Source organism: Calonectris borealis, chromosome Z (genome assembly GCF_964195595.1).
Source record: "Calonectris borealis chromosome Z, bCalBor7.hap1.2, whole genome shotgun sequence".
NCBI lineage: Eukaryota > Metazoa > Chordata > Aves > Procellariiformes > Procellariidae > Calonectris > Calonectris borealis.
Window position 1 is genome coordinate 57,800,158 of NC_134352.1, and position 143,353 is coordinate 57,943,510.

At 44.2% G+C, this 143,353-nt stretch overlaps 2 protein-coding genes across 3 annotated transcripts in view; both read right to left on the reverse strand.

Annotated features, from left to right (window-relative positions):
* DMRT1 (doublesex and mab-3 related transcription factor 1) overlaps positions 1-7,552 on the reverse strand; it is a 62,457-nt gene extending 54,905 nt beyond the window's left edge. Inside the window, exons 1-2 of the mRNA XM_075136628.1 lie at positions 7,155-7,552; positions 4,162-4,345 (exon numbers count right to left, since the gene is read on the reverse strand). Of these exons, the coding sequence (XP_074992729.1) occupies positions 4,162-4,345; positions 7,155-7,442 (472 nt within the window). The 5' untranslated portion in view covers positions 7,443-7,552. The remainder of the gene's footprint in view (positions 1-4,161; positions 4,346-7,154) is intronic.
* A 16,750-nt stretch (positions 7,553-24,302) lies between these two features.
* On the reverse strand, positions 24,303-121,581 carry KANK1 (KN motif and ankyrin repeat domains 1). Of its 2 annotated transcripts, XM_075136444.1 has the most exons (12): positions 121,448-121,581; positions 75,544-75,660; positions 49,425-52,079; positions 39,484-39,702; positions 38,551-38,659; positions 37,146-37,355; positions 34,962-35,049; positions 31,972-32,191; positions 29,136-29,278; positions 28,398-28,598; positions 25,949-26,047; positions 24,303-25,301 (listed from the first exon to the last, which is right to left on the reverse strand). In XM_075136444.1, exons 2-12 carry the CDS (start codon positions 75,578-75,580, stop codon positions 25,239-25,241), a joined length of 4,044 nt encoding a protein of 1,347 aa, XP_074992545.1. In that variant the 5' UTR covers positions 75,581-75,660; positions 121,448-121,581; the 3' UTR covers positions 24,303-25,238. The 2 variants fall into 2 exon arrangements, with proteins under 2 accessions (XP_074992545.1, XP_074992544.1); XM_075136443.1 differs by lacking the exons at positions 75,544-75,660; positions 121,448-121,581 and adding an exon at positions 53,035-53,228.
* Positions 121,582-143,353: the final 21,772 nt, after the last annotated feature.

Below are 143,353 nucleotides of genomic sequence, written 5' to 3' on the forward strand. Positions count from 1 at the left end.
CAGCTGACAGACCTTCTTGATAAAACTGAAATCCTGACAGCATATGACACTGACTTAAAAGGACTTTCTTTCAAAAAGAAAATGTCTCACTTTTTTTAAAACCAGTGAGGAAAAAAAAAAATTTCTCACTTTTTTTTTTTAAAAAAAGGGCCATGGTATCTTCCAATTATAGTAACATTTTTTTACCTCATTACCTATGCAGCACAACATCTGCAAGGTCATGGCATCAATATTTGAAATCACAATACAGTGTCATAGAAAAGGTCAATGCAAAAGATAACATCAAAAAAGCAAAGGAAGAGTAAGAAGGGAAGGTAGGATTTTCAGAGGCACCTAACGCATTGCAAGTTCAAAGGGATTTCAGTACCATCATTTATTAGGCATAGTATTACTGCTGACCCCTCTACAGTCCGTATTTATGAGCAGATAAAAACCCATCTTTCCTCAAAGAGTTTCAAAGTGAAGGCAGCACCTACTTAGAGAAATGTAAAAAGAACACTATTTTGTTTCCCTCAAACATGCTAAATGTAGCAAATGGAAATAACAAGCGCAAGCTTATTACTCACAATTGCTGAGAATGACGTTTAACTTGTCAACCAGCGACACTACGAAGGCGCCTGAACAATGCCGTTATTAATGGTCATTGCAAAGCCAACGGGAAATTGACCCCCGCAGAGCACAGGAGCAGGAGCTGGCATTTAGCGTCATACAGTAACCTCGTCTATATCGGATGCTTCTAAACCGGGCCAACATGAGCACAGAGCAGCAGAAAGAAGGGGTGCTTTCCAGCACCTTCCAGTCATTAGGTGATGTATGTTGCAGCCACCCCACCCCATCCGCCAAATGCCAAACACGACCCTTAGTCTGTGACGAGGACCAAATAAAATGGAGGAAAGGTGAAACGCACTGTCTCCTTCCCTTAGTGTGAGCAGCTCTCACGCGAAGGTTTTTTATGATCACACACCTGCCCCACCCCCCGGTGATTTCTAAATATTAAAACGGCAGAGGTACCAAACTGACATGGAACAGGGAAGAATCTAGGTTTTAAAAACTGAGTATGTCTGAAAGGCACGTTTAAAATGCCTCACCGTAGTCTCTCCCTGAGCTTTACACACTAGTTAACCTAACAAGACGTACTTACCCTACAGAAGGGAAGACAATTACTTTAGATGCCCTGGGATCATGACTTTTTGCTGCTCTGTACAATTAAACGGCCTTTGCTCTCAGCAACCTGCAACTTTTTAAGGGAAAATGCATAGAAATTACAAAATCTGTTTGCAAGAGGTTCTGCTAATGCCCTGTAAACACCGTCTGCTCCCTTCCAACTACCCTGCAAATTCCCAGTTTGCTTTTGAGTGGGGAAGATACGCTCCATCCAAAGTAAACACAGCTTCCAAGCTTGAGATGGTAAATGCACAAACCCCCGCACTATGACTGTGATAATTCATTTTTCCCCCTTTCAAAAACAGCATGTCACGAAGGGATCTGAAAAATTGTCTCTGGTCTCTCCAGGTGTCACAATATTTCTGATCTGCCGATAAAATGGATACAGCGAGGAAAGACTCTCTGTCTGGCACTATGTCTGATTTGTGTGACTCCTTCACACATTACTCCTCTGCTGGCAAACAACGCTCTGCGTGATGGGAGTCCAAAAGAAAAACTGCTCTTGTGAAGCCAAAACCCTACAGGAGGAACAGAATTACCACTGTCAAAACCAACTCTTGCCCAGTCTAATGCATGTCGTACAGAGGGCATGCTGCACTCCCACTGGTTCCCGTTGGGCTTGCAGGAAGCTGCTGACTTCCCCAGCCACAAAGGGTTTCACTCTCTCTGCCTGCCTTAATTATTACTGAAGGTCTTGCAAAATCAGCACCTCAGCCTTCCAAACTGAGACACTGTGACACTTGCTGCGACAGGGTCTCTCATTTTGCTTGCAGTTGAGGGAACCAGTAAAATCATAAAACAGCAATGCAAGAATCCTTCGAGTACCTGGTCTTGAAACAACCTGACACCTAAAACCAGAACTTCATGTCACATCACACCTGGCAGCTTCTTATCTAACAGAAGTTCTTTACATGCTAAAAAAAGAAAGCACCGGAATATTTAAGCAGTATTCCTCACTGAAAAATCAGACTTTCCAGGGTGAAGCCTGTACTCTGACATCTGATGAAGCCACCCTACTGAGGTGAACGCAGAGCACCTTCGGCATTTTCAGAGCCAGCGTGCAGTCACCGGTGGTGTTAAATCTATACCCACCGGTACTTACGCTGCTTTCAACAGATGAACCTACCAAAATTATGTGGGACAGAACTTTATGCAGTGCAGTCGCTTTCAAGCTAAGCATTAGGCACTTAGGTGCCTAAAAATTATGAACCCAATTTCCTATTCATTCCCAGCTACTTCCATTTCTGGTAAGCAAAGCTGATCCTGCCTTGATTCTTGGCTGGAATCACATCTTCTCTCTGGAGATGAAGCTGTGTATTTTAAATGTTGTCACTCACACACAGTTATTTAGTAAAATGCTTGAGAAACAATGTATTTGAATTGCTTGCAAAGAAAAAGATGAGTAGGAAACATAACTGCAAACCATTTACAATTGCTTTGACCAAAATTTTTCAAACAATTCAAATTACTTTAAAATCAGGCATTTTCATATTTTCAAGTCTTTATGCAAGCATGTGAATTGCCTTAAGCTTGTTTAATGAATGTTTTTCATTAAAAGACTATAATTTAATCCAATAAGAAATTATTAAAGTAGGAATAATAAATTATAAACCTCCAGTGACATTTTAAAAACATTAAGATCAAAGCTTACACAAATTTTGTTGACAGTAAGACAATTTCATTTTTTGGTCTTTCTGTATAAGCAAGGGTTTTCTTGTTCTCCTGAGTTACACACAATCTCTACACATTACTAAATATACTACTTTAATCTTTAGCCAGTTTTTTCCATGTCTATAGACAAAGCATGAGGTAATCCAAATATGAAAGGAGTAATTGCGTCGATTCAAAGATGACACTAACATGACTGCAATAATGAAAACAAAAAAGCTAATAAAAAGCTATTTATTGTTTTATCAACCAGTTCTTCTAAAAGCTTCCCAAAGAATTTCCTCCATATCGGGCTGAAACTGCCTGTCTGCAATGGATGCAACAAATCCATCTGACAAGGCTTTAAATGGCCTGCAAAACAGAGTGATGTTGTTTGACAGACACACATATGTGCTGTCCTTTTATTAGTTAATGCAAGGCACTGTCCACTTTAGAAGCATCTTTTTAACCGGGAAGTATATTCACCTGTATTATTGACATCAGCACACATGATTAAAAATGAATGACATTTCCTTTCCTCTATGTTTGTTTGCTTTTTTCTTTTTTCTGTCTATACAGCAGAAGTCAATTACATCAGTTTCATTTTTATACATATTCAATTGCTGTACCTGTCAGGCATAAGCTCTGCATAGGAAAAAGCATTTTGCCTAGAGTCTTCACTTCAGCGCCTTTAAGTCCTGATTGTGCTTAGCCATGGTTTTACTGAATCTGCAGACAAACATTGTTTGTTTTTTGGTTTCGGGTTTGGGGTTTTTTTGTTGTTTTACAAGGGTTAAATGCAATACAGTAAGGTGTAGTAGAGTGGAAGGACTGCATCAGTCTTTCGTACTTCTTCACACCTGGCCATATAGAACAGATGTACCACCACATCCAGTCACGTAAGGTGGGCAGCTCTCTGCTGCTGGGGTCAATAACATTACCTACATACATGGCTCCTATACAATGCTGAAAATTCTCCGATTTTGAAGAAGATACACAGCCGGATAACACACAGTTGCCAGGACTGTGGCACAAGCACATATTTGGGAGAAAGGAGAAAAGCTCCTCATAAATCTCTACTTGCAGGTATACACCCTATTGAATTCAATTACAGCGCCAGTCTATACCAAACTAATTTTGATTTTCAAGTAAAAATAATCAATTAAAAGATGAAAGACAGCCTGGGTTCTTCCCTTCTGCTAACCATACTATCAGTGCAACACTGTTCTTGGAGAGGGGACTCTCCACAATTCCGCTGCTGCAGGTAGGGGAAGAGGTGCAACAGCAGGCAGGCATAAGCAATGTCAGTTCTTGCCCCAGGCAGCCAGCATCACTCTCCCAGCGCTTTACCTGATGGTGTGCTAGCTGCCGTCATGGTTGTACTCGTCGAGTGCGTAGGGCTGCTGCTTTCCAACATGAGGCAAGAGCTGCCACCACTGTTCTTCTTAACGAACGACTCGGGCGCACTGGGCAGGGGCACCGGGTGGCTGATTCCCAGTTCCTCTTCCTGAGCTTGCTGCCTTCTCAGCGCAACCTGGGAACAAGAAGACAGACATAGGGCATGCTCTCTGACCTGAGCACAATTTATAACGGCAACAATGAAAGACTCAAACTCAAGGCTGTTTTTTCCTCTCGGTACTCCCTACGGCGTTGATGTCAGATCCAGCCAGTAGGTAGAGGAGGATATACAGGAGGTTATAAAGCTATTTAAAACCAACCCCTTTTTGTGTCCAAACATATAGGAACAAACCTATGAAATGCTGGTGCCATATACATCTTCCTCCAATGAGGCCACATGAAGATGTATTAAAGCTGACTGCACTCATCCGACGCAGTTGCTCTTGGGCAAAGCATACTGTGAAAAGTGTAGTCACTACCCTTCTCTCTGTTGATACACAGCTGCTAGGGATAAGAAATTCATGTACCTGCAGGGCTCTGCTCTGCCTCTTCATCAGTATAAAGCAGCTCTTCACGAGGGCTTATACCCTGCAATCTGCTGCTCTGTCTGCTGCTCCTGGGCTCCCTCGCTGGCTCTTTGCTGGAAATCCCTCCAGGGGAATTTCAGCGCACAGTACACTATACACAGAGAGCCATCATGGAAGAAGCATGCCAAATGTGGGGAACCATCCTGCAAGCATCTCAGCCAGCGTCACACACACTGCAGGTAGCTGGCCAGGCCTGAAGCAGCAGGAGCTCCCCATTTCTTTCCCAACACTGATGATGTTCCAAAGCCTAGCTGGCACTGGCCAAGCCCACAGGCACCATGCAGTCTGGACATGGGTGCAAAAAACCATATTCGTTGCTTACCGAAGATACAGAGGACCCCTTCTGCTTCACCTGAACTGGCAGATCGATTTTGCACAGCTGTCCAACCACGCCAAGTTGTGATTCGTGTCCAGGCAGTATATATAATGCTGGGGGCCTTACAGCTGCAACTTGCCAGGTGACTGATTTGCATCTGTACTTGAACCTTGGAAATCTGTACCAGATTACAGACTGGGATCATGGGCTTTTCTTGCTGGAAGTTCTCCTGGGTAACTTGGACAGGACTTCCCTCCATTTCCATGTCCAACAACAACATTTTTCTAATACAGATGCGTAATATCATTAGAGAAATTAATAACAGCTCTTGCAATAGAGACATCCCAAACAGGAGATGTAGACTTGCAAACACCATGGGTAACTTTGACTTCACAAGCCAATAACCTTGACCTGTAAAATTCCACCAGCGCCAAGGGGCTTATTGCAGAAATATATCAAAAGGGGAAAGACAGACTTGCAATGTGTAACTCCTACACAGATAAGGTTCAGTTAGGGAGGCTTTCAAAGCCACTTTCAAATACTAGGCAGGGAAGAGAAAACCCACAGGAGGGCCACCGCCAGGACCCACTAGCAGGAGGCATTCACCGCCTGACAGAAGCTGCTGGGCAGCAGAACAGTCTGTCCAGAAGGGGACACTTGTGCAGGCAACACCCCATTTCGTGCTCACTCCCCCAAGGCAGGCCACGAAGGTATCTACGTTTATTATGCCGTGGTTACACCAGGCTGAGAAAGCACATGTAACTTGGGGACAATAAGAATTTCTGGGCTGCCATGTCACCGACAAGGAGGAATTATTTAAATGAACGAAAGCTCCCAGCGGGTTCAGAGGACGTTTAGTATACCTGCACTGAATAATTAAATAAAAAAGTGGGGAAGGATTTAATCCAGGGCTGCTAAGGTTTTTAAAATCTATCAGTGGGACACTCATTTTATGCGGGATCAAGAAGCTTTGAGCGCACATCAGTTGCAAACTGGGTCGCTGGGTCTGCTATCGCTGCCTTTACTTGCATCAGCAGTCCTAACGTCTTCCAATTAATTTGTCTGTGAGGGACTATTTGCACGAACGAGAATGTGCAAACCCCACTCACGGAGCTCAAGCACGCTAGTAGCCATTACACTCCCAGGACTCCTCTTACGGCAGTTTTCAAGATAAGGATCACAAGGACTAATACAGCGGTCATTTACATTGCCAAAGAGCTGCGACTTCAGCGGGACTACCTAACGAAAAAAGTTATTCCTACACAGAACTGGATGCAGTTTGGTTTCTTAGCGGAGACTACCGAGTCCTCGTTTAGATTTAAGATGACCCAGCTACACAGCTATTTACAGAGCCGCTCTATGCAAAATCAGGAACAACGCCGTTAAAAAAAAGTCTTTTTAGAAATGCACTCAACTAAAGCCTCCTCGCATCAGGAAAAGCAGACATACCGAGTCTGAACCCACCAGTGGGAAATATTCTCGCTAATCACTTAGTTGGCTGGATTATTCATTATCTAGTTAAAAAAAAAGTTGAAAAACGGCAATCTGACGTTAGCTAGAAGTCTTCCCCTCTGAAGGTTTTAAAACAGCTCCGCGCACTTCGGGACTGCCAGCACGTCTCGGCTTTGCCCGTTTTCAGACGGCGATGCTCGCAGGTGAGCCGCCGAACGCTCACCGCGGCCGCCTGCCACCGCCGCTGCTAGCTCACCGTGACTTAAATCCTACATGCCTTCAGGGCATCTCCTACCTTTATGCAAAAGAAAAAACTAACATAAGAGAAAGATAGCGGAAAGCCGCATTAATTTAGGAAGATGGCGGTCTAACTCCAGCGCGGGGCGAGGCTCCCCGCGGCCGCGTTGTCTCAGCGCAGCGCACCGCCGCACGGCGCGGCGCCGACCGCCCGGCTCCTGCGGGCACCAAACCCCTCCGGGCGCGGAGGAACGACCCCACCGCCGGCAGCCCGCCGGGCAGACAGCCCACCCGCCCGGGCAGACCCCGCCGAGGCGGCGGCGGCCGGCGGGGGGCCGCCCCGCGGGGCTCACCTGCGCTGCCATCACCCGCTGCCGCTCGGCGATCAGGCTGCACTTCTTGCACTGGCAGTCCCGCCACATGCAGAACCGCTTGTGCCCCTTCAGCGGCGAGGAGTAGCCGTGGTTGCGGCAGCGGGCACACTTGGGCAGACGCGGCGGCTTCTTCCCCGCCGCGGCGGCGGCGACCCCGTCCGCCGGGGCGGCCGCCATGAGGGCCGCCGCCTTCCCGAAGCCGCCCGCCTTGTCCCCCGGCCCCGCGGCGTCCGGGGGCTTGCTGAAGGCCGGGGAGTCACTGGGCATCGCGGCGGGCTGGGGGCAGCCGGGCGAGGGGTCCCCGCGGCTCTGCCCGGCCCCGTCCCGTCCCGCCACCCCGCGCGTTTTGGCGGGCGGCGGCAGCCCGGCGTCGCCCCTCCCGCCGCTGCCCCCCCCGGTCGGTCCGTGCGGCCGCGAAGCCCTCTCTCCCCCGCGGGGCAGGCGCCGGGGGTGGGGGAGCGCCCACCTCTCCCTCGCCGCTCCTCCCTCCCGCCCAGGCCGGCCTGCGGCGGCCGCACGGCGGGGAGAGGCGGCTGCTGCCCGGCCAGGCGGCCGGCCGTCGGGTGCTGGGCCGGGGCAGCCCCAACCCCGGCTTCGTGCTGGAGGTACCCGCGGGGCTGGGCTCAGCCGCGCTGCCCACAGGCTCCGCACGGCAACGCGCCCCTCGCCCCGGCCGGAGGTGGCTCCGCAGCCCCGCGGCCGCGCTGCCGTGCCTGCCGGGGCAGGGGCCGGCGCAGGCCGCGCCCGTGGAGGTAACGCCAGCCGTGCTCTGAGGGAGCAAGCCGGCATTTAGAGAGGCCATTGTTAAGCCCTGTGTTCCCCTGGGTTGGGTAGGCCGCGTTTGGTTGGGCGACCAACGTGGCCTGGCCCAGGGGGAGGTGTGACCCCCAAATAAAACAGCCGAGTGGCTGCAGCTCAGCTGCTCTCCTTCGTGAGGCTTCTGGCTCCTTGCTGGCCTGCATCTCCTGTTTGCATTACGCTCATGTCCCTGAAAGGGTATAAACACACTTCGATCAGTATCTGTCTGGGCAGGTGATCCCAACAAATACAGACGGTGAGACTGCGGTGACAACTCGGTAACCGGCACCTCCGGAGCAGGTGTGGGTGGCTAGAGCGGGTATACTCTGCAGAGGATGACAGGAGAAGATGCTTTTTCTTTTCTTTTTTACATAGGCTCCCCTTCCAACTTGGCGCTACGTGATTTATAGACCCATGCAGCTCTACAGATATTATTTACAGTATTAATATTTCCTCTGTTACACCTTTAAATCTTTCCGGGCTCAACTTCAGATGACGCTATCTTCATGCTGAAATGAAACTATTAAATTACATCTCAATCTAAGATGAATGACAACTGTCAAATGAGTGACTCAACAGAGATGAAGCAGAAAGCGCCTGAGATTATGTGAGGCTGATTTATAAAGATTGCATAAAGATTTCTATAACCCCAGCTTCATGACTCAGCATATCAGATGGTAATAAGTTACAGTAGGTAGAAATTTATTTCTGCTAGAAGAAGCCAAGGAAAGCTTCTCTCTCTTCGAGACCAGCTATCTCCCAGCTAATTCTGCTCAGACGGAGCCTCCCTGCGGAAACAATCAGTGCCTATCCCAGCCTGAAGAAAGCCCCAGATCCTTGCTGCTCAATGCTTTCCATTAGCATTCATTAAATTACATTTAAAGAACTTTTTCCTTCATGGTACAACATGGGAGAGATACATGGCGCTTTCCATCCTCCAGAGAGATCACATTAAAACACTCCTGTTAAGCCTCAGCCTCGAAGCAGTCAGGTGGTCCTCAAGTGAGACACCAGCAAAAGCTGGGTGGTCTTGGCGCGGGGGGGCGACAAGCATTCAACTCGCAGAAACTGAAACTCTTCCCTTCCATCGCTTTGCTGGGATTGACATTTCTGATGTCAATAACTGCACATTTTCCTGCAAAAGAAGAGATGAATACAATGTTTAGTGGAACAAAAATATGATTTGCCTCTACGCCTAATGGTGTATATCACTAATATTTAAAGAGGTGAACAATGCAGACAGGCATGCTTAGCCTCCTATATTGAAATGTGAAATTCCTTCCTGAACGAAATCAGTTGAGATCTTCTCAACTCGTAGCGGCATTGATCAGGCTCCGAAGCTGCTGTCTAGGAGCGAGTCTTGAAAGTGAAACTCCAGTTTGTGAAGTTCTGTGCGTGGTTGAGCACACCACAGGGATGTTTTCAGGTGCTCAAACACAAATCGTCTTGCAGTCAATTGAAAATGCAAATTAAAAAGGAGATGAAAGGAGGTTAAATCAAAAGAAGAAGAAAGGAAAAATAAAATAAAACCCAAGAAACTGGGGTATGAAAAGGTAGGAGAAGAAAAAGCACATCAGAAATTACAGGAGGAGGAGGAAGAAGAGAAAAACTGGAAGGAGTGAAAAAAGAGAAAAGAGAAGCACAGTGCATAAAGCAGGCAAAGACAGACAAAGGAGAAATAATAGCAGTCACCAGCTGCTTGTATATGACTTTTCACTAGGAACTACGTGGACAGCCGAGCTCAGAGATGAATCACAAGATGCAAAAAATGCAACAGTTCCAAGAACGTTAATTCAGCTGCCTTTCACGTAACTAGTATTTTCTACTCCTGCTTGTCAGGCTAACTGTACAGATCTGTGTTATCCATACTGTTACAGAACCAATTGGTGAGGAACAAAATATTGACGTTGTTAGTACGTATCCAGTATTTTGTATTCTGGATGAATACCACCAAAATACTTGGATGCCCGACGAATACAAGTACACAATTGATCCTTTAACTATGAATTGCTTTGGTTTTGCTAGCTCAAGTCGCACTTGAGTATGGTTTTAATGTGTAATGTTTGTCTCAAATTTCTTTAATGGGTGTTTGGTGAGGATGACAACACATTACTGGATTTGACATCTGTTGGAGTCATGAAGGAATGGGATATGGTTATAAACTGGCAGCAGTTCTAACACGAATCAGAGCAATCTCACTGCAAGTCTTCAGGAAATAGTAGTCGTTCATTTAATGTAAGTCTGGGCGTCTCTGATTTGAATCCAATGATGATGTCGGTGACTAAACATTACTGCAGTTTGCCGGCACCTTTGGAAATAGCTGTAATTAATGTTTCTGGTGAAAAAAACATAAGAAGAATCAAATGACATTTTTGCTTTTTTCCTAGGTAGCTGATAGTTATCCTTTAGCTTTACATTTTTTGCGTAAGTCTTTGAAGTACAAAATGTCATCTGTTAGTGACAATCTGTCCTTTGCCAATGCATGCCTTTGGCTGATCCCTTGAACCTTGCAAAAATGTTTTATTTGCTAACAAGATCATCATTTTGAGGAACAGATATGAACAAGCCGTGTCCCCACCACCACATTTGGCATGACTGAGCATCTCAGTAGAGAGGTCACAAATTAAAGAGGGCTCAATTCTGACACCATTGCCTGGAAAGTGAAGACCTTTAGTTTCACAGAAGTCAGCGGGGTTGCTTGCATTTGGTAAGTCCATCTTAGAGGTCTGCTAGATCTGATTCTGTTTAATTTTTTTTTTGCTGCCTGTGGGTTAAGGCAGAGGGGTTTGCCCCCTCTGTTCACAGCAGATCTTCTTGACTCTCCCAGGTCATTTTACAGACCGTATCACCAGGGCTGGCTGATTCCCAACAGAGCCTCAGCTGCAGGAGTGGTGAGGGATAGAAGATAAAGCATTCACACTGCTGGTCCGCATTGTTTGAAAACATCAACGTGTCCATAAACACTCTGGACATTTAGAACAAAATATCAAAGACAGCCAGAGGGAGTCAAGCAAAGGATGGAAATGGTGCCAGCACGTTCCCCTGAGGCACTGACAGGGGCTGGGAAGCTCCTCGGTCCCGGACTTTAGTGCTTGCCTGCAGCTTTGGGTGTCTTGGCTGCCCTACAGCCATCAAGTTAGCAGAATAAACAGGTGCACAGCTACCCCCATCTCCAGTCCTGGAGCTAATGTTAGTCCACATATGTCATTTACTCATGTGAGTCATCAGCTTGATATCAGCTGGTCTACTTGTGCGAGTAGCCTCCCATGCAAACGTAAGTATTTGCTGGAGTGACAGACATAATCATGATAAGTAAACCGATTGAAAAGATATTTCAGGAAAAATCCAGTAGGTGGCATAAATAAGCCATGCATTTTTTTGCAGTTTCACTTGTATACTTGTGCTGTTCTCTTTATTTCATTCATTCCTTATTTTAAACGTTCTTTAACTTACAGGAAAGCTGAAGTTTTGTCCCTCGGCTCTTAAAACACAACCCCACAGGCAAAGTTTTTTATTCCAGGCAGAGAATTTTCTTGACACTTACTGGCAGCATATAGCTTTTTTTTTTTTTTGTGGTTGCTTTCTATATTCATGTTTTGACACTTTTTGTTTTCAGGTTATACCACTAGAACTGCCTGCACCACAACAAAAGGTAAGGGTTTCTTCTTAGGACAGGCAGATCCGAACCGAAACCTTGCCTTGAAATGCCCCATATTTACGAGAGTTTAAAATCAGCCCTAGTCTTGCCCTCTCAGACACTTCTCTGTGATACTGTAATAGAGTGTTGGCACCAGCAGCGTTACTCAAGATCAGTGAAATCTGGTAAGCCACTGATGGCTTTTGCTAAAAGTCCATTCAATCAAACTGAATCTTTCATTCAGACATAAGATCTCAAGTGCTTCGTTCTTCCTTGCTCCAAAAAATGTTTCTAGGGCATGGGGCCTTTAGATGTAGGGAGCCCCAACGTGCTACTTGGTCCTCTTCTCCTCAAACTCCTTTTTCCTTTGCCATCTTGGTCTCAGGGGCTCATGTTCACTGAGTGAACAACTGAAGCAGTTTATAGCGCTGCCACCACTCAGCTATTTGCTGCTTTTCCTCAGTGAGAGTTAGGACAGTCCCTGGGGAAGGCAACCACAGCCTCTCACCAGTGAGCTCAGGGACGTCTTTCTGCATCAGTCTGCAAAGCTGCTGCGCCCAGCTCTGCTTGCAAAAACCACTGGTTGTCAAAACGTGTACACCCTTCAGCACCCTCAATTCATGTTCTCTTCTCTTGGTGCAAATCCACGCGCACTGGGAAAACAAGGTGTGACACCCATCCAGGGGACCCTTCTCCAAAGGGTGCAAGAAGGGATGTTGGCGGGGGGGAACAGCATCAGCTGTATCCCAAATTAGAGAACAGGCCTGCCACAACAGGTAACATGCCTTAATGGCCATTGAAAGTGGAAGTTTCATTCACACTCTGCTTGCCGGTGTTCTCCTGACATTGTGGAAAGGGAGCTTCCACATCAATAACTTCAGATGAGCTACAGCTGAGAAAAGCCACTAGAGATTCTTGCCTGAGCAAACGCGTGTTTGTTAGCGAGGTACATACTATTCATAATCTAGAGTTTAATGCTCCAAATGTCTAGGTTATGGTAAAAATTATTTATGTAAAACTCAAGAAAAGCCTGCCTGTAACAATGGATGGCTCTTCCCTTTCATAGTTGTGAGCCCAGCCAATGATGCTGGCCCACAGTGCTCAATAAAAACACAATTCACTGGAAACAAAATTCACTCTGTTATGTCATAGAATCATAGAATCATTAAGGTTGGAAAAAACCCCTAAGATCATCAAGTCCAACCGTCAACCCAACACCACCATTCCCACTAAACCATGTCCCTAAGACATGCCAAGTATAGTACAAAATCAAAGCAGTTTTCAAGTACAATGAAGCAAAGAGCATGGAGATATTTAAAAAATGCATATGTTTGTCATGTCACCGCTGTGACTAGTTTTACTAGTAACAGGGATACAGAAAAGAAAAAAATTACCATTTTTTTCACTAACACCTTCATTCTCCATTTCCTTGCATTTGTTCATGGAAGTCGGAATGATTTCATTGCAGACTTAAAGGCTGAAGAGAACACGCTGTCAGCTCCTCGGAAATTTCAATCATTGTTAATAATTGACTTGGATAGCTATTTGGAAGCATTATTAGGTCCAACTTATAAAATAGAAGTAAAAAAGTGAGTGTGGGGAAACCACTGGATTGCTTCTTCTCAGTCTTCATTGTTCATTTTAGGCACACTTAAAAACTAATTGGATCCAGTGACTTAGAACATTGAAGACTCTTGCATGACTCATTAAGCTGACATTTCTAACATTTGTAATTCACACTGTAAGAATGATAGAATCACATAAGCCATCTATACGTTCGAGCTCCTTCATCAGGGTAGGACTACTGCAGAGAATGCCCTTAGTTTTGAATATCATCATCAATTCAGCTCTAAGACATCTGTAATGGAGCTGAGTTTGACAGACTGCCAGAGTGTGAAAAACTAAGCTCCAGCCTCTCAAAAACAGGCAACACAATTAATTGGTACTTTTTTATTTATGGTCTTTAATCTTTTAATGGATACAGTTAAATTCCCACTTCATTGAGCAAGCCCATTGGTATTTAAAGGAACAAATAGATCATTTCAAATTATAAAGCACTTGCTTTATTACCTATGCTTTCTTTTAAATTGTGCAAGTTTTTATTATTTTACATTCTTGGTCTTTGGTAACTAAAACTGCTGGAGCTCCATGATCATGCAGGATGGTTTTGATTGAAGTAACTGAAGGGGCAGTTTTTTGCTGTGTTGATTTATTTGCTGTCTAATTTATTTAATTATTTGTGCATTATTATTTGTTGCTTCTAATTCTGGTGCTTGATAGAAGCAAAAGTATCGTTACAACAGCTCCATCTGAATTTATTTTCTTTTTTTTTTCTTTAAACCTAAATAAATAGAAAGTATCTTTTTCATGTAATATTCTGCTCTCAGGGGAGCACATTTCATTCTGTGGGACTTCCATTAAAATCAGTCAGTGTAGCACACAAGAATCTCTAAGAGCAAAGTTTTGTGCTGCTCTTCCCCCATTTCTTCCCCCTTTCCACGTGAAGTCTTTCAAATCCACTGAGGAGGTGCAGGGCAAGGGGGGTGGGGGTGTCAGAATTGCCTCCAGCCACAGCTGAGCTCTTCCAAATATTTTAATCACAGTCAAATGACTGTTACTTAATCAGCCATGCTGTGAAATGACTTGATGTGAGTCACTGAACTTTCGCATCTCGTAGGCTGAGAAAGAGGTTTTCTTCTTCTGACTCTCTTTCCCCACAGCCTCTCCTGTCTCCCTTCAGTGCCCCAGAGCAATTGGGCAGTTCAGAGGTGGTCCCTAAGACCCCCAAAGACAGAATATTGGGTCTCCCCATCTTCAGGGGCTCATGGGCTCATCCCTCCTCCATGCCAGGAATCCCCTTCAGAGGAAGCACCCAGGAGATCTGGATCTGGGTCCCAGGAGACCTACACCTCTCAAGTAAGGCTTTGCTTAGTGCTGTCAAGATACAGATAATCAGAGCACTTACTTAGTTGGCTTCCTTAGGTAACAGTTTTCTTCTATCACTTGCATGTCGGTCAGCAGTGTTGGGTTGATGATCTCTGTACATCTTATATGCACATTGGCTAATCAGGGGTAATTGAGTTTCTCTAATTCTGTAGGCTAGAAGGTGCTAAGGAAGATGACACATTGTTACAAATTATTTCAACTGCCAGGCTATTAATTTTAATTAGGCTGGCTTTGTCTAGTTATGGAGATGCCTTGTCAAGTGATGGGAACATTGTGTGGAAACTAATTAGTCAGACATCTTAATTTTCTGTCATGCCTATGCAAATAGCGTCTCTTGCAGATGCCAGAATAAAGGTGTTCTGAGCCCAGCTAAGTGCATGCAAATATTCACATTGCCTGAGTAAAATCTTTTAAAATATCCTCAGAGTTTGAAATTGTAACAGATAACACACAGTAAGGTTGAGAACAAAGAGCAGCTTCACTGCATGGTTGTTTAAGCTATTATTTTCTCCTACCTGTTTTTAAGAAACTAAGGCATGGAGATTGCCTTTTCACTACTGGAAGGCAGCTTCTGTGAATTCACAATAATGACATCTTAGAAGATTGTTCATTGGGCACCTGAAGGTAAGTAGTGTGCATCTCTAAAATTGCCCAAGTATCTATTAACACAATAGCCCATAACTCCTCTCTGTAGAACTCACTGTGTTCTACCAGCTGAATGATACATACCTTAAATACCTGCCTGGATGCTCATTTACCCGATAGCCCATCAGCCTGGTGATGTTCTGGTCCACTGGGTGAAGAACATATGCCTTAACCAACTTCCAATAGCTATTTATTCTTATGTGCTCCAGTGAGATCCCTCCTATAATTTTTTCAAAGCCAACTTTGGGAATGAAATTAAAACTACACACACACACACATACATATTTAAAAAAAAAAAAAAAAAGAGTACTCACCTGGTCACATCATGACATCCCCTTTGTTAAAATAGGAGCTGTTACGGAGCTTGGCAATGTTGTTACAAGGAATATCTTGCACTTGCCTTTTCTTCCTATTCAAAGAAGGTCTCTAAATCATTGCTATTGTCAATATTAAGTTCCAAGGGGCACCGCTTGACCACTCATGAAAGATGGTCAAAATAACTGATGTCCCAGACCAAGTCATATGAGATTGCACTGTTAATCATAATTTATAAGTGGACCAGTGAAAGTGATGGTGGTAGAGGGAAACACTGTCAGTTCCAGCACTGGAATTCCAGAGTGCCCTGGCCATAAAATGCTGGTTACTGCAACCCTCCTCCGGGCAGGAGGAGTGACTTTCACATACTGCATTTTGTTTTGGTGTAATCAAAGCAGTGGGAAAGACAACCGCATTGTGATGAGGGACTTAGTAGGTTACTCACAATCAGCAATACTGGAGGGAAATATAGGAGGCAGGGATAGAAGAGTTGCACGTTTTCCTTGCAAATCTGGACTTGTGCTTTCCCCAAACCTTCATTTAAAGCCAAGGCTAAATTTCCACATGCAGCTTCCTCTCCACCTTTGCCCCACCAGCATCTCAAGGAGAAGACACGTGGCAGTTCAGGATGGCGACTTAGGCATCTTTGTGCTGTGTTTTTGTTTAACATTGAGATCAACACACTCAGCTTTGCTGAGCCACAGAATCAGGATCAGGTTTGCTGCCTGTGGAAGGCAATCAGCTATTTCAGGTACTTTCAGACAGTCTATGTTACATTTCAGATGAAAGCTAGTTCCTCAGCTCAAGTCTTTGTCCAACCCAGCTCGTTTTCGTGCTGCTCAGTAATAAAGTGTGCCAGCAGCGGACCGTGGGATTCCCTGGGCAGGCCCATGGTAGATGATAGCATATTTTCCAGATTTGTACCTGCCTTTGAAGAACCTTTTTCTTTCAGGCTTGAAGGCAATAATACACAAACCTTTCTGCAGTTGGAAGAGAGTTTTGGCCTTGATCCTCCGCTGCTCTAAGTTAGGGCAAGGGTCCCTTTTGATCTGGCTGCTGGTCAGGGGCGGGGGGGAGTGTGTGTGTGTTTGTGTGTTTGTCACACGTTAGCTGGAAAAGGACACCAGAAACATGTCTCCTGCACCAGGTGGCAGGTGATTTTGTTAGCATCCTCAAGAAAATCATCCTGTAATTTGAGGGAAACTTTAATTCCTGGAGCAGAGGTAGATCTCAGAGCCTGGGTAGCCATCCTAATACCTCTTGCTCTTGGGTAGATCAGTTTCTCACAAGCCAAAAAATGCTACCCCTAGAGATTTCCTAGAAGGTAATGTCAGGCTCCTGAACTTCTTCCATGCTGACTTGGTAGAAGAGCTGTAGGGGTTTTGAGGTTTTGCACAGGGTTACGTGGCAAGGTTCCTTTCTCTATCTCTGTTAGCCGTTGTTTTGCAATGCTCGTCACTTCTTCCAAAGGCACAGCATTTTTCCATCTCCTGACCCCAGATCTCAGGAGAATACTGCTGGGCCTCCTTGTAAGCCTAAAACTTGGGTAGAAAGCAGTGGGCTACTAATTCAATGTTAAGTTAGTTAGAGAAAATAATTATCTAAGACCAAGACTTGCATATGTTGGCTTGTACATGCAGGCCCTGAAATGTCAGCAGTTGAGAGGGGGTTATTAAAAGAGAAAGAAAAGGAATGAAACAATACCAGAATACTAAAAAAACCCCACCAAACCCAAAACAAAACCCGGTAACTAACTGCGCTGTCAATGTCCGGATATTTTCCTCTGCATGCTTGCGGCAGTGTTGGATTTATCCCGTCTGTAGAGGTCTCTCTGCTCTGCAGAGAAGTCACCGGGGAGGCCGGGGCGGCGGAGAGAGGACAGCCAGCACCCTGCTGCCGGGCAGCTGGGCTCTCCAGCGGATCAACGGGGCACCACGAGAAGGCACTGGATCATTTTGTTCACACAGCTTAAAGGAGGGATGTACAGTCTTATCTGTAGCATGTTTTCAGAAACTCACACACATACTTACCCATTTTCATATATCTATGTGTGTCTCTTTTGTCTCCAATTCTTGACCCAATTCTGACCAAATATGAATTGTTGTACGAACGCCAGAATGGGCAATTATCTCGTGACACAACAGACAGAGATGGTGACAAGCTGATATTCATTTGAAAACTCACCCAGGCTTCCCCAGAACTAAAACCAGTTTTTGCAGAACTAACCTGACAACTTTCTCACCTTCAGCTGTATCTCTTTGCTTTACTGCCCGTGTGCAAATCATCTGTTTGGCTTGGTATTTCAACAGTCACGTACTGGGGGATGTTTAAAATTCCTTATTTACAGGATTTGTCTCTTAGCAAAACAAATGTATACTTTTAAACTTGTTCCTTATTTTCAACTTTCAACTTGTTAAAAGCTGTTGTTTGTCGGGTTGATGGTGGCAGCCTTCGGAGCTGTCTCCCTGGTGACACACTGACTGTGAATGGTGTCAAGTTGTATTACATCTTCCAGGATCAGGTGCCTCTCTGCTCCACCTGAAGTGGACAAAAAAATGCACAGACCATTTTTTGCTCTCATCACACTGCAAGCTCTGGTCCGTTTTTGTTCTTGTTGCACTGCCAACTCTTGTTTTATTCAGTCTCTGGCGAGTTCTCTTTCAGCATTACAGATTTCTAACTTTCTCTCACTCCCACAAACTTACATTATTTTTCCTCAGTTGTTTCAGTCTGATTTTCCTAAACCAAATCTCATTTTATTGTTATCCTGTGCTTCTAATCTCTCTCAATCTCTTTGTGCAGCTGTTCTGCTCACACTCCTCCCAAATCAGCATCCACTGCAGAAGGCATTGCTCCTCCTGCTAGGCTAGATTAAACCACCACAATAAAGGACCTCTGAGAAGATATATGTGGTTGGACTGGAAAATTCTCATGATAAATTTGCAAGAACGAGTGCACAGTGGGGGGGGCAGCCATTTCCTGGGCCAGCCCCTGCCTGCTCACACCTCCCCAGTACCAAACGTTTGTAACTGGCTGGCTCTAAGGCTCCCTCACCCCTGGGGACTGGAGAAAAGTTGCTTTTCTGGCCCCAGAAAATGCCCAAGAGCAATGCAGGGGCACCGCAGGATAGCTGCCAGAGACAGCAGGTGGCTTTTCATGCCTCAGAGAAGGGTGTGATACCATGGCCAGGAAGTAGAGAAGGATATTTATTAATCTGCCTCTTTGCCATGGCATGCAAAAGAAATGGCATACCTTCATCTCAGTGAAGTTAATGTGGCTGAGTGAGGAAGGACAGTATTACTGGGGGAGCACGAGCTACCCTTTCAACTGTGAGGCTGGCCAAAGCTCTTTAGGAGAATGCAGAAAGGGCTGTTTCTGCAACAGTGGTTAAAGCCATTAAGTGAAAAGCTGAAGAAAAAAATTACCAGTATATCTCCTAGAAAAATCTCTTTGCTACTTCCGTTCAGATTGGCACGTACAGATCATACAAAAGCACGTGCACTGCTTTGAAAAAATGCTAGCCCTTATGTTATCTAAGTAATAATCCTGCAAATGGCTGTAGTGGTGTTTAGAGGACATGGACATTGACTTCTGCTGTTCATGGCTGGATGTATTTAATAGTACTCTGCTTAAGAGTATATGCCCTTATTTACAGGTCTCTACTGTGGAGATCTTTGAAGGGCAGTTTTGTACAGCAAGAATTATTTAAAAGGCAAATTATTTAATTTGCTGGTGCTGGCTGTGTTGGCTAACCAAAAAGAAAATGCGCAGATGTAGTTCCCAGTGAGAAGTGGCCAAGTGGCACAGGGCGAAGGAACAAAGCACAGGTGGGTAAAATGATAGACGGAAAAAAAAGGTCCATCAAGCTTGTCTCCCGTGCCCCCTGCCACCCCCTTTAAGGCCCCAGCCGAAGCGCTCACAGCAGGTACCAACCGCCTGAAGGCTCCCGTTTTCCCTGATGATCTTCTCATTCCTGAGATCCCTTCAGGGATCGTGCATGGGGTGGGTGCGTGGGTGTGAGGAAACATGCTTATCTTTTTCTTTGAGCAGGAAAAGCTGAAAGTGCGTATCATTAAGGAAGCAGAAAACTTACAACAGAGGTTTTGAGGCACTGAATTAATTTATCACCCATAATAAAGAACCATCTGATATATTGACCAATGTATGTATACAGCCGTAAGGCAGTACTACTTCCAGCATGATTTACTCACCTGCTTTGTTCCCATTGCCTAAAAACCTGGCAGGGAAACAGACCTGCTGTTTTACAAACAACTTTAAGAAGTTGTTACCATCATCGTCACAAAAAAAAAAAAAAAAATTGTTATACTATTTCCTGCATAGTATCTTATACAGAGGTTCCCAAATATTCTTGAAGGTAGCATGCAGTTCTGCAGCTCCTTAACAGCACTTTGCTGTCCAGTGGTACTTGTTGAGAAGAGATGAGGTACTGATATGTTGGATGATGTCATACCAACCAACCAGCAACTGATGGAAAAAGACAGCTCAGCTCTAACCTGGCACTTCTGTTCAGCATATGCATGCACAGAGACACAACAGCCAAAGTGAAGTGAAACAGGCAGGAATTTTTAATTGACTTCCCTAGGCATTGCATTAGGCTGTGAGTAGTGAAGGCTAGTACTTTCACGGTTCCCAACTGACATATGAAACAAACCTGAATCTGGGTACCCCTTTCTCCTAATCTCATCGTGGCCATTTCAAAGAGTGTTTAATGCAAAATCCTTCTTGCATGTTTTCCAACATGGTTCCTTGACCTCCTACCTCTGTCCCTTGTCGCACGTCAGGCTCTCAGAGGCAGGCCCAAGCATCCCCATTTGAACTGAATGTGTGAAAGCCTCTCTTTTTAGCGAGGAAATGCTTGTAGTTAAGCTTTCGTTCGATGGACCTGGATGCAGGCACAAGAGCAGGAAGGGATGAAGTTTACAGACCCGTACGCAGACACAGAGCCCAGGGAAGAGGGCTGCGTGCAGCTGCAGTAAGAGCAGCTTTGGCCAGCTCTGCTGCTGCCTTTCAAAGGCAGGAGGACGTCTGTAGCCTTTGGGCCGCTTCCATCCCAGCAAACAGAGCCAGTCCTGTGTGTCAGGGATCGACGCCAAGCCTTGCATTATTCACACCATGGCTGAACTGGACCCAGAGCAGCCAGACTTCTCAGCCAGAAGTATGAGACACCAGGAGAAACAGACATTAAAAGCTATTTCTAGAATAACTTGAGTTCTTCCAGCTGTATCAAGAAGATAAAACCTCTGAAAGTACATCCTGCAAGAATGCCTTCTTCAGTCATTGCATTTAGGTCAATATTGTGTTGGCTAATTTCCATCATTTTAAAACTCGCTACCAGTAACCCTTGACCCTTATCTCTTAGAGTGATTATACATGGCAGCCTCACTTAATGTATGACAGTGTAACTGGAAAAAGACAGTGACGTATTTTACAGTCTTGAAAAAGTGCCAGAGCTTTTATATATTCACTGGCAGTCGGAGTTCAAAGGTGATGACAACATCATGCTTGGATATACTGAATGTCAATCATCATCTGATCTGAACTGAAAAACAAATGCTGGGGAGAGTGTGTAGGGGGAGCTCAGCTCAAAGCTGGTATGCATGGTAAACCCCTTAATCCCAGCACCTGTGATAAATGCTATCCAGCATTAGCAGGTGGAATTAAACTTGGCTTGCAGAGGGTATAGGTGGATACAAATGCTTTTGGGAATCTCTTAACTATTTCCTGGGGAAAGGCCTGACTTCCACAGTGCGAACTGCTTCAGGTGTCAGCCTCTTGGAGACAGGAGGGCCATCCAAGAAAACAAAATGCTAAAGGAAGTAATCACTATTTTTTCATTTTCCTTTTCTTTCTTTCTTTCTTTTTGTTTTTTTTTTTTTTTGACCGCATTAAGTCTCCCCTAATAGGATTTTAGGCCAGAGATGACATTCACTGACTTCGGTAAAATAGTCATTCTGTACTTTTCACCTATATCCACCAACATATCCAAAGTTCTGACTGCTTGTGGCAATCTTCCTGACATGGCATACCACAACGGCCTACTTCACCATACAGCTAAAACCGGGGACACTTTGCTTTACAAGGCATTTTAACCCAAGACAATGAGCTTTTGGGAAGAAACTGAACATTGCACAGAACTGCCGAGTCCACAGCTTCATCTAACATTTTCTGAAGCTCTAGGAGGCCAATTCTGGGTCAACCCTTTTGCTTACCAGGAAAATGGCACCTAAATAAATTCAGGAACTCTTGAGTTGCATGACCTGACTCTTGCATGCTGTTAGAAGGTTCAGATTCCTCCCCAGACTTCTGCCAGTAAAGGCCATTAGAAAGCAATGCAATCACTTGGAAAATTTTCACCCCTAATTTTCACCACTAATTCTCTCGGGGGGGGGGAGGTGTGGATGGAGAAAAAAAGGATGGAATATTTATTTCTGCATTCTTCCCTATGCTTTTTGCCAGGTAAAAAAAAAACTATTGAAGTACATTTGGTGACTCTCCCTGTGTAATTAGTCACTAAACTACTGGACCAGTTTTTTTAACCCCTACTACGATAGTTGCGTGCCCGGGACTCCCATCATGCCCAGGACTCCCATTGATTTGTGGAAGGAGAGACAGGGACCTGTGCCAACCCAGAAAATAACAGGCATGACCCTCTTCTCTGAACAGCTAAATTCACAGGCGTTTCAAATTTTTTTTTTTAGCCTCAGGCTACAGTATGTACAAATATGCATGCATGCAAAAGAAGCACAGTGGCAAGGTAGTAGTGCAGCAACAAAAATGCGTGTTTAAAAAACTATTTTTGGGGCAAAGATCTTTTGGACATATTACTAATTAAGATATCTCCTACAGCAATACAGTGGCACTACTGAAGAGGACATTATCAGACAGCTCAGCATACTCTTCAACAAAGCATAATCTACAGGCTTTAAAACTGCTGTCATAGAATCATAGAATATCTCAAGTTGGAAGGGACCCATAAGGATCATCAAGTACAATTCCCTGCTCCTCGCAGACTACCTAAAACCACTGTCATGAGATACAAGCCAGAGTTAAAGGTATGATTACTAACTACCTTCAGAAAGCACAACTAGACTGTTTTTGGTCAAACCAGTGCTAAATAAAAATTATATTCTTGGTAAAACTGAAAGTAGAAGCCTGTCCCTGGTCCAAATTCTGTCCTGGTAATGCAGTATCTCTCCAGATAACAGACCAGAATTTAATCCATTAGATACGGGCAAGCATGTATAAATAAGTGAACTGGATTTTCTGTGAAATTAGAACAAGTTCTGGACAGAGATTAAAGTATTCATCCTTTTTCTACTCTTCAGCTTAATTTGTTTAACTCCAGCACCACATGCGTTTTAAAGACACTCATAAAGACAAGAACAGATTATCTTGATTTTGCTTTCCAGACAGTTGTTCGAACTGTGGCAAGAGGTGGCAGATCAACAGATCTGAAAATGAAATAAAAGCCACTCTTGCCATGCCCAAGGTAGGGAGATCCAACTTGCACTAATTCTGCTGGATAAGAAACCCACCTGGCTCCTACGTGAACAAGGAATTTACCGGGGAGCCTGCGCTGGTGTCATGCACCGCACATGACCAAGTCTCAAGTCATGGTGGATGCACGTGTGGGGCACAGCCCAGCTCCCTGCTACACAGGACAGTCTGCACCCACTGCCTCTTGACCAAGCTCGGCTGGCAAAGCGAGGGGCATTTTTTTCTGTTTAATTTTTCACAGCTGCCGCTGCCATTTGCCGTCAGAGGGAAGACCTTATTTTCACAGTAATTTGGCAAGTTGGTGACATACCTCTTTAGGATCCAGGTGAGACAGCATACACACAAAATTAGATGCTGAGTGAAGGCTGAGAAGAAAAGTTGGCCAGAGGTGTGCAATAGTAAAAACTGACAGACCTCAAGGTGGGGCGGGCCTTGTTTGGAACTGCTATGTTAAGCAGTTTGTGTCCCCCCCAGCAGAGAGACTTCACCTGCCCAGGGGCCACTCCCTAGCACTGGGGTACCAGCCTGGCACTGGTATCACGCAGTACCTGCAGAGCTGGACCAAACCAGCTCTGACAGAACTCACAGAAACTTCAAGCACTCCAAGCCACCAAGTCCACAAAGGCCAAGTGGGATGAAGATAGCTTCAGTGGGTCCCTATTTCAAAGGGATTATGTGGGAAAAGCTGTTTGATAAGGACTTAGGGAGGGAAGGAGGAAGGACACAGAAGAAAAGTGTATAGCTCCCTTCAAGGAAGGTACTGAATGTGTCTCTCTGTCTCATCAGTTAGGTCTGAACTGACAAGAATACGGAGGCACTAGCTTAGGACTTGCTCCAGTGCCATCTAAAAAGCATCCCCTTCACCAAGCTGCCAGGATTGTCTGGAAGATAAAGCTCAAAGGCTTTTATTTCAGTTGGTAACTACTTTGTAGAGAGCTAGGTCAAACTGCTTGAACACCATCCTTGGTGCCTCCCCATGATGGTGCACATGGCCAAGAGAGAGGCCACTTCTCTCCCAAACAGCAAAGGGTCCAACCTTTGCAGCAAGTGCATTGCTATGGCAGATACCTTGGGCAAACCTTTTTACTCTGCTGATCAGCAAGAAAAAGCTAGTTTGAGCACTGATGCTGTTCGCATCAGCAATCCCCAAGGGTTGAGCTATGCAGTCCTCTGGGCCTTGGCTTACCAATCTATCCTGTTTTGCCTCCGCAGTTGTTATTTGCAGCATATCTGGATGATGACAAATCACACGTAAAACAGGAGAGGAGTAAAACAGCATAATGAAATTTTATTCTGAAAATATGGCAAGAGTCTAAGGCACTTCAAACATTTCAATACACATGACTAAAGTGAATGTGACAAGGTAATAGCATTCCATAAATATGCACAGAGAACTACGCTCAATTCCACTCAAGGGGAATATACAGCTGGTACCTTTAATTTTACTCTCCAATAAACATGTATGGAGCTTATAGACTGACACAGTTAATAAAAATATGGTAACAGGACATGTAATTCTTCATGTAGCTTTTAATTATTAAGGAATATAAAATGTTGAAAATACTGTGCGAGTTAATTTTATAGATACTAGTATCTTTCATATAAAAAGTTATACATTATCCCCAATTAGCAACAACTTATTTAGTGAACTTCAGACCTGACGAGAGGCTCTATCCCCAATACCTACCCACTCACCCACCAGCTCAAGATCCACGGAGCTGACTATATAAGCAACTGCAACTTCTGAATTTCAAAGTAATTAAAAACATCGAAATCACGTTGGAATGAAATTTATGAAAAGGTTACTGTGATAAAGCCTAGGCACAGTAAATATAAGTATGCTTTAGAATGATTAAAAACAAGCCACCGGGACACCCCTGCATGGATAGCTTTAGAAGTCTTAGGCTGCACGTAACATAGGTAAGGATAATCTACAGCAAAGAAAAAACAGGATGTATGTGAGTGTACGGAAAGATGAGTAGGTGAGCCAAAGAACAGTTCTGGCTAAGGTTCTCAGCTGAGCACTACTTAACTATATGCTTGCTTCAAGTTTACAGTTTTCTATCTTTAGCACTAGATCTCTGCTTTCACTTTGCTGGTGAGTTCAGGCACAAGACAATTACATTCAGTATCTGTCTCAGTAAAACAGTAATATTTAGCAGCTTAAAGATGGCATAGAGATTTTTACAGATATTCATGCACTACTACTCAAACGTGGCTCTGTGAGTGGGACCAGGAGATGTCTTTCTGCTCAGTCTAGGAGTGCCCTAGAAAAGAGGAAAGAACAATTAATCAAAGGGAAATTATTCCAGCCAGCTGAATGAGAACAGAGCACTCACAAGCACTCTGTTCAATCCCTTGCCTTTAATTGCACAGATTAATCTTTCTTTTTTTTTCATTTTAGGAAGAACAGTGCCAGCTATCATACAGCCTACTAAGGAGAGCGCATGTTGTTTAAACAGTGAAACGTTTAGCAGCAGCTTATCAGGAGGGTGAGTCGGGGCTCGGAGAGCAGGTGGATATTTGCCAGAACACCTAGGACAGCTGTAGCTCCAGAAACACCCGTGTTTTGGTGACCAGGTCAATAATTAGTATTAAAACAACGCAACAGCACCTCTACACGCTAGCCAGAGTCAGTGAACCTTGCTAGTGTGCTATCTTCACCCCCAGATGAAAGTGAGAAGGAGGTATCCTTCAGCCAGGGTTTGGTCTTCTGCACACAACCTGTATTTAAAAATGTACATTTCACTTAGCAGCATAAAAATTAACCTGTGAATAAACTTGAAAATTCATGTGCTATATGCCTGTACAGCTGCCGGGTGTGGTGGTAGCGGTGGTGTCATTTTTTATGGTTTCCCATTACGTTCAGGAGCAGCAAGTTAAAAGGTAAATTGCAGGAGGTTTGTGTACTAACCGGTGACGGGGTTTTGGAAAAGTTGACATGGGCATAAAGGAGAACTGCTATGTCCTTATGTCCAGCTTCCAGGGCTATTGAAAGTGCTGTGCTGCCATCCTGAGAGAAGAAATGAAGAAATAAGATAATTAGTGCTTCTGTGCATTAACAGACCTCTTAAAAGCCCCATCAGCCCACTGAGAAGGGAAGTTAGGAAGTGGAGGCCCCACTGCTCAGACAGACAGTTGGGTTAATTTAGAGTCTTGTTTAATTTCTTTTATTATAATTAAGTGACAATAAGCCTTCCACTGCTGTTTTATGAGGCAGTCCAATTGTCAGAGGCCTCATAATTTCTCTCAATGAGGAGTCTCGATTATTGCTGAGGAAGAATGAGCACGCCATTATCACAGTAACGTTGCATGTAGTGCTGTATAAGACCAGTGATTTCAGAAGATTGGTCTGTCTGAGAGAAACTACAATGTCAGTGAGGAGTGGAAGAGAAGATAAGGGAGGATAAATGCTAATCAAATATCATTATAATTGCTGTGTTATAATGGTAATTGTTGTGTTACGGCTCACATTAACACTAAGAGCGGTTGCATTCATAATTCCAAATGCTCCTTGATGGAAGTCTAACTACAAACACATGGACCTTCCTGGTCGAATATTGTCACCTCCATTTCTCAGAAGATACTGCTTTCAGAAACCAGTTGTTGAGGCTGCTAGAAGCAAAGACTGCTTTTACCTAAAGGTTAATATATTGACCTGCTGGTTTCCCTTTAGACCATGTTTGGTCCAGGAAGAAGCAGATATCAGACAACCTGCGATGTGAACCTCTGAGCTGTCAGAGGGGCACACTTGCACGAAGCTGCCACATCCCCAACTCTGCCTTCCTTCCTTCCTTCTGTTCTTGAAATTGGTGCATCACATGGTTACAACCCCCTGCTCTCCAATGGTGTTTAAATTACGAGGCAGGCAGCTACAACCTCAGCACAAATCTCACAGTGGCTTGCTGGTCCACTGTCTGGCTTTTGGCTCTTGTGCGCAGAAGTTTCCACAATAATGCCAGTATTTGATATGTCCTTTCACAGGGATCGCCTCTTATGTTGGCTCTCTCAGTGGAGCACGTTTTCCAGCCACTGCCATAGCACTGGTATTAAAGCAGGCTGGCACCAGTTTAAGGAAACTGTAAACCCTTTTTCCAGCGTGGGTCACGACGGACAGCATCCAAGTGGAAAGTCTTCTTACGAGACTACAGGGAGTGATTATACATAAATCTAACTGTCCTGAGCAGACAGGAAGCTAGAAGAGCTGTCCACTACAGTGCAATATAACGCACTACAAATGCACAACAAATACTTCACAGTCAACACCAGGAAAAGCCAAGTTCTTAAAGAGAGATGCTGAATCACTGTCGGAGTGGCACACGTCAGTAGGATGAAGCTCAGCTTACTACTGATCATGCTGACTGCAAAAGGATCACCATCACATTCAGAATAGCTAGGGGAACGCTAAAAATCTCATAATCTTTCAGCACAGACAAACCCGTTATAAAATGAATAAGCAGCAGAACAAGCTGTGCTTGGGAAACAGTATCAAACAGCCTACAGGAATAGCTAAGTGTCATGTCCCCATAAAGACTTTAATTATTGACTCGGTGTAATAGTACTAACAGTATCCAAGCTGCAATAACCTAGACTGCCCCAAAAGGATTTGTTACACTGAGGCCTCCTTACATTTTCCCCTCAGGCCAGCTGTTACACACCACTGGCAACTGAGCCGACTCCTGCAGCAGGTGAGTGAATGAACAGAAATGATGTCTCTGCCTTTCTGCAACAGCTTCAACAAATAACCTCCCACTGCCCTCCCAAATCCTAAACCCAGGCTCCATTTCAGTGCTCAGCGGGTGAAAGCAATAGGAAGAACGGAAACATACCCAAAAAGTGATGATGTTAACGAGAACACAGTACTGGCAAGAAACCAGCTAAGTCAACATCTTCAAGCTTGAGAAGTCTACAGATCAAATTGTCTGCTAACAGTGTAGGCTGCAATGATCCTTGCAAACAAGAAATATGCAAGTGTCTCACCTGCCACTGAAGTCACAGCCTGTATCTGTTTATTGTCAGGACAATGCAGCTTCATGACTGAGACCAAACCTGTACCCTCAAAAGTCATGGTGTAGATACTGCGTGAACATCCTGAGCTAGCAAATGGTTTACCTCTTCTGGCCACTGCACACCTACATCTAATCACAAAAATAGCTACTGGCTAGGTCTGTTAGAAAAGCAGAGATACTAACCAAATAATCACAGCATTTGCTACCACTAAGCAGAGGATACATGCATTTGGTACTTCGGTGCTGTGCAAGTGGATTTTAGCAGCTCTCCACTGCATCAAAAAACCTGAATTAGAAAAACATTCCAGAGTGGAGAAGCTATCTGATGAAGCACTGTCTGGAAAGGCAACTCACATTGTCCTCCAGGGTGCCATTACACCCAGGCTGAGCCAGCAGAAGTTTGACAATCTCTACATGTCCGTGTTCACTAGCACACATCAGAGCTGTAGAGCCCTCGTCGTCCTGGATATTTACGTCTGCACCACAGGCCAGTAAAGCTTTAACCATGTCTATCCGCCCATGACTCACAGCTAGCATCAGCGCGGTCTGACCAGCCTGCATGGAAAGAAGAGGAAAACCTAAATCACCACACAATCAGTGACAAAGCATGCACACTTTTTTTTTTGGCACCGCGCTGCTTCTGGGGGAAAAAAAGGATTGTCATTTTATACAGCACTCTCAAAGCTCTAATTGCCATTATTTAAATACCTTTTACGCATACAATAACCCACATTCACATAGCTATTTATTAAATTCAAGGAAGGTATCAGATCCATTTCCAGACATCTGGAGTTCCTTGGAAGGAACTAAATGGTGCAGAATTTGTAAATGCCTCCTAAAATTCAGTAATGGTTCTTTCATATAATATTCAATTTTCGTTTTTAGGAGAGATCCAGACCTGAGGCTCAACTGTTCTTCCATGGTTCCATTTTGTATACAGTAATCAAAAACATATACCCGAACATCAAAGACCGCAGAGGGCGAGAGTGAACGAGTGCAAAAGCTGAATCGATGAAGCAGGGATGGGAGTGTGGAAGGACAGATAAAAAGCCACAGGAGCAGGAACAGTGTCCCGCAAACCATTTGACTGACCTGGCTGGCTTTAGCATTCACGTCCCCACAGCTGAACAGTTCCTCCACTATCCTCATGTCCTTCTCTGCTTCCACAGCTGCAAGTGCAGCAAGCATGATGGGGGTATAGCCGGCCTTGTTCTGATGATTTACGTTACAGACATCTGCAGAGGGATGAGATAATTTCTTTGGAAAGCAGGAACCCAAAAAGCAGCAATTGTGCTAATGAACTGAATAAACTGTTAGTAGAGCAGCCTATAAAAAGAAAAGGCAGAAATTGCTCTCATAATGGAAGCAATTCAAGGGAAAGTGGAGAAGAAAAAAATAAACAGGGGTGCTCTTGAGACCGAGAAAGAAAAGGATTCTCTTCTACTATGCATGCAACACAAGGGAGAGCACAAAGCCATTTTATATGTCATCATTTAGGGCTTTCTTTGTGTGTTTTTTTTCTTTTGTAAAAGCAAGTGGTCTGAAATTTGACATGACCACTGGGGTCATGGGACCAAACCGCAGGAATACCATCAGGTGAGTCTTTAAGCTCCTCTCCTGAAGGGATCCACACTGCAAAACAAAAGCGGCCCAGCAACATGGTCAGTGGAAAAGCTGATTCTCCTCAGCACAAACATTTTCCTATAATTGGTGTTATTTTAAAGATCTGCAAGTGTACTTTGCCATGTTTTGGAGCTGCAGAAAAACCCTTCAATTAAAGACTGTTTCCAGCTCTACAGAGTATTTGACTGTGAACAAAAGTACTCTGGGAACAAATAGAGTCAAGTCCTCTGACTAGTGCCAGCACTTGACAAGAGTTCTCCTTTTCGTTCAAGTCTAACCTCCAGTCTGTCTCTGTTTCTAAAATTCACTAGAAACCCAGGAGGGCTTATTAGTTTACCAGGCAGCAGGGCTTTCAGTGTGCTCATCGTATTGGAAAGCAAGAACTCAGACTTACATAAACAGTATCTCCAGAGTTGGGGTCAAATTGCACCACAGATATCTTAACAAGCAAAAATGTTTCAGGAAATTGTTCAGATTTATTGCCAAAGGCTTTTTTTTCTTTAAGTGAAAAGAACATTGCAGAAGCAATAAAGTGCACCTGCAAGAAAATGCACATTTTTTTATGTTCCTTACACATCACCTGTGCTACCTTATAACCAGTAGCCCAAGTTATAACTTGGGCTTTCAGAAGTTACTCCTGGGAAGCCACTGAAGCCACAGAACATGACACTCTGCTACATGCATTACTCCATGAGTAATGAATAATTATTGGAAGCGATGCCCTCCTACCCTGATGAGACTACTTCAGTAGAGGTGTGTTTTCTGAAGTCACATTTCAGCTCCTTTTCTATATGGCTAATGAGCAGACCTGTTTTCCTATTTGTCTTCTTGGTAACACTGCACGGTGATACAGAGACTCTCTTGTCTCACCTGCTTTTCCCACCGAACGCACAAACATGGAGTTCTTGGACTGAGAATCTGCCTGTGATATAATGACATTGCAAAATTGACTGTAGCAACCATCTAGACAAAGTCCAGAGGGAGACTGTTGAAACCTGAAGGAATTTGCCTGTTCGCAAATATTTTCCAACTGCTGGTATGCGCAGTGTGCTCCCGCGCACCTGGCACCAGTCACAATTGTCAGATTTTACAGTTAAAACCCACTGTCTTCACAGGAATACACCAGCTGCTGTAACTACAGCAGTCCTGACTTCCAGCGACAGATGAATACGCTCATGCTACCCTGCGATACCCAGGGAAGCGGAGGGGCAGTTTCCTCCCACTGCCATGCTGCAGAGCCAGCCTGCTGCATTTCACTGTGCTCCTGACATTCCCCGCATTCTCCTGCCGTGACTCACTCTTCCCAACAGGCTGCCTTCAAACAGGACCAGAGATTTCAAAGCACTCACTTGCCTGCCGAGGAAGTCTTTGCAGTGACAGTCGTGCTGGGTTATCAAAGCTGAGATCTGTATCATTAATATCCTTGTTTATCTGATGTTACCCTTCTGGATTTATAAATATTGCTAGGCTTACACTTCCAGCGATGTCATTGGTCTAGTTAAGTTTCACAACCAACTGTGACAGGTTTTATAACTAATTTAGGAAAAGAAACTTCAGTCAGGGAGCAAAACTAGGCTTAAACAGATCGCATCCTGCCTAGGACCAGCTCCAAAGCGTGACACCTTCTGCTGATTGCCTTCTGACTTAGTGCACGTAGGGAGCAGATGCTCTGGAGTCTCCCCTCTGCCACTACCCTCTTTGCATGTATGTGGCAAGGCGATCGAGAGAAGGAAGCAACAACAAAAGCAAATAAATGAAGCACCATCACATTGCTCATGGATCAGGGAAATGCTCCTGTATGGCAGAATGCCATATTGCTCCAGTTTCTCAGGAGAACAGTACAGACATGCCAAGGTGGTGGTTAGAAAAAGCTTCTGTACTGCTCTAGTAAGATAAAGCTAGCCTAGTTTGAGTGTTTAGCATGGATGTTTATACCTGAACGCATCTTCCTCCACCAGCACCCTACCTTTGGCTGAGCAGCAGCTGCAGTGCCTTCAGAGAAAACTGCTGGAGGCTGGTACTGCTCAACTTGGACTACCTAACTGTCCCAAACACTGGTCAACTCTGTATATAATTTACTTGAGTGTTTTTGTAACTTCTTCAAGAGCCATCACCATCACCTCCAAAGCTAGCACTAGAAACAAGGATTCTAGACTATCCAAGTGAGCCACCATGTAACTGTTAACAGTTAAAACAGCTGCCGGAGGAAGCCCAAACTTGACCTCTTGCTCATCAAGAATTCCACTCATGAGGACTGCAAAAACCAAAAATAATTAAAAAAAAATATGCAAACAAGTCAACCTACTTGCATCCAGAAGCAGCTTTACAATTTCAAAGTTAGAATGTGAGACGCTGTAATGCAGAGCCGTGTTTCCATTTCCATCTGCCATATTGATGATATGTCTGAGGACAGCAGGAGAAATCTCTTCAAAAGCAGTTATGTAGTCTCCAACCATTTCAGGGACAGCCGACTTCTGACTTGAGACACGAAACCACTCGTGCTGGATGGTATTTAAACAAAACCTCTGCCAAAACCAAGACAGAAGAATTTACATATGGGCAATCTATTTAAAGGATTTTCCATTCCACAAGTCAATGATGCAGGAGGTCAAGCCTTTTTTAGTCAAATGTGGGAAGAAAGTATTCAGCTCACAAACAAGATGTATGGGCTGAAGCTTCCCCTCCGACTGAACCCCTCTTTAAAACACCAGTTGTTTACCTCCTCTCATTTCACCTCATTTTCAGGAACGGTTCACCTCTGAGGGCACAGAATTTTAGGATGAGATTACCTCCAGAATTAGGGGGTATCAAATACTGGTGAACAGAAACAAGACTTGGAGCAACCATTTCCATGAAACACTTAACTAAGTTCATAAATCACTGGTGAACCCAAGACTAAGAGCAGTGGGAACGCACATGTCTCAGGGACTTAAAACAACAGAATGTTAAGTCAATTAGGCCCAATCCCGATGCATGAATTATCAAACGCACAAAGTATAGAACTGGCTGGACAGCAGTTCTGCAGGAGAAGAGCTGGGCATTACAGATGATCACAAGCTGAATCTGAGTCAACCACACCACACTGTAATGAAAAAGGCAAATAGCGTTTTGGGGTGAATAAACAGATTTATAGCTTGCATGGTGCATGATGCAGACCCTTCTTTCTGCCTTTCTGCCTTTCTGCCTAGCACTGGCTACCTTGCCTGGTCTGATCACTGAATGACAAAGATTTGGTTGAGATGGTTTCAAAGGTGAGCAGCCAGAATGATTTGAAGTCAAGGAAATCTGACCTATGGAACAGATAGGAAAAAATGGAGATTCTCTGCTGAAAGAACAGCTGGGGAAAGGAACTCTGTAACATTTTCACAGTGCAAAAGGCTGTTGCAGTGAGAAAAGAAGGAACCTGTTCTTCACCTGCAGGATGGATGGCTGTAGTAGTAAGGGATTTTAGCTGCAATGAGAAGATGCAGGTTAGACATTCAAGATAAACTTTCCCACTGGTATGGGCTGAGGGTAGGAGCCTCTTAGGCGAGATAACTATCTGTTGGGAACAATGTAGGTAGAGCAGATCTAGCTGTCAGCCAAGGGGGCTCCTGCCGTCACCGCCAGCTCTGACTTTCTGAGACAGCTTCTCTAACCTGGAAGGACCACCATGTCCTTCTTCTCTTCTCATAAATCCCCATCTGCAAGGTGGCCAGTAAGTTCAAGGACAATTTTGCAGCAAAGACATTCAGCACGCTTCTCTAGCCTCTAGGGAAAACACAGAGGACCTGTACCAGTAGTTCTAGAGGGGGCCAGTGTCTGGTAAAGGGACATTCTACACACGTCAGTACTACATATATATCTGTACTACATATATACATATACAGAATATTCTACATCAGTACTACTATAATAACAACCTACAAGGTCGAACCATTTGAGTTAAGAGACCACGTATATTGTGTACATACAAAGCTGACACACAAAAGTGGTCATAAAGTAACACAATGTAAGTTTTTTTTTATTATTTTAGGCACTACTGAGTGCAAAATACCACTGAGAAATTACTTTCACAGTCACAGTATCACACACATTATTAAGTAAATGGTACACTTTTTTTATTCAAGTGATCCATCACATCCCAAAAGGAGCAGTCCACAGCTCTTTCTGCTGTAAACAACAGCTACAAGATCTGAGTATGTTGGAAGAGGTTGGGACAATTTACACGGATCCCTAGCTGTACTGAAGTTTACCCTTTCTGGACAAGACTTCTTTATCAGCAGGCAGACAGAGAACAAGAGCTGATTAGTCTGCAGTTTCCAGATACAAAGCACCACTTCTGCTGGCAAACACTTTAAGCACATGAAAGAAACATGTAAATTCAAATTACACTTCCAAGGCAGAGATTATCACCTGGTTATGCCATTTTTTACACTTTCAACTCTGACTGGGCCTGAAGTATTTGTTCTTTGAATGCCTAAACTACTCCTGAAGGACTGACACAGGATTAAAAACTACCCATCACAACTGTATTAAACAACCTTTCAAAACATTCCCTGGACCACAAATGTCAGAACTGGACACAGACAGTATTTGTGTCTGTGTCTTACAGACAATATTATTGTCTTTAAGAAGCTGCAGATGCTCTACAGTAGAGGAGACTGGCACTGGATTGTTGTCCATCACTGCACAAATGTAACAAATGCAAAATTCAATTTCATATCTTGAAGCGTTCCTTGCAGTGTTCCTTTGCTTTCAGATCGCCCTCACAAAGTAGCATAGGCAATTCCTGTGTGAGGCATATAGGCAATTCCTACATGAAGCAAATACAACGTTATTTCCGGACACTGAGTATTAACAACGAATCCTCCTTACTCCCTGCTGTACTGATAAAAGCTGCCAGCGCAGTGAGACAAAAGCAGTATCCCTATGCTTAGGAGGAGGCAGAGCACGTTCAGTTTCAGAACAGGCTCTAAGCTTTTGTCATGGGAAGAAACAGGCTCCTCACCCCGTGCAGTCTCTTAATGCGAGGCCTGAGAGCAGTGCTAAAGCAACGCTTACAAAAATAACACGGGAATGCACGGATGTGTGAAACTATTTTTATGGGTGTGCCTTGAGACAACAACACCCCAGCACACAAAGCACAAGCACATTCTCTGGACAAAAGTCTCCTGATAGAAAAAGCACTTTGTGATTCTTCCAGGAAAGATGAAATCCCCTTCTGCCTAGCTACTGCGGTGCTGGTCCTGCAAAACCAGCACCCTGAAGTTTTCCTGTTGCAGCTCGGAGAGAATTTTGCCCTGCATTGCTTACCACATCTTTGTTGGTCAATGCCTTGGGGTCATCAATGTTGTTTCTCAGCAGGTGACAGGCAGAAAGCATCTTTTCACTTAGTTCGTATCTGAGGGAGACAGCAGAATACATGGCACATTTACATTTTTCTCTCGATGTTTCAGCATAGAAGCATTTACCTCTCTGAAAGTCGCGTGGGAATGAATGTTTCCAGGCAAGCCATCAGCTGCTGCAACACAGAAGCCGCTCTGGCAGCTCTTCTCCGCGGGGACTCCCACCAGGGCGAGTGGAGGGACTGGCAGGGCTGCAGACCTCCGCGAGGAGGAAAAATATATTTCCCAGATGTATATGTGGGAGGAGCAGTGGGAACGGAGAGCAGGCGACACATCACTTCTGTGCTTTAGACCTGGCAAGCCTTCTAGTGGAAATTCTCACCTACCGCTGTAAGACTGCAAAGCATGTATTACATCCTCTGTGCTTTGATTACTTGATTAACAAGAGGAAATGCCGTTAGTTGTGACGGAAATGGAATTAACCTGCGGCAAAGGGCAGAGGCGGTGCCTCCCTGCTGGCTCCCGTTTTATCCTGCTCACCAGAACCACACTTTCTCATCCTGTCCACTCTGGAAATTTACTCTCTTTCTCCAGTCCCCCTTCACGTTTTAACTTCTGCCCCCTTTCCATCACAAATTTCAAAACTCATGGAACAGCTGAAAGTAAGAAGGCCCATGCCCATGCCACATGGCACACCAGGCTGCGGCCAACCACCTCTCCCTACAGCCTGACACAGAGAACAACAGCAATTTTCCAGGAAAATTCTCCCTAAAAGTGGAGAGGCTAACATACTCATATGTGTAAGGCGGACATTTTAGCCCTCCAGGGTTACAAGCCAGCTGCTGGTGCTTCCAGAGCAATGAAATGCTCCACCATCGCATGGACCACGCTTGGTCCCACGTGGCCATAGGCCCTGCCTCTTCCCTTCGGAGGGCACTGCCAGGGCAACCAGCTTGCAAAGAACATGCTCCTCAAGTACACGTGGCTATCTAAGCCGTCCTGCTGCCTCTCTTCACCATCACCCCTTGCTAGGGTAAATATAAATTAGAGCGCTCCTTTGAGAAACTGCCCATCTTCTTGTGCAACCTGTAAAATAACAGGCTACAGCACTGTATAAGTAAAGCTCAGGGCACTTTAAAACTCACAGCTCCAAGGCCTACGAATAGCCCTTAATTATGAATTTCTGCATCTCTTTTATTTAGCAGTTGATAATTACAGATAAGTTTGATGCTGAACTGTATCTCCAGTGAAACATGACATATTAGTTTTGTCTTAGCTCTTTTACTGTTATTATTCCACTTACATAATTTTCCAAGCTAGCACTTGTAAACATCTGCCAAACCCGGTATCTACAAAATATCCCTTCACTATGTTTATACTTCCTTTTGTCAATTTACTAATCAAGAATCAGTAAAAACTCACCACACTACTGCTTTCCATGTGCCAAAAAAAACCAAAAAGCCTTGCCTGCCAAATACTACCTTACACAGCTTATTAGCAGCAATTTGAAAAGTAACTTAGACATGAAATGCTGAACAAGTGGGTCACAGCAGCCTAAAAGTATATGATAGTATATGGCCCATATGAAGTATATGATCTCAGGGTTGGATGACCTCCTTGCTGTTGTACCCCATCGTCTTACTGAGCAATACCAGCCACGGCTGAGGTGCTACGGAAGGTGCAAATGCAAGATGTGCTCCCAGCAGGCTGCTGACCTGGTATGCATTGTTCAAGACTCATTTGCTTGCTTACTTACTGTTTTACAGGCCAGGCTGTTAACAAGGCATTGCCTGCTCCCAAAGGAGTGCTGTTTGTGACCTGGTAGAGCCTCTGGGGAGCAGCCGCCTGGGTCTCACTCTAAATGGACCATTTAAAGCCGCTGGGGTCAGCCGCTGGAATGGACACTCTCCGAGACCTTCTCCCCGCTCACGCACGGTCATTTTGCCATGAAACTGCCTCTGGTTACCCTCTCGAGGAGGAGCGAAGCAGGCAGCAGCCGAGCAGCAATGGGGGCTGGCACTTTCTCCACCAGCACGGGCAGCAATGGGGGCTGGCACTCCCTCCACCAGCACGGGCACAGCCGCGGCTCGCACGGTGCGACAAGGCGGAGGTAACCCCCTCAGAGGTGCTTGGGAGAGGGTGAGCAGCCTACCTCTCTCTGATTTCCACCTCCTCGGCCTCGCACTCCAGGGGAAGGCTGTCCTTCTCTGCCCCCACGGTGCAGACCTCCGGGGCGCGGGGCACGGGCTGTCCCTCCTCCGTGTGCCGGCCGCGGGGGTACTCGTGGCCCTCGCACTCTTCCTCCGAATCCGAGGAGGAGCTCTCCTCGGAGCTGGAATCGTCGCTGGATGTCGTCTCGTACCTGCGGGGGGGAGAATGGGCAGGGGCAGGGGTGCCTGCTCAGCGCCATTCAGCAGCGGTCAGTACCCGCCTGCACTGGTGCAAGTTGAAAAATGTCTTGCAAAGGCTTAGTCCTCCTGTTTTCTGCTCAGAGACCTTTTCTACTCACTGAACTCAGTGTCGCTGCCAACTGATGCTGTGATTATTACGTGTACAGCGTGTAATGAAAGAAGAACGACCTTTTTTAAATGGAAGTCTTAACACTCTGTCAGACCTTGCCTTAGCCCCAGAATGAAATTACTTTGTTCGGAGTAAATTGTGTTGTTGCCTTACTAGGCAGATATAAGCAGGGAAGCTAACAAACCAATCTAAAGACAACAGCCAGAATTTTAACATTTTTTCCTGTGACAATCCAAAACATTTTGATATTTTACGTGAAATATAAGTAATTTGGACAACTATCATGCTGATTCTAATTAACTGTCTTATCTCACCAACCTCAACAGCTGATGAATTAATGTATTAAGCCTATTCTTCTAATGTACAACAATGATTTATGAGTGATAACATTCCCCCACTATAAGTAATTATACTTTTAGCCAATGCATATGAAATGAAATAATTGCGATATTTAGGCTATATACTGCACACGGCATTTGTACTAAAGAAAAACTAATCTGAGGAAAGGGCTAGAAAAGCTATATAAAAACAATTTGGTGAAACCATTTTGAAATTCTTTGCAACATTCTGCAAGGGTAAGTAATATTTTAAAAGAAGGTAATTTTCCATACTGTTTTCTGTATTTGTGTAGCAAAGTTTCTGTGCCAGAAACGTTAATTCTTAGGCAATGCCATCTCTTGCAGTATTGTTCAATAGCACAATGCTGCGCTTGTCAGCTGCCAAATAAAGTTTTCCTTACTAAAATATTGCCTGTGAAACGTTCCCATGGCTGTTTGACTTTGTTTCATCTTCCTGTGTTAAATTTGGCAGCAATCTAATCTACAGGTATTTGAGACTGATGCCACGTATGACTTGCAAGCACAAAAGGTTCACCGAGCATTAAGATGAGCACAGCTGTTTCGTTCTTCCCTCCAACTCAGCAGATGCACCTAAGCCTGAAGGACAGGCCAAAGCTATGCATAAGCTCCTGGGTTCCTCCTTTCCTTCCCACTGTGAAAGTGCTACAATGACAGATTTTTTGGAGACAGGTCTCTTACCCGCCATTAATGCCGACAAACTGCAGGTTCTTCTTGGTGTTGCTCAAATCCTTTTTCCCGTCCCTTTTCTTCATAATAGATTTGAGTGGGTTTTCATTACTAGTACACACTGTTGAAAAGGGAGACAAAGCACGCATATCAATACACATCTGTAGCCAGCTTTGACTACAGCAGCCTTAGACAATTTTTCAAAACAAACAAACAGCCTTCTGTTTAATTTACCAACTGAAGCTGGGCTTTCTAATCTTTTTATACATACAGTCATGGTGTGAGATACACACATGGAAATATAGAATAACTTCCAAAACAAGCTCTGGAAATAGAAAACGAGTTTAGCCTAACTTTCCCATCTTCCAACATGTTGCTAATCTTTACGATGCTTTAGAAAACTTTAAGAAAAGTCACTTTTTTTTCTTTGCTATTTGTGAAAGACTTCTAACATTGAAATGGGTTACTCGCTCTGTTAAGAAAATCTTAATTCTTGGTGTCAGATGACAGCAGCTCATTGCCAGAACTAACGCGTTAATACAGACAGCACATTTAACAATAACCTATTCAGCGGGGTGGGGAGGTTCAATCAAGGCTGTTTCTTTAGATTTTAGTATTCACCGAAACAACTTTTAAACCAACCTCTAAGCAGAAGACAGGTAAAACATTCATACAAACTTAAGTTTAAAAAAAAATATTTTATTAACCCTTCCTCTCTCGGTACGTTTTTCTCATGAAGACACTAAATGGCATTTCACTGATGTGCTGCAATCTGCCATTTAAAAACTAACCACTATCTGCAGACACAGGGTCTCACACTGTGATCTTCCCCGTAGCCACATCTTTCCCTGCTTCCGCAATTTTGAGAACCCTGCAAACCTTTAACTGTATTTCATATTCAAACCCCATCAGCACGATGAAAGGTGAATGTGAGCCAGTTATTACCATAGAGGCCAGAGGCAAGCTGGTCATCTGTCAGGTTAATTGGAGCGAGAGTTTTGTCCTGAGAAGAAAAGGACTTCCTTCCCCGAACAGCTTCTACCAGGGGAGTCTTCCTCTCCTCCTGAGCAGGCACAATGTCCTGCTCCAATTTCAGCGTTCGCAAATTTGAAGTTAAGTGGGCGTTTGCAAGTTGGCCGTGTGGGATGTACTCCAAAGTAGCACCTGCCAGAGAAGACAGTAGGCATCACGGAGGAATCAGACCAAAACACTTCCGTCAACACTGTGACTAACAGCGGGAAAAAAAACAAATTGGAAAAAAAAAGGGCAACGCTTGTGCTCTACAATACTCTTTTCTGAGGTTCCGATAGGAAAAGGGTGTGATCGCTTTCAGAAAATAAAAAAAAATAGCTGTGAGTTTTTCTTTCCATGAAAACATACAATACAAAGAAAAACTATAAAGGTATTGGCTTTAAAACGGATTAAAGGAGTGCTCCTTCCTTTTCCTTCTCTTTTAGTACACGCAGTGACCCCCAGCTCCTGCCACCCTGGCTCAGGGTGGACTCGCCGAGCTCCTCGCTGACATGCCTGAGGAGTATGTTCACGGACTCTGCAGGTTCCTTCTGCAAGAGCAATGCACTGTTATCTTACTTTTTTTTAAATAAATGGCATTTTCTATGAAAGCAGAAACTTTTCAGGAAACTTTCCTTTTTGCCAGCATTCTACTAGTTCTGAAAGTTATATACTTTATCCAGTTACTGAGACAACTGCAATAAACTCCCACCCACTGCATTTCTTTCTTTTTTTTTTTTCTCCTTTTCTGGGTTGTATTAAGCTGGTAGTTGTATTCAAATCAAATTCCAAATGTTTGGGTTATACTTTTTTCCCCTGATTTGCTGGCATCCACTCATTTTTTCCCTTTGTGTGCTGAAAAGGCAGCGCTAATTACGCACAGACTTTTACAGATTCCCCTGGAGTTCCTCCAGCTGTGCTATTACGACTGCTCTACAAAGCTGCACAAATGCTTTTGTTTGTGGAACACACTGTTTTTTTAAACACACAGTCTTCCTTAAGTAATCTTGCTAGCATTTCAAGGAAAAAAAAGACAGTGTTTAATTTACTTTAAACACTATCACTTCTTTCTTTCAAAGCTTGCTTCAATCTCTTCTGCCTCCACAGTTTTTTTCCCTGAATTAAGCCACAGCCGCCTTGTTCAAATAGATAAGCGCCACTGCACAGGATGCTAACATATTGTAGCAACGTAAATTCCAAATATTCACTTTTAGAAATACAGCTGACATCTTTATTGCTCTTGCTAGGCTGCCTTTGCCCCTCCTTCTTACTTCACCTCATTTTTTTTTCCTATGACAGGACGTAATAAAGCTGATTTTTCCAAACGTTGTCACTTCCCAGCAGCTTCCTCCTCTTGGCTCCCATTCCCACCCAAGTCTCCGAGTTCCCAACCAAATCTCACCCCACATGCATTTCCAAGCCGCCTTCCCCAGCAATGAGACCTATTGCACTCCTGCCATTGCTTATAGTTTCCCCAAGCTACAGGGGGAAGCCGTATGCCAGGAAAAGCATACGGCAGGGTATCAACAGGGTATGTCACTGAAGGTATAGCCAAAAAGCTTCTGCCCTCTCAAGGAAGTGCGGGGTGAAGGCACAGTCACCCCGGCGCCTCCCGTGCAAGAGCAACCCCTCTAGAGACGCGCCTGCGTGCTCGGGACAAAATGGGCACCTGTGGAAATCAACAGGGAAGTCCTGCCCTTGCTCCCCTACCTCTCCTTGCTTTGCAGCGGTGACGGACTTCGGTCAGGTCTCTTCCCGACAGCAAGCACCATCCCTCATCCGCCAGCTGAGGAGAAGAGGGCTGCCAAGGCGATGGAGTGCCGGGCCAAAACCAATGATTTTTAAACTCTCTTAGTTGAAAAACAAGGAAACCGCCTCTCCCTCCACTTGCTTGGAGCGGTGACAGCTACAGTTAGAGCGTACCGAACGCAGTAACCGCTTCCAACTGCAGCTGGTGGCGGCTGCCTTGGCTGATGTTACCAGGTCACCCCTTCTGCTCCAGCCTCGCCACCGAGGACACGGGGAGGGAGCGGAGGGGACCTGCTCTGAAGCAGCGGAGATAAGCAAAGCCTCTGAAGCTGCCCAGGTTTACTGTCAGCTGAAGTCTCTTTGTCTCTTCACAGTCCTCCTCCGAAGGCAGCTGCGACAACCGGGGCATGTCCTGAGGACACGGGTGGGCTTGTGCGTGCCGGAGCTGAGGGCAGCCGGCACGGCTCTGGCAGGGCAAAGCGGGGGTCCTGCCTGACGTGAATCGACGGCACCTTGGTGCGGCCGGTCATCCCCCCTCAGCAATGCTCAGCCCCTCAAAGCCAGCATCTGAACTTCCTCAGGTGGCTGCCTCCTGCCCTGGGACACCGCTGGGGAGGGAGCTGCAGGGTAGGACAGAGAGAAAGGAGAAGGACAGCAGCAGACTTTTCTCCCCTGCCTCCCAGCCTCCCCGCTAGCTAAACCTGCCACCGATGCAACAACATCTCAGTAGGTTCCCGCTTCTGGTTCATTCCTCAGTGGCTGAGAAGCACCACACTGAGTTCAGGCTCTGGGGCACGTTGTCCATGCCTTCAAAGGAAGAAGAAGAGGTGTCCTGCTCGGCCCCCACCACCTGACAAAAAGATGACATCAAGGCTTGAGGACAAGCACACGACAAGTAAATGTGCATAAGGCAAACTGGCCAGTACACTCTTTCTCCCAACACAGCTCTTAGATGTTCACAGTTACTGCGTCTACAGTACCCAAGGTTCCAGAAAAGACAGCCCAACACAGCACTAATGCTGCAAGCCATTAATTAGCATTTAACATCAGCTCTCAGGCCTTCCCCTTTACAAAACAGCCACGATAAAGAAGCTTGGAGAGCAGCAACCTAGTCAAATCACTTGGAAAAATGGATGAAGGAAGCAGCTGTGCTACCCAGCACTGTGGTCAATGATTTAACAGATTAATCAATTGCTGCCCAAACCAAAGCTGAACGAGCCAAGTTCCCTCTTCCCCCGAGAAGGTTGCAGGGTTGCTGTCAGGGCTGGGGGTGCCGCACGCTTCTCAAGTGTGGAAGTGAAACCCTGGCTGAAGATCACCACCCGTCTACACAGACCTTAAAATAGACTCTTCATCTCACCTCACACAGATCTCAAGTATGCTTGCACACAATCCTTCTCACTGACACCGGGTCGCAGTGCACAACATGACAGGTCCAACACTTGGCCAGCCACTGCCACCAGACAGAGCCACTCGGGTAGACTCTCTCTGCTGATTTTTCTTAGTTTATTGTTGCAGGCAAATAAAGCAAACTTGACATAAATTTCTAAGTATTGATATAGCGTAGCTAACCACAGCATGGAGCTGCCAGGAATTTCTGAACGTATTTTGCAATATAGTAGAGGATCTTGGAAAAGTTCATGAATAATTTAGAAGCAGAAGCATGATAAGACAAAACAAAGAACTTACAGACTTCAACTGTTCATAAACCCTTATACAGAAAGCTACTCTCATCAATTTCAGGGGGAAACAAGTGACTGAAGCATCTTCAGTGGTTTAGCCCCAGTGGTTTGAGGGAATGAGAGCACCTGTTTTTAATTTTTTAGAAGGAACCTAAATCACTTGTGCATCTCTTGAAAATCTCACCAATTTAAACCAGGGTGACAGCAAAACTACTATATGTCAGCAACGGATTACCCATGCCATTTCTGGCACCTATAAAATCCGTTTATTGATATTAAGATGCTATTTCCCTTCCTAACTGCAGAAATTCCCTCCATTTATGAAAGCATAAGTAGTCATGTACTAAGCTGGTTCAGGGAACTCACTGGCTGAGTTTTACACAGTATTTTTTCTCCTGAATTTATGATGAACTCATGGTAACAGAAGTCTGGCCTTTACCTGCTTTTGAAAAATTCCATTTAGTCTGACGGAAGCACACCCAAGTATTACTATAAAAACGATTTAGCTTGACAATACTTTTATACCACTGGAAATCAAGCGAAGTGCAGATGAGGCCAGGGGAATTAAATACCATCAGGATGAGAACCTAGCTCTCTGCCTGGAACATCACAGCCTTCTAGCTAAAAAAAGGGTACGAGCTTGCTGCCTATGTGGTAGCTGCACAGAGATTTTATTTTTAACCTGTGCGAGCACTTATTTGCACAGTATGTTTATAACAGCCAATGATACAACTTATACACTCCCTATTAAAAACAACGCACAAATGTTATCTGGAGCATATACAGCAAGGAAATACTTCTCTTTCACACTGCACGATTTCTTCACGGTAGCAATAAGCTCCCTATGAAATTACTGTAACCGAAGAACACAAAGTCTTCTCCAGTGGTCTTATTAAGTTGCTTTATCCTTTATCCTTTTTTTTTTCATATAAATAATTTTTAATCCACTTTCCATTTGGTCTACGCATCAGAACTATTGAAGAAAAAAAAAACATTCTACTAAGGTAAATAAAAAGGCAGTGATGAGCAAACATGTTACGTTTAAACATTTACAACGGTTGATATTAAGCCATCCACCTGATAAATGTGTCACCTTCATTCTAAAAGATACTTTTGAACTATTCCAGGTTAAAAGTAAGTGAATTTAAAATTTCAGAACAAAAAATTGCCACACATGAACTTTTTATATGATAAATCGACAGAAGCCAGATTCACTTGGAGCCCAGGGGTAGGTAAATTTTCCAACTACCGTTTGGTTCCAGGGAAAACGCTCCTTCTAACAGGATGGCTCCTTTAATAGGATTGCAAGAACAATCTCAATTTCATTTTCACTCTCGCTTTAACCATTTTCTTTGCATTGAGAAGCTGCTTTCCATCCCCAAATTAGCTTGTGAAGCCAGTTTGTTGAAACTGGAAGTCAAAACCAATTCCTTTAATTGAACAAGACTGAACACAAAAAATTATGCATCTGTGAAGCAGCTAATCATCTTATTTATGAAATGCTCCTCTTTGTTTCCCATTTATGAGGAGCTGATCTTCTCAGCTGATGCTTTATTGTTGCTGAAATACGACCACACTTCCTCAGAAAAATGGGAATCTTCTGCCATTAAATATTCATAGGTGTGCCTGTTACCATCGGAGTTGAACTCTGAACAAAGCTCAGTGCCTGAACATCACGTCCCTGTGCCACAGCGCCGGGAGGGAACTGGGGTTCTACCGAAGCCACTCTAACAGACAGGCAAGGAGGCTGGAGCTTGCTGCTGTCTTAAGCAGCAACAGATTTGAAAGAAAAAATTATTTATACTGTGGCAAGTTATACTCTTTATTAACCGAAGGAGAAATGAGGAGATAGAGCAGCCTTCAGATTCGAACACTCTGTGCTGCCTCAGAATGAAAACAGCAAATAGTCTAATGATAATAATGATAACAGTAATAAGCCTGTGTTAACAGATGACCAGGGAAGGTACGCCAAACCTCTTTAAAGAGGTTTATGGAGTTTCACTTGAATAATGTCTTTATAGGACAATTACTGACCAGGTCTCTGCTTCTCTTCTGATATAATCGGATGGGTATTTAAAACAGAAAAAAAACCAGCTAAACACCTCAGCTCCTAATATAGAGGTCACTACCATTTTCGAACATCATAGGCATTTGAGGTTTATATCTTGTCACAACTAGCAGCTCAACAGATACGACATGCCATACGAAAAACGCAGAGGAGGCACTGTATTCTTTGAGATGCCAGCCGGAGACACGTGAATAAGCAGTACTCATCTGGCACACAGATGGGACCATCTGCATGGCTGTTCTGCATCATGCACTGCCTTCCAGGGAACATTAAAAATGCTTCACATACGTCAGTCACCCTCTCCCCGGCAGAAAGATGGATGGATCCTTGTTTGTTGCAACACAAGCAAGCACATCCGTAGAGAAACTTAACCTGGTGATTAAGGCATGCATCTGTGGCGGAGTTGAAGCTGACGGCTTCATTCACTTGCCCAGACGTAGACACCCAGTGTGATTTGTAGCAGCCCACAGCTTTGCAGGGTCCACCAATGTGCCTGCGCCTCCAGTAGCACCGGCTCCTGAGCCTCAGGCAAGCCTGAAGTCTTCAACTGCACTAGTGTGGCCCATCTGCCAGGAGGGTGGCTACCAACCCATCAAGATACACAGTCTTTGAGAAAAAAGGCTACAAACTTGGTCAAACAGAAGAGCTGTAAAGCGAAAACAGCTTTCTCCAATTCCCTTCTGGTTTTGCATTACGAATGATGACACAGAGAGAGACAACAGTGGCCACCACACCTCATTAGTCCTACACACCAGCTTTGTACAGCTTCTCGCACCACCATCATTCCTTCGGTCCTTCCATCGTCCCTCAGCCTGCCTCCCCAGCTCTGGGTGAAAGTCAGAGTTGAAAACCTTGAAAGATCTTTCCACCAGATGGCACATCATGTTTTCCTAACCCCCGAGACCTTCCGACACCACTTGCTTCCTACCTTCCTTTCCCCAAGGCTTAATTCAAGAAGTTGCCTCCTTCCTCATGATGATTAGTGTAACGCTTCCACCGGGGTGCTTAGTTAGGACTGCTCCAAAAATTGACTGTAGAACTGATACTCCAAAGATCACTGAGGCAAAATAACCATGCATTTTCAGGTCAAATATGCTCAGGCAATTTTTCAGGGCAACAGCAGAGCAGTTGTTTTTAAATACCACCCTTGCGAACTCCTTGCCTGTGAAAGACATCCATCTACAAGACTTGTGAAAAGTCTATGTTATTAAAACCCCTACAACTGACATTAGGCCTCTGGCTGATATTTTGCAAAACACATCACACACACACTCAAATGTAACTTTCTGAAACTTCTCAAAAATTCTGTGACAATAAACGGAGAACCTGAATGCGCTCACCTCTCTTAGTCTTCCTATATGCTGTCTGGTCTAAGAATAAGGATCAGTTAGCGTCTAGGTTTGTCACCCACATCCACACGATCCAGCTGGACCCAGACAGGGTGCCAACGCTGGCTAACATGACTTTGCGGAGTGGAAATCGGCTTTTCCGGGCTGCGGGTTTGATCTCCCTGACACCACTAGGGCTTCTGAAAGACAGTGCATATGTAAATAGGAGTTGCTTAGTAACGGAAGTGAAGGTGTTTATTCTGCAGCAAGCAATGTACTAATTGCTAATAGACCCGGTTCAGAGATCATCTCCGACGTCCGCTTGGCTTGCGTCTAAGGATGCCAGCTGCAGAGCCAGCCCGCGTCCCGCTCAGCAGGCTCCAGCTCTGGCGCCTGCGCCTCCATCGCCTGCCACAAGCTGTGTCACGGGCTGAGGCGGCAGCCGCCCCTGCACACACCCCCACCCCCCTGCACCAGCAGGGAGAAAAGTCTGTAAAGCTGAGAATTCGGCTGATGTGCTACCTCAGGTATCAGAAGCAGTACGGACCACTAACCCTTCAACGTGGCAAATGGGTACCCAAGTCACACGCCTCAAAGCCAGCTCAAGTATTTTTGCCCTAAAAGGACCTGGCCTCTAAGAGGCGCTTCCTAAGGATGCTCTTTGAATAAAACATTAAAATCGACACTACTGCTGCTAATCTGAAACCAGACACTTCTGCCTCTATTTTCAGCCTGTTTTCCTAAGGAACCGAGGCTTGCAAGGTCATGCTTCTTTCAGTAACTTAAACCTGACTGCACATTTTATCCAAACAGGACTAGAGACTCAGCGCTCTGAAGGATTTTTATATTTATACAAGCTTTAGCGAAATCAGGCTGAGATGCGAGGCCTGGAGAAAGGGGTGCTGGTTGAGTTCACACACGAGACACCCGAAAAGCTACATCCAAGAGACCTAAATGTGAGGAAAGAATTATTAAGAGCTCACAAGCTATCATGAGATACTGATGCATGGGAAAAAAAAAAAAAAGGCTTTCTTAGTTCCAGTGCTTACAGAATTATTTAATTTAGTGCTTCATTCAGCAAAAATCCTTTCATGGAAAAAAGTAACATATGATCTGTAAGACCACAGGAACAGGCAGCAGGACCAGCAGATAAATGTAGTAAAGACACTATTTTCGAAATTAATAGCAAGAGAAGGGGAAACATTTGAGGCTTATGATGTCCTTCCCACTCCAGTTCTCCATGGGTCTAAACTGTTCTAGCCCAGAGCTTGATTTATGCACGCAGCCCTAGCATGTAGTTCTCACCAGGGACTAAAAATAAAGAGATTTTACACTCAGCATCCACAGCTAAAGATAATGGCATTACAAGTTAAAATAAAATTATTCCAAAATAATTTTATCAAGAATGTGAAATCTGAATCCGAGTAAGAACATCTTTAGTAAAATATGATCCACTGCTCCACCTGTGTCTACATACTTTGAAGTCTCTAGACTACACATTTGATGCTGTGCAGTAAAAGCAGGGAAAGGAATTGAGGATTTACAGCTAGTAAAAATTCACTCTTTTTAAGGACACCTCTAGTGTCTGCTAGATACTCTTATTATTATAGTATCATTACTTATAAGAAGCCCAAAATATAAAGTGCATTCCAGAAAGATAATAATATTGCATATATAGTATCATATTGCATGTATGCAGACAGGATATCATACGTTTTCTTTACCACTACATAAATGTTGCTTATTGCTTTACTCTGGGAAGCTAAAATTTTTACTTCAGCTCATTTAATGGATGGTTCCATTTAGTGCATGAACATTGAAAAGAATCAGATTTACCAAGCTGCCCTTTAACAAAAATAGGTAAATTTTGAGACAGTAAATAAGGTGCAAGGGATTTATATAGCAGGTCATTAGCCAATAACATTATGCTGACATTAAATGGTATTTACTCAGGATTTTTTTCCAATTCAGCACCCACGATACAGATGAATTTGCACAAGTTTTTCCCGTTTCCTTAACCTCTTGTTTCAGTCACTGTATGGCAGGACCAAGAAGACGGCATCTAACAGTCCCTGCTAGGCATTACATATTGGTTTCCAGTAAGCCAATGTTTATAAATTTAATAGTAATGTGGTTGGATTCACCAATAAGACATTAGAAAAAATGGCTAAGTTTTAAACTAGACTATCAAACACCCAAAAATAACAATTAAAAAAAAAAACTAAGCAACTTTACCCCAGGGAATAAAGAAATCCCTCAAGTTAATTGTATAGATTTTGAAGTTAATAAATAAAATGCAAGGAGTCTTTAAATCTCAACTCTTGCATTTCCTCAGTGTCACCAAAACCTCCAGCAGTAATTACAGCTTATGCCTTTCAAACATGAGGCTGTAATTAAGGATTAGGACAAACAGCTATTGGTACAGAGGAGATGCAAGATGCGGTTTCTGTGAAGCGCCCTGGAGTTGCCTATTATAAAGCAATCAGCCCTGCCGGAATGGGGAAAGCACCCCACAGCTCCCTGGCTGAGAGGCACAAGGAACGAGGGCAATGGAAGAAGCACTACAAAATCCTGTGAAACTTCTGCGGAAACAAGTCAGTTTGATACAGACGTTGAATGTGACTTTCAACTCCCTCAAATCTGACATCGTAGTTTTTAAAAATTGCATGCCAAGTTTAAAGGAAGGACAAACTTCCAAACCCACAGGCATTAACCTCGAATACTCTTAAAGTTATAAAATGGAGTCAACACCTTGCACAGCGGTCAAACTCTGCATCCTTTTAGATACCTCTCTTGCACGCTCAGTCATCATCACCAGGCCCTTCAGAGCCTGCTGGACTGGGAGAGGTAAAACCACCCTGTTTTTTCAGTTACCAGTGGTACGCTGGAGACAGCACCCAACAGGCACGTCCAGCAACAACGTTACGTTCTGCATTTCATCGGGGAAGATTACATCCTTGCTTCCAGACTAAGCGAGAGCCTAGCAGGTGACTGACCTGTGGTGCGGGCAAGGAGCGGACCAAATGCGCGCCCGGACGCTGGGCTTACCTGGTGCAGGACTTCTCTCCACGCTCTGCTTCTGGAGGTCCAGGCTCCGCAGCTCCTCCGTGCTGGCGTATTTCATGACGGAGTTGATGGAGGTGAGGGTGCTGATGAGCTGCGAATTGAGAGATCCAATCTGGGAGTGGGGCTCCCCAAAGGCTTCTGCCAATTCACTGTAATTTTCAGCAAGCAGCATCTGCTGTTCCTGCAGCAGCTTCTGCACGCGCTCGATGTAGTGATCCAAGCCCGTCCTCAGCTCCGGCGGAGGCAGAGGGCTTTCCAACAGACCACTCACCGGCTCGCACACAGACTCTCCACCAACACCGATGCTCCTGGTGCCAGCCGGCACAACCGGCAACGGAGGGGGTCCGCAAGCAATGCTCCTCATTTTAAGACCAACTAGGTAGTTCTCATGAACATTTATCTGCCCAACACCACAGTCTTTGGTTTTTATTGCAGAGGGCTTTTCAAAGCCAGAGTGGCTAGAGAGCAAGGTGCCCACTCCAACCGAACGCGTTTTAGCAGACACGTGTACATCCTTCACCCGGCCATCTCCCACTGCCACGCTCCGCATCTCCACGCTCTCTGTGTTGGTCTGTTTATCGCAGCTGCTCAGAGAGGTGTTTGTCCCACAGTCTGCCAGGGAGGCCATCTCTGTGCTGGTGCACTGGCTCACCATCTCCAAAGCCGTGCTGGTTTGCCGGCTAGCCGTAGAAGGCACGGCCATCACCGTTGCCTCTGCCCTGGGCACAGCCTCTGTGGCTGTTTCGCGGGACACGCACTCCTTGGGGGCACAAACCACCACATCCACCGAGCAATCCCCGCAGCCCACAGACCTCGCCGCTCCGACCGCCGGCGCTGGCTGGCCGGGGCTTGGAGCGCCTGCCGGCTCCTCCGTGTTGACACCCGTCTCGCAGACGCTCGTCTCTGTGCCCACCGCCTTATTGCGCAGCTCAACGGACCTGCCTGTGCCCTGGTCTCGCACCTCTGCCCTCTCCCTCACCAGCCACCGGCTCATCGGCAGCTGGGGGCCTGCAGCCGTGCTCCGCACGGCAGGTCTGCAGGAGGTGCCGACGCTGCTCGTCTGCAGGTGGTTTCCCACCGACGAATCAGCAACTTCCACGTGGTCTCCCACCATTTGGTCTCTCGTTTGTATGACGGCCTCCACCATCCTGCTGACGACATGGGGCTGAGCCATCACGGCTTTATCCACTTTTTTCCTAGACCCAGCTGCCTGCAGCTCCTGTTTTAATTTGGTCATTTCCCTGTCATGGGTCGTTTCCTTTAACTGAACCTCTAGTCTGTAAATCTTCTCCTTAAGGGCTTCGATGGTCTGCTGCTGAAGCTCTATCTCTTTTTCGACCTCCGTAGACAAGCCAAGCATGGCCTCCGTCACCCCAACCCCAGACTCTCTCATTTCTTTCTCTGTCCCCACAGCTACTTCTCTGTGTTGCCTCGCAGATCTGTTGTATACAATCACATCGTTCATGTTCTCATCAGCACCTACAGCAACAGATCGGGTTTCTTTTGTCAGGCTTTCTCTGTTCACCTGAAGGTTTGCTGGACTTTCATAGTTGCTGTCCTGGATTTTTTTCTCCAGGGCTTGCATCTCAGCAGTCAGCTGCCTGAACTCCTCTATCCTCTGAGAGCTTTGCTCCACGCTCTCCACCTCTTCCTCACAATCTATATACAGTTCTCCACCTCTTCTCACCTGAGACATGTGTTCCCACTGCTCTGCATTTCCCGCACTGTAGGATCGCTTTCTGAAACCGTATATGTCATTTTGAGTGGCTTTCCTCTGGTTTTTGAGTTCAGCCATCATGTGCCTCTTCTCCTCCTGTAACACTGAAATTTTGACCTGCAGCACAGGAATGGTCTTGACCTGCTCCTCGAGCTCCTTGAGACGCTTGAGGGCAACTGCCATTTGCTCCCTGATGTGCTGCAGATGCACTGGGCTCACGTTGGTGACCGGCGTGGATATTCCCGAGCTCATGGGGCTGTGACGAATGGAACTGCCCAAGGAGGGGCTGAAGCAGGCGGCGTAGTCGCCGTTCCCTTGATACCCATTCTGCAGCTGCTGAGATATGTGACCGTAGCCACTGGATCCCACAAAAGAGGGGAGGGAGCTCGTGGAGCCCATGCCTCCAAAGCTGGAAAGCCGGGGCCTGCGGACATCTCCAGGCGTGACCTGCATCATCCTCTCCTGCTCGAGTCGCCTCCGCGTTTCCATGAGGGTTTTTGTTACATGGAGGTTGTGCCGAGGAGGCTGGGGGGAGGGAGGAGGAAGCTGCTTAGTCTCGGGGACGGTTAAGTAGGAAGGAGATGCTTCAAAGGAAACTGAGGGTCTCCCAGCAATGGACAAAGTTACTTGACTCCTTGCTGCTAGACAAGACTGCTTGTTCTCATCACTGTTCGATGAAGAGAGAGACTCCGTGGAGGTCCAGCCACTGCACTGGCCACCAGAGTTCTTGATGCCCTCCGAGGCTGGTATGGCTTTCCTCTTCTTTCGGATGTTTAGTTTCTTAATGGTATTCCCCTTTTGTATATCATCCACGTACTTCAGAAAATCCAAGTCTAGCTGGTAGCCGTAAGGTGTTTCCACAAAATAGGGATCTTTCCGTGCTTTTTCATCTTCTCCATTTATAGTAACTTCCTCTTTTTCTGGAAAAGAAGAAACAAAATCAGCACTGGAGAAGAAACTATGTCTCAGTAAACTATGCATTGAAGCACAAGCGCAGAAAGATGGGTGCTCACAGCACGCTGGAGGCAGAAACTGCTGCTGCAGCTCAGCGAGCAGAGCAGCTTTCCGCTGACTGACCCTCAACACTAAACCCCGATTAACTTTTTAGACGTTAATCACTAGGTTTTCAAATGCTGAGAAGTGCATACCCACATAAATGTGTACACATGCATACGCACAGATAACGTCTGTTAACAAAGGGGCACAGAGTTGGCACAGCTCATAGCCCAAAGGGGTCCTTCCCCGAATCCCTCCAATCTTCCCGTGTCACACCAAGCTTTCACGCACATTACGCTGTCATGTAAAGACTACAGGATTACAACGTACCGCACGAATCTGGAGACCAACTTCTCTAGAGAGTGCATTTGAGCAGGCGATGGGAACTCCGACGCCGCTCCTTATGCAACCGATGCCATTAGACTTTACACTGATCTGCAGCTGTTTTATGGCTTTGGGAACTGCTGCCGCAAGAGCAGCAATACCAGTTTGCTCTCACCTCAGCTCACGTTACTTCCACCAGCGCCCCTGCCTCTTTCATTTTAAACTGCACCAAGATCCCAGCACCAAGACAGGCAGTGGGACCCCCTTCCAGCAGGGTCCTGAATCCCACTGCTAAGGGAGACTGTCTCCTTGCACACAAGGAAAACCCGCCTGCCCTCCAGACACAGAACTCACCTGTCCCCAAACCAACCTAAATAAAACTTCACCAGATCTGCTGGGCTTCCTCGGGTTGAGTATTTATATGCCGTGCTGCTATACAACCTGCTCCTCCCGTCCCACTTGAGGGGGAGGGGGAGGAGAAAGAAAAAGAAAAAGGAAAAACAACTGTTGCGAGTTATGAGCTGGAGGAATAACAGAAGCCAGTTTTCCGGTTACCTGAATTAGCCACATGCCTCTGCCCCCACACTGCACATTTTCCAGCCACGTATGGCTGCCCCAGCTTCATGTGTCGCACGCTGAAGCCCTGCCTCCCTCCCGGCTTTCTCCTTCTTCACCCCATAAGGAAGAGCCGCCCGCACCGGCGCAGCCCCGGCCGGCCGCGCACGCCGCCTCCGCCGCCCCGCGCCGCCAGCCCAGCGCCGCCGCCCCGCGCCGTGCCCGGCCCCCGGCCCGCTCCCCGCTCCCCCCGCCCGCCCCCCCGGGGTGCGGGGGCCGCCCACGCCCGCGGCGCGCAGCGGGCTGCTACCGTGGCGGGAGGCGAATTTAGCTCTCTGTTTCGTTTTCAAAAGGCGAGGTTTGGAAGCCGCGTCCCCTTAAAGGAATATAAGCCTCGGAAGACGGGGGGAACTCCCGACTTACTGCAACTACGGGAAGTGACTTAATGTTGTACCGAAAAGGTTTAGGAGAAGGAGAAAAAAAAAAAGCGCTCCTGTTTTTCCAGTTTCCTTGGCATGCTTAAGAAAAGCTTTGTCTACAGACAGTATAACTGCTTTCATGACGATCCTTTACGCTTTCGGCTACCACAGGACACCCCGAGCAGTAGACGGAAGGACAATGCTGCTCAGGGAAAACCTACCTTCCCCGCCACGGGAAAATAACAGGATGGAGACACAGACACAGGCAGGCACATGCGAGAGCAAGAGAAGCGGGGCTGACCTGCGCGCATTGGTATCTCGGTCCTGCCGTGTGGACAGACTGTTCGGCAGACAAAAACAACCCCCCAGACCACGTTTCTGCTGAAAACCAGAGTCTCAGTATGCTGTGGTATTTACTTGTAAATGCACCCAAAATAGCCATCTAAATACCAGAGTGGAAGCAAAAATACATGCATACACACATACTTTAAGCACATAAGCACACACAGCTCTTTCCAAAAGAGCTGCCTCAATGTCAGGCAGGGAAAAAGTCTCCAGGACTCCCACTGACAGGGAGAAAATGAGACAGAGCATACTCCCCGAATTACTCCTCCTTCTCCCCAAATTCAGTGCTCTGTTCCCAGATTCTCTTTCGCGCTTCGTTTCCTACAGACGGACAACTCTCCCTCCCACACCCCACAGCTCCTTGCCCTAGGTTGGTCACCCTCCTGCCTCCACCCTAGGTTTGTCCCCACTCTCACACCGGCTCCCCATCTCCTGTAGACTCCTGGTCTCTTTCTGCCTTCTTCCCATGCTTCGGATTTCTCACCCATTTTCTCTACTTACATCCATTTGCTTGCTCCACTAATTCTAACCTAAAATCTGGTTATACTCTTGGCCCTCACCCTGGGCTTGGTTCTAATCACTTCACCCAGCCCGTGTAAATTCAAGCTCCACCAATTTTACCTGTTCTCCCATTTTTCCCAGTTCCTTTCCTCTGCTCGTCTCGGTCCTTGTCTTCTTACCCAGCAACATTTCCGATTCTCCCATCACTACACCAGTGAAGTCAGGCAGCTCCTCTAAGCTGTCCTGGGGCACAACGCATAAGAGTTGGATGTGGGAGGGAGGAACAGACTCTTTGGAAGTCCCAGGACTTAAGAATTAATGCATCTTTGGAAAAATATTCATAAAACCTCTAAAAAGACATGCAAATCTCATGCTAAGTCATGAGAGCCAAACTGGAATCTCAGATATATTTTTTTTCTTCTTCATGGAATGGTATTAAGACTGCTCAAGAGAAACCCATCAAAAATAAATAGTAATAAAAAAAAATCACACTGACACTGAATCCCTCACCAAACCTCTCCACAACACCTGCAGGCAGCTCAGTGTCTTCACAATGAAATCCCTTTGGTCCTCAGCTTAAGCTGGCAGCAGTACCAGGATACAGTTCATGTCTGCCGTTCCACAAGCATAAGACCGTACGCGGAGCTGACTGCCTATTACTTCTCTTTAAAACAACGCAGTGAGCACTCCACCAACACAATCCCAGTATTATGAGTTAATCTCTGGAGACGTTTCTTGATACGTTAAGACAAGCGAGGATCGGACATGCAATTTACCAACAACAACACAACACTGATGCTGCATGCAGGAGCTGCGCCAAGCCTTTGTGCATTTTGCTGTCTCAGAGAAAGGCCAAAATGGGTGTGCCTGTTAAGCATGGAACAAAGAAAAATGGATGGCTGTTTTCAAGCAATAAAAATGGTTTTGTTGTTTTCAAAAGAAAAAAAAATCTACTAAAAAGAAAATGAATAAACACCTGATAAGCCTTTCTTCCTTTCAGCTCTTAAGTCCTGGATGAACTATGGATGCCCTTACTCCCTAGCTTTGGTGAGCGAGTACCACGTCCTACGCAAGCAGGTACCTTAGATTAACCTTGGAGGAAGCTGTATCTATTTGCCCTTCAGCCGGAAGGGCAAGCTTTCATGCCCAGAGACTTCAAATGAGCAAAAGATTCCTACCCCATTTACCCCAACACACACAGAAGTAAATATTGCCGCAAATACCGGGCAGTACAAACACTCTTGTTAGGTGTCTTGTCTCATCCTTGCCCAGCTGATCACGGGCACTGCTAAAATTAGAAGAATTATCCCCCCCCAGTCTCTGTAGTAGCTCATGCAAATATTAATCGCATCACTGTGTTACACTGAAACAGTATGTGCAGCCGCACAAACACATACACTTTTGTCTGTGAAAATGCTGCAGACACTCCTCCTTTCTTCTGAAATGTCTTTAAATGCAAAGAGACACAAACACGTCATGCTTTTAGGCCGGTACCTGTGAAGTAAAACACACTGTGAAGCACAGAGGCCTCGTTATGGTAGTGTTGTTATTAATGCATTTCTCCAGAAGTATGCAAAGACTTCATTTCCCTCTCTCTGCTGCAGGATAACCACAGGCAGGACACAAGCAGCATTTAAAAAATGCACTCTTCAATTCTCACCTCCTGCACTGCTGGGACTGGCTCTGTCCAAACATTCCAGTCTTGCCAACTTCTATTAAATTATATCCTATCCAATGGACTACATAAGAACATCAGTATATTAAAATACTGAGTCAGCCCTACCCGAGTCCACACTAATCACGTCTGCTCCCAGACCAGGAAAACTGGAAAAAACCAGGACATTTAGTTGATGTGCTTGAAGACTTCTGAGGGAGAAAAAAACAGTGAAAATGTGGGCAGACATAGGGATTTGGTTCTGCAAGCTAGGAAAACTTTATTGTAGAACCGCCTTGGAGGATCAGAAGAGCAAAGAGAAGCCGCTGAAGATGTATTTCTGAAGTTAAAAGTCTAAGGTGCCTTGAAAAATACAGACATCACATCTAAAGCCTTCTCTCCCCATCTGGTTATGATATCTGCTCTAAGGCATTTTTATCTTGGATCTGACTGCTATTAAAGAAGTCTCTTCCACTGAAATAATGTTATGAATAACAGAGTCTCCTTCCAGAGTTACGGCATAAGACAATTCATAAAAAATGCTGCAGAGGAAAAATACAGAGGCAATAGCTGGCATAAATGGAGTAGAATCACTATTTTTGTATGCTCAACTTCAGTTTGAAAGGTTATCTGGGGCAGGAAAAGAGGGCCTAAAAAAAAGAGTTCTGACTTTTTGATTCTATACTGCAACAGAGAAGAAATGGATGCTTTTCCCCTTCTCCTCCCACCCCCAATACTACTTTTGTTCTTTTCTCTTTCTGTTCTTCAGCATATATAAGTGAGTATCGCCTTCTGCAAGGAACCAAAACACATGAGGCTGAGCACTTGTTCAAAAAGAAAAAGCAGAATGGAATAATTAACAATTTTTCTTTCATTCTCCTTTTCAGGTGTTGGGATTTGAATATAAGTTAAAAAAACCAACAGTACCAGAACCACTTGGAAAATAGAACTTAGCCTTGCAGCACACTCATTTGATCAGCTTTCTTTTGGCTAGCAATATACAGAAGGCGCCATGGAATTACTAGCTCTCCAACAATTCAGCCTAGCTCTCCAGTATTTTCAAAAGTGGGGAGAAAAAAGCCCAAACCCCAAACAATCAATCTATCAGATTTTTATTTTATTTTATTCCAAGAACTGAGAGGGAACAACTTACAGAAAGTTGTTTCTGTACTTTGCCAGACACAGCAGGAGCACCAAGCGTTTTACTTTTCCCTTTGCAGTTACAGCACAGAGCGGTAGCGTGAAGCACGCCGCAGGTGCGGCGCGCAGGCTGCCTCAGCCGGCCCCGCATCTCCCACAGGGAGGAGAGCCACAGCAGCACAGCCGAGCCGAGCTGCCCGTGGCCATCCCCGGGTGCTGGCCACAGCCACCCTTCCTGCAGTGCCAGGCTGGAGCGTGCCTGCATGACCCAGCTCAGCTTGTACAAGCCATGGCACAACTGCCACTGCAGTGTAGACGTGGCTGATAACACCTTCCCCTCTTTTTCTGCTATGGAAAAACAACCAATAAATACAGCCTTGTAGAACGGTAATCTGTTTTGCCATTACTCAGCTACCGCTATGCCTGGAGCGAACAGGATTTAACTCCTGATGCACCTGAGACTGTGGGGTATGGGGTACCACGCTCCAAACCAAAATGCCCCAGACAGCGAGGGATGACCAAGCCTACTACCAACCCCGCGGTTACAGGTGCGGAGGATTCTCTGTTACAGAGGAATTCCATTTACTGCACGTTTTACTGAAGAAATGAATCTCCAGTGTAAAATGTTTGCTGCCAATTTAATCTCAAAGAAAAACGAGGAGCAGAAAAATGGTAAAATATTTTTATAAGGTTTTTAGATTACTTTTTAAAATTTATGTGTCAATACCCCAACTGGGGAGCTGACTTTTAAAATCTGACATCTAAATACTCAGTCCTTTGGATTGGGGGTTGTAATCAAAAAATGGGGGATAGCAGCTTCCCTGAAAATAACAACAGAGAAAGGCTAAAGCTAGAACACTGTGTAATAAACAGGTTTTTATTTCGAAATGTAGAGGCTCCAACTTAGATATTTGTAGTGGCAAGCCTCACAGAGTGAATTAAGGACACCACCTTAAGTCAATGAACATAAGCAGCAGCAATGTTGAAGAAAGATGTTTCAGAAGGCTGCTGTGTTTTGGTTGCACTGTGAACAAAAACACCAGGGCACCGGCTACGATGTCACATTTACCACACAACATTGGTAAAAGAAGGCATTTTAAGAATGGATCTGCTGTCTTAATACCATGCTCTTTCTAGAAGAAGTAGGACCATTAAGGCAATAGAAGAAAAACTCAAAACACAGCCACAATGCAAAAGCCATTAAAAGCATCGAAGTCTTTCCATTGACTTAACTGGGCTTTTCCATTGAGCTGATCAACCCACAGTGAAAACAGTCTTTCAAGCAGTTATGTTCCTCTGAACTTGAAAAATCTTAGTCGCTTGGCATTATACTAGGATTATCATTATAATAAAAATATAATAAAAAATTTATTTGTTTAGCATTATAGCAAAAACAATGAGCCAGCTCTCACCTTTATACCGGTGATCAGATGGATGCACTAGTCTGGATGTCCCACTGTCACCTCCTCCTCAATGGTCAATTCCTAAACCACAGAACCATTTCTTAACCTTGTAGAAGAGACTCTGGCTTTTCTTACTCTTCTCCCTGTGCTGCATGTTTGCTAACTATGTGCTGACTACTGTTTGTGGGTACAAAAACCAGAGCATTTTGGTATCCCATAGAAAACGCTCAGAACGCTCACCAGCCTGTTACCTGAAGGCTATATATATATATATAGTGAATAGCCTTTTTTTTTTTTTTTGGTGTTAAAAGGGGTTCTTTCAAGGTCACATTACCTTTTTTTACAGCATTAAAGGTTTTCTTTCCCATGGTAAAAAAGAGTTACCTACAGAGTTTATATCTGAACACCATATAACCACAACTAAAAATTATTTCTGTGAGCTGAAAGCAAAAACCATCTTTCAAAAAACACACCTCCTAACCCTCTCTAGTCTTTTTAATGTCTAAAACTTTTACTTCTAGACTCTCTGAACTGAAAACTTGCAGCTCAAACAGAAGTTCATTTAAAATATAAAATACAGGCTATAAGAAAGTCATGTAAACTAATTAATTCTCGTTAAAGGATTAATCTTGTTTATGAGGAATCTATTCTTGGGGGCAGTGGGGGTTGGGAAGCACAACCAACTGTCCTGACAGTGACTGCAATATGTCCCCTTATCAAAATTCACAAAATCTGCTTTATATTCTTGACAACTCCGTTATTTGAAGATGATAATAAGTCTCCTTTTCAACTGCTCTCACTTTCTGGGAATAGGTCTAGATCTGGCAGTTCTGTGGTGGGACATCTCTGTATGTGCACCACGTCAAGGCTGCTAACCACAGGAACTCAAAACTAAGAGGCTAGTCTGTTTTGCTTCCATCCCAGTTTCTGACTCACAGGTCCCAGAGGAAATCAAACTATGGCTGGCAGGAAGCAGGGCATGGGTGGGAAGGGATATAGTCATTAGCTTATTCTGCTAACTGCCCCACCAACAGCAAGGAAGAGCAGAGCAGAAACCATGGTGGGGGCTGCTGCTGTTGTCAACAGCGCTGCCACCTCTGGGTAGAAACTACTCTAAAAATAGTGGCCACTTGGGCAAACTGCTGTCACAAGTCAGCCTGTGGGTACACGGTAGCTCTGAGCAGGACCAGCAGGTCCACTATCAAGCAAGTCAGAAGCAAGTGGCAGCCTTAGTTGCATTGCACTGATGCATTTCCCAAATCATCCTCCGCAAACGCCACTTCAACCAACGTGTCGTGTCAAGAAATGTAACTGAGGAAGAAAGAGCTTGCCTTACGTTGAAAGCAAACCCCTGAACCGGTGATGGGGGCTTAGTTGGCTCAGCCACAGAAAATGCTCTCCCCTCAGGGATGCTCATTTCCTCATAGTACTGTTAGCCTCCTGCTCTCTCAGGTGTCACTGGGAAGAGCGATGAGCTGTCAACAGTCATCCTTTACTTTTGGGCGTGAAATGGGGGGCATCTCAGTCCTGTTTACTTACGTTTGAAAACGAGATGCCAACAAGGCAAGTCCAAACCAGTATGAATTCAGTCCTTCCAAGCACCTGATTCCATGTGCATTTTTTTCATCTTTGTCTACTTGAGAACTGCCCTTCATCATTCCCTGAACGATTTATTTCATTCACTTTCTACTGTGTGCACACTGATTGGCTCCAGGCACATTTGTGACAGATGAAGAATATTCAATTTAAAGATACTTTCCAAATCAGACTAACTCAGGCCTGGCAAAATAACGTAAGTTATGGCAAACAGTAGGTACCAATCACAAGCTCCTTGCAGCCTGGGAAAAAGCCATACGATGTACTCTACCAACCACAGTAGGAGAGCAGCTCAGCTTCAGACCACCATAGCCCTTGTTTCTGAAAATACATCCCAATAGATCTGGGCTAACCGGTTCAGCCAGTGATGCTGATGAACGCGGGGCTGAGTCCCAGTGTTGGTGAGGTAGCTTGCTGTCATCTGCTGCACAGGATAAACCCCAAAGCTCCCCTACCTCCCTTGCCAACCCTTGAAAATGTGGCATACTGCCCCGCTCTTCCAACAGTACATCATCTCCTGTTGCTTTACACCACTTCACTGTCACACGAAAAATGTCAAAGGAAAAAATAATTACAAAGACCAAGGCTTACATTCACATAGTAGGATGGGCTTCACAAAACCCAGGGAGAGGGCTGGCAAAGCAGAACAGGAGCAAACCCCTAAATATTTCTCTTCCTTCGTCACTCATCAAGATCATCTCCCAACTCTCCATGGGGGCCAAAAGGAGTCATGGATGCAAGCCAGGTGTTTGCCTGAAAATGTCTTTTAACACAACTGTGCATCAGCGTTACCTGCTGAAGCCCAAGCAAAGAAGGCTGTGTTTGCTTTCTAGCCAAGAACAAATGAATCACAAACCCAAAATATTTAGATTTATAATGTCATTACCCTTCTGTGCCTATAAATCTCTGAAGAGGTGAGAAGCGGAGAACAGATACATAGGGCTATTGTAACAGGAGTAACCATCAGGAAACAACCTGGACTCCTGGCATATAAACCTGCCATGGAATATTAAAACTGATTTACAGTTTCAGTTTGGTCTTACAGCTGTGCACAGGGTGGAAAAAATGGAAGAATTGTCTTCTGCAAGAATGGTTCTACAAATATTTGTATTTATGAGTCCCGGAAGGACATTATTTTGTCACATACCTACCTCCATAAGGAATATGGTTTATGCTGCATAATCAGGATGATATTTCAAATACCGGGAATTGTTCCCTCCTACTCCTATTTATATTCATCTAGTACCGATTCCTCGTGTGAGATAAGACGTGTGTTGCCCTCCAAACTTCAAAAGCATAAGCAATTTGCATTTTCCAAAAACACCAAAAGCTTTTTCTCTGCACTTAAAATAGTTCAGACCAATGAACTGATTTTCTCCAGAACGTTAAAAAAGTGATCACCAGAGAAAATATGGAAAAGGTCATTATTAGAAGTAATTCTTTATGCACATTCTAAATAGCTAAAAGCAGTGGCTTATAATTGAAAGTCTATGAACAGTATTCAAAATGAGCAACTGTAAGGGTAACGGCTACCTTTCTGCCGATGAAATGATGCCTTACAGTAAATAGGTGCAGTGCTCCCTTCGCTTGAGTGTTCACAACACCAGTCACCCACTAGTAAACCTGCATTTGTTGAAGGGAACAAACTACTCTGTATGTCACAACAAAAACAAAGAGTCTACCAGAGGTGCGTGAAACCCCAAGTGCAAACTGCCTTCAGACGGCAGCACTTGAGAGACAACTCAACTAACTGTTAAAACTCGGGCACTGTTAAAAACTGAAAAAAACCCATCCCAACTTAATATCCTAAAAGAACATCGAGGGCTGGTTTCAGCTGCGCACCCTGGGGTGCCCCCCATCCCTTTTCTCTCTGGCAGAGCCAGCCGCTCACATCTCACCTCTCCCCCCTCCCCGTCCGAGGGTCTCACTCACCGATCCACCCAGAAGCAAACCTGTGGACCTTGCCGCATTTAGTTTTTCAGGAAATTAAGTCTGAAGCACACTTTCCTTTGCCTTAAAGGGAGTGCGTATTCCTGACACATCAGCAGGCAGGGAGCCCAGAGGTTGCTACAGAGCATTTATTTATACTCATTTGGAATTTCCTGAGACAGTCCCAGCCTGGCTGCCAGCCCTGCGCAGCGCCAGTGGCTTCCTTCACAGCACTTCAGATGCTGCCACCTCTGGCTCCCCAAGGGTTAAAAAGCATGAAATGGGCCGCAGGACAAAAGGAACGGTACCAAATAACACACTAAAAAGGTTTTTTTTTTTCTCTGATGAAGACAGATTTAATTCCCAAGAGAGAATTAAAAGTTCAGGTGACTTCTCTTCCACACGCTCTCCCTTTCTCCCTTCACCCCCACCCCCCTCATTTCTCACTCCCACATGTGGACTGAGAGCACAGAAAGGTTTATTGATATAATTTGGGCAGAACAATAACCTCTGTTGTAACCACCGCTGCCTGCAATTCTGCCTGTGTTACATTCAATCTCATTTTGTTTACTCTTCTCAAATGCCACTTATAATTTGAGGGATAAAAATAAAAACTTTTAGTATAAAGTTACAGATACAGTTTTCTTTTTTTCTGAAACACAGCCAAAATACATGAGACACCCTTCATGCTAGTACAAGCACTTTCAAAATGATGCACAAACATATTTGATTTTTCCATATTCAGTTTTTGTGTTTCCACATAACAGCAGGTATTAACTCAAGTAAAGACAACTGGGATTCCAGATGCAAAAAGCATCACTTCTGAGCATCATAAAGAAACCCTCAAAGGCCTCAGCTCCATCTCTCTTCACTTCTGCTTACAGTAACAGTTGCTGTAGTATAGCCAAACAGGGACTCCAAAAGTAAACGGGAAGGGGAGAGGCTAATTTAACAAGGAAAATGGTCCTAAGACTTCACAGGATAAAGGAAAAAAGTTTTATTACCATGCCTTTCATCCAGATTCCCAAGGACACTTAAAACGAAAGGAAAAAAAGCATGAATTGTTGAAATAATTTCCAAGATCATTGCAGATTGGAAGAGTTGTGCTTCAAACAGAAGCGGCATCTTGTTCTGAAATGACAGGAGAGAGCTCCAAGTCCTCCACAGCGCCTTCAGCTAAAATGGCACAGACTTCCAATAAAAGTGTTTCCTGAACATGTCTAGTGGCTTCAGTGGTATTTAATAAGAAGCAAAGTAATATTTAATACTTACAGGCATCAGCTTTTGGACTATAAACTAGGTCTTGCCCTCTAGGTAATTTGGCATTTATTTCCTTGAATTACAAGTCATTGATGCACATACTATAAAACATGAGCTCCCCAAAAAAGTCCAAAGAAGGTCTCTACACATAGGCAACTTGTTGTATCTATGGTACTGAATGGTACTGAATTTTAAGTGGACTTGGTTTCGTTTGGTCTCTGCTCTAACCACCCCATCCATAAAGAAAAGCAGCTCTGCATAAACATCATTTTGGGAACAGCTTCTAACCATGCTTTGAAGTTTCTCCTAGAAGACAGAAAAACTCTAGGGCAGCTGAAACCCGACCCACGCTTTCTGTTCAGGGAAACAAAAGCAAAAATTCAGCCCTTGAAACACTGCCCGGAGCCTGCAACTACCGCTTTGCGCTCACTGCCCTTCAAGCCCCATCTTTCGACCTGCAGAGCGAGTGACCAGCCGGGTGAGGGCAAGCAGTACGCAGCAGCACTGGGTGTTACTGGTGGGCATCTCTACCTCCATCAGCAGGTTCCTCACACCAGGAAGGGGAGAATATGAAAATACCCATCTAGTTTTCTGCTGTGAAAAAAACCGTGACATCCGCGGTAAAGTATAAGAATAGAAGGTATGACCAAAACATCCTTCTCAAGAGTTAAGATTCTGCTCAGAGGAAAAAACCAATCTCTAACACTATATGATTTCACTTTTCTAAGAAAAGACAGCATGATATCCTGTGTAGAGAACAAATTTTAGCAGCTGTCTCCACATGCTCCATCTGTTTATCATTACTCTGTGGTTTCAAGGGCTTGACATCTGAACGAGCCCTGCATCAAGTCACGCACCTTCAGTGGACTCTCCTCAAAGCTCAGTCAACTCAGCAGGCTGCAAAAGACCTGCCACAAGTGCAAGCAATAACCCATACTGTGTATCAGCACTTCGTCCCTTGTCCAGCAAGTCAAATATGGAGGCACATGTCTGGGTTGGCACCAGTAAAACCTAAAGGCAAAGAGCACAGGCGTATTTATTCTCTTGGCCTTTGAGACCATTATGGTGCCAAATAAACTCATTCAGCTACTGTTTATAGTAGAAACAAAACTGAGGTCAGAGCACAGCTCCCCAGTGACCAAAAAACCTAACTTGGTCTGCAGCAGAGCAAATGCAAGATTTGGTGTATGGGCAGCTATCCAGCTGGTAAATTCTTATCTAAAGAGCAGGTTATTTCACACCCCTTTTGAAAACAAAAGGCAGAGAGGGCAAATGGATCTGTGAAAGGCGATGGATGAAATGCAGCTCTTTAAAACACTTGCCTCCAACAGACCATTTCCTCAGCACTGGAGTGGCTCTGCTTGGAAAGAATGAAATAATCTGCCCGACTGCAATGATCCAGTCCAGGGGAGCACAGAGCTTCGCCTGACCCACCACTGTCAGGTTTATGTTCCTACCCCCAAAACCACAGCTGTTGCATTTTGGTGAAGGTTGGATATGGGGTTCTTCTCAGTTTTATTTTGGTGGATTTTGTTTTGGGAGAGAAGGGTGGCATTGCTGTGGGTTTGGGTTTTTTTCTTTACAAGCCTTTCAGAATTTGGCAGCTCATTTCCATAGAATGATTTAAAACCCGCTAGCCATTCAGGTCAGACCTGAGACTGATCTGGATTACCCACATTCTCCTCCCTAGCAGATGCCTCTGGAAGGGCATAAGAAGAAAGCAAACATACAACAACATTTCTTGTCTCGGCTTCCAGAAACCTGCAACCCAGACACATCCTGGGCCAGGGGTGGTCCAGAATGGGTTTTAAGTCACAGTGTCAAATGTTTATTTTCAGGGTAGCTGGGCGGTGTTCAATAACTGGGTTCAAAATGTCAGACTGCAGCTGATGTGTTAGTACTGTAAGAAGATCTGCTGATCAAGTGCCTGGAGATACAGTTATGGATGATTAATCTGACCCAATGACTACGTAACACTCAAAACCTCCGTATGAGAGACTTTGCACGGTACAGTTAGGTCCCTCGCTAGTTAGCATTTACCCACAGAGAGGATGCAACTGAAAAATGCACCCCGTATCACCATTAAGTGTCTACCTCGTTTAGCTTCACACAGAATGAACTTCAACTGCTTGGTATTTTGTGTGTCATGAGGCAAGTCATGATCTCTACTGTTCTCCCAACACAACTGATTGGAAAAGCTAATGGTAAGAAGTCTTGTTGTGGGAGTGAATAGACCATTCAAACCTCCAAATTTGGTGAATTTTTTTTTCTTCTTCTTTTTTGTATGGATGGTCAGGCATACTTCCTTGTTTCTATTCAGACATTAGAACTGCGTTTCAACTCAGTTTGCAACTCCCAGCAGGGCTTTACAGGTCAGCTTTGCTTTCCCATTTTGCAGAGACGACAGGTGAATGACACTGAACATGAACACAAGAGAAAGGAAAAATCCATGGCTGTAAAAGAAAAATACTCATTCTCAACTCTGGAAATACATGTACAGGCTTCTTACGCCACAGACAAGGATGCAAAGTGAACTTCTGCCTGTTGGGAACTCAAGTGGAGGAGTCAGCCTAGAGACTGTCTCCTAGTGCATTTGAAAAAAGCAGACTGAGTCATTCGGGGTCAGGTGGTGGATCCTGCCAGCGTGGAAGGCATCCCGTGTCCTTCAGTCGTCACCCCCCACTTCCCCAGCTAAGCAGAGGCAGGGGGTGCAGGAGGGAACTCATGGCTTTGCCAGGGAGACTGTACAGGCTACAATTTTAGGCATCTCTTTCCCAGTTGGATCAAGACTCTGCAATCAAACACCATGGATTTCTAGTAACAATTACTAATCCAGAAATACTGCACTTCTACCCACCATAACATACTGATTATGCAGAAGGCTGAGGCAAGGAAAAGTGCCACACAAACTGGGGAGAAACACAAGTGCCACGCATAATTAATGGGACCCATGGGCAAGACTATGCATGTCCATTATTAATGTGCCACGCACTGATGAACAGTGCGTGCAGCACATCACGCAGCAACAGGATTGGAGAAGGATGGTAAAGCTGGAGTGGAGCAGGAGATGCTACACTCAGTTTTGCAGAGAGATGTCTCTCCTGCTGCTGCGGTCTTGGCTGTACCTGGTGTCTTGTCCTACAGGGATACGGGCTGAGATGGTCTGGCTGAGCCACGCATGTGCTTGTGGAGCTGTAGCCTTACAACTTTTCTCTGCAAAGGAAGAGAATCGTCAACAGTGCATTTTCCACAGCGCTGAAGACAGGTTGCAAGGAAGCCTCTGAGCGTTAAAGGCAGAGTGAGAGGCGGAGGAGGGTTGGATATCGGGGGGTGAGGGGTGGGGGGGAAGGTGCAGGCTGCGCTCCCGGGGGACTGCACCTGGGGAGGAGTCCCTGCAGTCCTCAGGGAGAGCTGGGGTGAGACCAAGCACTGGAGAAAAGGGCCGAGAGGAATGTCAGGGAACAAAAAGGAAGACACGCTGTCTGAGAGCGGAGGAAGGGAACAGGACTGTAACTAATGATGGCAAGGGAGAATGGTGAAAGTCTAAAGGGCGATGCAGTGGATGCACAGCCTTGTGAGCACGTTCAAGTACTGGCAAGCTTAAAAGCTATGTAACAGCCATCTGTCTCCATGTAGAAAAACAGAGGACAGGAGCAGAAGAGAATGATTCTAAAAAACAATTTTTTTTTAACCTTTTAACTTAAGATATGGAAAACGTATCTAAAATTTAAGAGTCACAGTTTATGCTGGAGGGAGGGGGAAGAGGGAAGAAAGGGCTTAGCCATGGCCTTCTTGAAAGTGAAAAAACGCTGTTGATCCTCGTAATCCCTTAAAACGTGACTGCTCTGGTCTTGTCTTTGTGCTTCTACATATGCAAATGTCAGTCCGCTTTGTCAACACAACCATGCATTTTACTGTATTTTCTTGCACTGTACTGTTTCTTTTTGAAAGCTGCACACTTTAGATTTATCAAGCAGTGTACATAAAGTGTTAAAACTTGACCTGTTTGCTAGGATTAGACCTGAAATTCCAGTAACAGCAGCTAAATTGCACAAGTGTTTTCTTTTTATTATTAGATCTTCTGCAACCCATACAATGGTGCTCCAGGCAGAGGGGTTGGTTGTGTGAAGAGCTGGTATGGAAGGGGCTAGGGAGTACATCAACAAACATGCCCCTCAGCAATAAGAGACTACTCCAGACCAGCGATGTCTGGTTTACTTAGGGAGAACAATCTGTTCCCAATTATCAGTTAATTTGATCCTCACCCTAATCTGACCAAACCTTCAAACACAGCTACTAAAAACAGTTTCCACCCCCTCCCTCCATCCCTCCCTCTCCTACTTTCAAACAAATACTGAAGGGCAATACAGAAATATCACAGGCAGGTCCTGTATGTTGAAGGCAAGCAACATATTGTTACGAAGAAAAAGCATACAGGAATATATTAATAAAAAAATAGAAGACAATTACATAAAACACTCATTACTGAGTGAGATAATTAAGGAGGAGAAATTGAGCAAGAAAAAGCGATGGGCTGTAAGAGGGGGTAAAGGTCACATTACCTACTTCTGCAGGGAAGAAGGCTTTGCAAGTGGGGAAGGATGGACCGCAAGCATGAAAGAATATGATGGGATCTGACACTCACCTATCTCTCCGAGCGTCTGAGCGCTTGGTTTTGTCAAAGTCTGTGTGAAGAGTCAGGTGAAGAAAAATCTCAGGAGACTGTACCTTACACAGACGGAGTATATGAGTTTTAAAGAGTTAGAGTTTTAAAGAGTTAGAGAGACAAGGGAGGGGGAGAACTCTGTTTGGACCCGGTTGATCTGCTAACCCGCAGACACTGCAAGCTGCAACATGCATCCCACAGTGGAGGTCAACCATCGCTTTCAGCCAATATGGTAAGTGCGATTTCCGGATGAAATCAGAGGAGGGAATGGGAGAAAGAAAGGGGAGCACGCTTCTGTCCCGAAGCTGGTCACACAGGGACATCCTGGCAGGAATCTGTACTCTGCCACCAAGGCGAGTCGTGTTTCGAGAGGAAGGAAATGGAGATACAGCAGCAATGCCGACGTGGGCAGCCGGAGTCCTCCCTCAGCCCCTAAAACTGCTGTGAAAACATGATACGGGAAGGGCTGCCCTTCTGTCATCTCTAATCCAAAGCCTTACAAATGGCACGAAAGGGGGGGAGGAGAGAGGTGGCCATTACAAGAAGCTTCCCAAGGACTTCTGCTCCAGCAGTAACCCTTCTGCAAGGAACATGTCTAAATGCAGGCACTCAGTGTTCATGAACAGAAGACAACCAGCTGTAGTCAGGCTATTTCCATCCAAGCCATTTCCCTGGGGGACCATTGCCTTTTAAAGGCAACGAAATCCCCTCCCTTCCCACAGGGAGGAGATTCATACACATTAGTCGTAAACTGCTTTCTGCAGGAGAATCTAGGCAGGGAGTGAGGAATATTGTAGAATAGTTTTGGGGAAAAATACAGTCTTTTGGGTTAAATGGCCACAGGAAGATTTGCTGAGTTGTGCTATCTTGAGAGTGGAGGGAAGGAAGAAGATGCAATTTTTCAAGTCTGGAAGAAGTTTATTCTTGGTGTTTTTCCCGAGACACTGGTGCTTGCCCCTTACCCAGCCCCACGGGCTGCTCCTCCACACAGGCACCTCTCACCCGACCGCCACCAGATGAGTGCAAAGCAGTGACGTCCATCACAAGACCTAAGGGCTTTTATCACTGCTAATCGCCACCAGTTCAGTGAGATTGCAGGGTACCATAAATGGCAAGGCATGCCTGTTTAGTCCCTAGAGCATTATGGGCTTTAAAATACAAGATCAGCACCCTTAGCTGCCTCCGAGGGTGTAGAGGGCATGTATTTCCACAGGGAGCAGCAGCAAGCCACATGAGAAGGTCCAGGCGCTGCCCATGCAAGTGCATCTCAATAGCTCAGACAAGGAAAGTGTCCGTTACTCCATGAGCAAGTCTGTGTCAGAGAGGAATAAACACAGTCCTCTGTCTAAGAAGCTTCTGGGCAGCTGCAGAAGATAATCCAGAACAAGTCACAACTGCAGTAATCTCTGAACAAAAGACAGACCAATTAAACCTGTTCCGTTTCTCACGGTGCTTTGTCCTTTCTGCAAAGCATCTGCATCCTATATGGCTTTGTGTCTTGGGCCATCTGCTTCCCACCACATCCAATTTCCATTTCTAAGGACTGGTCTGTCTGGACCAGACTGCTATGTCCTCAGCTCCTAATGACACTGTATTTACTGTATCCTTGCTAACTCCTTCCTGCCCCTTCCCTTTCCAGCAGATTCCAAAATCAGGCCTAAAAGGCATTCTTCAGGCAACAAGTCCTCTGTAAAAGAAGATGCTTGACCCCTGATCCTCTGCAGTCTGATAAAGGCCTCTAGGTTGGGCGAATGCAGGTCAATGTGTTTTCAAGCTTTCTGTTGCAGCGGCAAACGCACCGTTGGATTACAGGTATCAACTAGCAATTGCAAAAGAAACAAGTATTAATTAAAGTAGAAAGTTGGCATTGGCTGTGAGATCATGTGCTCCATCTCCAGCCATCTGTCCTTAAGGCAGATCTGGCATCAGTGAGTGTACTACAGCATACTGATGGAAATTTTGATACGCCTTATGATAGAGCTGATGTGAAACCACTGGAGGCTCACTCACCCTTCACCCCACAGATTTCAGGGTCCCACCCTAGCTTGTTTTTAAATACCGGGCACCACCAGACTGACTCACTAGATCGCTCGTGGGTGAGGCAGGAGCAGGAGCAGGATCGCAGTGACAGCCCTGCATGCCGTCTGCCCATCCAGAAAGCACAAGACTACATGGCAATTCAGCAGGCTGTGCCGATGGCAAGAGTCTCCCACCAGATGCCAAAGCACACCTTCGGCGTACACCCGTCCCCATTAACTCTGATGGTTATCAGATGCAGGCTCAGAGCAGGGAGCATGGTAGGCGAGCAAGCCCAGGCTTAAATAGCCTCTCATCACACAGCCCTGACTCAATCAAATTACCATTGCTCGCACGGCTGATTTGATAAAAATACAAACTCACCTGAACCCTGGTCATTTGCATCTGCTAAGCTAAGCAAACTCAGTGCATTTAAGGCTGCTAAGCTCAGAGCTTTGGGTGTCAGTAGCACCACAATGATACCTCGGTGACAGCTACCCTGCAGGAAAGCAGCAGAGAGCGGCTGTCGGCTGGGCACTTGTGGCAGGCACTTGCAATACTCAGGACTAAAGGCTCTATCAGACTGACTACTACCTAGCAATCACACACTTCCAGTTGCTAACTTCTTCATGTCTGTAAGTTCCCATTTATTGACTGAGGGTCTGTCATGAAAACTGGTGGATATTCTGCTAAAATTAGTAGTGGTGGTAATGTTCTGGTGCAGAGCACTTACTTCACTTCAGATCTTTAGGCTGGAAATCATGCAAAACTCCATGCATATTGCCTAAGATGATACACATCGACTAAAACAAATCATAGAAGAGACTCTAACTCAAATAATCCGGTAACTGAAAGGAAAGTGTGTCTATAAATGTTTGGTAAGAGCTGTACAAATCAATGCAGAGGACATATATGATAAAAACATTTGCGCTAAGCAAACGTGTGTTCTTTTTATTGGCTTCAGTAAAAAGGGTTAATAAGTCAACAGGGGTTTTCATAATACTTTACAACAGTTGCTTAAGCATTTATATACCAGCAGATGGAAAACACATTTATTAAACATTTGGTCTTTGAGTCACGCTGACGTTAGTATCTCGAACAACACTAATTCAGGCAACAGCCTCTTGTAACAGCCTCATTCCCCAACTAACTGGTGCATAGTTATAATTTCACTTCAGAGTCAAGAAAACTGCTCAGATACAAAGAAAATCTAACCAGAGGCCCATGGGGTGCTGCAGAGTAACTCTGCATATATAAAAATACCCAGAGGGACACCCTGGGGACTGCAGGGGAACAGCAGCTCCAACACGGGTGCCTGCCACCAAACCACCCACTGTCCCGCAGCCCCCAGCGCGCTCTCCAGAGTGGAGGTGGATGCCCAGCTCTGCTGGGGGTGACATCGCCCCGTCCCCAGGAGGCTGAAAGTGACAGGCATGAACTGGGGGCAAAGACACTTGAGGCCCGCGCGCTGGCTATTACAGCAGCAGTTCCTTGCTTTCCAGGTGCAAAGAGACCAACAGTAAAAATGATGGTGCGTTGCTATGATGCCACTGCTTTAAGAACTGTGTAGGAATCCGAAGGAGGTAAAGCGTATAGCTGAGTTAAGCGCGCAGGGAAATAGTTCAAATGAATCCGTGTAAGAGTAGTACTCCTGTAAGTAGAAGCATGTTAAAAGTGGGATGGGAAGGCATGGAAACACAAATCCTTAAACAAGAGTGAGGGGGAAGGCGCAGACACAAGGGAGAAAAAGAGAAAAGATCACGGAAATCTCAGACACTGTGTACAGAAAACATTATGTGTTTGCTTCACAGGAAAGTCAAGAAAGGGTTTGTGCAACAGGCTTGCTATACTGACCCCTGCAGCCCGTCCTACTCAGGAAACCTGGAAAAGCTTTTCCTGCGTTAAAACACTTTTTTATGTCCCTGTTAAAGAGATGACTAACAATTCTGCGGTCTCTGGATACAGAGCGTGAGGTGCTTGGGGAAGTCAAATAAAACAGATGTTTTCATTATGGTTAGACACAAATATGGTTTTTAATTCTTTATCTTTTTTTTAATTGGTCTCCTATGTTTGTTTTGCTTCCTTGTTTTCTACATCAGAATAAATGGAATTGGACTGGAATTTCACACATTCAGAACATGTGTTTTTAAAACAAAGTTTCAGATAATCAGGTATTAGTGAAAGGAATGAAAATCCAGCCAGAAGTATTTCCAAAGTGCCTGGCAAGTTTTAGGCTGGTGTGCACTGTACTTTTTGTAACTGACTGGAGGACCTGTCTACAGATTATCGCTACAGAAATGTTTGCAGAGCCTCATTAAATAGATGATTTATGCATCAGTCCTAGCAAGCACAGAAGCTAACAATTACTGGAAGTTTCACCCAGCGGTTAATGAAGACACTAATACTATTTTGAGAAACAACCACCTCATTTTTTTTTCTTGTACTATGCAAAGAGAAATTAATTTGTATCATGCACCAAAACAAGTCCAGCCTCCCAATAGCTCCCCACAGACACAGTGTATTTCGCAGCTCCTGCTGCAGCTCCTTGGACGAGTGCATGACACGCTCTGGACTTCACTGCACTCCTTAACCCTGCTGAGCTTACCAGACTGAGCAGTAAGCTCACATGCCACCAGGGCAGATTCCAAACAGCAAACAGTTGTGAATACCCAGCACCCAGCTGATAAAATAAGGCAAATTTTTCTGCAACCACCAATTTATCTATCACTAGTGTTAGAGAGACTACAGCTATTTTCTGAGCAGATGGCATGACTTTGACAGAGCCTAGTCCAAAATCAGTACCAAGTCTCTAAACCAACTTCTAAAATGCGTAAAGATGAACATATAAGCTTGCAGCTCACAGAAATACAGTTCACTGCAAGACCTCTGTGCAATGAAACTGGGAACAGAGTGATAAAACTGTAAGTCAGCAGCAAACAAAACTATTGACAAACAGTACTGAAGTCTAAATCACAGCCTCTGTTATTTATTCGCCACATTGAAAGTTCACGTCTTTACCGAGATATGCAAGAGACAGAGAAATTTATGATAGGTGGTTTCATGATAAAGGCATCACTTGCTTTGTAGCTTATCTCGCATACACACTCATTGAAAATATTTACAGCAAATGTACTTCCCATAAACATCTTTGGAAAAAAAAACTCTATAGAAATGCAAAATAGCTTGATCCTTTCCTGGAAACTAGTCCCAAATTCAAGCATTCCTCTACAGATTTTATCTGCAGCAGCAGTAGTCCATACAGACTTGTACACTGAAAAAATCGACCGAAATGGCACATAAGCATAATCATTTAACAGTGCAAGTACTCACATTCTCGAGTTAACCAAAGCAAACCACTGCTCCTTAGTCACCTTGTACTTGAATGCAGCTGAACATGTGGTCAAACTTGCCAAAATATTCAAGTAACATAAACGCAGCTTAGTAGTCCATAACAAGTCTTTCTAGTTCTTTTTCCTGTTGCTGATTGATTCAGAGGGTGCAGAAAACACCACCCCTGAAGTTTGTCTTTCCACTCTTAGAGCTCCATGCAATTAAGAAGCTTGCTTCAATACCTCCAACGCCCAAATCAGTTCCTGCTCATCCAAAGGCATTCTCTCCCAGGCAGCACGGCAGGGTAACAAATCACAGGTATTTGCAGCCCAATACTCTGTCCATTATGAACTGCTGAGGATTTGGAGACACAGGCGTACATAGCTGCATGTTGGAACGCCGGCCTCAAGGGTTTGCAAAGCCAACAAGTCCTGACAGTCTCTGCAAAATGTTGTCCAATTTAGTTTTGAATTAAATACTTGCAATTCATTATAGCGTCTTTCTACGAATAAGGGAACAAACAGCTTCTACCTTTCAAGAAGCCTTGTTTGCATAACAATCTTGAAACTAAAACTTCATCTTGCATTAACACATGCCCAGTAAAAGCATTTAGCTTCTTTTAGACTTACATGTCAGCTTATCAACTTTTTCAATAGACAATTCTACTGCAGGGGAGGTGGAAAATCAGTAAACCAATCAGTAACAGTCCATGTACAAGTTTTCTTTCCTTCTAAGCAGAGGGAATTGTTCTGCATGACTTAAGTTAAAGTGCATTACTAAAAAAAGTCAAGGGGGGTTTAGGCAGTAAACAGCAACAGTTACGTCACACAGCAGAGCTTTTGAAATTCACCTTCTCAAAAGGGTTACAAAAGGATATAGTTCTTTCTTAGAGAATACACTTCTAATTGCACAAAAATGGTGGGGGGGCAGAAAATACCCTTTTTCAGTGGATTTAAGCAGGATTTAACAACATCGGTAAATTTAGCCTTAAATCATCAACAGATAAAAGTAACTCCAATGTTTTCATGTAACTTCCACTAGCCTTTAAAAAAAGACATCTTCTTTTGCATAAATTGCAGATAATGACACTCCATATTTCTCATTTCCTGCACCCAAAATGCTTTAATCCCTCGCACTAATTAGAACAATTCTACAGTGAGCACAGTGAGTGATTCAGGATTTGTTTCCATACCAGAACACACTTTCAAAGGAGATTGGTGCTAAAATCCACCAGGTAAGCCAATTCTCAATATGTGTGCGTCGTGATCTAGCAAGTAGCATTTGAACCCGAGTGCATGAGCCTTAGAGGAAAAATAAAGCTGAGATTTCTATTTACGTGCATAACAAAAAGGATATTTAATGTTCCTTTCCAGGATATTCAAAGTGCTCCCAGCCACCCCAGCCTTCATTGATAAATCCATTTCCCATCATACCTACATTAAGAGGTCTCAAAAGAGCACCCAGAAGCTCCTGCCATACACTTGAAATTTTCCATATAATCCCACTGTAGCAGCCTCAGATGTAGTGGGCTAAAGCTATGTTTGTGCAGTGATCAGGAGAACAGGAAAATATTGACACAACCGCAGGACGAACGCTGCTGCTGTGCTGTTATCAATCGTTCTGCAATCTCTGCCCCCTCCTGACCCATCAGTCCTCCTCAGCAACCTTTGAACATGCCAAGTGATCTATTTCAGGGTATCACCCAACCAAAACAGACATCTCGGGAGCTTCCTGAAATAACGAAAAAGTGAAATGAACTGAACACCTCCTCTTGTTGTTGCTTGAGAAATGCTTTTATGTTTTGCTGAGAAGCGAGAAACAAAAATTAGCCTGACCTGTAAGGGTGACCAGGACGCGCTGGGGATTCGATGTGTAAGAGCTGGTTAATCTCACAAGTTAATTCCAGACACAGGATAACAACCACATGACTTTTTGCAGCAAACCCCTAGGCCTCCCAGAGTCTGGTGTGAGCCAGCGCAGGTCCATGAAAGCAGACGGCACTGCATGCTGAACAACTGAGTGCCAGACCTTACATCTTTGCAAACAACTTTCCACATTTAAATATTTAAAAGATTATCAGGGGTGGTGGTGGGGGAACAGACAGGCTCTGATCTACCAGGAAATTAGTTTCCGGTATTCAGTTTTAGCTGCTGCTACTTCCCTTTTTTGCCACTTTCACAATTCAAGAAAAAAAGTTTTTAAAAAATAAATTAATAATCCAAAGGGAGAAAAGTGTTTCCGATTAGTTACCTGTAGCACTGCTGTTAGTATTTGCTGGGTAGGCCATGTTTGCTCAGTGACACATCCAGAGCTAGGCTGTTAGGTGTCATGCAAATGCCATGCATCAAGTCCAACCAGACATGCAACCTGAAACAGACAAGAAAAAGGCAGTTAAAACCGTACAGTTCTAAGAAGTTAGGTACATTAAGCAGTAGGCATTTCTGAGTGTTTACAGTCTCATCTTCAGTGCAAACTTCACCGTAGCGGTAAATATATTCCTCTTAATCAGCATCCGAGCTATCACAAATCCCACCGCAGTCCTGGCATCTGAAGTTGAATTGCGGCACTCTGACAAGCTCCAAGGAGGACAGCTGCTCCGGATCTGTCCTCAGTGAGAATGTAACCAGCTGAATTTGCAATTGGCCTTGGTTTTTTTGGTCTACCCTCAGCGTTTTTGCAGTTTGTCCCTAGCCTCCCTTGTACCCCAGCAGCATCTTCACATTTGCTAGCACCTGTGATTTAGACTACCCAAAGGTTTACGTAGGCAGGGTTAGGAGATTTTTAGGTGAAAAGCACCTACGGAAGAGCTGTACCAGCATGCGGCGGACCAGTTGCAATTTCCGAGCTCCGATGTCCCCCAAGGAGGCGAGGGCAGAAGGAGCCCACTGCAGACACAGCAGCCAAAGCAAGCACGTGCATCCCCACTGCCTGACAAACCCGGCGACCGACGGCTGCTGCGTGGAAGCCTGCGGGGTGGGGGGAGCTGAGCTGGCACGGGCCCCGGGCTGGGACGGTGCATGGCTGACTGCGAGACCTGGCCCCTGCAGGTCCCAGCAGTGACAGGTTTTCTGGGTGTGAGTTTTTCTTTCAACCCACATGTGGCAGATTCAACCGAGAAGCAGTGCTTGCCTGAAGCTCAGGCTGCGGGTACAGAAAAAGGGCGCTGTCGCCCTGGGCGGGTGGCTGCCGAGCAGAAGGCAAGCGAGAGGTGGAAGCAAAACCAGCAGCAGTTTTGTGGCTAGCTGGCTGCTGGCTGGCTCTGCAAAGCCTGCCTTGCTGGCTCGGCGGCAGGGCTCCTCTTCCTTGCCCACCGTGGGGGCTGCCTGATCACAACCCTCATCCTCAGAGCAGCAGATTTGACTCGTCCGCAGCTGCAGAGACGCCTCCTCTTGGCTCTGCTTCAAGTTTTCTACAATCCAAATAGCATGTCATTTTGTTGACTCAGACAGGTGGAGCTTAGGTATATGAAGAACACCCTGCTTTGCCGATCCCAGTCTGGCTTAGGCTGACAGCTCCTCAACAAACCAGTCACATTTTTCCAATTATATTTGATTTGGCTCTGACAGTATGTGTGTGGAAGTATTTAAAAGCTAAGCAGATTAGCCAAGGAACAGAAAATCCAGAAATGAATTAGTGCAAGCACCATATGAATCTGAGTCAAAGGTATACCGACTGATAGAGAAGCTGGCGGTCTCCTACAACTGACGGAGCTCTATCACACTGGCTAATATAGCTTAGCTTTCGCTTTCAAGGAACACAAGCACAAATCACTTCATTTTTAGTACAATCCTGACATCAATTTTCCAAGACTGCAGAAAGACCTCCATTGCAACTCCTCCTCCCCAAGCTCTGCCGTATACTCTTAAATTTATGATCTCTTGTTCAACGGAGGGCAGGACATGAAGCATAAGTCATAGAGACTGTATAAGCAAAAGGCTACAAACAACAAAATAAAGCAGGCACCCAACACAGACCATGACACAGAGAGGCCCATCACAAGATTCCAGGCATAACAATAATTATCAGATTTCTGAAACAGTGAAGCATGGCGAAAAAAAATAGCAAAGCATGTTGCTGGCTGAGTTTGCAGCCAGGACCGAAGTTTGAAATCTGTGAGCTTTTAGGAAAATATTAACTGCTTCCTTTCGAAGAGAGAAATTTTAAAGCATCGCTCCCATCTCTGCCATTGCCATCAGGATATAAAGTTATGCTTTAAGTTCAAGAAAGGCAATTTTTACTGAATCACAAGGAATGCCTACTGAAAAATTATCATCTGTGTCCATGTTAAGTTTCTCAGGACAGCCACTGTCTCAGCACTTAGCTGGACATCAGACTCCACCAGCAGTGCACCCAAGAGTAAACAGGGCTGAATTAATTCACCTGTTTCTAATTTGTTCAGCACAGCTCTGTGCTCCTCACTAGCACTGTAACAGGCGTGCTTCCCTGCTTTCACTATGTGTGTTTATTGTACACTGCTGCAGCAGAAGTCTTGCACCACTGTAAACCTAACCAACGAAGCACAGCAAAACACACACACTGTGTAGCCCTTGCTTTATCAGGCAACTCATGTTCTGCCAGTCTGCAGCTTCCTATCCCACTAGAAGCAAAGAAAGCTCAAGGGAGGCTGCTCAGGAAACCTGACACAAGATTTGCATCCATCTGGCCAAAGTCCTCCAGGGTCCTGTCTCACCGCTGCTGCAGGGCTGGATGTTAGCTAGTCGCCTGAGCTTGCGCGGCTCACACCACCAGCTGCACCGCTACTAACGCTTGTACAAGGGGAGACGTGAGAGCACGCCCCCAGGGATGGGTACAGGCAGACGGGTGCTGTCCCAAATGAGAGCGGGTCAACCACAAAAGTGAGCCCCGACTTAAAACCCATGCTGCGGCGCGCCTGGAAACGCGTCATGGGTTTAAAAGTAAAATCTGTTAAGCTTCATCCTATCAGTTTTAAAAACACCAGTCACCATCTCAGGCATGCATGAGGAGAGCTTCCTAATAGCGAGAAGCAAATGCAATTGAGGTAAGAATTGACATAAAATTAATAAAGACATGCTGAAAGCCAAAACAGGGCCTCAGGTCTACATTTTGTTGTGGCTTAAAGAGATGTAATTGACCTGACAAACTCCCTTCTGGGTACACTTCTATTGGTTTCAAAGTTGTGCAGGCTTAAGTTTTCTCCATTAAGAAACAAACTCACCTTTAGTTAAAACAATGATGCTTCTGAGCTTAAATGAGGATTAATAAAATAATTTAGGAAGCAAATTCAGTCCAAAAGATAGGAGGAAAGAAAAAAAAGAGAAAAACATAGGGTCTAATAATTTGCTACCTAAGATAAGTGGAAGAATTGGTTCCTTTCTTTTTTTTTAGATTAAATGTAACTGCAGCTGACAAGCTGCCTATTAAACAGTTGTTAAAGTATGGAAAAAATCTGATGTAGCTCAGCAAACTCACGGAGGAAGGGAATTCGTACTGCTTTGAGCCACAACAACACAGCGGGAACAGAATTTCTGAAATTGCACCGACACGTACATGGATCATTTTTAGAAAGGTATCGCATGAGATTCCCCAGCAACACACACCCCAATAGCTGCACTTTGACAGAAGTCTCTTGTGTGGGCAAGGCGCAGGACGACACCGGAGGCCAGCTAGAATACACAGAGGAGGAAAACTTAGCCTGCTCTACAACAAAGCATATTCTCCAGTACAGACATCTTACAAAAGAAAATTAGTAGAGGAGCTTATATATTCCATTTCCCAACTCTTCAACTTTCTGCCCATGTGTTTTTACATGCTCACCCCATGCCTGCCTGTGAATACTGTGATTTACAGACCCTAGGGCAAATGCAAAACAAGCAGAGACTAGCTATATGAAGTGTTATTGCTCAATGAAGCAGTTGTTTAAAGTGTTTTGAATTAGATATTCAAACTCTCTTCTGCCCTGAGGTTCAATAGCAGAAACCTTAAACACACATGATCCTCAGTTTCTACAAACTATCACAACACCCCAGCTTTTACAGGTTTTTCCAGAATGGTGATTCTTTAGGCAGAACATAAAACCTATGTCCTAACCCTGTCCTAATCGCAAGGGACAAGAACCTTGCCCCTCCTTTGTGCTGCATCTTGTCAGGTCACCTACGCCTGTGCTACTATTTCTGCACCAGAAATATCTGAGTGTATATATACACCAGTTCGAGCATGCACACAGCAGAGCTGTAGACTCAAGAGGTACAGACCTTGCAGAAAATCCAGGCTCCCACTTTAGTCTGATGTTTGCAAGAGAAGCTTAAGACAGAAAACAGTTGAGGTTACATCTAAGAGCAGTTGTAGAATCGCATGTTGGCAACACAGTAATTAGAAGAGAAATATAACTCAGCTCTTAACCCAGAAAAGCAATCCCGAGAGTCCTCCTGTCCAGGGGCCGCAGTCACATGTGGGAAATGGTGATACACGCACGCTTGTTTGTGGGATTTGAGAAGACAGGCCTTGGCTTCCCAGGCAACGGGGCTTTAGGCTAAGTAGAGAGGCATATAACTTTTCTTTTTTTCTCATGGAATGCACAGACTGTTAAGAATAAACGGTCATGTTAACCACTCAACACAAGCTCCAGATCTGCAGATATCTTGAACCACTCACAGGGTGAGCGTAGCTGAGACACTAAGATGCTGTTGCTTAAGATCTGGACTAAAAGTGGGAGCATTGCGGAGCAGAGCTGTTCAGGATTCAAAGGTACTGGCTCCCAAATTGTTCAGATGGATGCAGTCAGAGGATGGTCCCAGGGCGGAAACCAGCTCTGCAATCGTGAAGAGCAAGTGCAAAGCAGTGATTAAGTAGGTCTGGGATAGAGGGGTTTGACAGAGCAAGTCGACCCATGAGATGCAACACTCAAGGAAGAACTGGTACTGCTCCATTCCTGTTATACATCAGTGCAACAAGACTCCTGCCTGACACTTCCCTCTCACATGTGGGTCGTCCTGGCAGTAGAACTCGCCCAGTTTCATTCTGCAAGATACTGATAACGTTTGCAAACAAGAACCAAGACACATGCAAAACCCATTTAAACACAGAGATGGTAGTTTCTCTAGCTGCAAGAAGAAGTTGGCACTGGAAATCCCTCCTCCTGCTCAGCCAGAGGGGCAAGCACTTTCCAAACTTGTGTGGCTCTACAGGAAACAGGAATGTCTGCAACCTAATTCATATCCTCAACCAAATATGCCAGGTGCAATTTAAATGAAGCAAGGACTAAAGCCAGCAACAGCAAAAGAGAAAGTATGTGGGGAGTTGCTCTGTGGTTGGTATCTACCCTGCGAGAATGACTGTGTATCTCACTGATATTTTCTTTTCAATCTTACCCCTACTGTGGTTGTGGTGTTCTTATCCGTATGTTTGTCAAAACAGGTGGCCAATAAACTGAGAGGCAAATTTTACAAGGGAGAAGTAATTTTTTTCTTGGTTTTTATAATTAAAGTTAAAAACGAAGTAAGAATGCAGGCATATAAGGATTTTTTTGGGGTCAGACACAGAGCAGTCAACTTTGAGATAAGGGTAAACTGTGAACGATTTTAAATTTCACTTCGTTATTTAATCATATAACAATTCACCCATTCACATACTTTCTAGAGCGAATGTCTTTTTAATGTTGCATCCAAATCACAAGCAAATCTATGCAAGTTCAGTTGCTGCTTAAGTCTTACTAACTGAACAAAATAAATCACTAGGCACAGGCTATTGGCGTAGGCCACCCTAAAATGCAAAATAACTGCCTGGGATCAGTGTTTCCTTCAGCCTCTCTCAGGCAGCAGTCTATTGTGATTCAGCCTCCTCCATCAACAGAGATGATCCAGAGATGATTCTTACTATATGCAATATGACAGGCAATTTATTTTGGACTGTATTTCAGCAGGCAACCAAAAAAAAGCCACCTCTCACTATGGTATGGTTTTTTTCTGCAGGATCTGCAGTATGATGGGAGCAAAAGAAGCCTTGTAAATCCTTTCAACAGGCAAGTTAATTAACAAGATATGGCTACGGTCAGCATGAATTTACCTGCCTGCCGTCCTCACTCCCTCCACTTACGGCATTGGCCTGTAAAAGGTCTCTCTTTACAGCAGAGCTCCAGGCAAAAGCTGAGCTAAGCTCTGTTAAGAAGAGAGTGATGGCTCAGAAACTCTGGGACCTGAGTCAGCAAGCTGAAGAAAAGAACAGTCAGAGTGCTCCCAGCCAGGGCACGTGCTTCCCTTCTGCCACAAAACCAAAAAGAATCAGGCCCAGCTCTGAGCTTCATTGCTTTTGAACCACAAACTCCCAACTACTGCAATGCCAGGCTCTAATTCTCAAGTTATGTTGGAATTAACCATTAGTCACTTTCATGGGGATGTCCTAAACTGTCTTCTCCCAGTCGTAAGCAGACTTGCATTAAGCAGTCTGCCTGCCTTGTTATTTCTGCAAGCAGAGGATAAACGTACAACCTTCAGTAACATACTTGAAAATTGTCTCTTCCTCATCTCCTGAGCTGAGTTTCTACAAAGCTGCTACTCACTCTCCCAAGCCACCTACCTACTGCACAGGAGCTGGGCTTTACTGGGCAGCTAATGGTACAGAAAATGCCTCAGAAAATGGACGTACATGAAAATCTTTCAAAAGCATCAGATCCTTCTAGCTATCCTAAATAACCCAGCAATTTTCTGAATTTCCCCCATTGTTAGCGATGACAGCAATGCTCTACCATCAGCTGTTGGGGTTTAGTTTCCCTTCATATGGAGTTATCCCAAGCGGGTCTGGAGGATCCAGAAAAGAAATCAGCTGTTCTACACAAGCCACTCATTGACTTGCCAGTACCAAGCAACAGGGGAAGAATTTTAAAATACTACCCAGCAGACACAAACATAGCAAGCATCCTGTGGAGCCAGACAAATGGTCCATCTAGACTATCTTGTTTTCAATAGTGGCAACAGGAGATACTATTTAAGGAGAGTGATGAGTCCATGCTTCTGTGCTCTCCCAGCACCAACAATGATTGGATTGGGAATATCTAAAGGTATATCCTTACTGTGTCATTTTAATATCCACATAAGTTGCATGGGAATTTGACTAGCCCCTTTCTGACCCTGCTGATGCTGCCTGCCTCTGCTGCCTCATGGGGCAGGAAGTCCCAGGCGGTCAATATAGACTGCATACTTTTTTCTTGTTTTAAACTGACGTCCTACAAATTTTACTGGGTGCTACCAAATTCTTGCAGTGCAGGGCTTGATGAACGTAAGTGCAGATTCAACTTATCCACATCCTTTGTGATTTTATAAACCTCAATCTTCTCTCCCAGCTCATATGGCAACTCCATTCCCAGATCATTTTACTTGCCCTATTTGTACCCCTTCATGTATACTCACCATGCGGAAGACCCTCATCATGAACAGCATCTTACTAAAAAATTGTCTGCAAGAACGATCTTACAAAATGGGGTAAAGTACATTCAATACTTTTCTTAGCGGAACCAAGCTCGGCTCTAACACCCAGGTAATACATGGGAAGCAAACTCTCAGTTTTAGTAATTTTTGTCAAGCAAGTGAAGAGTTAAAACAAAACAGAACTTACCTGCAGCACAAGCAGCTTTCCCTAGTATAGGCCAGAGGTTGGACACAGCCCTCCCAAGAATCCAAACGCACATCAGGTCAGCCTAATGGACTTTAGGTAACCATACCTGTTTTCCGAGATCCAGCAGACTCACTGTCAGCCAGGAGTGGCAGCTCTTGCTATTTTCTCACTATCAGGATCAGCGTTCATTGGTAAAAGGAAGTCTTTGTATGGATTCTGTACACCATAAGTGGCATGCTTTTGTCACTCCTGATAAAGAGGACAGCCCGTCTATATAGAACTGGGCTAAAATCTTCTTGCTTTGTCCAGTCTGCTGACTTGGTGGCCCACGTCTAATGTGCAAGAGCGTGATCTTCACTCACGTGCTGTGAGCCTGAACACAGACAGGTATGTTTGGATGACACCCATCAGACAGTGCTGCAAGGCCCCCCCCCACCCTGCAAACGTTCTCAGACCACCCATCTCTTCTGGAAATCGTTTCTGACAACATCATTGTCATCACATTACGTTACAGAAGCAAAAAACAAAAAACCTTCAGAAGGCTGCATAGTGTTGTAAACTCAGAAACCAATTTCTGTTTACATTAGAGAAAAAAAAAATCAACTAGAAAATGAAACACAATCCAGGGTAGAAAAAACCAACTTTTTTTTACACCTGAAATTCCTAATGGGTGATGTAGAAGACACTCCCTTTGGTTTATGCCAGTGAATAATGAGTCACATGAAAGTACGTGAATTCAGGCCAGTATGATACTGCTATGGGTTGTAATGCTTGCTGTGACAGGGATTCCAAAGGATGCAACTGGGCTATCCACATTTTTCTTGTGGAGAAGCGGGAGGGCTGAGACTTCCACGGCTTGAAATAGTTCAGTCTGATCGTTCTTCAAGAGGCAAATGGAACAACGTGTGCTGAGCAGTGTTTTCATCTGCCGTGACAAAGACTCGAATCCAGCACCAGTAACAAATGAAAAAGCTTCCAAAACAGGTGTTAAGTTAGGAAAGGAACGAATGCATTGTTGGGGGTGATGTGTGCATGCCAGCTGCAGTATACCTGTGGCCTCCCGCTGCTGACAACCCTGGAGCTACTGTGCCTGGCACAAGAAACAGTTCCACCTTCTCTACAGCATGTACATGAACTACCCATCACATCTGTTCACTCCGTGGGGCAGGACGAAACACAGCATCCTTTTCACTCTCTTGGCTTTAAACATTGAAAGTTGAGTAACAGTTGCAAAAACACATCTGCAGATCCCAATTCTTTAAAATGAATTCACTTATTTAAAGTGAATTGAAAGGTAGATAAACTTGAAGGTTGAGATGAATAATCAAAGATGTTTATAAACAGCTCATGAAATGCACTGTGATCTCATTTAGACTTTGCATCTAAGACAAGCTGCAAGAATTTTAAGGCACAAACTCTGGTAAATAGACAAATTTAACTCTTCTACAAAGTGCCCAAGTATTTAGTTTTCGGTGACATTTCATACGCCGTGGCACAAGCATGAAACATATTTAGAGGTAGATGGCCAAATGTCAGTCTGTCTCTTCTTCTGATTTTAGGTCTGAGATGCTATACATAGTCAAAGCAACCATAAATCTGCTATGACAAAATGATCGTGTGCATTGCAACCGTGATGCTGTGGGACAGTTGGTAAGTTCAAAGACTTTTGTCTAGTAGCATTTGCCCATGAAGCTATTCCATGGTGGTCCCAGCCGAAGGTGTATCTTTATGTGAGACAGCTCCAGCAGCAGATCAGCTTTGTCCCCATCTAGCCCTAAACGCTGCTTCCTGCCCCAAAACAAGACCCAAATCCCAGTAGCTCTTTTCTTTTTTTTCCTACTAATAAGGGTACTGTGGACTTCAGTATCAACCAGTCCTTACCATACAGGAACAGAGAAATTATAGGCTTTTTCCACAGCGAAAATGGAAAAATCTAGGGGCAAGGAGACAGTATTGCAAGGGCTGGCCTCTCACTTTTCCTCTATCACAGTTTACAACAGAGGACTGTAAAATCTTACTCTCCATGTGACTCTGCAGCCCACACCGACAATATCCATCACTACTAAGTGCTAAACTGCATCTATATAAACATGGGCCCATTTTTCTTTAAGCTGCTGTGGCCCTTTGGAAACACAGGAGGACCCCACCCCCCACAACTTTTCTATTGCACTGAGACCACAAACACACAGCTTGGCCAGGGAACACACCAGAGACATCCTCCAGGCTGCTTTCCCTTCCCACCCCATCAACACAGCATCCCTCAAGAACAGCCAGCATGTGTGCACAACTTTTCTTGCCTCCTCCCCTGGCCACAGACCATCTCTCTGAGGCTTTCTGCATTTATCCTAGGGGTGAGCGGGTTTCTCTGGTTCCTTCTCCAAAGCCCCCGCCTCCACACTACAGCCTGTGCACTGCCAGCCTGCACGCTCTGGTGGAAGGGACATGGGATTTCACGGCAGCAAAAACCTGCCAGCCACCGCCCCCTCCCCCCCAAAATTGCCACTCGTTACAGAGCAAAGAGTCACCAAACCCAACTAACATTTTGACCTGGAGCTGGTGTGAACCAACTGGAGACCGTCTGGCAGCACCTGCCGTGGAGCGTGGTGGAGCCAGGCTAGCTGGGTATCTCCAAACTCTTCCTGCTCAACAGCTCGCGGAGAAAGACTTGTCAGTTTTCTGCAGGTGTCATACTGCCTCTGCCTTGCACTCTGCGGCCAAAAACATCTTGCTGCATGTGGCCACCTGTAGAGAACTTACCCACCCAAAGGAGGGGACCACAAGTTGGGTGCAACGCACTTTTCCCTCACAGGGGGTGTTCCTCTCTGCTGGCTAGTTAAACCAACATTAAAATAACCTGTTCCTAATGCTCAGGGACTCTGTCGTTTAATCTGAGTAATTTAAGTCAGCCTAGAATTCACATAACCTGTCTTCCTCCTTCTCAGTGAAAGAGTGAGCTAATGCTTGTATTAATTATTCAAAGCATCTTCTCATGCTCATGCCCTGCTTCTTTTTCAAACAGCTGTACAGTGGCAAGTTCTGAGAGTGCCAGCGCACACAAAAGTGTGCTGATCGACTAATTGCACAAGAACTTTTCACCTTAGGGAGCCGGGCATTAAAACTCGGTGAATTATGCCTCTCACCTACAAATTCTAACCTGAAGCCCTGCATCTGGTTGCTGGCATGAGGCACACACCGCTCTGCCACCGGGCGCCGGGAAGGAGAGGTGCTCACAAGCAAGCGGGCATCCAGCTGTTGGGACGCCTGTAGCACTACTGCCATGCGCAGCATCGAGGCTCGCAGCGCTGACACTCATTTTTGCACCGGTCAGTCACATCGCAATAAACTCCGCTTTCATGCGAATTGTCTATCAGCCAAAACTACATCTCGGCGCTGACACGAGCAGACATGCTCTACAAAAAAGGGGCCATCTATATCTTACAGCACACATCAAGCTAGAATCAAATTTGTAATTTCCCGAATAACATTTGGATCTGAAAGTCACCTTCCTATAATCCTGAGAGAGTGGATCAAGTCCAGCACAAACTGCAAAAACTGTACTTTTCTATGGAGATCCATAAAATGCTTTTGGTTGATTTATTATTGGACAGCAGCACATTAATAAAGAAATAGCAAAATAAGATATATCTTTTATCCGTCACCATACGAGCACACAGACATAAATAGATGGCAGTGCATCTTTCACCACTAACCAAATTCTGGGAAAAAAAGCAATACAAGAACTTAATCTTCTGAAGAGCCACACAGCAGGACAGTCAATGAAACAATGCATCTTCAATGTGATTCATGTGTTTCTTTGCAGAAGGCCACTCCTAGGCAGGAAACTATGTGGCAATTATAAAACTAAAACTAAATCAGATGTTCTTAGTAACAAAAGAATGGCTTTCGTATTCACTGGCGTTGTCTGGAGAGCAAAACAAGCCCTTGCGCAACTATCAATGCCCTCCTCAAACCATACCACCTAGGCCCTAGCAGAGAGGCACTTTCTTTGTTGAGATTATTCCCATCCACATCCCACTTCCCCAGGAAGCTAAGCCATATTTCGAGCTCTCTCCCCCAGTGCCCATGGATTTGTGATAAACACCCAGCCACAGTAAACGAACCAATACAGAGCTAAAAGCAGATCCATCTGTCTTCTTGGAAGAACTGCAGAACAGAAAATATACAACTTACTCATACCTGTCCCCCTTTTCCCTCACTCCATGCATAATCAAGAACAGAGCAGCTGAATTTGAACAACGTCTATCCCAGTCAGATAAAAAGGAAAAGTTTTTAAGGTTTAGGTTCTGGTTTTCTGGGTCAGAGCAGAACTTAAAGATACCTTCTGCAGCCAGTGTAATTTCCCTACAAAGCCTAAAAATACCCTTTTTTAGTGATACATGTAATCTTTTACTGATTTTAAATCTTGAGAAGTGTTTTTATAGGAGAAAGGTGTTACAGCAAAGTTCTCTCCCTGGCTTTGTTCTTGGATATGCTGAAGCTTTCCCCCCCCTACCTTACTTATTTGGAGCAACTACTTAGTTTCACTATTTCTGTCACCAAGGATGCATGCACCTTACCCAGGGCTAACCAGCCCTGACTTTGACTTGCTCCCATTCCCCAGAGCAACAGGGCCAGTGCAGAAAAGCAGGCAATGGGAACTGTTACACTTCTATACATTTTTACTGACAGGGAAGAGAATAGACAGCCAAAAATGTTACAAGGCAGCACAACATGTTAGGATTAAAGATCTTTGCAAATACTTCTCCTACTACTACTTTTAATTTCTTAATTTTCTAAAGCTAAGTAATTACCATATGAGGATATACTAACTTTTACCCTTTGCTCCTCTCCACTGTACTGGAATGACTTTCTTTTTTCTCCTCACAATACAATAGCAAAAGCAAGCACAGAGGTTACAACTAAACTTCTGTTAACACATTTATTGCTAATTATTAATCCATGGTTTGCCCTTTGTTTCTGACAACGTACATCCAGTAGCAAAATGTTGCCAAGAAAATGAACAAAAAGAAGGCAGCATGCTGATGTTAGCCTGCAGTGAAGTTTCAAAAGCAGAAAAGGTGTAAGCCAGGCAAAGTAGGTTACTTAAGTAAACATTTCATTTTCCATTCCCTATTTCTAAATGCCATTACATATCTTATATATACATACTTACACATAGGGCATATCCCATGTTGTGCCATTAAGCATTACAGTAAATAAAAATACTAAAAAATTAGACTGCACAGTATTTAGAAATATTCTACATTTCGCTACTCAAAAGAGCAGTTCCACTTTCAGGGAGGAAGGCTGCCTGCAATCGTTTAAGCTGGGGAACCACCTTTTTGAGAAAAACATGATATGATTTTCAAAGACTACAAAAGTACAGAGTACAAAAACTGCTACAGTTTACCTCTACCAGTACAGAATTACCAGTACGAAATACTAGCTTGTAAACAGAATAACAACTTTTCCCACACATGTATTGGGTTTGCATGGCAAGGTTTTGGTAATAGGGCGGCTACCGGGCTGGCTTCTGTGAGAAGCTGCTAGAAGCTTCCCCCATGTCCGACAGAGCCAATGCCAGCCGGCTCCAAGACAGACCCGCCAGTGGCCAAGACCGAGCCCATCAGCGACAGTGGTGGCACCTGTGTGACAACATATTTAAGAAGGGGAAAAAACTGCTGCACAACAGCAGCCGGAGGAGAGGAGTGAGAATATGTGAGAAAAAAAACTTTGCAGACACCAAGGTCAGTGAAGAAGGAGGGGGAGGAGGTGCTCCAGGCGCCGGAGCAGAGATTCCCCTGCAGCCCATGGTGAAGACCATGGTGAGGCAGGCTGTCCCCCTGCAGCCCATGGAGGTCCATGGTGGAGCAGATATCCACCTGCAGCCCATGGAGGACCCCACGCCAGAGCAGATGGATGTGCCTGAAGGAGGCTGGACCCACGCTGGAGCAGTCTGTTCCTGAAGGACTGCACCCCGTGGAAGGGACCCACGCTGGAGCAGTTTGTGAAGAACTGCAGCCCATGGGAAGAACCCACACTGGAGATGTCCATGGAGAACTGTCTCTCATGGGAGGGACCCCACACTGGAGCAGGGGAAGAGCATGAGGAGGAAGGAGCAGCAGAGACAGTGTGTGATGAACTGACCGCAACTCCCATTCCCCATCCCCCTGCGCTGTGGCGGGGGGAGGAGGTAGAGAAATTGGGAGTGAAGTGGAGCCTGGAAAGAAAGGAGGGGTAGGGGGAGTGTTTTAAGATTCAGTTTTTGCTTCTCATTATCCTACTTTGATTTGATTGGTAATAAATTAAACTGATTTCCCCAAGTTGAGTCTGTTTTGCCCGTGACAGTAATTGGTGAGTGATCTCTCCCTGTCCTTATCTTGACCCACAAACCTTTTGTTGTATTTTCTCTCCGCTGTCCAGCTGAGGAGGGGAGTGATAGAGCAGCTTTGGTGGGCAGCTGGCGTCCAGCTTAAATAACAAAACTCCTATGGAAACTTCTTCAGTTTACATTGTCTTCACTCCCACCAAAATTAGGAAAGCAGCTGGTAAACATGGACAAATCTAAACTGTTGTTCAAGCCTTACTGGGCACCATGGATCTCGCAAATTGATGTGCCAAGTCACACCGCATCCTTCACTGCAAACTACGCTCACAGCCGATCGCGAATAAAGAACTGGATGATTGAAAACTTTATCCTTACCTGAAGTCCTATAGCTGCAGCATAAAACCTTACAACTTTGTATGCATCTCTCTATTTGTTCAACTAAAACCAGCTCTCAGCTAGTTTTAAGAGAATTATGGTATTTGTCTTTTGGTGCATAAATCACACAGCAACAATTGCTTTAGAATAGTAACTAGGTAGCTATGATTACTACTGACATTTGGGTGGCTTTTTTTAAAAAAAGAAACAGGTAGGGGCTTAACAAGCTGCAGAGTATCACAACAAAGTCACCAGCCACTACCTTATATTACATCTCAGATACCAGAATACATTCTTGAGTAAGAGAAATAGAAACAGGAAAGGGTAACTTAGCGGTGGACACGGCGACTACAAAAAGTAGACTGCAGATCTTCACAGGTATTTGGCACTTAATTTGCCTTAGGGTGTTCATGCGGGACTTGTAGAAGCAGCAGAGGACTTTCAAAGCGCACTCGGACAACTGCTGATAATTACAGTAGGGAATCCCTGAGCTGCAAGAGATGGGAATATACCTCTCCGTGATCTAGTCTGCTCCCAGGGGCAGGGAAAGGAGTAGCATAAAAAGCAGTCAAAACAAATTTCCTAGCAGTGGTGTTAACAGCAACATTTCTTGTTCCATAACTAATGGGATTTTTGTCTCAAGTAGGAAGTCACCTTTCACACAAGAGCTATAAAGATGCATCAATATTTTTAAGATGCCTCCCACCATCATCTCCCCATGAGCTCAGTGACACCCATGAATACACGGCTCTTCATGGCGTTCACCTCTCTCTGCTGAGAGCTCGAGGCAGCTGGCCTTGCTGCAGGACGGGCACATAAACCCTGACTCCCCATATATGGTGACCTACAGTTGCTCTGGTGGTGCTCACCTGCGGTAGTGTGTTTTGGAGTTGGGCAGTTTTTAGCTCATATCGAAACAAACACAGCTGTGCACGTGAACCCCACTCTATCACCTCTCCTCCTGAAGCATTTTGCATGCGGCTGCTATGCCTCAAAAAGCTACAGATGCAAACCTTCCCAAAAGTACCAGTTAGCAGGTATACAGAATGTGAAACCTGAAGAGGCGTAACACTTGGCGGCAGCAGCTCTTTGCTGGGAAAGCAAAAGCATTAAAGGTAAGGAAAAAAAAAAAGGCAGTTTTAAGAAATTCCATTTCGTTTTATGAACAATGGCAGAAGGAATGCGACTGTTGGGAGAACATTTGGTCCTCGGCAGCACACAGGTTGCTGAGGCAAGGCGGGACAGAACAGCAGAAATCGCTTCCTATGCTCTGTAGACCTGGGAAGACACCAGCCAGCCCCTCCCAGAAGCTGCAAGATTAGTACGTATTTACATTGCTGCAATAATAAAACAGCGTTCAAAAGCAACAATGAAGATAACACACTTTAAAAAAAAATATCTCCAGGAATCACAGCTACTGTTAATAATCACAGCTACATATTAATATTATCTGTAAATATAAATTTAATCTTATTAAAAAGTGTTGATAAATATTGCAAGTTAGTGTTGACTCATGATGGAAAGAGACAACTACTGTCTAAAGACATAATTAATTTCTCCCTGTGAACAACTTTCAAGGCCTTGGTTACAGTAAAAATAAATATTGCAGACTGAGCTTTGTAGTTGCAGTATACATTAATCAGTTTGCCTGTTTCTCAAGGAAGGACAAAATAAAATCAGAGAGACAACAAGTAGCACAAAGATATTTGGACATTCCTTCAGAAACATTATTAGTTTCATCCATTCATCCTGCAGAGCAAAATACTGTAGAAAAACATGTTCCACGAGCCACTGTGCTCCTCTGTATTATCACTCACTATGAGGATGACAGATGTTTGAGCTCTGTCCTCTGCAGAACTGAGAAGCACTGGTCTTACCAATATGAACTGCTGCACAGCTGAGTACTGAATAGAGCTCATCTTAACAAAATCCAGCTGAGGCTACCGAACACCACCCTCTCCCTGAAAATAGGATACTCACTCTCCACAATGCACTTACAATTCTGTGTGGTATCACATGCACTTACAATTCTGTGTGGTATCACTGAGTGTCAGCTGTACGGCTTGTCTATGTATAAACGAACTTTGAAAAACCTGACCACAATGAAAAATAGCATCTCAGAGTAAGATTTCAGGCTAATACCAAAACAGAGTATTTCAGAACAAAAAAAGGTAGTTTCCACAAGAACAAAAGTTACGTCCCATGCACGCAATGGTGATCACATTTTCTACAAAAATTAGGTTTTTTTTTTTTAAACAAACTTTCTTAATTCCAGAAAGTGACCTCATTAAAAAGTTTACGGTATCATCCTCTTCAGTGTCCAGTGATTAATGGCAACAAAAATTCACTTTTAACATTCAAACCACAACACTTAAAACCTGTTTGCGGGACACTGTGAAGGAATGATTTTTTTTTTCAGCTTCTGGTGTCATGGCAAGTGGCTTCTGATCACCATCAGATGCAACCTACACAGTTTATTCCCAAATTTGCCAAAATCTATCAGTGGGCATAGCAATGCATATCTCTACAGAGTAGCCACTAAAGGGAGTGGGGGGGCGGAACAGACATCAGACTTCTCAATATCCCTCAGAGCCAGCTGTGTTTTGCACCAGCTCATGGTTACAGCATGGGTGGAAATTTGCATTAGTTAGAAGTAGAAGGAATAAACAGCAGGAATAAAAGGTAACCAAATCTCCCAGTGAACATGTTTTAATTATTTCCTGCCAACTCTCTCACACCAACCTTTAATCTTAGATGAATTATTTATTAATTTTATTGATTTATTGTCTTTATTCTTTATGTCCTAATCAGTCCTATTCTTGACCTTACCAGATCTGCTGATTAAATGAAGGTTATTTATGTATACTATGAAATCAAAGTGTATCGTGTTGACTTGTGCTAATTTTAGCAAACTTTCTTCAGAAAATTTCTTAGTCTCTATGTGGGTGTAATCAGGCAAATACCTCTGCTCTTGGCGAGACTGAGTCTCCTGCCCCTACACAGGTGCTGCAATAGACTAACTAATATTCCCAACCAATGCAATTCAAAGCAAAACAGGATAGGGAGATGTGTTACAAGCCAAGAGGCATGCCATTTTTGCCAGGAACATTTTCTACATGAATATGGAGACTCCTCAGCTAATGAGGTGCAGATTTAAAGGAATTTTGAGGACCCTGTTTGATTTTCAAAAGGCAGGAATCCACTAAACCAGTTGCATCCGATATAGAAAGTGATCTTGAGAGAGTTAGGCTAGTAACATGCTAGCTGTGCATGCTACACCTTTACACTCCTAAAAGCCTCTGGATTTTGACCCAAATACCTACAAGATCTGTAAGCCTTCCCTGGCTTTAGGGGGGGGGGAATTTCATAGAAGATGGTAAAGGGACATTGCAAGTGGTCGTCACCAAGACCAGCCCCACTTCCAGCCTCCCCCGCCGGCCGCTCCCATGCGGCTTGCTGGTGGTCTGCACCGCTACTAGTGTGCACTACCTTGCCTTTGCTCCTGCAAGATCATAAGATACCACAGCAAGCCCATTTGGAGAGTGAAAACAGCAGCAAAAAAACCCACAGGGAGACACTGCTCATTTAGTAATTGTAATTTAGCTCCCCGACCAGCCTGCAGCACTGGGACCTGCTGAAGGCAGCGTGCACGGTGCTGCTCGCTCCGCACGCCCCCAAACCGAAGCCTGGGCTGCCCCATCCTGCCCTCCAGCCCAACCATTTCTTTTAGCTTAAGCCAGCAGGTACAGGGAGCTGATACACTAAAAGCTAACAGCAAGCGCCAAGGTATTATTCCCACCTATTTCACAGAGTGTCGTGGGGAATATTAACAATAGGTAAGTACAGGATGCACAAACAGCCAACTTTCCCAGGCATTAGCGGTAAAAATGTGCAAGCAGTGACCCATGCCAACTGATAAGCAGCTGCTTCAGGAAATTCACAGCAGAGTCGAGCCCAGGTTCAGAGCAGCTGCTGTGCACACACCTCCACTGAGATCAGAGCTCCCGCGTGAACAGCACGGCTGACCTCATATGGGTCTGTTTCTCAGCGTGTAACCCGTTCTGAAAATGTTTTAACTTCCCAAAAATTCACTGATTGATTGAACTCCATTAAGTGAGGCCAAAACTTTCTCTCAGCTGGAGAAGAAAGGTCCTCAAAGTTGTAAATCCTAAGTGTTTGCCAATCACTTCGAAGCTTGGTCAGCCCCTTTGGGCAAAGCATTCAAAGTGATGACCAACCCATCCAGCTGCAGATGCCTCTGATATTTTGCAAGGTGTGACCATTTTCCATTGAGTAGTTTGAGTCTCAATACTTACAAAAATAAAAGGAGATGTGTATGTGTGTATATATATATACACACATGTGCGTATATATCTATTCTCTGATCAGCCTGGAAAATAGGAATTTTTCACCACAATTTCAACTATTGAGGGCAAAACTGGCAAAGGCAGTGTAAAAACCGGCAGTACTATCAACCTTATTTACTGCAAAATGGTGAATAATCCACAGATAGGTAAAAGGACCACAAATCTTATTTCCCAGCATTGTGGCTACTATCCAGGAAACTGTATGCTCCTCTCAGTTCAAACTAATTCAACCAGTATCGAATCAAAACAATTTCCTAAAAATCTGTGCTGAGAGTACTGGGCAGAGTTTTCTTTGGAATAACCCAATCTTTTCCTACAGAGGCTTCACTTCTGCAGGAGACATCATATCAGCGAGACACAGCTGCACAAAGCAAGCTTCCTTTTGCCCCTGGTCAAAGCACTGGCATTTAACAATTGTTCCCGTCAACAAATTCCTCCTCTCTTACTCACAGAAATATACTCGACTTCGAGCACACTCAGCCTAGTGGTTACGGCACAATGTAAACCAGTTATTACCCAATTTTCTGTAACTTTTATATTACAGCATGTATGTATTTCCATTTATCTTTGGTAGACCACAACCTTTTCATTGGCACTGCCAGCTCTCCTTAAGGTCATCTGTCACTCTAAATAGGAAGGAGGGGTTGAGGTTTCTGTTTGTTTGTTTAGTACGGCAGTGTGAAACAAATAGCAATGATTCTTAATAAGCACCCCTAGGGAACCAGTTTTCCAGAAATATTCCCCTATAATGGTTACAGTGCAAATAATGCACTGGTGGATGAGATCATGAAAAAGAAACAGAGCAGAACGGGTGTGGGGGGATTATTTTTTTTTTTTTAAATTACTTAAAAAAGAGGAGGAGAAAAAGTAAAACATACTAGCTTTGTTACCCTTTTCCAATACAAGACAGGCAGAGAAAACAGAAGGTTAGTGTGAGGTGAAAACTGAACCATCCTTTCTCCATGTTTTTTTTTTTAACTTTGACATGCTGTGCAGTTCATGGACAAACTCAACTGCATTTTCTTTACCCTGAATATCTTTCCTAACTTCATCTATGAAACCTTTTTCACTGCTTATTCACTTCAGAAGGACAGCTGGACACTTACATAAATGTACACTAATCTGACCACATAATATATTGTGGCTCTAACCTCATTATCTATCTCAAAACAAGATGGTAAGGTTAGAGATTGTTTTCTTCCATACTTAATTAAGCAAAATCCTAGCCATTTAAAAGAAATGACACAGTCTTCTCATGACAACAGCTGAATGAATTGCACCTTTGACTAAACCACAACATCAATTAGTTTAACAGTTTAGCAAAAAGAGACATTTTGTAAGTGGTTGTAAGCCCTATTTTATTAGTAGCATGAAGGACGACAACTTTCAGCATGGCTGTGAACTGTGGCAGAGACACGTTTAAGGTGGGTGAGAAACCGGGCAGGTACCAGCAGTACCACGGACGGGTACCACTCTCTGCCCAGCAGCCTGCAGAATTGCCAGAAACGTTAGCTGAGGCTGCAATCACAAGCTGCGCTCAGATGTGACTTCAGCGAGAGCCTAATCTTTGTCTATGTTTTCAGTTATCTCCTACTTACAACAAGAGGGCCCTTTTCCAACCACAAAGATTCCCTGGAGTAGCAAGATAAGAGTTTCACGTTCAAGTGGTAATTGTTTTACGTAGTCCTCTAGCTTTGCTATTCAGTCAAAGCAGAGCAATTGCATAAGAAGTTCCTTTGTAAAGTCTGTGCTCCTAATTTGCCTGCCATGTCTTCCCACAGCTATACTTTAAATCACTGCCTATGAGGACAGGGCTGTGAAAGAGCATCAGCATTTTGTAAATTTTCATTCAAGGCACTGAAATCCAGACCATTTCACAGCAGTGCCCCTTTCAGTCACTTAGGGAATGCAAGTAAATGTCATCCAATTTGCTCTCTTCGCTTGAAAGAAATGTAATTTTTATTGCATTTGGGTATCTAATCCTGCCTATATCACACTGCAATTTCTGCCTATTTGAGAAACTTAATATTAAGAAACTTAATAAAAAATAGGCAAAGAGCAATGGGCAATACAGAAATAACTACTTATTCCAATAGCATACATTTGTGGATAAACCCTCAATTGTATTCAAATTAATGAATAATCCAATGTGTTAACTAGCAGACATCTGAACAAGACAAGCAAAGAATATGGACCCTGCAAATAGGGAAATAAAGCTTGTGTAGTTAAGCGTTCTGACCATTTTATTTCTACTTAACTGGCCTTCAGGATTAAAACATTTTTGCATTAAATACATTGCCAAGGTCAAGATTTTCAATTGAATAATTTTATTTTTCCCAAACCTGCTTGCTTTCTTCTCAGTATTGCAAAAACAAGATACATTTTTAGTTGAAGGTTTTTGTTATATAGACACACATAACATTACGTGTATTAATTAGCTTTTGCTTAACAGATGTCAGGTTTGATAGTCTGCAAGCCAAGGTTTATTCCTTGTGTTGATTATCTGCCTTTTTTTTTTTAATTTTATCTTTTATACTTTTATCTCATGCAGCTAGCACAAGTCATGGAAAGATGCTGTCACTTCAGCATAAAAGCATCTGGATGCTGGCTGCCTATTTGCAATTAAAAATTTCATAATTCTCTCTCCTACCAACGTAATGAACTTAACCTTAAAACCTTTCTGATAATCAGTCTCAAATCACTAATTTTAATTTCTTATTTGTGTTATATATGAGAGCTAAAGGACATACCACAAAATACCTGGTGAAAATACACTTTTGCATATCTAAGACAAGTAAGTTTTCCACAGAGGTGCTGTGGTACTTTTTCTACTCAAGCTACTTCTTGCGCATAACTAGAAACAGTTTCTTACACTTAATAGCAACTTTTTTCCCTAACTCAAAATAAAAATGTAAGTGGATTTGTCACTGATTATCTTAGGTTCCTTTCCAGGAGAACCGCTTTTCTCTCCTGGTAGGCAGGTCTTGCTAAGGAGAAAATGTAGGAGCACAAACTCCACCATCTCACAGACAGACATGCTTTGGCATGAATGGCTCCGAACGTGGACCTGTACTTTCTCCAGTGTCTAACAGGTCCATGACCACCTGCTCGGGAAGGAACTTCAGACACCACGTCTCAATTCAGGTCTGCCCTTCAATTTCTTTCAATGTAAAGTAGCACTGCTGAATTTCAATAAAAGATCGCCAGCGTTCACTGGGATTTTACTCTCACGTTGATGCTGAAGTACAGGAAAAGCATCTTGTTATTTAACTTGTTATTTAAGTTTATCTACTGTGCTTAATATTTTTATATATGAAAGGATGCCAAATTTTTCTTAACTATGGCTTAATTTTGATAGTTCCTTCAAGATATCTGCCCTTGATACACCTATTTACCAACTGCTAATCCTTGGCCAGGAATGTGTAATCATAGCCAATAATTTTAGTGTACTTCTCAATATTTAGCAATTGCCCCTATTCCTTCAGCAGAATCCTCCTCAGGGGTTATGCATGCAGGATGGCAGGAATGCATCTTTAAAAGTGAGATGAACACTCAGCCCTGCAGGACTTTAGCTCTTCTGAGATGTAAGAGGAGGAAATGAAAAGGAGAAAAATGCAATAATTTGCAATTCTGAGAATGGGCACCTCCTACCAAAGCTTTTCAGACCTGGAATACCCATTCCTCCTCAACACAGATGTGTGGCAGACAAGCAGTGAAAGGTGCTTTTGTCATCCCTACAGAGTGCTTTTTATGCTGAATACTGTTTACCATCATTCTTACAATTTTTGCAAATAAAACAAGTTTCCCATAGAACTATCCACACTGCCATCTAGTGCAAAGAGTTGCTTTTTAAAAAAAAAAAAGATGAAACTGCTAGTTTTAAGGAAGAAGGCTGTCACTGTGTTTCTCCCATACATAGCAGCAAAAGGAGATAGGAATTGCAAAAGTTCCCTCTCCTTTTTTTTCAATGGCCAACACAGATATCTCCTACTGACCACAATACCCAAAGATGTGAGATGAGAGTTGGGAAGAAAGACTTGTTCACAGACAGAAATGAGATTTTTTTTATTAAATCAGGTATTGGGAACAGAAGAGGTTTTTCTGTTCCCTTTTTAATAAGCACATCAATTATACAGAAACCAGGGTGTGTCTGGGAACCTAATGAAATGCATCCAGCAAGTGTCAGCCCACAGGGAAAACACGCAGCCTCACCCCAAGAGGGTGGCAGATGTTACGACAAAATTATTATTTGCGTGTTACACTAATCATTACGCTATGTCTGAAGCCAAAGCACCGCTGGCTGTGGTTGCTGTCAGAAGTAAACCGCACAGGACGAGAGTTACGCAGCTGCTACATGGAAAAACTCAACACTGGGGCTCGGCCGCGGCCGCTTCCCGTGGCGGTCTGTGAGCCACCACTGCCGAGGGGACAGAGGGACAGGAACGAGCGGCCAAGGCAGCGAGCGGGGCCCTGGGCTGGTTTCTGCCCCAGCTACCTGCCAAGGAGGAGGCAGAGCCATGAGAGGCGGCGCTGGTCACTCGGCGCCCCGCGCCCTGGCAGGGCGGTCATTGCGGGATGCTCGGGGGTCCACACCGGCTAGTTGGCCTTCTTCTGGTCTTCAGGTCTGGCTGTTTCAAGCATCGCTGTTCAGTACCCAAAAAAAGTGCATCTTTTTAGTGTGTCTTGTTTCCTAACCAAGGGATTTTCATGTCTCTAACATTTAGCATCCCACTTACACGGTTAAGTGTGGAGGCCTGCCCCTGTCCAGAGGAGGGGGAGAAGCAGCTCCTCCCAAGAGCAGGAGTAAATGCAGTAAACGCTGTAACTTATCTACTACAGGACTCTGCCTGCTTCCCCCACCAACTCATAAAGCGAAAATAATGAAACCCATCTCTTCGATTAACTGCCCAAGTTACATGATGTTAATATGCCATGGGGTTTGCATTTTACTTGGGGTAGAGCGATGCTTCTGCAGGACCCCGAAAGGTGTCCAGTTTTTAGCATTTTGAGTTTTTCTACATAAAAAACAGGAATGTTTGTGCACAAAGTGTAACGCCCTCCTGCAGTACAGCATCTGAAAAAGACACCTGTAACAGTGTGAAAAAGAATACTTGGATCAGCAGCCTGCTCACTGTGATTTTTATTATTTATTATGCCCTGGATTAGTCACCAAAAATTATACCAGAAGATGTGGTGTCCAAATAACCCTGCCTACCTGTGGCTCTCAGGCAGGACGCTCACACAGTTACTTTGCTCAGCACCCCTGTGAGAGGAACCAGAGTGGTTTTCCTGCTAGGAAAAGACAGCTCTCCTTAGAGCCAGTCCTGCACATGAGTTTCCCTTCCACCTTGGGGCTGGAGACCTTGCAGTGACCCAGTGATGCTTGATCTCTCAACGCATCCCAGAAGAGAATGGAAAGTTCTTGGTTTTGTTAGAAAGAAACAAGGGCAACCAATTTACAAAAAACATACAAGTGTGAAGTCTAAAGCTTTTTAAAAGAACAAATACTTTGCTACTGGCACAGTCTGAAGGAGACTCTGGATTTTGATCAATTGCTAGAGGTTTTCTGGGTTGTGCCCTAAAAATCCTTGCAGAGGATTCCATGGAGCCCATGTATGTGTGTACACCACGAAAAATGGTTGCTTTCTTAGCTCACCTGCGCTGCTAAACAGCCCTGAGAGGTGAGATCAGCAATCAGCGGACATGCCCCAGTCTGGCACCCTTCTTTCAAGAGGAATTACAAAGCTTTTTTGCTTGGTAATCAGAAAGAGCTCGCTTCAGGGGAGTGGATGGCACTGCAGAGAAAAGTAAACTAGTCCACGGCACAGACAGCTGCCAGATAAATACCTTTGTGACCAGCAGACCAAGCCTTGCTGCATGTGGACAAGGCAGCAGTCACTTCTATCTACCTTCTGCTGTCCTTCAGCAACAGAAAAGCTTTGTCTAAAACTGAGTAGATCCATTACCCACCGTTGAGCCTTTATCTAAAAATCAAAAAAAGACTGACTTTTCCCAACTTAGCAAAAAGTAAGGAGGGGAGGAGGCTAATGGCCCAGTCTGGAAGACACCATGGTAAGTAAGATGACAGCGGTAGCCTCCCAAAAGCAGTCACCACCCCTTGTGCCAGCTCCATGGTGATCATCTATTACAGCCTCTCTCAAAGTCACAGTGGTCAGCTGGTACCGCCCATTTAGGAGGTATTACCTTTACCTGCAGCTCCACTCTGCCATACCTGGGTCCAGCCTAGCCAGAGCCCATCAGTGGCCACCTGGTCACAACCCAGAGGGACAGTACTTGGGCCACTTGGTACCAGCGAGACTCCTCAGTGACGTTTTACCCTGCCAACAAGTCCTACTGGAAAGTTGATCAGCCATAATGCTGGCAGGGAGGGAAACAATCTTTTGGTCTGGGAGGGAGGAGGACTTGGTAACTCCTTGGCCAGCTCACCACATTGGCAATTCAGGTCTCACCATCTGAAGGCATTGCTGATGAGTAGTGACACTGATGATATCATGGCAATTAAGAGACCAAACCTGAGCAGCAAGGAAGGAGAGGAATTTCACTGGCAGAGAGTAATGTTTCCTCCTCTCTCACACTAAAACAATGACTACCAAACGCTACGAAAAAAGAAGCAAGTCTTTTTTAAATATGTAAAACCCCTCATCTCTGCTAATGTATGCATAAACAGAACAGGATCTCCTTGATTCCTGCTCTCCTCCTCATTCAGGGCTAGAAATACTCAAGAGACTTCAAAATGGAAGACAAAAGAAATACATTTAAAGGTTCCATGATCATATTTTTACCAGTTTAACAACAAGTCTCTGGCAACAGCAAGGAAAACCAGGTATTTTTCCCAGTACTTGGCTATCAACACAAGATTGGGCAGGAGGGAGAAATTTTGTACAAATAAATACCAACACCCCCACCCCCATTTTCAGTATTTTTTAAAATCAAAATTTCAGTAATTTTTTTAAATTATGATTTGGGTTTTTTCACTGATGTACCCAAGAGAAAATTGAAACTTTAATAAAAAGGCATATTAAATGTGTGGCTTGAAAACTATGAACAGGGAACAAATGTTTCCCAAGTTTGAAAAAACTAGGGGATGTCAAGCAGGATAAAAAGAGAAAGTAAAAATGAGGTGCATTCATACAACCTAAGTGACCCATGAAACTCCTTGCCACAGGATGTTGATTGTGCTAAGAGTCCACACGTTTTTAAAAACCCTGGATGGAAAAAAATACAATATATTCATCTACCAAGGGCTATTGAAACAAACAAAGAAACTACCTGTGGCTTGAGAAAGCTCTGGACCACAAATTGCTCGAGGTTGGTGGTATATTCTGGGAATGCATTATGTGCCTGCCCTGTTCTTACGTTATATTCCCTGGGCACTTTTCTCTGGTCACTGAAGAGACCAGACTGAACCCTATGGACCTTGACCTGATCCAGTACAACCACACCTGCATAAATAAAACAGAATAACGTGACAGAGGGAAAGCAACACTTTAGATCATTTCTTCCACTAGTAGCAGCATTAACAGAAGTGGTTTGAAGTTACTGTGTTATTTTTAAGTATTCAATCTCATCTTTTTCTGGACAAGTGCATGCTAACTCTGCAACGCTAGAAAAGCCCTAAGGATAGTGTAGCGAGCTTGCACTTCTCTTAAAACTTTCCAGACAGCTGGCTTTCTGGTCTTCTTTTTTTAAAATCGACACTTAGCATTTCCAAGCAATTTGGAACCACATTTCAAAGGAGGCACAAGCTCTGTATCCTATCTTCACAGACACATGCCAAAACTTATCCAGAATTGCTAACTAAATTTCAAAGGCATGGAAATATTTGACTAGCTCTCCGTCAGGTTGTGCGAGAGTGCCCACAGACAGAACTTGTTTGTGGGGGTGTTGTTCGTCTACAAATAGGGCATTTGCTAAGGAATGCCTAATGTAAGCTACCCATTTCTTGAAAGAAGCCTAGCAAATCTAGGGATTATCACCGACTAGGAAATAAAGGTCCTTTTCACACCCACAGCATGTTGTGCTGAAAATCTGTTCTTCTCGAGAGGAAAATCTGCTCACCTTTCTAATTAGCATGATTTATTTATATACACATCATGTTATGAAAAACAGTGTTTGCAAAGGAGGCCATCCTGTGGAACAGAGAGAGAGAGAACATCCTTCAGGGCATACGCATGCAGATTTACAGAGATATTACCTGATAGCTTAGTCCTAAAGGAGCCTGGCTCTTGAGAAAAACAGAGGCGCTTGCTGCCAAACTGCTGTGGCTGCTCACCCTCACGACTGTTACAGAGACTCCTGGGAACCTCTGGAGGTTGCTTTGTTTATTCTTGGCTTCTCTTCCTCACTTTAAGTTGCATATCTTGATGATTACTCTATGCAGTACCTCCTTCTCTGTTGAGCTACTTACTGCACGCACCAGGACTTTCGTCGAGGGAAGGGCAGAGCCCTAAAGGAAAACCAAGCCTCTGGAGCTGTTTTCTGCCCAGAATATTCTAACACTCAAAAAGCAAAGGCTTTAACGTATTTTTTTAAAAGACTGCTCATGCAGGCTTACCAGGAGTAAAGCATGAGTCCCAAACTGCATCACCTTCCATCTGCTGAAACCCCCACGGCCCCACAGCAAAAGCCTGCTGGGTTAGGGAGGTGCTGCAGCCCTCTGACCAACGGAGGCTGTCATGCACAGCTCTCCCTGGAGACTTGCCACAAGCCCTTTGGGGACCTAGGGCTGCTGGTTTCCCGTGGGCGCTCCAGAGGCAGCTGTTCAGCTGCCCGCAGCTCAGCTCTGCGGGCAGAGGGGCATCAGGCAGCAGACCCAGGTGCGCAGTAGGGGATTCTCACCCCGACATCAACTGTGTCGTTGTCACAAATGCCATAGGCGAATATCTGGGTTCCAGTAACTGCACTTATTGTACAACCTTATGAAACCTGACTACTCACTTTTCTGCCCCACTTGGCCCTCGTGGTTTCTGTACTAGGAGACAAGGACGCTAGCAGAAGACTTTGATTAATGAGTCACATCCAAATCCTTAGACTAATTCTCTGGTATATGATATTGAAGCCAATGCAGAATGATTTGTACAGTATAGCACTGCGCAATACCAACACCTCTTTTTTTTTTTTAACAATCCAATGCAGACTAGATTAAGAACAATCCTATTTCCACATGGGTCAAAACTCTGGCAGTCCTGCGGGGCATCTGATGGCATCGGTTCATGTGGAGTATCTTTCTTGGGGGTTGTACTTCTTCCCTAGACTCGTTCAGCACATTTTGGCAACGTTAACCAGGGACACTCCTGTAAAAGAGACACTGCTGGGAGGTGTGGGTAACACTAGGGTGACAGCAGGGAGGGTGTGTGGAGCACCCCTGGGATAACACTGCATTGAGAGGATGCTGCTGAGCACAATGGCATAGGCTATGCCCCAGTGCAGCCAACAGAGGCTGGGTGGCCTATGGAAGGACCATGATTTGCTGCATTCATGAAGACAGAAAGTGCCACACAGTGATAAGAAAACCTCACACTTCCTCCCACTGGGTTTCCATACTCACTCTGCAGGCAACCACTGAAGGGGACTTAAGGATGACACAGCATTCCAAGTGCCTACCAGTGAATGGCTGTCATGCTTGTTCGAGGCACGCCTTTGTCCAGTGCTTCCAAGAATTAGGAGAGGTACTGAAGCAGCATGACGGCACCGGCTCCGCTACAGAGCAATTGTGCCAGAGATGGCTTTGTGTAACTCCAGGGATGACTGCAGCAGCAAGCTGGGATCCAGCCCGTTTGGGTGCTCCTGGGCTGAGGGGAAGTACCACAGTGTACCTCTGACTTCCTTCTGGTTACAGGCAGTAAGCCTCAGTGGTCCATAAATGAATGCCAAGGTCCAACCGCTCCCTTCTTCCCCCTAGCAAGAACATTTTTGGCAGTGCTGATATGGATGGCTCAGAAGCCATGGGAACCGTCTCACTATATATCACTGCCTTTAATGCTTTCAGCATGAAGTGAACCATGCTTCTGAATCTTTACAGCCAAGTTTCAAAACTCGTGGCTACTTTGGAAGCAAGTCATGCTTTTCTGCATAAATACCAGGAGACAATAGAAAGACTGACAGAATTCATCAAGAAGTCAATATACACACTCAGAGACACTGCTTGGATGCAACTTTTAACCTTCTCATTACTCAAAACTTGGACACACAAATATATGCAAAGCCTAATACCAAAAAAAAAAAAAAGGTACAAGATTTCTCTGATATCTGTCATTGCTGTCACCTAAAACCTAGAACAGCATTGCCAAGATAGTTCTCTATTAAGGACAAAGTCTGCAGTAAACATAGAAGGAACCATGAGTTTCAACTCACCCCAGACACATTAAAGCTGCCAAACTGTCTTTTCTCTTTAGACAGAGTTTAGACTAATTTTCTCATGATCACTGTGTGCCTGAGGTCTTCTGTTCCTTCATATATTATATGCATCTGGTGACAAGCTTGTAACAAGGATTTATGAAAACTCTCTCAAGCATGAAGCATAACACTGCTGGGATTAACACTAAATTCTCATAACAAAAGAACATCCCACCAGTGGAACAGTTGTCGATTACTAACCTGCAACGACTGAAGTTGTACAGCAAACTCTTATTATACTTCTGTATATCCTATGCAGGGTACCAAATAAGGACAGAGTACACAAGCTGCATTTCAGAAATTAAACCATTTTGGCAGTGCTATGTAGAATGTGCATGTGTATGTACTGTCACAGAAGACACATGGAGAATCATGTATACCAGATCCAGTATAAAATTTGTATGTTTGCTGAAATAAAAACACCAGTTAACTTTATCTGCATATTGTCTCTCAGTAAGGCACCAAAACCCACAATAAATAACACTATTCCTTATCTCTACTTGCCACCAAGGATCTAAAGCTTATCTCCTCCCTTAGAGAAACCCAAGCCAGCAGCCCTACTTTCCTTCAGAAAGACATTTGATACAAATGGCCGAAAAGGAAAAAAGTCCCCATTTCCTCTGAGACCTCTTCCTTCAAGAAGTGTGGCCTGTGCGCAGGCATGTGAGTTGCTAGGAAAACTACCATCTCTGCTCCCTGACAACCCAGGAGAGCAGAGCAGATATCAAGGAGTCCCCTTGCAGATGGCCAGTAGCAGTCCTTAAACCGGGAGTCTTGCAAGACACCTCAGCTGATCTCACCCCCGGCTGCTAAAAGGAGAGGTCCTTCCAACCCCACCACTCTGCCTGGATCCACCTGCTCCCTGGGTGACTCACAAAGCTGATCAGACAGATGAACAGCCAGAAAAAGCTGGGTTTTTTCCCCTGTAGTGCTGGTTTTATTCCCGTTTAGTCCCTCGACCCAGCTGACACACAGGAGGCAGATGGGCTGGTGTGCTGGCATGTGGGGAGGTCACGGAGTGCACTCTCTGGGGAGGCTTTAATCCAAATTAAATCCGAGAGGCACAAACAGGGTGCCCCTCATCGCCAGCCAGATCTCCCACCGCTCTTCCTCATGCCTGCTCTCATGATGACAGCGAGGAAATCAGCAGGAAACTTGTGCCCTTCCTCCCTCCACTGTTCCCCAAAAAGGTTTGTTTCTCCTGCTTGCAAAGCACGGTCAAGGCAAGTCAATGCTTCCAAGGCTGCTCTTTGGGCTCCCACAGATACCCAATCTGTGGAGGCATCTGTAGAAATAAAGCTTGTGGCTGTGCCATATTGCTGCAGCCTCAGGGAGCAGGGGACTATCACACACAGCCTTCACCTTATTCCTCTCTTCCACAAATCTTCAGAGCAGCACCTGTAGCAGTACCCACAGCGTTGTGGCAGGCAGTTTCAGCGGCATTTGCTTTGCATGGAGGACAGCATCTAAAAATAGCCTAACCATCATGGACAAAGTATATAACTGTGAATGTGGTAATTATCACTTTATTTGAATTGTAATCATTATTCTCCAGGATTAATTGCCCAAGGAACGGAAAGGGACGGACTAGTCCACTCAATGGTTGCTCCAGCATGTCTGCGCATTCAAAGGCGTGAATATCACCTGCTGCTTTGAACGGGGTTTCCTCATTTCTGTACCAGATTTTAATTTAAAGAGCAAACAAGAAAGCAGCTTGAATTTTTCAGCAGCCTTGCTCCACTTAGGAAGGAGTCATAACCCCCATTAGTGCTTCCGTTAACTTTTCAGCTTCTTATGAAAAGGACATTTTTCATAATGAAACAGCGTAATCATTTTCCAGTGCCTTGTAATAGACAGTAATGCTATCTCCAATCATCTTATCTCACTTGTAGAGCCTGCAACAGAGAACAGTTTATAAACAACACATGAAAGCAGAGATAGGGCAGTATTTGCAGAGCTGTTCAGGATACCAAAAGCTGGCAGCTTTTGAGAAAGTCTGAATTTATGGCTTCTGGATTAGTTCTAACTGCGTGACAGGACACGCTAATGCCTTTTAAAGTTAGCCTGCACGTAGTTTAAGATGTGTGTACCATAACTGAGAGCCACCTAACGGACACTGCCTGCTACACCGGCCCCGAGCGCAAGTCCTAGCCTCGAAATAATCATCTTCTTTATAGATTAGATACAGGATAACCCTCTGCTCCTGCAGAGCTGTCACAGGGTTTGTGACTTTGGGAGCTGTGACCTCAAAATCTCCTGAATTCCACAACAATTTACCACTTTGGAAAATAGACTCAGACAGATTACGTGACAAAAGCATACCAATAGTTTGCCGGCAAAAAATTGATTTTCTTTCTAAACATGCACATTTTTATATGTGCACAGAGTGTTAGAGTCAAGAACAAAATAATCCTTTGCTTCCTAAGAGAAGAGAGAAAGCAATCAGACTTAGGGTATATTAATAGCTATTAGTACCCCAGACAGAAATGCCTAAAAAACCTCTGCAGGGATTCTAACTTTTCCTGATCACACAGGAGGAAAGAAGATCATAGGTGCCTAAGATCAACAGTAGTGAGATGAAAACAACTTTTATTGGTTACAACAAATGAACAAAAGAATGAACCCCTGATCTTGGACACACCTGAAGGTCTTCTCTCTAAGAGATTATGTTTATGGACTGAAGCGTGAACAACTACTGCCTCCTAAAATGAAACTCAGTAATTTTACATTTCACTCTCCATTGCTTAAGAATTAAACTGACTTTTGCAACTGCACACTGAAACCCAGCATGCAGCATTTCCCTGAATTCCTCTGTGTGAAGAACAAAACAGTGAATGTCAAAACAGAAAACAATTAAGATAAATTACCATTGCCATACAGTTCTGTCCTATTCCTTACCCAGGTTCTCCCTTTGAGTCTTACTCAATTGGTTCATTTCACTAACACAGTAGAAATCCTTCTTTTGTCAGGTTAGTTTTCTGCTGAGCAGCATGCTGAATTAGCGTTGCTCGCTTTCCAAACCCTGCATTTCTCTGGCCCTCCTTGTCTCCCCGGGGCACAACTGTCCAGCCTTGACCCAGACGGGGAAACTTCTCCAGCTGAAGAACTTGCGGAAGGAGAGCCTGCTGTATGCAGAATTCACACACACGCCTGCCTTCCCTGATTTCCCTGAAGAAGAGTTTTTTCTAGTATTCCCCTCTTCCTGTGACACTCCCCCCCCGCCCCAGATTTGCTCCTTCCAAAACCACAGTGCAAAACAAACACAGGTTTCCTGCACCAAAATCTTCCACTCAATAACAGCAATACCTACTCTGTCCAAAAACACAATCTAAACGTATGCTAAATATTTACAGGGAGAGCAAGGCCATTCTAGTTTTTCAAATCCAGTGGTAAAGAAAGGTGTGTTTTATAACCTCGGTAACTATGAGGTTGTCAGTAGGGTAGGATATACAACTGTTAGGCCTCATTAATAAGTTCAAGAACACGAAACAGCCTTGCAAGAACCATGAATCACTGGCCATCTGCTAAGGTACTGTCACCCGAGGTCACTCACCCCCCTACCCACCAAAAAGCTCATAGCCAAGGCTGACCTCTGCGATCAGTGCCCCCCCTCTTTGCACTACGCGTGGCTGAAGGTGCTCAGCAAACACTCGGCATGAAGCTGCGGGGGGACAACTCCAGATATAACCAATGTAGCAAAAATTTTACTGAATGCTAATGCCAGGTGATTGCTTAAAATCTGCATCTATCGCTTTCCTGCACCTGTCTTGTGATACTAAGAGAGACAGGGTACTAATACAGCTCTGTGATTGACAGTTCCTTTAACTTACTTGTTAATCCACTTTAGAGCCACCACTTCACACTGCTCTGCAGGGAACACTAGCAAAATATCATGCTGCAGCAATATTAATGATAAAATACAATTATTGAATCAGAAGGCCTTTCCTCAAAACACTCAGTGGAGAAAATAGAAGGAAGACTGAGAGATTATAGAATATACAGAGAAAACTGAAGAAAAATTTATGGAACATAGAAAATCTTTTACTTTCCCCCCCTTTTTTGTTTAAACGTAAATTCTCTCATGAGGAGGCAGGAGCCGCCTGCAGCAAAACAATGAATAAAATCTACTGCAAAGTTCTGGTGTTCTCAATGAAGCTTTTTGCTTTTCCAAAGTTATTCATTCCTCTAGAATCCAACCATTGTATTTATTGAGGTTTACAGAGACAAAACCAGGTGTAGGCTGTACAGATTAACTGAATATCAACACATTCCCTACTATAAACTATTTTTAACCACATCATGACTACATAGAAATTCTCATAACTTACATTTGGGATTTACAAACTAGTGACAAACCGAATAGCTTTCATGATTTTAAACACTTTTTTCCAATTCCTCCCTGGCCTGATCACAGACAGCCGTTCCCTGTCTGAGGACGTATCTTCCCCACTGCTAGTAACTCATACGAAGGACACGCTCATCTCCATTTTGCTATTCTTCACCTTTTTTTTAAAAACAAACCAAAAAACTTATGGTGAGCTGCATACCTCCTCAGTAAAAAATAAATCTGTTTCTCCTGCTCTGTCTGAGAATTGTTCCACAGGGCAAGGGGCAGGGAAAAACCTTATTAAATGAACCTTTAGAGACATGTGGGGGAAGTCAGCCCCTAGGCACAGAGTGATACTGCACCACTGGGAACTACTTTTGACCTTGTTTTTCCCCTCCAAAATTACTGAAGACTCGTTTTCCACTGTGATCCATACACCATCACAAGCCTTATGCTGCATCAAAAAAGTCTTCACAAGTGGAACAGTATTGTGGCTTGCTGTCTTCTCTGAAGTCCTGTTATCTCCTACATATCCTTCCTTCCTTCACACCTGTCTTCCCTTTTTACAGGCTCTCACGTTGTCTGTTTATGTGGCCCTGCCTGTATATTCATTAGTCCTACATGAAGGGCACATGCATTTGGAGGCAAAGGTTCAGAGTGCAGAGTTCTCTGGGTAACAACTGCTGTCGTCAGCTCGTATCTGACTCAAATGAATTATCTATACCATCACTCTCAGAGAGCCTTTTCAGAAGTGCCCTACCCAAAAATAGAAGATTTGGTAGTACTATATTAGGCAACCCTTAATCACCTACACAAGAGGAAGCATGAAAGTCAACCTCTGAAACTCTTTACAGCTGAAATAATGCTTATGATACTTCTTTCAAAATCTGGGCTTTAGACCTTTTGTTGCTCAATATATTAGCAATCTTGAAATTAAAAAAACCCAATTACCCATTTCTAAAGCACATGCACAAATCTTTACATAATTAATATTTAAGTCACTTTACGTGTTCAAAAAAACGCTGTGCAGGCAGGTTAGCACCACAGCTAATGCTGGGCTAACATGAGTTATGGAGATACTCTTCTGAGGGGCAAACCTGATACAGAAGAGGTGCTCAAGGCTGCAGAGTGAACCAGCAAAAGAAAGTTCCTTTTCCTCTCGCAACTCCTTCACACCACAGTTCATCACCTATGCACATCCCCAAATTCTCCTGTGTTTGTAAGACTCCTTTGCCTTCAAAATTCCTTGAACTTCTAAGCACTTTTTCCCCCTAGGTGTCTAAAGAGAAAACCTATTTCCAACACAGTTTGAACAATTAGTTGGTGACCACTGATAGATCATAAATTGTTTCAGATACCTAGCAAAGAACACAATGCCTCAGTAACCCCCCCTTCTTTTTAACGTAAGGAAAATTGCTTGTGCTGTCCAAAAGGAGATCTAGTTTTAAATAAATTACTGATTCTTATTTCTATGCATTTTCAATTAAAAGCCGAGCCCAGTTAACCAACCTCAGCCAAGCCACACTATTATGCATTTAAACGTATGCTTACCTGCTTAGTCTGATCTCAGCCACGACTAAAAGGAATTTTACAGGCACCTTAAAATGCACAGCCAAAAGTTAAATAAATATAGACACATAAGATAATGAGATGCATATTTCTGCTGCAAAGTTACACCAAACAAGCCAAACTCCTCCCTGAACAGAAACCCCATCAATTACTGACTTTGAAAGCAGTCTCCTGGCTTCTCTATTTCTCTTTAAAACATCAAGAATCCTGCATGAACACCTTTTTTTTTTTTCCTTTTAAAGCAGAGGGAAGTTGGTACTTAATTTTATACTATAGAATTTGGAGCAAAACGAAGGGAGCAGTTAACTTGAAGTTATGTGACAGAGAAACAAGTTTGGGATGGTAGCATTACTCACAAATGAGAGGTAACCTGGCAGAAAACGCTTTCCTTCTTTCCTACAATTTTTAATTTGGCCAGAACAAGCAATAATCCATTCTTCACTGAGGACAGATTTAAAATTAGATGTCTTGCCACTTTTTCGAATTTGGCACGAGAACTCTTTCACCCTTTGGGAAATCATGGACACATTCCAGCAACTCTGAAAATGGATTTTCCACCAACCCTTTTAAAGTTGTTCCTAAGTTTAAAAATTTGTTCAAAAAAATGAAAAATGCAACATTACGTGTTTATTTCTCAGAGAATTAACTTTGAGGTTTTTGAGCAATATTTCAAGCACAGTAGCTATTAGCCTTTCAGCAAAGTCAATGACAAATTGTCCTTTTACACGCTGAGGACTGACAGCTACATTCAGCTATAACAACTCCTAAATGCCTGTGCCTAGATCTGTCTCGCACACTGTGACATTGTTAGCATCTGAAACTTCATGCTGGTCTTTGGGAAGCAACAGCGTGCATCTTTCCCTTGCATCCTTTTTTATCAGGGAAGATAACTTATCCTTGCCGATGCACCTTTACTGAGGCAGCTGCGGTCCCTCATCAGCTACCGCTGTGTGGAAGCAAGGCAGCAAAGATGTCAAAACACTTGAGACCAAGGCAAAGAAAGCAGAGAAAGCTGGAACAAAACCTGCTGAAGTTACTTGTGATCTCACTCCAAAGTAAACCACAGGCTTCATCTCAAGGTGGTGACTTCTTAAAAGTTGTACTTATCTCCAAACTATTGGGGGGGAAAATTCCTTGGGTATAAGATACATTAAGCCCTGCCATTCATGATGTCCCCTTAAAACGGAGTTCTTCAGCCTATTCTGTATTTTTTAACCTCACCTGCCAGCATTGCCTTTCTTATAGGCACCCTACAGAAAGCTTTCAGGAATACAATTTGTGTAGCACAAAATAAATAAAACAATACAAACAAAACAATATAAACAAAATTCTGCATTTTTATAGCACAGTATTCCAGGTGCACAAGAATGAATCCTGGGTTAAACTAGAAGGAGGAAGGGTGAGCAACCTTGAAGAACAGCTTAGGATCACACTGGATCCAAACCTTATTTACTCAATTTTCCATTTCAAAGCAAACTTCAGCACTAAAAAACAGATCGTGTTTCAGATACTTAAAGCTTGCAGTGAGGCAACACATAACTGCTTATTCGATTATTTTGTAATTAGTCGGAGGCGCAATCATTTTCCCAAACAACATAGCTCAGTTTCTACCTACCCAGCAATTCTTCTGCCATTTCTAACCATGTTTGTTTATACTGCATACAGCTTAGCCATGTTTGCATTGATGCATACTGGGAAAATCTGTGCAGCCATCCCTGAGCACTTCGTTAAGAGCAGCATGAAAGGGAGGAGGAAAGGGGGAAGAGGAGGAGAACAGGAAAGCACCCTGAGGCTATATGTGCTATACATAGCAGATGGGTAACATACCTTGGCATACCATATTTCATGGAAACTGCATGAGAATTGCCAGCCAAAATGGTTGTTGAGAGAGAAAGGGTTAAAAAGTGTTCTGCGCTCTGCAAAAAAGAAAGAACTCGCCAACTTCATTGTGGAAAGATAATCAATAGAGGCCTTTAGAAGGACAAAACATGATTAGTTATCAAGGTTACAGACATTAGGCAAGGACATAGCTCTACTTAAAGCAAGTTTTGCAGGAAAATTCATTACTTTTACAGCTGAAAGTTAGTTTGGGCTAGGTATCTAGTGAATCCATTAGACGGTCTCATTAAGAATCAGTTTCTGCCACTGCAGAACCCCTCAGAGCAAATAACAGCATTGTTATCATAGTAATTCGCTAAAATCAGCATGTAATTCATTATCCTCCCCATCTCTTTCAAATTAGTGGAGGGCAATACAGTGTAACAACAAAAAGGATAAGAAAAAAGATTTTGTCCATGATGATGTCCCTGTGATGCACAGGATGAGTGTGTCCTGCAACCTAGCCGACAGAACCAGTGTTGGTACTGCAGGCGGGCTGAACTACATTCTGCAATAAGCCCTAATCCCACCCAAAGCTTTGCCTGGCTGTGTGGCAATGGGCTGCAGATTTCAACAGTGAGGTAATGGGAGCTAATCGGAGCACAAGGCATCTGCGTTATAACCAAGACAGGTTTTGCAGCACCGATCAAACCTGGAAGAGGCTGCTGAAGTTTGTCCCACCCAAACAAGTTTTCTACATCTTTTTGTACCAAGAGAAGAGAGAATGGAAAGAAGAGGAGTTTTCCTTTCCTTATAACAGGGCATGCTGCACCTTGTCAGTGACAAAGCACTTGGCGCTACACCTGGGTGGGGATGGACGCAGCCACACACGTTTTACCCTCCTGCCCTATGCTTCCAAAAAGAGTGTTTTAGGCAGTACCTTTCAAGAATAATCAAAGAATGTCCACACACACACATCTTAATTCCTATACTGGAGGAAAAAGAATTTAACATTGTATTTTGATGCAGTTGAAAAGGAACTGGAAATACCACCTTAAAAGTAATGGAAGGTTGTCAGATAACTTTTGTTCACAAGCCAAGCCCACCTGCCTCACTGCTCCTCTACCACTTTGCATTTATACTGACTGCTAGGAAAAGTCTCTCTGTGTTTTCCCTTGGGAAAACAAAATTTTTTTTTTGTTTTGTTTTTTTAAACCAACTACTTTCAGGTCCTTTTGCATCATGCCATTACTGCAACACCTGCACTGGCTGTATGGGATTACAATGAAACACTAATTTTGTTCCATTTCTTTTCCTCATATTTTTAAAAGCCGTTACTTATAGGTGATAGGAAAAAGATTTTGCTGCAGCTGTCCTGGTATTTTGAGCACAGCCTGCAGAGATCAGTCACGTGAAACTGATCTCTTACCATCTCATCCATCCCACTCTCAAGGCCTCCTCCACAACTGCTTTGCCAAGGGTGAAGAATTTGGGATGGTAGCAAGCAACACTCAGGTCACTTGCACAGTAGATTTCTAATCTAGGTAACTTTCTGAAAGTCACTTGACCTTTCTGGACTCAGGCATATTTTGTTGGTATGAAGAAATTAAGAATGTCAGACTGCATTAAAGCTCTTTTGTGTTTGTCAGACTACTTCTGATTGACTTGCAGGGGGGTAAATGAAAAGCTCAGAGTAATTTCATCCATGCACCGCCTGCAGAGAGTGCGCAGATGCAGAGGAGGAGAATCCATCCACACTGTACTTTGTGATCTTTCCTTATCTTACAGTTTCTCTTGACAATAGCCACTGCCAGTGAAAGATGCTCCTTTAAACAAACACCAGGAACAAGGAATTTTCAAAATTGTATTTCACTAACAAAGTATACTTGTTTCAGAAAAAACTACACACAAATACTCATACTCCAAAACTGTCTAAATAGAAGGTTGTAACAAAGCCAGAATTGTTGTAATATGGCTGAAGTCTGTCCTTCTGTACAAAACCACAAACAGCTGCACACTTGCTCCAAAACCAAAATCACAGGCATGTCAATGTCCAATTGTTTTGTTTTTTCCATAAGATCAAATCAAAGGTATCCTCTTCAACCAGCACAGAATTTTTAGTTGCCTGTATTACATCTGAATTGCATAAACATTTAAACTACTGGAAAATTTGCCACTTTGATCAGTCAAGTGAATTATCGCAGACCTATCAGATGATCTATGGAAAACCTCCCGTTCCCCTTCCACAACAGCTTTCTATGCATCAAGCAAGTCACAAAATTCATGATCTTGAATATCAAAATAGTCTTCCTCAAGATGTTGAAGCTTTCATTTAAATCCTCACATCCCCAAGACCCCTTTAAGATAAATGACTTTATATTAGCAGTGAAGGAGTTAGAGATTTACAAAGTCAGTAAGAATTCATAACTTCCGCATTTTAATCATTCATAGCCACCATATTTGATTTACCCCACAATTTCCATCAGAAAATGAAGAAGTTTTGAAAAATAAGTTATTCTCAATGTAAAACTCCAGTAAGCCTGTGTCAATCATGTTAGTCCTTTCCCCGTTAGTTTTTCCTGCCTCCTGATTGAAACTAGACAACCAGTTTAATTACTTCATTACTTAATGACTTCTTACCTGTAAATATATGGAAAGCTTAACTAATACACAGCAATTCTCCATGGAATAGAGGAAACCATTATAAACATCAGTACAGCTCGTGATGATCAACTATATTCATGCTTTTCACTATCCTAACACTTTTACAAAGAAAAAAAAAAAATCTCTAGAGGTCTAGAATGCCTCTACCAAAGGATATGTACACACACATATTAAAGAGGGAAATAAACAATTCCATACTCAAATACAATATTTGCTTGCCACAAATTGTACATTCCCTCTGCTGCATTAGAATAATAACCTGTGGGAAGCTACCATTCCAGAAATTATAGCTTAAAAAGAAGTTTCAGTGTTGGACATTTGTTGGGGAGACTAAGCCTTTGATAGTTTTGCTGGCAAGTTTTTTTTTTTTTACTTATTTATTTATTAATTTCCAGTGTGTTGAGCAGCTCATTGTACCTTTGTTCAACTACAGGGAAAGAACTGTTTAGTTTACAGCACAGTTTTATATGCAAATTATATTCAGTAGATTCTCTACTCATCATAAGTGTCAACAGGAAAAAAAAGCATGACAGATTTAAGACGACTGTTGAGATTTTTTCATAAACTTTGAAGGAACACTGAAATTACAAGGCACGCCTAACTCACTGTAAAGCATTTTCTCTAAGCATGTGCCAAATCATGTATATTAAAGGATTCCTTTTTTCTAAATGTACTATGACACTTTATGCTCCATTTTCCATTTCTAAATATTTGTGACAATTAAAAAAGTCCTGTGTTCTGCATACAGTCAAACTTACTGTTTGCTTAGCTCTCCCAGAAATAAAGCTTGTTTCTACTCTGTGGAAACATTTCCACTAGATTCAGTAGCACTGCAGAAAAAGCAAGTGTACACCCCCACACAAATCAAAATTCAGGAGGAAATTCAGAGTTCAAAATGAAGAGATATTTTACTGTCAATAGGGGGAAAAAAGTCTTAACAAATCAGCCAGCTGTTGCACTAACAACATCAAATAAAGAAATAGTAGAGCTTATTCTACCCTTTATCAATAATGCATGGTTGTGCACAGACAATTTATAGCTGTTTTCCATCACTGGGTATTGTGTAGTACTAAATTAAGTCTACAAAATTCAAGGACAGTCCACCCACACAGCTACTGTAAGCCAGCCAGGCCACTTTGAATAAACATTTTAAAGGCATAAAGTGAGTTTTATTAGCATGCTGAGCCACAGTTCCTAGTGGACAAAGCATCTCCTTTGAAAAAGTAAAAGTACATTTAGCAGAAGGAGAGATGAGTTACGCTTGTGCCTTACATGTAGGGAAATAGCAAAAAGAAAAAAAAAAAAAACATGCAACAACTCAAACCCCTGAATTTATTAAGATTCATGAAGCAAGAGAATTTATTTTCCATACTAGAAATAGCTTGTCAATCTCAGAAAATCCTGAGAGGTGCTGAACAGGTCAGGTTCTGACAGCATAAGAACTAAAAACCAAAGATGGTTTTGTCAGGTTTTGTTTACATTTAGGTAGCTCCAAAGATTAATAGACTTATTTTTTAATCCTTCACAAGTCATAAATCAGAAAAGCACACATAAGGCTTTCATCAAGATAAAGAACTAGTTATCGTACTGAAATCACCTCAGCAACATTTATGGCACCAATAAACATGTGAGAGGTGGGGTCCCTTCCACAGGCCAAATTAACCAAGAGGTGGTATAGCACAAGTTGGTTGCTTTCAGTCAGTCCCACCTCCTCCTACCACACCAGTCCCAGCACCTGAATGCCTGAAACACATGAAAGCATCAAGGAACTTGGAGCGGACGAGCTGGCCACCAGCAGCAAAAGGATACAGATGCCAGGTCTGTGCATCCAACAGTTTTACCTAGGCTCTGCTCTGGCAGTGGCCAACGTGCCACCTGGGTCCTCCACCTGGGTCCTCCACCTGGGTCCTCCACCTGGGTCCTCCACCTGGGTCCTCCACCTGGGTCCTCACTAGCTTGGTTTCAGGTGTGGAGTCAGGTGTAACCAGCCACAACGTGGATAGCAGCACCACCAGGAGGTGGGTTTGGGTCATGTTGCAGACTTCTACTGCTGTTTCTTTTACATTGTGCTGCCTAGCTTCCCTCTAAAAAATATTGGCAAGTATGAGGTTTGTGACAGCCTTTTTATAACCAGAGCACCACTCCAGGCGGAACCCTCCAGGTCCCTCTAGTAACTGGCATGACAAGATGACATCCCTGCCTGGAAAAACTACATTCGTACGATGTGGGAAGGTGGAGGATGTAGCACAGCATAGCTGGGCAGCTTGATGGCTTTATGGCGTGTTTAAGCACAACCAAAGCTAAGAGCAGGAAGGATGCACGAGACAGGACTTAAGCCACATCTGTAATAAGTTGGTCAAATGGAAATATCTGGCCAAATAAAAAAAAAAACATGACTGCATTAATTGTGCAGGTGTGGAGAGAAAACAATCAACTCTGATCAGTGGTATTTGGATTTGCAGACACCTTTAATTTTCTAGTTAAGGTGTATACTACTGTATAGCAAAGTTTAACTTTACTTACATATGAAGGCATGCTTTCTCAAAAATCAGATCCCCTTTGCAGATGCAAGTATCTCATGGACCTCAGAAGCCAATTAATCAGTGTGTAAAACTCTGATTTACCTGCTTTAGCAAGCCCAGAAAATTCAGAAAGTGAAAGCCAGACTTGACTAAATCTTCTCACTATATTGCTGTGCCAGGGCAACCAACCCCCAGCCTTTGGTGAAGCTGCTTCACCCCTGTGAAAGCAGATCTGTCTGCTCTGGCAGAAACTATCCCAGAGGTCTAGTCATGGTTTTTATAAAATCTTTTTTAAGATTTTCAAGATAAGCAGGAGTCTAAAAAACCTAAGACTTAGCTAAGGAAAGCAACTGCTGGGTATTTGTATTGTAACCTGTCAGAAGTGCAAGGTTTTCTTCAGAGGGTTGTTTGGGGTTTTTTTTCCATTTAATAGGTTGAGCTTCTGCTGAAAAGTGAAACTGCTGTTTTGAAGTCTGATGATATTGCAGTAAAAACCTTGGCTAAATCAAGGCTACAGGACACAGCTTTGAGAAACCCCAGACAATCCCACTGAAGCAACCATGGCTTTACAAATGGAAATTAATTTTAATAACTCTGTTGCTCATCTCACATTGCCAAGGAATGTGATCCAATTAGAAGCGCACTGCTTTAATGACCTGCACAGGGATCACATTTAGTGAAGGTCAGAAACACACAGAATGCTCTCAAGCCCTCTCCATGGAGCATGTTGCTCCAGTGGGATGCTGGCTTTGTAACTCACAGGCAAAAAGCACTGAAATACTAACGTGACCACCTCAAAGTAGCAGTTATCTGTACAAATGCAAAATGCCTTGAGCACAATGAAATGTGCATGTGTAACATGCAATCATGGGCACACATGATCTTCAAACACTGTATTTTATGAAGAGAAATTGAGCTGACTTCTCCAAAGACTTGCTAAATTACCGACATTTAATTTGTAGTACCTCTCTACAGTGATGGCTATTGCCAGTAATGCCTGTACTTTCTTGTCCTCTGTAACACCGAGTTACCGCCCAGCACTACTCAAATGTACAGCGGGACAGTGTGCTATGCCACTTGGTGTAAGGATATGCAAAGAAGTTATGTATGTATATAACATAAGGAGTCCTTAAATTCAGAGCATCTGAGAAGCCCATCTCTTCATCCTGCTCCTCCTCATAGCCACAGCCTTGTGATGAGAGCTGACAGAGGAGCTGCCTTTACTGTCTGTTCCTTAGCGACTGCACATGGTGCTCCTGTGCTTTCTGAGGAGCCACCAGGCAGTCAGCCATCATCGCTAGTTTGGCTCCCCGAGAGCAGATACAAGTCTGCTCTGGATTTTCCAGCCTTTCATAGAATCATAGAATAGTTTTGGCTGGAAGGGACCTTCAAAGGTCATCTAGTCCAACCCCGCTGCCGTGGCAGGGACACCTTCAACTAGATCAGGTTGCTCAGAGCCCCGTCCAACCTGACCTGGAATGTTTCCAGGGATGGGGCATCTACCACCTCTCTGGGCAACTTGGGCCAGTGTTTCACCAACCTCATTGTAAAAAATGTTTTTGTTATATCTAGTCTGAATCTACCTTCCTTTAATCAAAACCATTACCCTTGTCCTGTTGCAACAGGCCCCATTAAAAAGTCTCTCTCCATCTTTCTCATAAGCCCCCTTTAAGTACTGAGAGGCCACAGTAAGGTCTCTTCTTCAGGCTGGACAACCCCAACTCTCTCACCCTTTCCTCACAGGAGAGGTGTTCCATCCCCCTGATCATTTTTGTGGCCCTCCTCTGGACCCGCTCCAACAGGTCCATGTCTTTCTTGTGCTGGCGGCCCAGAGCTGGACGCAGTACTCCAGGTGGGGTCTCAGAGCAGAGGGGCAGAATCACCTCCCTCGACCTGCTGGCCACGCTTCTTTTGATGCGGCCTGGGATACAGTTGGCTTTCTAGGCTGCAAGTGCACATTGTTGGCTCACGTCCAGCTTTTCATCCACCAGTACCCCCAAGTCCTTCTCGGCAGGGCTGCTGTCAATCCCTTCATCTCCCAGCCTGTATTGATACTGGGGGTTGCCCCGACCCAGGTGCAGGACCTTGCACTTGGCTTTTCTGCAAGCATACTCTGCCTCTCTGTCTGCATGTGTTTCATTACAGCCTCCTCCCCTCTTTTTCCCCCCCGTACCTTGCACGGCCACCCATGCTCCCCGCCGGACACCCAGGCTGTGACTACACCAGTTTACTGACACCTGCTGTGGTCCATGGGGCAGCCAGGTCTGGGGACCTGCAAGGGCAACCTGAGAGTCCCTCTATGCATATATCCACATTTCCTTCACTTAAAAGCCCGTGCTTGGCTGTTCTACATCCAGGACATGGCTGCGGCACACAGCCACACAGGAACCGGGACAAGCCTAGTCACAGTGGTAAGTTTCCTTATTTAGCCTTTTCTAAGCATTTCTCCTCCCTGCCAGCTACAGCCTTGCCTTAGGGCCCAGAAGCAGTCGTGGCTGCTTTCCCCCCAACTCCTGTACAAAGAAATTCTTTGCCACCAGAAAAGACAAAATGCACCTACAAATGCTTTTCCCGGTGAAAAGAAGGAGCTCCAGAAGAGCAAAAGCCCTGGTACACCCAAGTGAAGAACAGCATCCTGCAAGGAGGGAAAGGCACCACTCCGCAAGCAAGAGCCCAGGGCCGATTTGAAACGTGGTGGCGTGAGGTCCGTAGTGGAAGTGCAGGCAGGCTTCCCGGTCACGGCAGCTTGCCACAGGTGCATTGCGGCACCCTCTGCCCCCTCTATGAACCAAGTTTTGCGCAAGAGAGGCAAAGGGAGAGTCAGTGGAGGCTGGGTGTGTGCACGTACACACACGCCATCTAAATGGCAGGTTCAGAGAGTAATGAAGAAAGGCAGGAGATCTGCTCTTCCACACTGAGTTTCGCAGTTTGGGGAGAACAGCTGGCACCCCTGCATTTTTGGGATCACTAGCTTCAGTAGGCCTCCACCTGTCCCAAAAGCTGTCAGCAATTCAAGGCCACATGTGTAAGCACAAGATTCGCTCCACACTCAGAAGCCAAACAAGCTGTCCCTCACTGCTTGGTTTCACTCTGATCAAAGCAGCGAAAGCAGCATGAGACCCGAGTTAATCTGCAGTGAGCTATCCTAAATAGTCGGAATGGCCAAGAGACTAAATCTTTGCTCTTCAAGAGATCAGTTCAGTTTTAGGCGTGTCTTATCTCTCATCCGAACCTGCAGCGCACTGCAGTGCACATAACAAGGTGGGCAGTGACAGTCACCAACAGTAAATAAAAATAGGAGTCAGCTACCACTTCAAAAAACAGCTGTCAAACCTGAGGGAATCCAGGAGTCAGTAGCAAAAACAGCCTTTACACAGGGATTACCCATCTGGATTTCTTTTATTACAGATTTAATTCAGGCCCTCCCTTTGGTGTTGCTCTTAACCTGATTTGTATCTTTGCACAGCAACGTTTCTGTATAGCCCTGTCCTGCCAGGGTGCTTACACCCAGTCCCTAGTCACTGAAATGACTCTGCAGCGAGAAGAGACCGCACAAACATACTCTCGGCTGGTCTAGTCTGTGGCTGGTCTACTGTGCTGCTGAGAAAGAGCAGCAGCAGCACTACAGTGCAGCAGACAATCCAGCTATGAATCCAAAAGATGGGTACAAAATATGGATAATTAATGAATTAATGAAAATGACGGCAGCAGCTCTAGTCAAAGCAGAATGGTCACTTTTCTAGCTACAGTTGCGTTTAGCTTCTTACCCATATTTTTCCTGGTGAAGAATATGTCTCAGCCTGACACCCCATAGGGACTAAAGACTAAATCGTTTTACTACTAAAATATTATTAATACATAGATGAAGGACTAAGGCATTCTCATGGAAAGGTATACAAGTACTTCAGAGTGTAGACTTGCTGATTTAGGAAAAGAAACCAAGTTGTTTCTTCATTGCATCAATTTTTACCTTACTGAAGTCAGTGAATTTAGTCATATCTAACAAATACTGATAGTCAGGTCCAGTCTAAGACTTTATGTTAGTATGGTTTATTATAATAATATAATAATATTATTATTTTTTATCACCCTTCTTTATATAAGAGGTGAGGCTGGGACAGTCTGTAGGACCATGTCTATCCTCTTCCCTCTGCCCCCTGCAAAAGAAGTCACATCTTACCTCAAAACATTGTGACAGAAGTGCCAGCCCTCTACTTTCCTTTAGGCCTTTTTAAAGATCAGAAATAATGCTGAGGATTCAGCTAATTCAATGCTTCAGCATTTGATAGCACATTCAGGAACCTGAGAATCATCCTACAAGAAGAGAAATTAAATGCACCGATTAGTCATTATACATGCTGGGCAATATATCACACACTTAAAACGGCTGATGCCTGGTAAAGCCATGGTGTTAAACAAGAATGAAGTTACCAGCAATCACAAATATGAAAGGCTAAGTCATTTTTTGCTTTCACGGTGAAATGCACAAGCAATATTTTGGTTACAGCACCCTGGAAAGAAAGCATGCATCTTGCAATAGACACATCACCCTGCACTGCCTTCCCAATTTAAATTGTCTTTGTTCAAACAACAGTTCGTGTGAATGCCCAGAAAAAAGCTCCAGGAGTGTCAGGATACACCAGCCGTGCCAGCTGCAGAAACACACAGTAAGTATTTAAGGAAAGGTAACCTGGTACTAGTTTGAACTGGGAAATGCAGTAGAAGCCTATGTGAGCTAAGTAGTAGCACTATATAAGCCAGGATGTTGGTGTACATGAAAGACACAAGGAAGTATTTTATAGACTGCAGTAGAAGGAGAGACATCTACAGACTGGTTTGTCTCATTTCCCTCAATAGGCTTTTTTAAAAATTCTCATCTTGCAAGGACTCACACATACTCTCAACCCTTACTGAGTAAAGACACTCCAGCTGCAGCTAAGTTCATGCCTGCACCACTACCATAAGACAGGTCTTTTCCTCTACAGCAATTAAGCTAAGATATTCTGTCACCAAGGTTTAGACACTTATTTTTCAGTTCCAACTCACTTGGCATGTTTAATCCCCCAGACGAGCAAAATTCCCAAAACCACAGGCCCACACATATAGAGACACCGTTCCTTGCACCAAGACATCCCAATGCCTCACAACCACTCACAGGTACGGTCCAAGTCAGCTGCAGCCTGAGGCTGAGCTGATGTTGGATAGTTGCACGATGACGCTGCTAGGACATTTGACAGCTATGGAGGGATGGGACAGCAGAACAATTTATTTATATCTGGCATGGCTACTCAAGAGAGTTTTGAAGATTATTTTCAGGGAAAAGACACTTCTTACCATCCAGGTTTTAATTAAGTACTTCCCTAAAGCTTTGGTATAAAAACATACAGTAATCGTTGTCCCAGTCTGTAAAACTAGAGAACAGTGGGCTTAATGGGGTACAAGGGAATCATACCAGGTAAGAATTAAAGAGTTTTTGTTATAAATTAATAAAAAAACTGGCACTGAAAGCATGTCACTGAAAGCATGGTGACATGTCCCTACATGTATATATTGTTCTGGACCTACACTGTTTACAAATCCCTACACCAGCCTCCTAAGGGTTAATTGTCTTCATAAACTAAAATAACAAGTAGCACTTGAAGGGAAACTACAAGGGTCTGTCTGTGGGAGGAGGGGAGGGGGGATTAAGTGGGAGACCTTACACTCTGGAAAGATAAACCGTAAATGTAACGTCTGTTACAAAACCAGAAATCCAGAAGCCCCAAGCTTAGGTGAGCTTTAAAATAGTATTCAGTGCTCTTAAGTTACCCCAAGGAAATGGGGTACCCCAAGTTACCCCCCTCTGTCTAACACTTCCCCAATACATTTACTTATACTTTCAGCTATTTATGTAAAATATGAACTTGTTTACACTGCATGTTAGCTATTCACAATACCCTAAAAATGCTTTTCTTACATTTGAATGGGAGTGCATTCCAAGATGATTACAAGTATCTCCATTTTATTAAAAACTCTTATTAAAAACTGCAATGCATTAGGAAACTTGAAATGATAGAAAACAAGTTATATCCTTGGAGCTATATATTCACGGACAATAGGAAGTACCACAATCATTGTATTTCTGTATAACCTCCTACTCTACACTTCTGTATAAAATGTTACAGCAGCTTTCTGTAAAAATTCTGAATATTTCAAGACTTCAGCCTTTATCTTCAAGTTGTTCAGTCGATAGATAGACATCCTGGACTACTGTTCAAGGACACAATAAAATTAACTTTCAAACTCCTACTACCATACCCAGCATGCCATGTCCCCATGACACGGTGTCAAGATCATTCAGGTATTTCTCATGGGTTAATTTTGCTCCAACAGATTTCACCTTTGCACGTTGTCCCACAGATAGCATAAACTCAATGCCAGGAACTCCGGGTAATTCAGCTGAAGGGACTGTTTATGCCCACACCTGATCCAGATCAGTTTGAAAGCACAGTAACTGTGCAACGCCAAAGGCCAGGACTAGGACATGGCTTGAGCTCCACGATGAACTAGTGACAACTTTGTGGGAGTTGCTCCTCTTTCTCAAATAGGGCTCAATAAAAGTTAGAAATCCTTCAGGAGCTAAGATTTATCACATACCTTACCATTTTCCACACCAGATGGAAAGAATGCTTCAGTTTTACTTTCTACCCCAAACAAATCACAGCATACATGCACACACAATCACCAGACTCCTACACATCCAAGCCCAACCAAAACAAAAAACATTATGCTGCACACCCATTTTTTTTCCCTTAAGGAGAGAACAAACCACACCTAACAGGTATTAACAAAAACACCAAACATTAGAAAACATCCTGATACAATGGGGATTTTAAAAAAATGTATGTAATACTGTAAGCAAAATTTGAATCTGTATAAAATGGATTTATGTACCTCATATCAAAAAGTAATTGATCTTCTAAACTGCTTCACAAATGGCAATCTAAATTCATTCCCAGGCAGAAAGCTGACACAGTGATTAGCAGAGAGTGCTAAGTAGAAGCAAAGAAAAGCAGAAATGAAAACAAACATAGTAAAACAGTTAAGCAGAGATATTACATATGCAAAGGGAGCACATTTGCTGATAAAGCTATCATTTTTACAGGAAGCTTTAACCTTGATAACATTTTACATTTAAACAAAGCTTGCTATGCAACAGGTATTCCTTAAATTTCCAAAGACATGGTTTCACCAATTTTTCACGGAAAGTCTATGTACTTCATATCGTACTCTAGCTTGACAAGTTCTCCACAGGTGGGTAACACATGTATTCCATCTTCTCCCCTTTTCCATTTTAATATTGTTCAACACCTCCTCCCACATGCTCCTCCAACACACGCACCTCCCTTCAGCAGCCAGATTCACTTATCTAAAGAGGAATTTATGCTGGTCTGAAAAAACACCAGCCCCCTCAACTGCAAGGACATGCCTGGATAACTTACTGAGATATGCCTGAGATGTTGCATCAAACACTTCAAAGACAGTTAAAGATGCACTGCATAGCACCAGAAGGGTAGTTACATTCTTGCTGGGAAGGAGACATTATTTTAAAATAAATCGAAGGTAACATTTCCAGTGATAAAGACACTATTTCCTGGTGAGTATGCTCTAAGTTTTTGGACAGAAAGCCTTTAAGTAGTCAAAAGCAATATTCAATCTTGGTACACCTCACTGGCATAAGTTCTCATAATTGCTAAAGGAAATAACTAAGGCTATGTCTGCATGGCACAAAGCACCATGCTAATTAATCCTGCAGAGACACTAATTAATCTGGGCAGGGCGCCACGGTAACATGACTACTCTGCTGCCTCGGGAATCTCCCCATGCCATTCAGTCACACACCCCTCAACCCCCCCAAAGGGGTCTTTTCACACGAAAGAAGTCTTACACCAAAGATGAACCCCCCATGCAGGGGTGCTTCCTCTCAGAAGCTGTCATACAGGTCTTTTTTTATTTAAGCCTGTGACCTACAGCAGACAATACAAAAGAAAATACTTTTGTACAGAGCTGTACAAAAAATAATCGACCGGTATTACTGAGGATCCTAGGCTGCTAGGAGGAGGAATGGAAGAGGGTGTTATCTATGGACAGTCTTCTTGGCCGCAGCAGAGAAGGTCCAGGACAGCATCTCAGAGGAGCTATGTGTAATGATAATGGTGATCGTCTGCCAATCACCTGCAGCAATTCACCCCACAACATTTTAATTTCTCTGCTGGTCTTAAAACAGAGCAAAGAGAGACCCTGTAGTGCTAGTGTAAACGTTCACAAGTTAGTAGGTTCTAAATAGCAGATAATGGTGTCATTGTTAGCACATTAAAAAGAGTTAAATTGTTGCCAAAGCAACTTTCCTTTCAACATTCTGGCGATAAAACAAGTCTTGGGCTAAAGCCAGAACACCTTATCTGCTGTACCTGATGCCACCTCTTGGTACAGAGACCGGCTCTTCACGTACTGCAAATGGACTTTGAGCTTCTTGTGACTTGTTAAAACATATGCCATAAGGAATAATGCACTCAGCAGTAGCTTGAAGTGCTGTCCCAACAGGAACTGGTTTTCGAGCAGCCAGAAAGCAAGAGGGAAGGGGAACATCTGACATACAATACAACTTGAAGCAGAATGTAGCCTCATAGCCTGCGCAACAACACAGGATGAAAAGATGCAGGAGGGTCATTCCTTGTGGCACAAACAAGCCAAAGTCAGGGAAAAGTATTTTACTGCCAAGCAGAACAGGCAATTTCAGAGTCTGAACAGCCCCTGTCCAGTCCCCTTTTCCTCCTCCCCACCAATCCACATCTAAAAATGAGGCATTTCTAAGACAATCCTGTTCGTATGGCCTCTCTCAAGAAACACAGACCTTCTGCAAAGCACAGCCCCATGAATGTATGCATGAGTTACTTCAGCGAGGGGACTCACATTGCTGGTAAATGGGATACACCAGCTCAGCTAGAGCCTGGCGGGCAAGGCTGGCTTCTCACATTTCAGTCCCTTCGCACAGGCAGAGGTCGCAGCGCAAGAAAGGACGGCTTCACCTTGGTCCAGGGTTTGCATACAGCGATCAGAAAACGGTGACTGGTTTCAACAAGTAGGCTGTTTCTTGTGGCAAAAGCACAGGGACAACTGTTAGTCTAGTATAAAGCGCACTGCATTGAGACAGGGAGAAACCACGTCGAACAAGCAGCATCAAAACCCTCTTGAGCCTTTCGTGCTCTCAGAGTGGACAAGTACTCAAATAAGTCTGCCAGGTCCAGCATGGATGAATACAAATCCTACACCACTGTAAAAAGCATAATCATTAATTTACAAGAAATTAAATTGCATTTGATAAGTAGGTTTCAAAGCAGCAGTTCTCACACTTTGACCCAAAGTACATCAGCTCATGAAAAATGGAAAGGTGTCATGAAAGACGTATTTGCTATCTGATCGCTTTCAAAAACAGTAAGACTTTTTCACAGGCATCTGGTACACATGTAAGTTTGAGACTGACTAATAAAAGGCTGTCTCCTTCAAAACATTTTGTGGGTTTTTTTTGACCCAAAGGCTGAGTGTTTGTGAACTGTACACAATAAAAGTGCAATCTAGGTAAACACTTCAGTCTCCAACCAACAAAAACTGGTCAAGATTGTGACGAAAGAGTAAAACCCAGCAAGCCATACAAACAGATGTGCTGATTCTTAACACCTTTAGCTGTCAAGTCAAGTGAGATTGACTCACCATTCACTGCATCCTCAGAGGCCAGATACATGTCCCGCTCCCCTTTCCAGTACTTTCCCTATACAAACAGTGGAGTTCACTATGAGCTTTCAGAACAGAGATCTTTGCTTGGCAGGACAAACAGTGCCAGGACACAACCACCACTGCAATCAAGATCTTCAGCTGGCAGACAGCAGTCCAAGCTTTATCCAGACATGGGCAAACTTCTGAAAAGAACCAGCACAAATATCCACTCTAACAACTGAGGCTGCTGCCATAGATGAAGCTTCACTGACAGTGCCAGTGCTCACCCAGCGCTTTCTTTTATCCCATCTGCAGGGAAATCACTGCTCATGGACTTCATCACCATATATAGGGACTCATGTCCGGAGAGTAAGAGGAGGTGAAGTCATTAGCACACCCAAGTTTTGTTTGTGGGGATTTTTTCCCCTTCTTTTTCACATGTCCCCTTCTACAGGCAAATCTAATTCTTTGTTCTCTGTATGCATCAATAAGCTAACAAAACTCAGCCCAGATTTAAAAACATAATGCATTTCCTAGGGCTCTAAAGCAGGATGGGCTTTACAAGGCCAGTTTAGTTGAGATATTTGATGTTAGGCAAGGAATGCAGAGAGAAGGGGGTGTCACAACTGGTGTGAAGTTACCTAAAAGTGGTTCAAGAAAGAAGGAAACCTGGGAAGACCCTCAGCTACAGATCATCTTCATTTAACCTTTCTCAATACTCCAGTTATATCCTGTACTACATCCTTTTCCAGTTATGTCCTTTGCTTGTTCATGAAACACCTCTGACAAGCAACACACATGACAAATCCGTGCTTGCTTCCTTAAGGAGAGCAGAGATTAGGAAAGGTCATGAATGTCATCCTTTTGTCTTGCAATGAAAAGGACCTGGGAAGGTGGAGAATGAAACTGAAAGGGACCATAAAACACTATCTTGGTTGCCTGGATCCTAGGTCAGATGGCCTCTCACCTGCCTATGGGACACAGGCACGGAAACACAGGCTGCTCCTGATGAGAGCCACCTGCTTACTCCTCTAGTCCCATCTGAGCTGGGCAAGAAGAGGAAGGGAGGGAAAAGGGCTGCCAGCTTTTAAAGTAATCTTAACCTTCAAAATTAAGTTAAAAATACAGAGCTGATTGCGAACAGCAGCTCAGAAACACTCGTAAGCCTGATGGACCCCCAAAACTCTTAATTGCTGGATTTCAAGTGACAAAAGCAAAGTTCCATAAAACTCTGTTCTTTGTGCTATTTCCCATCCTCATAGAAAATGAAAACGTTCCCCAGCTGTCAAGCATCACTACATATCTTCAGGGGTGTAACACAGCTATAGCTAACAACAACAGAACAGGCAGTTGATATCCTGCATCTTAGGGAATCCATATCCCTCACATATCCTTCTCCGTATCTAGGCCTGGAGGCTGAAGCTCCCCTTACTTTGGGACAGGCCACATCCCGAGGCTTCGAGTTGGCAGGAAAAAGACAACAGGACTCACATCCTCCTCTGGCACCAGAGCAAACCTTGGACCACGTCACTTAGCTTTGCAGCTCAGGCTTTCCATATGCAAGGTGCCTAGCTGCCTTTGGGATTTTCAAACGGATCTTACCACTATTTCTCTAGTGATATTCCAGAGGTTATATTCCTAAGTGATGGGATTTTTGGAAAGACTACAGTAGACCAGCCTCCAAAATCCAGCACTGTTTGGGATGCACACAGACACTCCTGGTAATAGCTCTGAGAAATTTCCAGTACTGAACCAAGATGAGAATAAGCCTCTGTCATATCTTCAGCCTAAAGCTTTGAAAACTGATGAACCCCAAGCTGCACAGTGCTATTGGGCGCTATGCTCCTCGCTACAGCAGGCTACGAGGGGGATGCTCAAAAGTGTAAACATAGTCACATATCACTGAGGGCTACTATCATGGCAATGCTGTTTCCCTTGTGCAAAAGGAAAAAAAAAAGAAATATGACAGCTGTCTCATCAGATGCTCTGAATCAATGACATGAACAAGAAAAGCTAAAAATAAAGTCATTCTGAATTTACCTCCTGTGAGGCAAACTAATCCAGAATAACCACTGTATGTCCTTACACCCTCAAGAGCACCACGTTCTAGACATGCGATTCATTTTGGACAAGGGGTGATAGATAAAAATGAGCATTTCCAAGGATTCAGTGACCACAGCAGACAAGCATGCGGCCTCCAAAGAAAGGACAGATTATTCTCCAGAGTCCCACTGCTAGCTCGTGAGAGAACGGCTTTCCCCAATTTCATTTCAAGCCCTATCACTGTGTAAGACATTTGTCTGTGTCCCTCAGAAATGAAGCAGGAGAGTAGCTGGTCCTAGCATAAGCTAGAAAAACTAGCAAGGGGAAGACAAGCGGTGCTGGTCAGGATGTTCCTCGCTGTTGAAACTGTTATCATGGCTCGCATATTCAGCAATGGCACAGATTAGAAACTCCACAAAAGAAGGCGTACACAAATGGCAATATTCCTGTCCTTTCTCCCAGTAGGGAGACTGTCATTACAATAATAGTACTATATATATCTCTCTCTCTACACACACACACTCTCTCTATATATACACATTAAACAGTGGATTTTCAGGCTCCAGCTCACAGACATTGAAGTTATAATCTAACAACCTAATCTCTCAAACTAGACTGGGGGAAAACACACGTGTGAACTGTGTGATCTTCAACATTGTTTCCCTCGAACAGCCAAAAGAATAATATAAAATGGCAAAAAATCCCCTCTACGCACGCAGTCCATAAAACACGAAGGTTACGGAGCAAAGCGACCTCAACCGATTCCGCCTGAAAAACTGCAGACTCTCATTTGCAAGCGCAGCCAGCAGAAGGTGGGGGAGGCAGAGGACGGAGTGGAAAAGCGGATGAAAAAGCCAGAGCAAGCTTTGCCACACTGCTTTATCATGTCCGTGTGAAGGCTCAGCATGCTTGCGGGTACTCAGGGTCACTGCGGATGAAAAATTGCCAACTTAATTGTCGTCCCGCCACGGCTTCTGCCTAGCAGACATTGATTTGTGCAGGACTATCCGCGTTGTTGCAGCAGTTTGCAAACAGTTTGGCCACCAGAAAGAGATATGAACGGAGGGATTTCTCACACACACATACACACTGTCTGTAATACTTCCTCAACATTACTGCCATTCAAAAAACAAATCACCACTTCAAGCCTCAAGTACTCTCCCATTTCGATATATTTTAAATAGTCCATTAGATTGTAACACCAAAACCTAGTCAGTGACACAAACCAGATCAGATTTCACTATTTCATGAAAAAGCAAAAAAAAAAAACCAACCAGACTAAACTTACAGGGCTGTTAGTCCACCGTTTCTCGCTAGCACACCGTACATCATTGAACTGCAATGCCTGAAACAGTAACTTGACCTCTCTGGGAAGGTGGGCGGTATTATACAAGCTGAAACATTAGAAACATGCATAATTATGCTGGGTATTTGCCACACATTCTTTCATCCGTGAACAAATATGAATGGAAAAGTCACACTGACACTCCAGGCTTAGATTATGTCCAAACCATCAATTAAGAAGATATTTCATGAGGCCCTGAGAGAACAAAATTTTTTAGGGCAGGAGGAATTTTCTTCGGACTTAAGCTGCGCATATGTTACAAAGACAGAATGACAGCACTGCCAGCTCAAGGCCAAGACAAGAGTGAGCTGCACCAGGGATTTTCAGCTTTTCTCCCCACTGCTGACAACGTAGTGTCGCTTTGTTCTCCTCTGACCCCATGCACCCATTGCATCCATTCATGCAGCACTTCTGAGAATGCCTGCCAGGGCATCAGCCTCATCCAGTCACTGATCATCCATCCGTTCCTGCATGGTGACACTTCCCTTACACAGCTGTGCAGTGCCTGCCTGCTCCTCAGCACAACCTCTGCCTCCGTCAGACCAAGATCCTTTAGCAGAGGCAGTCCATCCATAGGGCTGGTTGGCATGAAAACACCACTGGAAGGACAAACAGGGCAGGTGAATGAAGAGAAGAGACTATGCTTGCTCCTAACAGCACCGGCAAGCACAGCTCACACCACAGCTGCTTACGCTTAGGGCAACATCCCCTTCACACCTAGCATACAGAGTGCCCTCTGTATGTAGCCTTCTCTTCCCTTCAAGGAAAGCAGCGTTCACCTTTTGAGTTTTGGGTGGCAGGACCAGAAGATGAAATACCGCAAGCCAATATTCACAGCCAGAGCCTAGCGAAATACACACCACTTTCAGAACTTTTAAGGCTAGAAGACAACACAAAAACGCAATTTTTTCTTAACAGAGAGAAAGTGCAGTTCCCAGAGACAGAGGAACTATGCACATGTGTCTAACTACAGTCCTCTCCTGTTACATTAAGTTGTCCTATTCCTCAAACTCAAGACCTAGCCATGCTCCTGACCAAGTGCGATGCAGCAACATCTATAGTTGCTGTGATCCCAGTTGCCCCTCAACTTATTTTGATACCAACATCCACATACTGTTCCGGGCAAGTAACTTGCCTGTCGTCTTTCCACAATTCTTGATTCAGCCCATATAATTCCTGGTGCTTGCCACAAATACATGTGGAATACATGGTATTTATTTCCGCTAATACCCCATGCACGAGGGACAATGCATGCATCTGGAACACTGTTCCAGCAGACACACATGAATAATTCTAAAACAATTCTTCTGTTTTGCACTTCAAGCCCAGCTCCCTCGGTCTCTTCCCCTTCATGATATACTTCCAAAACCTTTGAAGATGGTAGCAATGTTAGGTACCTCTCGATATACAAGTCAGATTTTACAGTTTCCAGGACCTGTTTCCTTTTTGTGCAGGATAACCATATATGTCAGGGAACAGGAGCTGACTATATAGAACACAATGACTACATAGAAAGAAAGTAAAAACTTAAGAACAAATTTTTGCCACATGTATCTGAAATCAAGATATGAAAATTCGTCAGTGTCAAGTTATTAAGACAATATAAGCAGAACTTGCCAGAGATTTTTTTGTTAGTTTTAAGCCTGCTTTTGCAAATAGTGGTTTATTCACAGGTTAAACCCTGCATACTTTCTTACACACTTCTGAAAACTGCAGGCAACTTTATTTTGAAGTTTCTCCCCCTCTTCCATATAACCTAAAAATCAATTAAAACATGACAGAGCAACCATCTTAAGCCTGACCTAAAGTATTTATTCAAAATGTCTGAGCTATGTGATAAAAATGTTTAAGTCAAACAAAAGTGGTTTATGGTGAAAAGAGAGGAAAATGGATGTGCATTTCAGTACAGAAACTGCTACAGAGCAAAGAACTGAGTTTGTATCAAATCCTGGTTGGAATCATTTAATTGCTACTATGTAAGAGCAGGAATTTCTCAGGTCTTTTTCAGTATTTGCTTTTCCAGTAAACACAAGAGAAGGGAAAAGTCAACGCTATAGTTTTAAGATTCCAATTTAGAAGAGGTTTGATAATAATCTTCCCCAAGCCATTCTCCTGGGAAAGAGATGTTACAGCACTGAGCTAATTAGGGCTTGTCACTTAAGCTCCTTCTCCTGCTTTGTTCAGAAAACTTAGATAAATAGCTTATCCGTGGATAGACCTTGGGGCCTTTCACAAATATTTTGTATTCCACTGCAAGCTTAGGCACATTACATAAACATCTGGAGTACCCACCAGAAATGTGAACACCTCCCCCTCTGCCCTGCAGTGAGTGTCTTCATGACACTGTTTCATCAACAGTGACAGAAATAAAACAGTATTGTAGAGGGCTTCCATCCAAAACAATGTTGTAATCTATAGCTTGTCTATACCTACACAAGGGTTTGGGGGAAAAGGGAGGACTGGAAATTCAGGTGCATAAACAAGTTTTCCGATCCTCCTTATCAGTGCTTAAATTCTGAGAGAAAGAAAGAAAGTGTCTTGCACCTTCAATAAGAAGAGACTGTTTGCAGAAGGGTTGGAGACTAGACTGCTCTGGGGCGAAACAGCAGTGAGAATCAGATACGTTCATCTTTCCCCTGGAGGTGCAGTCCACTCTGGAAGTGCTCTGAGCATCCAGAACCTAAGACAATGCCAAGTCATCCTGCTGTACGCTGACACCACCGCAGACCAAGAGCACAGAGAAAATCACAGGCACTGTATGAAACATGGGCACCTACAAAAGCTCCCAGCTGTGTTGACCATGCCAGGGTCAACATAAACCAGCTGCTCACAATGCAGCAGATACTTTGATACCATATTTCACAGCATAGCTGGATTGCAGCCAAGGAGCTACTTGCTGTGTGAGCCAAGCTGTAAGGAGGGAAAGACTCACAGTTCTTTCTGGGATGCTTTTCCCAAAGTCCAAAACCAGCAACATCAGTGCCTTCAGCTTAGACTGCAAAGGTGCCTGCAGAATTGCAGCTATCAAGCCTAACCACTGGGCAATTTTTTACGTATTTGTTTATTCTTCAAACATGTAGAGAAGCTGAACCTTACTGCACATTTCAGTAACTGCATAATAGGTGCAGCTTAGTTACCCCAAAACACTCCCTTCACAAAACCAGGGAAACAAAGTCTTCCTCTTCACTGCTACTCCACAGGAGAGCACTGGAAGCTTCTGGTGAGACAAAGGCAGTAGCAGACAAGCAGTACGATAAACTATCATTCACATTTCATTCCAATGAGTAATAATTACGTGGTTTAAAAATACACAAAATCCATGCATATGTTAAACATGAAAGAAACTGTCCTCCAGAGCTAGATGCTCTGAGATCACATTTCAAAGCAATGCGGTATCATTCTGTTAATCTTTTGGGAAAACCAGCATGGATAATCTGCTTCAGTGTGATTAACGCAGGAATTCCAGCCTCTCCATTGTGACCTTCCACAGAAACCTCAGGGGTCAAGAGTAGCAGCTTGTATATGTCATGCTACAATGCTAATATATCTGTACTGTCAACAAAAGCCTTCTGTAACAATAGGGCCAACAAGTTTTGGGGCGGGGGGAGGGGGAAGGGAGGAATCTATGTATACACTCTAAGACTGCCACAAAGTAGCTTCTACGCAACCTAAGGGAAAAGTTGTTCTTCTAAAGGTAGTTGCAGAAATTTCATTTTTGCTACGCAGTTGGAAAAAAGTTTACAGATTTACTCCATGTTTTATTCTCAACAAATACCCATACCCTATCAAAACAGTAACAAATAAAAGACTGCTTTCTTAGAGCAATGGTTAATGAACAAAATGCAGCCGAGAGAAAGGCTACTCCTTGCTCCCACAGTGAAGTGCTAGGCAAAGAGAGGGAGGGTTTGGGGGAAAGTTGTTGGGTTTTTTCCCCTTGAGCCACGTCACAGTAAATCCTTGGTGAAACCTGATGAGCACAAGAAAATCTGCAGTCTGCAGTGACAACGCTTTTTGCCCTTCACACCAAAGTGTCCATGCCCTCCTCCCCCAGCACCTCTCAGCAGAGTGACGGACAGGGACTGCTCCAGGGGAAGGGAGCAACGTGGACAGGCCAGGAGGCAACAGCAGCTGCCCTGCTCTGCAAAGGCCCTGGGCTCCATGAGAACAGCCGGTGAAAATTTAAACTGAACCCCACTCAGCGTGCTTGGCACAAATAGCCTCAGGGTGGCCAGCATCAAGCCATGAAAAGAGATCATCAGATGAGTTTTTTCTCCTCATTCTTACCCTTTGCAATCTGAGAAGAGTGAAAGAGGACACCAGCGAGCAAGAAGGCTGCTAATTAATTCCTCCTCACTTACACACTGCAAAGCTTTTAGCTGCAAAGTACCTGCTTATCTAGGAACACTTTATAGCATTTTAAGAAAGAGGCTTGATTCGTTCTGAAAAAATGCCATTAAAAAAGATGCAGTCATCTCACAAGATCAGTTTGTAACATTTTCCCTATCAGCAGCAAGAAAAGATGAAAAAAAAGCAGCATCACTCTTGCGTACATTATTTTAAGCCTGGTTAATTTTCAGAGCGCAAACTTACATTGCACAACGATTTTGATGAGAGGTCTGCATGCCACAGGCTTTCAAAAGGATGACTTTACATAAGGAAGAGTCCTGGCATCACCTCTTAGGTGAACAAGTTTCCCTGAAATAAACTCTCTCTCTGAATAAGTTGCAACAGGGTAGAAATGTCTTGCTGTAAGGGCAGGACCGGAATGCAGATTGTAGGTGACATGCCAGTATAAGACAAAGGCAGCTAAAGCACTTTAAAGCTAAGGAAGCAAGACTCAGTTGTCTTAGGTGCTCAGTGAACCTGGATCAAAGTCTATAAAAAGCTCTTTGGAAATAGCACTAAGATGAGATGAGACAGACAGAAGGAATAATGCAAAAACACCAATGGACCCCACAAAGAGAGATTTCAGCACACTTTAACATTGAGGATCTCAAGCTTTCTGCGACCAGCATTAGTTTGTTTGCCTAGCAAGGCTGCTCTGTTAGTACTATCACAATACAAACAAGAGAAGTCCCAACAGCAAGAGTTAAACTCCTGACTGTCAGTAGGCAGATACAGCAATAAGTCAAGTGTTATCTGAAACACCTGCAGCTCAACTGTAGCCTTTTGGCGTGCCAAAGGGACACCACAATCATTAAAACTTTGAAAAACAAACCCACCTGCAAGCACAAAGACTCAATAATCCAAACAACTTTCATCCTTCTCACTCTATTTATGACTATGATGTCCCTCATTTTAGCTAGGACACAAAGCATGGAGTTATTTAAATTAATATTTTTGGCTTTTGATGAGGCAGGACAAGCTATAAACTTGTGCAACACCCAAAGTAGCTCTAATCTCATTACGCTTTTCTAGTTATGTTTAAATGCTCCCAGCACCATTTCTATTCACTACCTGCTTCTACCGAGGGCAAAGCAGGAGCACCAAGACCACATCTTCACACTGGGTACATGGGTACAAGTGGACAACAGGCCAACTGGACAAACACAGGCAATGGAAAGGAATTTTTTTTTACTGTGTTATCACCTCCTGGGCGCACAGAATGCATGTTGAATGCACAGCAGATGTGCAGCCTAGCCAGCTGTGTTTTCTCACATCAATTTTTCATCCCTTTGTCCCCATCCTGAAACTGCTTTTTTCTACCCACCCAGCAATTCCAGCCACATATTTTCCCCTGAAAAAAAGGATTATAGTTTCTGGCCTTACCACAGCACACAAACTTCATTGAAATCTGAGAAGCAAGAATGTTTTACTTGGTTTGAATCTGAAGACACCTGCAGTTCAATCTCAGGTGTGCAATTCAGAGCCAACAGCAAAAGAATGGAAATGTCAAGGACCAGAAACTTTCTTAAACATACCAGATTTTGCTCTGGGCAAACAATGGGAATACTGTTTGTTTTGGTTTTTTTTCTTTTTAAAGCAGAAATCCTCCACTGTAGGATACGCCATTGTAGGTTAATCAGTTCCCGTCTACAAGCTCCTCCCTGATGAACTGACTGGCTTCAAGCCCTTCTTTGGGCAGGTAGCCTGGAAGAGGTCGGCCAGAGGACCCTGAAGATGCAGACAGGCTGGTGGCCCGAACCCAGATTGGGTAAGCAGGAATTACACAGCTATCCTCTGGGTGATTACTGAGCATTTCACACCAATGCTATCAGATCTAAAGAACGGGACAGGGAACAAAATGCATAGGGACACATTTTCTACTAAACCCTGTTGCTCCTTCTCAAAAGCCATAAAATGCCCTTTTTGGACTGTAAAAGTGAGGACAAGTTCTCCCCTACTTGGAATAAACACACTTGTGCACGTTCCTTCCTTTTATACTGTGTACATCCCTACTTGGCATCACAAGCTGTTGCAGGATGACTCTGTTACTGATTAACAGCTCACTTCAAGTCTTTTCTGTGTGCCTCAATCCAACGCTGCTCCTATCAGTCAGGCATCCTGACACCATCCATTTCTTACGGCTTTGCCCTCAGGTGTACCAGACAAATACTAACTCAACAGCCCAGGGTTCACCATGTACCAGCAATCTTCCTCCCCCGATTCCAGAGCACAAACCTCACCTGCTTGCAACTACGCAGTCCTGCAGCACAAGCCTTTCACATCCCCAAAGGCTCTGCAGGCAGCAGAGCAGGGCTGTGGGCTTGCTGCCATCCCAGGTTTCCATACATGAAGAGACTAAGCTGGGAGTCAAGAAGGGGTGTGCTGTCGAGGGAAGGCTCTGCCCGCTCAGGTACCTGATAGATACTGGCAGACGGTAGACAGCTGGACCACCCATTTGCTTCTGGAGAGCGGGTCCTGGCCCTTCTGCCCAGAAAGGGTGTGTGTGCATGTAGAGGGAGGGGAGTTACATTAGGGTGATTGACAAACATGGTGCTTCAAATCAGAGACCAGGGGAAAAACAAGGTACTTCAGTTTTGGGTGTATTTCACCCACATGAAATGTATTTTTTAAAAGAAAAAAATCACCCTTTTCCTACATATTGAAGACAAGGTGTCAAGCCTTCATAAATGCTGAGACTGCTGTCTTGAATAGTCATCAGGAGCTGTGTCCTGGCATGGACAAAAGGCAGCACCCCCAGCAACCTTTGCTGTAACGGCTGCTGAAAGGTGATGTTATCCAGCCGGTACCTCACTGCCTTCCACCCTGATGCCCCTCACCACCACACCTTCCCCCCAGGCACCAGCACGACCTCATTCAGCTTTGTTTGCTCGCAGCACACAGCCTCTAACCGAAGACCACCTCCATCTGTGCCTGCAGCTCACGCCTCTCCCACCAGCGCAGCCACCTGCATAGGCATGCACACGCCTGCCCCGACAGCAGCACCCTACCTGCCTCCCAGGGAAAGAGGGAATCCCAAGCACAGGATTGCACCCCTTCTCTCACTCTTCTTCCACCGTGTGGTATTTCCAATAAAATATTTACAAACACACACACAAGCTGTGCACACTGCAAAGTCCTGCCCAGGAGTCTTACCCTATCACCCTACCGCATATTTGCATTGCGCAATGAGTGCTCCTAAGCCCTGCCATTGGCATAAGCCCTGAGAGGGGTGAAGTCACATCTTCACAGCCTCACAAAGCCTCCAAAGGCCAAGGCAGTGCCAAATGACATGCAACTGTCTTTCAGAAATAGGGGCAGAAAAGCAGGCAAAAAGACAAGTCACTGCCCACAAGCTTGTTTGCTGGTTTAAGGGTTGTATTGGGAGATAAACTAAAAAAACCTTCTCCTGCCCACCTGCAATTATTGGCACACCTGGTCTTATTTCCAAATGCGATCTCTAACAGTCCATGCAGGCTGCTCTATGAAATTAGTAGTGCCCACCCCAATATGATTTGGGTGATAGCCAGAAATCACTCCTGTGTCAGAAGCACTGGCAGTCCCTGTAAATATCAGACAATATTTACAGCTGCATCAAACCCGCGGTTTGGCAAAAAAAAAGTTAATTCACCCAATGCTTTGATCCTCTGACAAATCATTTCCTGATTCAAGTTGAAACAACACAAAGGACTTTGGACACCAACCAGCTGTCGCCCTTGTGTTGTGAGCTGGCACTAAATCCCACACAGCCGGAGAGGAAAGGTTTAGGTGGTGGGAGGGGAGCAAATAGTCCCATTTGCATTCACAGCATGTGAGAAGTTCCTTCTGCAGAAGCGATTCCTTCTCTTGCTATCTATCTGATGCAAGCTGACAGAACAGGGATCCATCAAAACTCACGAACAGGAAAACAGCTGCAGGACACTTCGACAGCACTGAAGTATAGCAAAACCTGTTGGATGTACTACAACCAGAGGGCAAGAGGAGATGGTTTTTCTTTGCTTTGCTCTCGGAAGGATGCTTAGACACTGACATCTCCAAATGCAATGACCCATTTGCGACCTTTGAGCCTGAGCTGAGTGAGAGAGAGAAACAAGAAGTGAGCTTAACAAAGATCTGAGACAGCAGCTGGGAAAAGTGAAGGCAGAGCTGAGGTTTAATAGCCATCTCCTTTTGTCCTGTTTAAAATGAAGTATTCACACACACACTCACAACGTAAAAAAAAAACACCACACAAAAAACCTGATGCTAGCAGACTGCTTTCAACATCCTCCTTCAGATATTCTCTCAGTACAGATATATTCATATTTTCCTGTGTTTCCACTAGCAAATATAGCATTTGGCAATTAAAAAGAAATGCAGCTTGGGGGGAAGCAGATTAGAAGCGTAACTTGCTACATAGTTCTGGTATGATGAACTCTTAATTAAAAAAACATTATTAATTCAAGGTGTTGAAAGAAACATTCCACAGAACTAAGTAGTTTCTTCCAGTTTTCATCCTCATTTTAACTGACGTGTTTTATTACCAGGCTTTAAGAAATTGATTCTACAATCTCGTTGAATGAACAGGCCATAATACACAAGCCAAAAAGAAGTGACTGACTAACCTTTGAGATGCTCTTGATGTTTATTAACTTATTTTTACTACAGGTGACATAAAACTGAACTCCCTAAACTCCTTGCGACTGACTTGTTACTCTTCTATTATTTCTCATTAAAACAAGTTTTAGTGGTCAGGCAACTCTCAGATGTGCTGCTTGACCTGCCACCTGCCTAGTTCCAACTGGATCAGTGTCTTCGAACTTAGCAGCACAAAGGGATCAACTTGATAAAACTCATGCCTGGTGCTTTGAACTGCCTAATGCCAGATCCAGAGCTGACATTAGTCCAAGTCTCTCATGGGGCTCTGTTGTGATGCAAATAATCCCCAGACACACAAAAAAAAGGTCATTAAACTGGAATTAGGAGTTGTAAGTAACAGGCAATTTGAAGGAAAAATCAGAGTTAAAAAGGAACACGGAAGAAAGGTGTACGAAGAAGAAAGTAGGAAATGGGTATTTACAGTTACACTTCAGCAAACATAAGGGAACACGGGTACAAGGACAGTACGGCTCCGCGGCAGGCAGTCTCCACCGCAGGCTCAGCCTGCTTGCCTGCTTTCCTTCCTCGGTGCACCCACTTCACCCTTCTCCCCAGCACAAACCTGACGGACTTTGCCATCCAGCCCTGCCCGTGGGCTGAGAGCACCAACAGCATTTTAACTTCACAGCCTCCTGCTCAGCCTGCCAGTCGAATCAGTCGGCAGACAAGGCTAATACCAGCAACAAGCCAGCTCTGTGTGCGACCTGGAGCCAAGGCCAACCCATCTCCAGCCAAGCTCCCAGCAGGTCCGCAGCTGATGAACAAATGGAATTGAGCAAACCGGGCAAGAGCAGAGGAAACACTCACATGGTATTAGGTCAGGAGTTAAAATATCTCAATGACCTGCAACTTCCATCATGAACGGGACTGAGGAATGCCAGAGCCAGACAGAAGAGAAACGCATCTACAAAAAACCCATCCAGCCTCTGATGCAATTTCTGTCACTCCACATAGCCAGTAAGGCAAAAGCAAGAAGGGTCTCCCCGCTCCAGACAGAAATTAAACCATGACTTAAAATGAAGTTTTCAAGAAACAATCGAGGAAATGGATGGAGCTAGTGGAGACTTCCTAGATCAGAGAGAAGCTCAGCATCTCAGTCTACCAAGATGAGTATCATCCCTTTTTTGTGATAAGAAAGATAACTAGGAGTCGTCTTTGCCTGTAACTCCATCTTCAGCTTCAACATCAGCACTGACCATCATTCACCTCATGCAACTTCAGTCGTGATCGGGCCATCCAAGATAAATTATAAGCCAGTCATGGAGCACAACAGCTTTTTTCCACAGTAACAAAACACAATTCATACAGGAATGTACAACACAAATTGTGCCTATTCTTCACCCAGAATGTAGGCAGAGCTGCAACAACCAGCTCTCAATTAACAGGTTAACAGTGAAAGGAAATCAAAAGGTCAGTTCAAAAAAAACATGCAAATCAGGATAGAAGAGGGTTCACAGCTAAGAAAATACCAGATTCCTGCAGAAAGCAGGAAGAGCTTAAGAGAGCAGCCGGCAGAGCAAGCACATGCTTTGTGCCACAGGCTCAGCTGGTCGCAGCCCATGGCCAGAGGAGAGGGCAGCAAGGGGGCTGGCACACAGCCCACGCTACCCAGCTGCAAACAACCAAGACTAGAGAGTATTCACAAAAGCACCTGTGGCACCTGAAAGCATTTGCGTGTTGTGACCTCTGGCCACTAATGTGGTTTATCCCAGGTTGGATTCTGCTCTATTTCTGAGGAGATGACAAAAATGCAAGTTCTCAGACATGAATGGACAAGACAAGATTCAGGCCAACGTTCCTTGCCAGGAAAAGTTTCCTCTCTGCAAACTGCCATGAAGTAGTATGTGTATCTTTTATTACATACACATAAATTTTCTTTGCAATGCTGAGGCTTGAACTTGGTACCAAGAATAGCCCAGAATGTCTTCTTTTTCCATTTCCAAAGTAGAACACCTTGTAAGACTGCAGCAGCCTAAAAGTTGCAGTAGTTGCCCACTGCTGCTGTGTAACAGTGAGAGGCAGCTATGTCTTTTTTATTCCCGCACTTGCAATGAGGGGAAAGGGAATTGCACGGCTGGCTCATCACTTCTGCCCCTGCAATAGCCCCTTGAGTTCAAAGTTCAAAACTAGCAGAAATTTGATGACAGGCTGAAAATGCGAAGAGAGGACAGTTTCTCAAGAAAATGTTTTCCCTCAGATTAGACAAAGGAGCCTGAATTCTGTCAGGGACAGCTCTTTCACTTCTCCCTCTTATTTCTTCCATTTTCTTCTTGTTACCCCCCTTTTCTGTACTGTCTTAGAGACTTTGAATAAACAGAGCGAGCATTCAGGGGCAGGGTGAAAGAGGAAGAGCAGGCACGACTTGACAGGCAGCGAACAAAGCGTGTGCTAGATAGAAAAGTTACAGGAAATAAAAGGATTCCGGAGAGCCGAGGCAGAGGAATAGCAAAAGCATGAGAACAGCCGAGATGCTTCACAGACACGTCTGGGCAAACGTTCAAGGCCACGAGGTAAAACTACCAGAAGCCAGGAGTTACATCGTGCTTCTTCGTACTGCAGTAAAAACTACCCTGAACATCACCCAGGAGGGACCCATAGGCAACGCCACAACTTCCACTCCAGCAACTTGTTCAGACTGGGTGAAACCAGTTGTGTTAGACATCCAGGCCTCCCCTAATCCCTCTTAATCAATAGGCAGCTGGTCATCAACCTGGCTTAAGTGGTCAAGATGAGGCGATGGGCACAGATGGGACAATGAACTCACAAGCTTAGTCAGGAGGGTGGTCAGCCAGCATGGACCAGTTAGAGGTGCACGTTGAGCATGTTTAACCTCCAGTATCAAAACCAGTATTTCTAGCAGGGATACTTTAAGAAGCCTCATATCTCCACAGTACACTCAGAAGCTTCCTGATAACTCTCCAGAATTATTCTCCTAATTCTCCAAAACCAGCAGGAAATTGATTTCAGTTCTTCTCAGGACACTGGGCTGAAACCCACGTCTCCACAAGCTGTTCAGCCATCCCGCTGTGGGCAGGTGACTCTTGCCGAATGGCAAGCTAAGCAGGTGGGGGGAAGTACCATTTCAGCTATCTGACTTTAATTTACCTCTGCACGCAAGTCAAAACCATCTCAGCTAAGGCCAATCTCGTTGTAGCAAAAGCTAGGATAATACACTGCAGTTAAATCCTCACCTGCAAGCCACCATTGCTTTAATTAGATTCAGTCAAATCCAGGTCTTTGCAGTCTAGACATGGTTTAGCAAGTGCTTTTATGTGAGTAATTCATTACGAGAGAACACAATTCTTAAAGGAATTAGAAAGATAACTCATCACATGTGAAGTTTTATCTGGAGCTTACCTCAGTTTTGGCAAAGAACCTCGCTGGATTTTGACAGGGCAAAGACAGCCTAACCTAAGCATTCAAGCATCAGTCCAAGAGAAGATTCTACTTGTGGCAGGAAGGAAAAGAAAACGTTCCTCTTTGAGCCTAATGCTGTTCCAAAGTTTAGCCAGCCACAAAAGGCTTTCTGTTCAGAGAAAAAGCATTAACATTACAATTTTGCAACACAGCACAGAAACATGAATCTTGAGGTGATACAGAATACAGACTTCCACCCGTTTTTCTGGCCCTTTCTGTAGCCTCTGTACTACTCTGGGTTTTAGGCAAAGGTACGAAGATTTATACAAAGGAGAGAGAAAAGGCACATACAGAGTGCCTACTGCTTCTAACCGACAGTACAGATATACTGGTCACATTTTCAAGGACCTTCCATGCTCACACACCTATTTACAGAAACTTAAGGCAGGAATATTAGAGCAGCTTTGTGGCTTGACAACTTCTGCGTTGAAATCAAAGTGATGAGATGCTCCAGCTCCGCCAAAGTCAATTAGTGAGACATGGGGAATATCAGCCCAATGTTTCTGA

Bases quoted from the DNA above. Each gene is read 5' to 3' on its own strand.
- KANK1 (XM_075136443.1), bottom strand. From the start codon at position 53,104: ATGAAGCTGGGGCAGCCATACGTGGCTGGAAAATGTGCAGTGTGGGGG. The intron at 39,703-49,424 runs GTAAGCCCAGCG...CTTCTCTGGCAG, and splicing joins GGAGAGAAGTCCTGCACCAG to GTGCTACTTTGGAGTACATC. The intron at 37,356-38,550 runs GTAAGAGACCTG...TCCCCCCCGCAG, and splicing joins TTTGTCGGCATTAATGGCGG to GTACGAGACGACATCCAGCG.